This window comes from Meriones unguiculatus, chromosome 5, assembly GCF_030254825.1.
Source record: "Meriones unguiculatus strain TT.TT164.6M chromosome 5, Bangor_MerUng_6.1, whole genome shotgun sequence".
Classification (NCBI taxonomy): Eukaryota; Metazoa; Chordata; class Mammalia; order Rodentia; family Muridae; genus Meriones; species Meriones unguiculatus.
The window spans coordinates 44,813,784-44,957,962 of NC_083353.1; the positions used below are offsets into that span (position 1 = coordinate 44,813,784).

The window sequence follows — 144,179 nt, forward strand, 5'->3', positions numbered from 1 at the left end:
TTTTCTGGATCTACATGTGTATGTCTGCAAAAGACTTCATTAATCCTTTCCAAGAAGGAGGCTGGAATTTCCTCCATTCCCTTTCTGACATCATATACTTTGGCCAAATTAGCGGGCTGCCTTGTGGCAGCCTTGAGACCTGCCAACAGGGCCTGACAATAGACTAGGAGATGTTCCTTATCTGCAGCAGTGTTGTAATCCCAATTGGGACTTTTGTAGGGAACTAATCATCAATATGGCTTTCATCTGTGGTTTCAACTCCTGTAGTGTCTGGAACATTTTTGTGCATTTCTGAAATAATATGTCCACACTCCTCTATGGCAGACAAAACTTTTTTTTTTTCAATGCAGTCTATTCAAGAACCTTGAACAATCATCTGACCCTGAGGAAAGCCAGCCCACAGCTTAAATAGCCTCTGGGTAGCCAACCTCAGCATGCCACGTGGGCAATGCACATAGGTCCACATACATGGAAGCAAGCCAGATCCTCAGCCTTAGCCAAATGTGGAGTTGTTCGTGACAGAGAGCACTCACCATCGGGAAGGTGGAAGGCATAAACCTTTTAAAAAGCTGCTGAAATCATCCCAGGTGGGCTGGTGGGTGAAAAGAACAGTTTCAAAGAGATCAGTCAAATCCCTAGAATTGTCAGAGAACTTGGATTCTGAGTTCTCCAGTCATCTGGTTCCCCAAGGGAGAGGCTGCCAAGGGGCTCTGGGGTTTTGGTGCTGGGCCAGATGGTGGTTCCAACTTGGATAAAGGGCTGGAGCAGTCTGAGGAGTGGGAGGAGGAGGGGTTGGAGAAATTATTTCCATGGAAGTCTCATCCTGAAAAATAGAGTAAAGGGGATATGAGGGAGCCAGGGCAGTGGCCTCTGGTTTTGGAGAGGCTGTGGAAGGAGGATTGTTAGTGGGTGTCAGAAAGGGCTTAATCCATGGAGGTGGATGAATCATTAGGTCTTTCCAGACAACAATATATGGCAATTGGTCTGGGTGCCCACATGTTTTCTGAAAAACCCCATTTTCCACTGCAAGGAGAGTGGGAAGGTGGAAAGTTCCTTCTGGTGGCCAGCTCACATTGAAGGTGGGCCATTCTGAGTTGCAAAAAGTCATCATTTTTCCTCTCCTCACATTAACTGAAAGACCGCAAGCTCTATTCTTAACTTCTCCAAAATGTGTCAAAACCAAGTCAAGGGGTTTGGAAGTATTCTGTCCCATATCATCAGCCAGTCTTTTCATCAAGAAAATTCAGAATAACACAAAAGAAGTAAGGAGAGCAATTTCAACAAATAGTAAATCACATATACACAAAACAAACCAGCCATCCCAGACAAAAACCAAACTAAAGGCAACAACTCACAACCTATACCTGGGCTAATATCTAAAATCACTAAAGCAAGAAGAACTATGGCTTCAAAGGCAAATGCAAGACCACAAGCAATTAATCACAAAAATACAAAAGTAACTCCTGGCACAACACCAAGAAAAAGAAAATTAATCCTACACAGAAACAAAGTAAAACCAAAAACCTGGCATTTCCTAGACTTTTCTGCCACAGAAGTGCTAGAAAGGCTGTGAAAACCAATCCTCACTCTGGTTTCCTTATCCCAAGATTTCCAGGGAGGCAGAAACTTACAAGGCCCAAAATGTCTTTTTGACCCCTGTGGCCCTGGACCTCAACAGTTCTCTCTTGTCCACTTTTGGCCACCTCTACAACACCTCGAGGCTTTTCAGATCAATGAACAGAAACAAACACTTTAAGCAGACAGACAACACAAAAGACATTTACCCATGGGATTAAGTTCTCTGGGTCAGGAGTCCTAGAGGTCCTGAGGCACCCTGGACCAGATCCCAAATGTAATGCCAGGTTCAGGGGATCCTCAGAGCCCCCAGGAGACAACTCGATACAATAGCAAGAGAGCTTTATTATGAGAGCAATCAAACTTGGGACCGTGTCTCACTGATTCAGCAGTAGAGAAGTTGGACCTCAAGCCCTGAGTGAGCAAGGTTTTTTAGGGAAAGTCTGTGATCAGGGAGTTTTCATGGCAGCAAACAGGGAAGCACATGTTTCTATGACAGCAAACAGGGAGCATATGCCTTGATGTTACAGGATTAGGTAAAAGATAGATGGGTGAGGTGACCTTCTCTGAATCATAATTACCTAAGGTATATGCCACTCTGAGGCACAATTGCCTAAGACATATGATCACACTGGCTATTCTTTTAATCTATATCTGAAACATTGGGGAGAATTTTCCAACCGATTATCAACCAATTCTCATTGATTATTGCCAGGGAGGTTGTCTCTAATTTCTATGAAGTATTTATTCGGTGATATTTCCTAGAGATGGTGCTGGGAGAGTTAACTTTGCTTTCTGCCAGATGCACATTTTGTGATGTTTCCTGGTACCTGAATTCAGCTCCTAGTGAAGATGGCTTTTTATTTTAAAATGGAGTTATTCTCAGGCTAACTTTACCCAGGCTAACTTAAACTCTTCACTATGACTTTCTAGGTGGTGTATATTATGAAGTTAAACTGTGAAACTCAGTATAAATCACACATAAAAGTCACCCAGCTGAAGGGGAATTTTATCTAGCAACAGCAACATGGCTACTCTGGCAAGAGATCACATGTGAAGACCTAGGTCTGTGCGTTCTGGCTGAAATACAGACACACTCTTAGTGTGTACACACTCATTTTTTTTAAAACTTTTATTAATTACACTTTATTCACTTTGTATCCCCCCATAAATCCCACCCTCCTCCCCTCCTAATCCCACCTTCACTCCCCCTTCTTCCTGGATGCACCTCCTCAAATCCACTAATAAGGGAGGTCACCCTCTCCTTCCTTCTGATCAGATTATCAGATCTCATCAGGAGTGGCTGCATTGTCATCTTCTCTGGCCTGGTAAGGCTGCTCCCCCCTCAGGAGTAGGTGATAAAAGAGCAGGCCAATCAGTTCACGTCAGAGACAGTCCCTCTTCCGATTAGTATGGAACCCACTTGGACACTGAACTGCCATGGGCTACATCTGTGCAGTTGTTTTAGGTTATCTCCTTGCATGGTACTTGGTTGGAGTATGAGTATCTGGAAAGACACCTCTGTTCAAATTATCTGGTTCTGTTGCTCTTCTTTGTGGAGCTCCAGTCCGGTCCAGATCTTACTATTTCCCACTTCTTTCATAAGATTCCATGCTCTCTGCCCAACAGTTAGCCATAAGTCTTAGCATCTGCTTTGATAGTCTACAGGGCAGAGCCTTTCATAGGCCCTCTGTGGCAGACTCCTAACTTGTTTCCTGTTTTCTTTTTCTTCTGATGTCAATCCTTTTTGCCTTTTAGGATGGGGATTGAGCATTTAGTCCGAGTCCTCCCTCTTGATTAGCTTGTTTATATGTACAGATTTTAGTAGGTTTACCCTATATTATATGTCTACATAAGTGAGTATATACCCTGTGTGTCTTTCTGACTCTGGGACAGATCATTCAGGATGATCCTTTCCAGTTCCCACCATTTACCTGCAAATTTCAGGATTTCCTTATTTTTCATTGCTGAGCAATATTCCATTGTGTAGATGTACCACAATTTCTGTATCCATTCTTCAGTTGAGGGACATCTGGATTGTTTCCAGCTTCTGGCTATTACAAATAATGCTGCTACAAACATGGTTGAGCAAATGTCCTTATTGTGTAATTGAGCCTCTTTTGCAAATACTCCTAGGAGTGCTATGACTGGATCTGAGGAAGCACTATTCCTATTTGTCTGAGAAAGCACCAGACGGATTTCCAGAGTCATTGTAAAAATTTACATTCCCCTGAGCAGTGGAAGAAGGTTCCCCTTTCTCCACAACCTCTCCAGAATGTGATGTCACTTGAGTTTTTGATCTTGGCCATTCAGATGGGTGTAAGGTAAAATTTCATGGTCATTTTGATTTGCATTTCCCTGATGGGTAATGAGGTTGAGCATTTCTTTGTTTTCCTGCCAATCAATATTCCTCTACAGAGAATTCTGTTTAGCTCTGTTCCCCATTTTTTAATTGGATTACTTAGTTTGTTGCTTTTCAACTTTTTTATTTCTTTATATATACTGGGTATTAGCCCTCTGTCAGAAAAAAGGTTGGTGAAGATTCTTTCCCAATCTGTAGGCAGTCGTTTTGTTTTGATGATGGTGTCCTTTGCTTTACAGAAGCTTTCAGTTTCATGAGGTACTATTTATTGATTGTTGCTCTTAGAGCCTGTGCTGTTGGTGTTCTATTCAGGAAGTTTTCTCCTGTACCAATGAGTTCTAGGGTCTTCCCCACCTTTTCTTCTAACCTAGTTAATGTGTCTGGTTTTATGTTGAAATCTTTCATCCACTTGGAATTTAATTTTGTCCTGGGTGATGAGTATAGATATATTTGTATTTTTTTTACATGTAAACATCCAGTTAGACCATCACCATTTGTTGAAGATGCTATCTTTTTTCCATTGTATGGTTTTGGCATCTTTGTCAAAGATAAGTTGTCCATAAGTGTCTGGGTTTTTTTCTGGGTCTTCAGTTTGGTTCATTGATCCACCATTGTGTTTCTATGCCAGTACCACGCAGTTTTTATTACTGTTACTGTATAATACAGCTTAATATCAGGGATGGAGATACCTCCAGAAGATCTTTTATTGTAGAGGATTATTTTAGCAATTCTTGGTTTCTTGTTATTCCATATGAAGTTGAGAATTTTTCTTTCGAGGTCTGTAAAGAATTGTGTTGGTAATTTGATGGGAATTGCATTGAATCTGTAGATTGCTTTTGGTAAAATGGCCATTTTTACTATGTTAATCCTGCCAAGCCATGAGCATGGAGATCTTTCCATCTTCTGATATCTTCTTCTAATTCTTTCATCAGAGATTTAATTTTTTTTTTTCTTTTCAGACAAGATATGACTTGCTTATTTAGGGTTACACCAAGGTACTTTATGTCATTTGTGGCTATTGTGAAGGGTGTTGTTTCCCTAATTTTTTTCTTAGCCCCTTTGTCTTTTGTATACAGGAGGGCTACTGATTTTTTTTTTAGTTAATTTTGTATCTGGCCACTTTCCTGAAGGAGTTTATCAGCTGTAGGAGTTCCCTGGTAGAATTTTTGGGGTCACTCAAGTATACTATTATATCATCTGCAAATAGTGATACTTTGACTTCTTCTTTTCCAATTTGTATCCACTTGATCTCCTTCAACTGTATTATTGCTCTATCAAGGACTTCTAAAACTATGTTAAAGAGATATGGAGAGAGTGGGCAGCCTTGCCTCGTCCCTGATTTCAGTGTGATTGCTTTAAGTATTCTCTCTGTTTAGCTTGATGTTGGCTCTAGGCTTGCTGTATATTGCCTTTAGTATGTTTAGGTATGTGCCTTTTATCTCTGATCTTTCCAATACTTTAAACATGAATGGATGCTGGATTTTGTCAAATGACTTTTAAACTTGTAAGGAGGTTATATGTGGTTTTTTTCTTTTAGTTTGTTATTTTGGTGGATCACATTGAAGTATTTCCATATATTGGACCACCCCTGCATACCTGGGATGAAGTCATAGTGGATGATATCTTTGATGTGTTCTTATACTCAGTTTGCAAGTATCTTGTTGAGTATTTTTCATCAATGTTCATAAGGGAAATTGGCCTGAAATTCTCTTTTTTTTTTTGTGGGGGTGTCTTTGTGAGGTTTAGGTACCACGGTGACTGTGGCTTCACAGAATGAGTTTTGTAGTGTTCCTTTTGTTTCTATTTAGTGGAATAGTTTGAAGAGAATTGGAGTTAACTCTTCTTTGAAGGTCTGGTAAAATTCTGCCCTGAAACCATCTGGTCCTGGGCTTTTTTTGGATGAGAAACTCTCGATGACAGCTTCTATTTCCTTGGGAGATATAGGATTATTTAATGCATCTTGATTCATTCATCAAGACCTGGTCTTGATTCAGCTTTGGTAAGTGGAATCGATCAAGAAAATTGTCCATTTCATTTAGATTTTCAAATTTTGTGCATATACACTTTTGAAGTCTATTAAGTCCTAATGACTGTTTGGATTTCCACAGTCTCTCTAGTTATGTCCTCCTTTTCATTTCTGATTTTGTTGGTTTGGATGGTGTCTCTCTGCTTTTTAGTTAGCTTGGCTAAGAGTTTGTCTATCTTCTTGATTTTCACAAAGAAACAGCTCTTGGTTTCATGGAATCTTTGAATTGTTTTATGTGTTTCTAATTGATTTATTTCTTCCCTGAGTTTTGATTATTTCCAGCCATCTACTCCTTTTTGGTGTTTCTGCTTCTTTTTCTAGGATGTAGGTGAGACATTAAGTTGTTCTGTATACTTACTGTTTTGATTATTATGTGGCAGGAAGATTTTCTTTTCTGGTCTAATTTATTGGGTGTTCTAAAGGCCTCTTGTATTCTTATTGGTCTCCTTTAAGTTGTGAAACTTTTCTTTAATGATTTGGTTGAAAATATTTTCTGGTCCTTGAAGCAGGGAATCTTCTTTTTCCTCTACACCTGTTATTCTTAGGTTTTGTCTTTGTATGCTGTCTTGAATTTCTTGGACGGTCTGTTTCAGGAATTTTTTGATTTAACATTCATTGATTTATTCCATTGTATTTTCCACACCTGAGATTCTTTCTTCCATCTCTTGAATTTTTTGGTTATGTTAACCTCTGTGGTTCCTGTTTTCTTCCCTAAGTTCTTTCTTTCCGAAATTTCCTCCATTTGTGTTTTCTTTAATTTTTCCAATTCTATCTTTATATCTTGAGCCGTTTTGTTGATTTCCTTCACCTGACTGTGTATTTTCCTGTTTATCCTTCAATTCCTTCAGTTGTTTGTTTGAACATTCCTCTGTTTCTTTTATTTCTTTCAGTGATTTAAGTATTTCCTCTCTAAAGTCCACAAACTGTTTGGCTGCAAATTCCTGTATTTCTTTACGCCTGGCCATAATCTGTTTGAGTTTATCTTCCTCCAGGTCTTTACACATTTTTTTTTCTTCTGTTATCCTCTTCATGAGCATAGGTGTTAGGTCATCTTTTTGAATTTCAATTAAACTTGGGTGTCCAGGGCTACTTGCCCCTGGATAACTGGGTTCTCAAGATGCCATATTGTTCTGTCTTTTTTTGGTTGAGCTTTTATGCTGACCTCTAGCCATTGGCCTATCTTAGCTGTTGGGTGTTAGATTCTGGTGGTTACTGTAATCCTGTGGTAGAGAGAATCCCCTTGGCAGAAAGATGGATTTTCCTGAAGGAAGCCTCCTCAGCGTTTTGGGTATGGTCACTGTATGGCTAGTGTTTTTCGGGAGTTGCCACACTCACCACAGGCATAGAGACCTGAGTGTTAACTGTGGTTCTTGTTAGTGGAGGGGGCTCTCCTCTCACGCGGAGAGGAGACAGCTGCCCTGCTTCTGGGTTTCTTGCTGTAAATTTAGTGAGCTGCTGCTGTAACCTGAGTGTCCTGTGGTTTGGTCAGTTTTGTGAGGGATAACTGGTTGCCCCTTGGAGCAGTATCTGGGGGTTGATCTTGGGGAACCCAGGCTTCTATAGGTCTGAGATAGAGGCTCTTTGTCCCAGTGTGCAAGTGGTAATCTGTGGCAGGTGAGTACAGCTATCCTGGTAGCAGCAGGCTAGCTGGTGCACAGCAGGTCTGTGGATTGGGATGGTCTGTGGGACCTTTTCCAGGGATATACTGCGTGGACTATTTCTGACCCCGTTTGCTTCGTTCCCTGTGAGGATTTCTCCCGACAGGAACTCCCAGTCTCTGTTGCCCTGAGTCGCACAGCTCTGTCTGTGACACAGAGCTGGGCACGCAGCCAGTCTCTGTGCTAGTGGCTGGAGCTCAGTTTAGTGCTGGGGCACACACCCGCCATTCTGCAAGAACTTTTCCATGGAAAGACTGGGTGACCAGTGGCCATCCCTGTTTCCGTCCTTCCCCATGGGTTTTTCTTGCGACTGGGGCTCCCAGTCTCTGCTGTTATTGTGCCGCCCGTTCAGCCTGGGAAGGTGATCAGGAATGTGGCTCTGGTCTGGAGACCTAGTGCCTGCATGACCTGGGATCTCTTTCGGGTTCTGGCTGGGTGACCTGAGAGTGGACCCGACTGATTCACATGCTGTGGAGTTTTCCTCTTACCTGGGAAACACAATCACTGTTGTTTTAGGGCCCAGAGTTCAATCTCTTGGTCGCTGTACGGAAAATGTTGTCCTGCTCCTCAGATGCAGTGTTCTCCTGGCACCGCCATCTTGCTCTTCCTAGTACACACTCTTAATCCATCTGGCTGGAATACAGACACACTCTTAGTATACACCTTTAATCCTAAACAATGAAGCCTGTCCGGTCCTCGTGCCGATTCTTGCTCATGCCACACGGTGGCACCAGAGAGCAGCATACACTTGGGAGACCACAAGGAGAAACTTGAGCTCCTGAAAGGGAACTGCAGAGTGCAGCTTCCAGAAGAGACATGAATCTTCCGGACGTTTTACAACCTCTAGTCTCTGCTCCTGTCTCCATCAAAGAGGCCTGTAATCACTCTTCCTCACCTCCTGTGATTTCCCTGACACTGAGCCGTGGGGTAGTGTATCTCTTCTTCATCCATTCATTTACCCAACTCAGGGCTCCCAGCAGTTCTAGGTATTTCAGGAATATCCCCCCACCCCAAATGTGTGTTTTCCTACAATCACACCCACCACCAATTACAAGTGGGAAACGACAACCTATCCAGGGGACCTGACAACAGGAAGAGCCTTGAACAGGATTTTGTAGATAAGGATTGCCCCACAAGGCAGCAGTGGATCTCACAACCTCACATTGCAGAGGCACAGGTGGCCCTAATGTGGCAGCACAAGACAGCACCTCAGCCTTCACAGCCACCTAAAGAAGTTAGAGCCATGTCCTTCCGTATTGAGCAGGAGAATAGAAGCGAATAACTTTGCCAAGACCACAGAGATAATCGATGTTGGAGCCCAGATTGAGACCCAGGGGGCCGGATCCAGTGAGTCCACAGGAGTTTGGGGGCGTGGCTATTGCTGCCCTGGGCTGTTAATGCTGCCCTGGGACTGAGGTGGCCTTTTCTTCTGCTCCTGCAGGTGGCGACAAAGCACAAAGCCAAGCATAGTCCTGACCTGTTGATAGCTTGGTTTGCTTGAAGATGTCACACTCAATTGGTCATAGTGGGGGAGCAGGGAGGGAGGTGGGAAATGCCTCCTTCCTGGACCCATACAGAACTTGCAAATGGGAGACTAGCCTGGCCTAGCACCAATCTGCCTACCTTAATTCTGCAGTCAGTCTGATCTCAGGAGGTTCTGGATCTTAGGGTGGATCAGATTCAGTTTCCCCCTCAGAACTCTCAGCCTGGAAGTTAGTAGCTGCAGAGGACACCCAGTAAGTTCACACACGCACGGCCACAATGCACACAGACATGTTATAGCTGGTGTCCGCACAAGTTGTTTGACTGAGTTACCTTCTGCTCAGAACATCCAGGCAGAGTCCAGTAAGTACTATGAAGGAATGCTCTCCCCCTTTTCCCAGCCTCCTTCAAGAATTCACAAGAACCCAGAGCAGGAAAACTTGTCACATGCATTGATTTTTAACAGCTCAAAGCCCAGTGCCACAGGGAAAGAAAGCCAGGCCCTTTCACTCTCCCCAGTTCACTTGCTCACCCCAACCTGATGCATTTTCTCCCTATTCCAGCATCTCCCTGCAGGAGCCTGGGAGCCTAAGCTGAGGTGTGTGTTGGTGGGGGCATAAGGGAGAAAGGGGGAGCTGTGGCTGCAGTGGCCTTGCACACTCATGTGGGCTCCTGCTGTACTAAGTCCAGCGCACGGACCACCTGTGGGATGCCCAGAGGAAGTCTTTCCACCCCACCCCAAGGGGACCAAGGAGGGATTATGTGAGGGCCACATGCCATCTTTGTGGTCAACTCTCGGTCAAGGTTGTCTTTGCCTGGTTCATCCTCCATGGTTGCACCTTCTCCCTCTTCCTGCTTTATTCTTTAGAAGCCAGTCACCATTCCTGCCCACCATCATAAATGGAGGACCCAAGCTTTCGAGCTTCGCACCCCTGAGAGTCATCACCTATGCACAACCATTAAATTCTTCCTCAGGAAGATTTCCTCTTCTCCCTCACTTACTGTGTGCAGTCATTCTGTCTGTCCCTGTGGAGTGACATGTTCATTCTGTACTGCCAGTTCAGCCTGCTGTTGATGCTCACTCTCCAGCGCTGGCTCTTCTGTGGTCTCTCATCCTCACTCTCCAGTCCTTGGTTGCCCCTGTGTTATCTGGGGGCACTTCCTTCCGGGTAAAGACAGCCAGGCTCCTTTGTGTCTATCTTTTCAGTTCTCTGAGTCAGAGAATTCTGCAAAGAGTTAGGCTCCTTATACTGTCATTTAAATGTTCTTTGAGTGTGATGATTGTGGCATATTTACTCATTTGTGTGGGTTAGTACATATGTATGTATGTACATGTTCAAGTGTGTATATGTGGAGGCCAGAAATGAATGTTAACTGTCTTCCTCTGTCATCACCCACCTGATTATACATTTCATCCTCTGTGTGTGTGGGTGTGTGTGTGTGTGTCTGTGTAAGGACTTGTATGTGGAGGTAAGAGGTTATGCTCAGGTGTCAGATCTTACATTTCATTCTCTGTGGGACAGGATCTTTGCAGGGAACCATTTAGTTGGCCTGGCCTGGCTGCATTGAGCGGCATAGGGGTTCTTAACTTAGGGTTCATGGCTCCTGGGACACTAAGCACCTTCCATTCCTGAGAGACTGACACACTCCCCCAGGCAGCTGAAGTGTTGGGCAGTTTTGTGTTTCTCTGATGCAGGACATTTGATCCTATTGTGAGAGTGCAAAATGTTTCTTGTTTGGTGTGGCTCAGCCCTCACACACACCTTTAATCCAAGAGCTTTCTGTACACAGGATTAAGTAAAGTTAACCCCAGGTCAAGAGGTGGAGTAGAAACCAGCTGACAGGAAGTTAACAGGAAAGAGGGGCATTGAGTTGAAGGGAATTCAAGACAGTGTGGAGAGGAAGGGGCTTCCTTCTGGGACGTGAGCTGAGTAGGAAGATCAGCTGAGAAGAAAGGACTTTCTTTGCCTCTCTGAACTAGCAAGCTTTCACCCCAGCATCTGGATCCTAAGTCTTTATAGGTAATAATTGAACGCTTGGGATTTTGTGTTTAATAACAACAACATTTCTCTGCATGTTTCTTTAGTAGTGAAGGAAACATGGAAACTCGACAGGACAATTACTCTTAGACATAACTTGTGTACCCTCCAGTGGTTGCAAACATCAATGTATCCTGGCAAAGACCACTGTGTTGATCCTGGCAATGGCCGTTTTATCTGTTTCTGACAAAGGTATAAAAGGTCTGATTGCTCTTCATAGAATTGTCACAGCCTCAACCTTGCTGTAAATTAAACCTACCAGCCTGGTTTAATTCCTTGAAGCCATATTAAGCAATCGTGATCTCATAAGCAATGAAGTTGCTTTTGTTGTTCTCTGCTGTGTACTTCAGGTTAGTTGGCCTGCAGGCTTCTAGGAATTCTCGTATCTCTGCTTCCATCTCAACATAGGAGCACTGAGTACAGACAGGTACTACCCTGTCTGGCTTTATGTGGCTTCTCTGCACACAAGCTAAGGTCTTCATGCTTGCAAGGTAAATGAACCTAATCAATCTGAACCTTATCAGTCTGGCTGGGATATCTGGTCATTGAGCTCTAGGGTCTTACTTGTCTCTGCCCCCTCAGTGCTGGGGGCTACAAGAACTCACACCCTGCATAGCTTTTACATAGGTGTTAAAGATTCAAATTCAGGCTTCATGCTTGTTCAGAAAGCACCGTTACCTCACCTCTACCCAGCCCAGATCCCCTCCACCCCTCCAGCTTTTCATTTGTTTTCAGAAGATTACTGTTTTTTCTTCTTATTCTGAATGATCATTCTACACCAATTAAGAATTCTCCACTGTGCCATTCCTTAACCCCTGGCAAACACCATTGCATTTTCCTTTCTTGAAAAATTACAGTACAGTACTCTCAGTTCCACCCCTAGATGTACAGAAGCTTGTCATTCTGTGACTGACAAGTCACGGGAAGTATGTATTCCTCTGTGGTGGACCTACACCTACAGGTGGCTTTCCTTCCTGTTTAAGCTGAGTAATAGTCCATGATATATAAAGGCCACATGTGGTTGGTACATTCATCTGCTAACGGACAGAGAGTTATTTCCATCGTGGCAGCGGTTAAGTGTTGTTAATATAAACAAGCAAGCATCTGAGACTTTGAATCAATTATTTTTCCATAACTATGAAAGAACTGTTGATGAATGATATGCAATTTTGTGATAATGCATCCATGTTTAATTAGGTAAAATACAAAGTGTTAAGGTGATTGGCTTATTAAAAAGTGCTATACAGTCAGATTATTGATAAGTGCACAAAGCACCCTAATCTGTGATGAGTAACAGGTGATCCCTGCTGACACCAAGTAGAAATGCACATGAAGACCTTTGGCTCAAATATCTACAGGTGTACTAACCCACATTTCAATGGAAGCAGTTTAACAAAGCAGGAGCATGAACACTGTAAGAGCATGAACACTAGGCTGGGATTCACCATCTGTCAGTGAGCATCTGTCAGTTGGCTCCTTAAGTGAACTCGTCCTTCAATTACTAGTTAAGCATTTGCTGTCCTCCCCAACAAGGATTGTAAGAAGACAACAATTCGTTTCTCAGTGCCAATGAACAGCAAGGGGCTAACAGTGGCGTAGCCATTGACACCATCATGTGGATACTGTGGTGGATTGGGTCACTGTCCTGCATCAGTCTGGAGGCAGATATGATGCAGTTCAAACAGTACATCAAGACGAAGAAGTTCATGAGCAGCAGGATGGTCCTGGTGGCCCTTTGCACTGGGGACACTTTTGCAGAAAGGCTGGTTCTGTGAAGGTGCTGAGCCTGTTTCTTGTGTCTGCACAAAAGAGCCACCATGTACCCGCTGGAAAGGGCCATGAGACCTAGAAAGGACACATCTCGAAATATCCTCAGTATGGAAAATAAGGATCTGCTGCTATACCCCATAGGTAAAATAATGCAAGATTCTGTGACAAATATGAGACCATGTGAGGTGACATTGTACTTAGCAACATAGGAGAAGGAGAAGTGAGCACCACAGGACATGTAGAAGGCCCAAAGCACAGGAAGGGGGCACAGGCTCTGTTGTGGGGATTTAGGTTTGAACTTTGCCAGACAGGAGCTTCTGGGGCTGAGGATGATGGCCTGAAGGATGCTCAGCAGGCAGGTGACACAAAGAGAGAGGCCCCTCAAAAGACTGTACAAGTGGAGCAGGGAGTTACACTTGATGTCATTCCACATATTCTGAGATGCAAGAATGTCAGCAGCTGCGAATCCAATGACTGTTAGCATCCCAAGGTGGATGAGGGCCAAGAGACTGATGAGTGGGTCAATGATCCGGAGCCTGCGTTCAAGAAGGAACTCAAAAAGGTGGAAAGGGAAGAGAATAATGTTGAAGGAGATCCCAATGCCTACCTCAGGGAAAAATGTATAATGTGTCAACAGCTCCATAAAGGGTCTTGATTCTTCTCATTGTAAGAGACAAGGAACTAGAGTAAACATCTGAGAAGAAAGGCAAGAGAAATTATTCACCACAAACAGTAACAGCAACATTGGTACCAAACACTATTGCCTTTAGGAATATTGGTGGGCCCAGCCCAATACACCCCTCAGTACTCAAGTTTTCCTGAGGTCCAAACCTTCTCATTGTCAGTCATGCCTGGATTGTGTACCTATAGGTGGGCTCCCTTGCTGCTTCAAGTTTCCTGTGCTAAAAATGATCATGTCATATAGAAATGATTTCTTACCACTGCCTCATTTTGAGGTTTTCAGGGGCATTGCCTAGTTTTTGTTTTGTCATCTTGTCAGGTATAGGAAAAGCTTCAAAAGTTTTGATAATTTCCCCATTCTGTTTCCGTTGTTGCACTAAAACACCATAACCAAAACTGGCATAGAGGAGGACAGGGTTTATTTGAATTAACTCTCAGGTCATAGACCATCGTTAATGAGAGGTGAAGTCAGGAGCACAAAGCAGATAGTCAAGTCACAGCCACAGTCAAGAGCAGAGAGAGGAGGCTGAAGCCAGGGCTTGGAGGTTAAGAGCTCTGGCTGGTCTTGCAGGGACTTTGAGTTCAGTTCCAGCATCTAAGTCAACTGGCTTACAACCACCTGTCACTCCAGCAACAGGGCATGGATGACCTCATCTGGCCTCTATGGCACCTGCGCTCATCTGCATATAATGCTCACATATAATTAAAAATAAAAGAAGTAAATAAATCTCGAGTTAATTATATTAGAAATGTTGATGAAGAGGTTAGATAGAGTATTTCCTGTAAAATACGTGTTTGGCCTGGAGAGACGGCTCAGTGGCTAAGCGCACATTTAGAACACATGTTTACATGCCGAATTCTCCCTCTGTGAGCACTGCACATGCAAACAGCACACTGATATACACACAGACATAACACAGACACACTTCAAATAAGTAAATACAACACAATTTAAGGTGCCTGTTTATGTTTTCATTCACATTTCCTAAACAGGAATAAAATGTTGCTGTAAATTTTTCCCATCATGTATGGGAAAGGAATTTCATCAGAAAGTTAAGGTTTGTAAGGTGCTTGCTTTCTGTAGCTTATTCTGTGTCCGTGTGCTTAAGGATCCATAAGTTCCCCAGAGAAGAGGGATGTGTTTAGCATCCATGAACAAGTTATGCTATTTAAAGTTTCAGAATTGAGGTAGACAATTGTAAAAATCTCAACAAGTGGACTTCTCTTCCATTTTACTTGGCATAGATTTTTACTTAGATGAGGGGTACAGTATCGTACTTCAGCACATCTCTGTGTCCTGCTCTGACCAAGTCAGGATAATTTCCACCTTTTCACCTACTGTCATTTTTCTGTGTTTGACACCTTCAGGTCTTTGTGTTCCTTTGGAACATGCAAGCACTTGGTGTGGACAACAGCTATGCTGCAGTGCTCTAAGGCATGAGCACCATGACCTCACACAGCCTCTGCTCTGTACCTACCTTTCAGTCCTGTTCCACTGTCTCTTTCTGGAATTGACTGACCATTCTTCTTGCTATTTTGTGTAATCAGCTTTCATCTTGACTGAGAACAGACAGTTTGCTCCCATCAAAAGCTCAACAAAGATGTCAATCATAGACATTTATCTGTTTCAGTCTTTAATGGGTCACAGTTGATTGCTAGGAGCCAGCACAACTTTGTGACATGCATGTATTTTAGTACATTTGTTTAATAAAAGGTAAAATAAATATTAATAATATATTGATTGCATATATTATACACTGGAAATGTCATAAGAGTAACTTCAGATATGGCTCCCTGCTTCTTTACCTCATTTTAAACACACGTGATTTACAGACATAGCAATATAATTCTCATACCATCCCAAACTTTAATTACTTGTGAATCAAAGGTGGTGGATGCTGTCATTTTCAGTGTGGTTTGGCTAACTGCCCTTACAGATATTAAGGGACATGGTTTGCCTGGGTGCTGTGGGCTTACAATAACGAATATGATTTGTGAGTTTACTTTATAATTACTTTAAAGCCACTGCAAAGTTTTTTCTACAGGTTAAATTCACAGATACAACAAAGGGAAAACTAGCCCTTTTCTCCAGAGTACAGTCCAGTTATACTCTGTTAGCATCCTAGGCACCAATTCACCTTCCTCAATGCAGCCCCAGGAAATGCTGTAGAAAAATATTCCATTAGTCATCTATTACAGACAACTAAACCAGCAATCACATTCCTCAGGCAAACATGGCTCACGTATGTAAACATCATGGCTCATTAAAAGACAGACATGTAATGACTTCTGAGCCAATGCACCACTGTTTTCTTTAAAAAAAAAAAGACTTTAAAATGTTTCATTTTTACTTTATGTGTAAGTGTATTTTGCCTCCTGAATTGCTGAAGTGTCCCTTGCTTAGCCTCTGTACCCGGCACCAACAGTGCACTTTGCACATGGAGACATCACACTCTTTCTGCCTCTGCTGCTCTGAAGAAAGGGAAGGAGATCACGGTCATAGAAAATGAATTTCTGAAATGTCACATCTGACTAACCTGCATCTGGGAATTTTGTGCACTGGGATGGAGGCGTGGGGCTATGCAGGCAGATTAGAAAGCATGCCCAATATAGAGAAAGAAGCAGCAAGGAGAGATCTGTACTTTCATTGGTGGGAGCCAGCAGCGAAGGCTGGACCTCAGAGCAAAGTGGTGCTAAACGTCCCATCACACGGGGATCAAAGAGCAGTCTCTTCAGTTCCACAGAGTGGCATCCTATGATGAGCCAAGTCCTTGGCAATCTTGTGAGACATAGAACCTCACATGGCCCCAAACTAGGGACATATTTCATAGACAGTGGACTTGATGCAGTGGTCAGGACAGAAGCAGAGAGCAGAAAGCCCTAACAGACCCTGCCCAAGTTTGGTCACTTATGACCTTTCTGGTGGGCAGAATCCAGGGTGAAGTTTGAGGGCAGGATGTCTGTCTTCTCCTCTGCAGCACGGGTTTCAAACATATCTGTTTCTGAATGACAAGATGGTGCATAGTGTGGTTGCTCCACAATTACACCTCATGTCCAGACTCATGCCCACAAATACTTTGGTTTGCCTTGATCGTGTTGCCTGACAGCAGCATGTCACACCATCACCACCTAAGGTGAAGCAAAACTGGGCAAAAGGCCTGAGGGGTGTGTCTGTACTGTATGCGGTTGGGGTTGGACTGCAGTTAAATGGAGAACCTGTCCTTCCTATGGCGCTGTTCTGCTTGGAATATTAGGGACACTAGGGAGACATGGCTGGCACCACAGTGAAGGCAAGACAGCCACCAGCCAGGTGTAGATGCTGCGTGCAGAGATACTGTGGAGGGGCTGCAGTCCAGGATGCTATGAGCCAACATCTTGCAGGGTTCAATTAAGGACCGGCAGCTAGCTCCGAAGACAGCTAAGAAATGTCCACTGCATTTGTTCATTGATAGGATTGTGAGGTTCAGCTTAGGGCCACACATGCAGTTACAATAGTCATAATAACCACTATTAAAAATCTCTCCATAGAAGTCAGTAGAAAGAAAATACTCTTTAAACATAGAGAAATAAGTAGACCTACAGGAGTGCCCCACAGACTCCAGCTGTAGACACTGGTTCCTGCCACAGCCCAACCTGCCTCCCCCACCACCCAGTGACTCCTCCTGAGCAGCTGTGACCTCCCTCCCAGTGTTCTCATTATCTCAAGGACACGGGGAGTAGGTCAGTTCCTGTCCATCTCTTCACATAGGTTCTTCAAAAGATGAGGTTTGGGAAAAACCAAGTAGAGGCAACAGGACAGGGTGGGGCTCAGTTGTTCAAAAGTTTCCTGGAACTAAGAGATAGTTGGGCATTTCTATTATGAAAAAGGAATGTGTATACAATGGCTGGAACACAGAAAAGATTAACGGACACACGTATCATCTCCATTAGGACCATCTTCACTGTGCAGTTGACAGTCATTGTCCTGGCTACCTCATCATCACAGCCACTCAGGTGACCATTCCAACAAGCAGAGCAAGGTGAAGGGATGACATAAAATTAAACAGGGAATGCAAATGCTCCTAAGAAAATTCTAGTAGGTAAAAGTCAGTGAGGAGCTGTCTGTTAGAAGAGCTTTGAAAATACAGCCCATTTCCTTTCTTAAGGCTTTTAGTGCCTCTAAGTAGTCACACTACAGAAGCCAGGGTACCAACAATGATCCTTTTTATAGGACATAAAAAACAGAAGTGAAATTAAGTGTATATGTTTACATCGAAATTAAAGCCTCACTTCCTCAGAAGATGCACACAAATGAGCAATTCTGAAAACCTCTAGAAATTATGCCAAACAACTTATGGACGATAAAGTGAAATTGGTAATTTACTTTAGAAAACTAAATAGGAGTTAAAATTAACTGATATCCTTTAAAAGTTATAATTTTAGGATCTTAAGCAATTGAACATCCTGGGAAGAAAACGTGATAGAGCTCAGGTCTCCTCCACAGTAGCTGAAAACCTCCCTGCCTCCCAGTGCTCCTCCTCCCACAGCCTGCCTGGGTCCAGGCCATCTCCTGACTGTGCACTTGGGTGCAGAGCAATTACCCAGATGGACTCTGTGCAGAGGAGATATTGCACAGCTTTGGTGAAGGGGTTTTTAATGCACCTCTGTAGCCTGTAGTTGTAGCCACTGTCACTGACAAGTTCCTGCTGGAGAGCATGGAGATCTAGCCTCCCAGGGGAGCATCTTCCCCATGGAGCTGACTCTACTGTCTTGAACAGCAGCTGTCTGGGGAGAGGAGAGCACAGACTTTTCTCCAAGTTTCCTTGCCATATCTGCGTAATGGATCAGGTCACAATGTCGTCAATCCACTCTTGCTAATTTCCCCTCAGACCAAATGAGTCCAAACTAACCTTCTACTCGCAATTCCTGTGCTATATCCAGAGAGTACTGGAAACTTAAGGAACTAAGCAGATATTAAAAAAACAAAACAAAACAAAAAACCCAAAGACTGCCTGAGGTTGTAGCACAGTGGTAGAGTACTTGTGTTCCAAGTGCTAGGCTCTGGGTTATGCCCCATTACCACATCATAATTAAGTAAGTAAATTAATAAAGAAATGAGCCATATAGGCTTTAAAAAATCCCAAAGACTATAACATCTACTGTTTAAGATTCCACACAAGGCACCCAGTGGGAGTGGAACCCTCAGAGGAAAGGAACGGCACCCATTAACAGATACCCAACTCATGCCAAGGGGGAAGTCCAAATGCTGTCACAGTGGCTCCATGAACATGTTAATGTGCAAACATCAGGCAGAGCTCAGCTGGGTGGGAAAAGCCCACACCTGTTCCCCGAGGGTGCTGGCTTCTGTCCTACTCTCTGGAACAGGCCATTTGCCTTCCAGTTGCCATCCAGGTTCCTGAAAGACTTCTGGGGCTGGTGTGGCAGAGGAGGTGGCCTTTGTCTCCCTGCTTTATGAAGCCATTGTTCTCTGGAGGAGAGGGAGAGAGATACCAGCACACATTCCAGGCCAACCTCGAACCTGCTGTGTGACCCTGGGGAGCTGAGTCCACCTTCCTGAATGTTCATTTCTCTGAGATCTTAAAAATAGATGCTTATTTTTGAGTGTTTTGCAGGTGTGTATGTAAGTGCACTGCGTGCTTGATCCTTTTGAACTGGAGATACAGACTTTTTGAGAGCCTCAGGTGGGTGCTGGGAACCAAACTGGGGTCTCCCCCAAAGAGCAACCAATGCTCTTAACTGCTGAGATTCACCTCCAACCCTTGTTATAAAAAATCTTTTATTGTTAAATATTCAATGTGCATTGTCTTTTGTGTTTCACAGAAATCCTAGAATATATTTCCTATTTCTGTGAACAGTGACTTTGTGATTTGATGAAGATTGCATCCAACTATGGACTGCTTTTGATAGTACAGACATTTATACCATATTAACCCTATCTGTTCAGGAGGGTACTTTCTTTATTCTAGCGTTTTTCTTATTCAGTGTTTAAACATTTTTTCATGGAGTAAGTTTCACTTTCTTGTTTGGGTTTACTCTGAGGTTAGTTTCTTATTTAATTTTCTCATTTACTTGAGGTTCCTTTGAATGGGACTGTTTCTTTCTCAACAGCTTTGTTATCACTACACAGAAAATGCACAGACACACACACACACACACACACACACACACACACTTGTGTACCCTGCTATTTTGTGGAGCTTTGTGTCATCAAAAAGGTCCTTTAGGGTCTTATGGACATTGAGGATCATGTTATCTGCAAATAGCTTGACTTCCCCATTTGTATTTCCTTTATCTCCTTTTTATGTCTTATGCCAATGGTGGAGACTTGAAAGACTGTAGTAGGTAAGAGTGGAGAAAGTGATACCCTTTTCTCACTCTTGATTTTTAGTGGAAATGCTTGAGTTTTCTCAATTTTTTCTTTTTCTTTTATTTTATTTTTAATTACACTTTTTTTTTACTTTGTATCCCCCCTCTAGTTACCTCCTTCCTCCCCTCTCAATCCTTCCCTTCCTCCCCCTTTTCCACACATGCCCCTCCCTTTGCCCACTGGTAGGGGAAGGTTTCTTTTTCCTCCTTTTGATCCTAGTCTGTTAGGTCTCATCAGGAGTGGCTGCATTGTCTTCCTCTGTGGCCTGGTAAGGCTGCTCCCCTCTCAGGGGGCGGTGATCAAAGAGCAGGCCAAACAGTTCATGTTAGAAGCAGTCCCTGTTCCTATTACTATGGAAACCACTTGGACACTGAACTTCCATGGGCTACCTCTGTGCAGGGGTTCTAGGTTATCTCCATGCATGGTACTTGGTTGGAGTATGAGTCTCAGGAAAGACCCCTGTGCTCAATATTTTTGGTTCTGTTGCTCTCCTTGTGGACCTCCAGATGCCCCTCAACTGAAGAATGGATACAGAAATTGTGGTACATCTATACAATGGAATATTACTCAGCAATGAAAAACAAGGTAATCATGAAATTTGCAGGTAAATGGTGGGAACTGGAAAGGATCATCCTGAGGGAGTTGTCCCAGAAGCAGAAGGGCACCTAATGTATATACTCACTCATATAGACATATAATATAGGATAAACCTACTAAAACCTGTACACCTAAAGAAAGTAATCTAGAGGGAAAATTCTGACTAAAATGCTCAATACCCATCTGGAAAGGCAAAGAGGATGGACATCAGAAGAAAAAAAACACAGGAAACAAGTTAGGAACCTGCCACAGAGGGCCTCTGAAAGGCGCTGCCCTGCAGACTATCAAAGCAGATGTTGAGACTTATGGCCCAACTTTGTGCAGAATGCATGGAATCTTATGAAAGAAGTGGGAAATAGTAAGATCTGGAGTTTCCCCAATTTAAGATAACATTGACTATAAAGATGCCAAATAGAGATATTATTAGTTGGAAGTATGTTCATCTATCTCTGTCTCCAACAAAAAGTTGTTAGAATTTCACAAAGGCCTTTTCTGCACCTATTGATATGATCCCATGGTTTTTCTTTTTTAGCTCTCTTTCTTTTTGAGGTCCTCTATCTCTGTCCATTAAATAAAATATCCTGGGAAGCAGGTCTCACACATTGTCATCTCATAGAAACTAGGATATATCTACTAGTCCAGGGCACTTGTTAATGTCCAGAGATCCAGAGTAAGTCAGGATGGATGTTAAGCCTCACCCTGTTACCCACTGATGGAACTGAGAAGATTGTTGTCCTCAGAGAGCCTTTGTTACTGGTTTGTCAAACTGGAAGGGAAGTGCTTACTTCCCAGGGTGTTGGGGATTTGAGCAAGTAGTAGACAGTAGGTGTTTAATACTTCCTAAGTGCTTCCTAAGAAAGCCAGGAGTAGACTTCTTGTATTCTCACCAGAAGACAGCCTGGAGGAAAGCTCTTTTGCCTGGCCCATGGTGGACACCTCAGACAGATGTCTGTCAGTGAGTGTGGATGTTGTCACTGTAGACAAAGGTGGAAGGAGCCAACACCAGTTACTCCTGCTCTCTGGCTTTTGACTCAGGATAAAACTTACATTTCCAAAAGATAGCTGTTGTCCGTGAGAGCTCTGTGGAAGCCAACATTTGGTTTACATAACTCCTCTTCCCTTGCAGAGCTGAATCAATAAGATTTTGAAAGGGAAACAACGGATTCTGGTCCATGGTAGCCTCGTGAGTACCATAGCAGACCACACTGCCCACGTGAGGGATTATTCCTCCAGGGCCAAGAAAATCTCTCAGTTTCAGTTCCTCCCCCTAACCTCCTCCAGACCCCAACAAAAGATCACCAGGCATTGACTTTCCTCACTGCCCTCTTTTCTTGTTTTTGTGCTTAGGCTGTGGAAAAGAATCTAAACCCAGAAGACCAGCAACCTGTCTCACTAATTCCCTCCTTAGGGCTTTGAGGCTTATTGGATAGAAGCACCAGAGCCCACTGAGCACTCCTTGAGCCCCGTCCAGGCTCTGGCCTCCTCAGAAGGCTCCCAGGCAGAAAGTCCTTTCTATAGGTATCAATGTTGAAGTTCAAGATCCCTGGACTTCCCTGTGTCTCCTGTGCCTTGTCTCTAGATACAAAAATGCTGTTCAGAATGACAACAGTAAGAGAAGGAACATGACAGAGCTTGGCATTGTTGACACAACCCAAGAGCCCTGAATTGGCCATGGGAATGATGGTGAATACTGTCAGCTTCATGGGACCCAGAATCCACAGGACCCTCACTCAGCATGTTCTGGGCATGTCTGTGACAAAGTCTCTTGACTAGTGTACTTTGGGTAGGAAGACTCTCTGACTGTGGATAACCCTGGGCTGGGTTTCTAGGCCAGGTGAAAAGAAAGCAGCTGAGCACCGTGGTTCATCTCTTTGTTCCTTGAATCTGGAAATTTTACCAGCACTTTATGTTCTTGCTATAATGTCATCCTCCTCACGATGGGCTGCACCCTCAAACTACCAAAACAAACACTTTCATTCTAAAACAACTAACTAACTAACTAAACAACTAACTAACTAACTAACTAACTAACTAACTAATTAAACCAACTAATACCTCTCCAAAGAGGTACCCTGTTCAGTGTGAGCTTTTTCCTCTGCTCCCGGGATAGCCCTGTAGGTTGTAGGCAGTCTCTCCTCATCTGGCCTTCTCTCTAGAACCAGAATCACTTTCCTGTCATTAGTGATTCTGGACACAAGTGAGGCTGTGACAGCTTCCCCCACCTACTCCAGGCTGCAGAGGAATTTATCCTGATTGGGGTGCCTGCCTCCCACAATGCCTTGTGGCTCTCCTGGGTTGGTCACAATCAGGATCCCTGCTGCTGCCATGGGCCAGAAAACCTGAGGGGAACTATAAAGCCATGACATCTTTAGGTTGCCCCAGAGAAGCCAAACCCTAGCCTGAGCTGTCATATTACCTCTCCTGGGAAGAAGGTGGCAGAGTTTTCTTACCTGCTTTCTGTAGTTTGTACTCAGTCTCCTCCTGAGTTCTGGCCCTGGACCCTTGGTTTGCTTACTCCTTCATTTCCCATCCTTGTGCATCTAACTCTTGGTTCCTCCTTACTCCTGGGATGTCACGACCTTACAAGGCAGAAGAGGAAGAGAAATTACTGAGATAGATTTCAGATGCGGAGAGAGTAGTGGGTTAAGCAGAACACTGCAGGGAACAGAGGCGCAAGTGAGTGCCCAGCTGACCCTTGGGGTATGAAGTGCTCTCCAGGATAGACTTAGTTAAGGATATTCCTCCTGCCTCCAGGTTCCTGCACTTTATATTTTTTCACCTGTGGGAAATGCTTCCCTGCTCCTTCCTGGAATGCTCTAGAGTCTAGAATGTAGGAGTCCCCTCCTATAGCATGCTGACCCCAGCCATGTGCAAACCTGATAGTGGATCCACTGGGAGAAAAACCCCCTACAGTCCCTGTCCTGCAATTTGTCTTGTCTTCCTCTTTGCCAACAAGGCTCTCTCTGGCACCAACTGTACATTCCCAGGACCAAGCTAGGAAAGGTCCCATCTTAACTCCTGTGGTACCAGGCACCAATGCAAACTATGAAGGTGACAGGTCAAAGGAGCCAGACATTCTGGAAGAGCACTTAGACACCCCAAACGCTCTCTGAATTAACCTGGTATCCTGGTGCCTGACAAGTGTGAGTGATGGAGTAGCCTCCCCCCCCAACATGAGCCCCAGCACAGTCAAGTACATGAAGTCAGCTCACAGCCTAAGTGGTGTTTAGCCACATAGCACAGCTTAGGAAACCATGGCTTCTCCCTGCAGGATAGGGCAGTGGGTGTAGTTCCAGAGATGGAAAGTGGTTGTATTCCCCCAGGTGAGGCACGCAAATCTCCTTCAAGCCCTCCATTGCTGTGGCATTGGTGCTGGGTGGGTCTGGGTGACCTCATCAAATCTTTTTTCTAATTTATTTTTTATTGATTACAGTTTGTTCACATTGTATCCCAGGTGAAACCTCTTCCCTCATCCCATCCCAATCCCACCCTCCCTCCCTCATCTCCTCCCATTCCCCTCCCCAAGCCCACTGATAGGGGAGTTCTTTCTCCCCTTCCCTCTAACCCTAGCACATCAGGTCTCATCAGGACTGGCTGCACAGTCTTCTTCGGTGGCCTGGTAAGGGTGATCCCCTCTCAGTCGGGAGGGGTGTTCAATGAACCAGCCACTGAGTTCATGCCAGAGACAGTCCCTGTTCCCATTACCAGAAAACCCACATGGAGACTGAGCTGCCCTGGACTTCATATGTGCAGGGGTTCTAGGTTATCTCCATGCATATTCCTTGGTTTGAGTATCAGTCTCAGAAAAGACTCCTGGGCCCAGATAGTTTGGTTCTGTTGCTCTCCTTGTGGAGCTCCTGACCCTCCCAGTCTTTCTATCTCCTTCTTCTTTCATAGATTCCATGCACTCTGCCAAAAGTTTGGCTATGAGTCTCAGCACCTGTTTTGATATCCTGCAGGGTAGAGTCTTTCAGAGGCCCCCTGTGGTAGTCTCCTGTACTGTTCCTGGTTTTCTCCCTTTTCTGATTTCTATCCTGTTTCCTTACTGAGTGAGGATTGAGCATCTCACTCATGGTCTCTTTCTTGCTTAGCTTCTTTAGGTGTACAGATTTTACTGTGTTTATCCTATGTTATATTTCTAATACCTCATCAAATCTTGCTCATATCTCCAGAACAGAAATGGACAGAGGACAGGGACAATAAGAATGACAGAATCCTACTACAACCTGTATCTTCACAGCTGTGGCAGTCACAGGTGTCCTCCTTTGCTTTCTATTGTGATAAAACCATGACCAGAAACATCGTGGGGAGAAAACGGTTTATTTCAGCATATACTTCCCACATTACAGGCCATCACCAAGGAAATTTTTTATAGTTATTTTATATAACTTTGTTTTTAGTTTCTCTCTTAACTCAGCTATCACAATACAATCGAGACTCATGTTTGTTTAATAACAAGCTTCACAACAAAATACTGAGCAGTTATTACTCTATTCTTCACCCTCTAAGCTAATCTGGTTTCCTCCCAGCACGTATCCCAGAGATACCTGCACTTTGTAGCTTTCCTGCCTAGCTGCTTCTCCTGGTGTCTCTTAGACTTCTCCCTTGGCTGAATCCCTATTTCTTCCTCTAATTCCTCCTCTCCTGGTTTGCAGGCAGTTGAGCCCTATTCTCTCCCCTCCTCATCAGTTGGCTGTCAGCAGACTCATTGGCATACCTGGGACTATTGAGGAGCAGAGTTTATATAACCTCAAGACAGGTGATTCTCAGAACAAGGATTTCATCCAGATGTGAGGGGAAAGAAGGCAGCATTTGAATAACACAGTAACCTTGTACCTACAGAAAATCAGGGAAGAAACCCAGGGCAGGAACCTTTAGGCAGGAACTGAGGCAGAGGCTATAGAAGAACACTGCCTGCTTACTGCCCTTGCTCCTGCTTGCTTGCTCTCTCATACCACCTGCCCAAGGATCCACCATCCACACTGAGTGGAACCTACCACATCCATCTTGAGTTAGGAAAATATCCTGCAGATTTGCCCACAAGAGAGTCTGATGGAGGATGGAAATTCTTTCTTCCAAGATGACCCTATCTTGTGTCACCTTGATAAAAATTCAGTAGCAGAACAGTGCAGCCCACTTCCATATACTATGTGAGAGGACCTTGCAGCATGCATTGAAGAGACAAAAGAAAATCTCCTTGTTATCTTCAGTAGTCAACTTGATATTGTGACCTGAGTGAATCTCAATAAGAGAAGTTGTCATTTTAAAAACAAAACAAAATCCAAATCATTTGAATTTACCAATAAAGAGTCAGGTGCCAGATGCTGGGGTGAAAACCTGCTAGCTCAGAGAAGTAGCTCACCTTAATTCAACAATGTCCCAGAAGGATAAAGTCCTTTGTTCTCAGTTCAAGTCCCAGAGGAAAAAGCTCTTCCTATTCATCTCATGTCTCAGAATGAAAAAGTGTTCTCCTTCTCCATGTTGTCTTACATACCTTCCTTCTCAATGTCCCTCCTGTCAGTTGAATCCCTGTCAGCTGGTTGGTTGCTTTGACTATTGACCTAGGGTTAACTTGATTTATTCGAGTTTACAGAAAGCTCTTGGATTAAAGCTGTGCTGTAGTGTTTGGCTGCACCACAAGAACTTGTTTAAAATACACAGAAAGCTCTAGGGTCAAAGACTGAGCCAAACCACAATTAGAAACAGGTATTTACAGATCACAGCCTCAGGACTCACAATGAAATAAAATACCCTGCAACAAAAGGTAGCTAAGAAAGCCAAGGGTAGAAAGCTGGTGGGCAGCCTTCCTCTTTCGTTTCTGCTTGGGTTCCTGTTTCAGCTCCTGCCCTGGATTCCCTCACTAATGGCCTATAGCTTGTAAATTGAAGCAAATTCTTATCTCTCCATGTTGGATTTGCTCACTGTATTTCATCACAACAGGAAAGCAAACCAGGACATGGAGCAACTTGAATGATGATTGTGGGTCTTAGCTTGATCCCCCAAAACAATAATGTAGTCAGAAAAGACGTTTGAAATATTGGCCATTTAAAGAAGTATTTCCATAAAAAATCCTTTGTACTGAAAGCCATTGTAAATATAAAGATGCAGCTCCTTTCAGTGCACAGTGTCAAAACTGAAAGCCAGGTGGAACTCTGAATGTGGTGGTGGGAGAACATCATTGTTTAGTTTTGCTTCCTTTTCTCTGGGTTCAGTGTTAGGATATTTTGGAGGGAGGGTCTCACAGTGGTTTTCATAGGGCTCCACGAACTTGATGATTTTATTTGAATGACTTTCCACAAAGCATAGTGAAGATGACAGCAAAAATTTATTACAGAATAGCATGAGGCATTCTCGGTGGCAAAAATGAGCAATGGCTGGAGTCCATCATGGAGGAAATCACTGTCCAGGGATGAGCACTAAAAAGCCCATTGTTTGAGTGTATATGTGGAGGTAGGCTTCATACTTTCCCAAAGCCCCTGGAACAGATGGCTCCTTTTGCTTCATGGTGCTAACATGCCCATCTACATTTATCCTTAAGGAAGGGGATCATAGTACGTCTCTGTTCCTTAGTGGATAACTCCCTTCTAGGTAGTTTGTAATCTATCAAGGTGACAGGTCACTAGAGGTTCAGAAATGCAAGTCCCTTGGTAGAGTCAGATGCACCTCTCATAGCACCACTATTTTGATTCAAAAGCATGTTATGGGAACTTTATAAGAGTCACAGAAAAAAAATAATAATACCCATATAAGAACAGACATTTTGACTCTTGATGAGACCTGATAGACTGGGATGGCAGTGCCGGGAGGACTCTCATTCTGACCAGCAGCACAGCAGGATTGGCACAGTGACCAGCAATCAGAACTCGAGGCCATAAAACACAAGTGATTGTGTTTCCCAGGTGAGAGGATACCCCACGGTGGGGGATTTAATCAGCTTTTAACTTACCTGTCTAAACCTTGGAAGAGATTCCTGTTCTGCCAGATGCTTGGTCGCCAACACAGAGCCATACACCAGTGTGCTCTGGTCATGGTCCCAAACTGAACTGTGCTCACCACAACATCAGAGACTGGAATCTCCAGTTGAGAGATACCCCACGGTGCAGGAAACAATTGGAACCGACCTTAGGTCACCCAGACATCCCCTTGAAAAGACTCGGGTTCCGTGGGCGCCCGAGGAGCCAGCCCAGAGCCAGAGCCGGAGACCCAGGCTCCAGCACAGAGCCCTGCCTGCACACCTGATTCGCTGCATCAGATAGAACTGCGGGTCCCAGGGCACCAGACACTGAGTTTCACTGTCGGGTGCAAACCCTCAGGGAGGGAATCAGCTGTTCTGATCTCAGAGCATTCAGCCAACACCCCCATCCCGAAAAGGTCTAGGGAAAATTTCCCAGGTTAGGCAGATGCCCAGACTCCCAAAGGCCAGAAAGGCAGAGCCAAATGCATCTGTGCCTGCGGGTTCTACTCGCCATCCCAGACAGAAAAGCAGTCCCCAATCTGACCCAGAAGGGGACACACACTGCCAGCCCAGATCAGAGCTTAGAGCCTCTGGTCCAAAGCAGCGCCCTCAGCCACCATCCCAGACCCAGGTGCAGAGCATCCGGACTAGGGCAGCACCTGCAGCTGCCATCCCAGACAGGGACACACAGCTTCTGGCCCAGAGTGAGGTGCCCAGCCTCCAGACCAGAGAGGAACCCTCAACTGCCAGCCCAGAGAAGTGTGCACAACATCCAGACCAGAGCAGCACCCCCAGGTGCCAACTCAACCTAGGCACACATTCTCCAGGCCCAGAGCAGAGCACTCAGCCCCTGGCCCAGAAACTTGCTGGGTGCTCCTCTCACCTTCCCGAACAGAACTGTGTGCCCCAGGATAACAAGCTGAGTTTCCCTGTTGGGAGAAAACTCCACAGCTAGGGAATCAGCTGGATCTTCAAGAGGGCTGTACCTGGAAAACAGTGTAACAACAACAACAGCTCACTAAATTCAGAACGAGAAACCCAGCAGTGGGGCAACTGTCTTGAAAACTTCTATGGGTGAAAGGAGAGCCCCCCTAACTAACAAGGACCACAGCTACTACTCAGGTCTTTACACCTGAGATGAGCAGTGGCAATTCCTGAGAAACACTGGCCATACAGTGACCATACCCAAAAAGCAGAGGAGGCCTCCTTCAGGAAAATCATCTTCTGGCCAAGGGGATTATCCCTACCTCAGGACTCCAGGAAGCACAGAAACTAACAGCCAACACCTAATACAGCCCAATGGGTAGAGGTCAGCCTAAAAGCCCAACCAACAAAAGACAGAGCAATATGGCATCTCCAGAACCCAGCCATCCAGGGGCGAGCAGCCCTGGACAACCCAGCAAAATAGAAAATCAAGAAGATGACCTTACATCTATGCTGATGAAGAGGATAATAGAGGAAACAAATAAAATACATAAAGAATTAGAGGAAGATAAAACCAAACAGATTGTGCACCCCTGGGGGGGGGGGGGAGCCAAGATGGCGGCACCGGGAAAACAGCGCATCTGAGGAGCAGGACAGCACTTTCCGTGCAGAGACCAGGAGACTGAACTCGGGCCCTGAAACTACATCGATCATGTTTCCCAGGTGAAGGGAGGCTCCCATGGCGTGGGAATCGGTTGGGTCCACTCACAGCTACCCAGCCAGAACCCGGAAGAAATCCCGGGTAACGCAGGCTTTGGGTCTCCGGGCTGGAGCCACAAGAAGGCATGTCCTGATCACTTTCCCAGGCTGATCCGTGGACACAAGGGTACCTGAGACTGGGAGTCCCAGTCGCGGGGGGACCCCACGGGGAAGCAGGGTTGCAGGTCTGATCGCAGGTCACCCAGTCTCTCCCCGGAAGGTCTCTGCCGCCATCACAGCCGAGCTCCTGCCACGCGCAGAGAGCTTTGTGCTCAGCTCAGCGGTACAGACAAGCTGTGCACCTCAGTACGACAGGGACTGGGAACCCCTGTCCGGAGAGGACCCCACAGAGAAGGAAGAAACCTTGCTGCTGGGGTCACCTAGGGAAAGTCTAGCAGACTGCAGATTGCAAACAGACAGAACTGAGTGCCCCAAGACACCAGAGCAGTACTCACCCGCCACAGATTACCGCAACTGATCACTAAATTTACAGCAAGAAACACAGAAGGAGGGGAGCTGCCCCCAGGACTTCTCCCGGTGAGAGGAGAGCCCTCTTGACTAATCAGGACCACAGTTACCACCCAGGTCTCTAGGCCTGAGGTGAGCTGTAGGAACTCCTGAAAAACACCAGACATCCAGGGACTATACCCAAAAAGCTGGGAAGGCTTCCTTGAGAAAAAACCATCTTCCTGCCAAAGGGATTCTCTCCACTACAAGAGTCCAGGAACAACCAGAAAATAAATCCAAACAACTAAGATAGCCCAATGGGTAGAGGACAGCGTAAAAGTTCAACCAACAAAAGCCAGAGCATTATGGCATCTCCAGAACCCAGTTATCCAGGGGCAAATAGCCCTAGACACCCCAGCATAAATGAAATTCAAGGAGACGACCTAACATCTATGCTCAAGAAGATGATAACAGAGGAAACAAATAAAATACGAAAAGAAATAGAAGAAGCTGAAGCCAAAAAGTATGTGGCCTTTAGAGAGGAAATGCTTAAATCACTGAATGAAATAAAAGAAACAGTGGATTGTTCAAACAAACAGCTGAAGGAATTGACAGAAAAACATGAAAATACAGTCAGACAGGGGAAGGAAACAAACAAAATAGCTCAAGAACTGAAGATAGAATTGGAAAAATTAAAAAAAAAAACACACACAAATGGAAGAAATTGTGGAGAGAAAGAACTTAGGGAAGAAAGCAGGAACTACAGAGGTTAGCATAACCAATAGGCTACAAGAAATGGAAGAAAGAATCTCAGGTGTGGAAGATACAATGGAAGAAATAGATGTATCTGTCAAAGAAAATGTTAAATCTAAAAAATTCCTGACACAGACTGTCCAAGAAATTCAAGACAACATAAAAAGACAAAACCTAAGAATAATAGGAATAGAGGAAAAAGAAGATTCCCTGCACCAAGGCCCAGAAAATATTTTCAACAAAATCATTGAAGAAAATTTCCCCAACTTAAAGGAGAGACCAATAAGAATACAAGAGGCCTATAGAACACCCAATAAATTAGACCAGAAAAGAAAATCCTCCCGCCACATAATAATCAAAACAGTAAGTATGCAGAACAAAGAAAACACACTAAAAGCTGCAAGAGAAAAAGGCCAAGTAACATATAATGGCAAACCCATTAGAATCACACCTGACTTTTCAACACAGACTATGAAAGCCAGAAGGGCCTGGACAGATATCATGCAGACCCTAAGAGAACACAGATGTCAGCCCAGGCTACTATACCCTGCAAAACTCTCAGTCCTCATAGACAGAGAAAACAAGATATTCAATGACAAAAACAAATTTCAACAATACCTACACACGAATCCAGCATTACAGAAGACACTGGAAGGGAAAATACAACCCAAGAAAGCTAGCTACATTCAAGAAAACACAGGAAATAAATAACCCCAATACAGTAAAACAAAAAGCAACCAAGCACACAACCTTATGACCACAGCCAACATCAAATTCAAAGGATCTAACAGCCACTGGTCATTACACTCTCTCAATATCAATGGACTCAATTCTCCAATAAAAAGACACAGACTAACAGAATGGATGCGTAAACAAAACCCAGCAATCTTTTGTATACAAGAAACACACCTAAGTCACAAAGATAGATATTACCTGAGGGAAAAGGGATGGAAGATGGCTTTTCAAGCAAATGGACGCAAGAAGCAAGCAGGAGTAGCCATTCTAATATCTGATAAAATAGTCTTGCAACCAAAATTAATCAATAGAGATGGGGAAGGACACTTGATACTCATCAAGGGAAAATTTCACAAAGAAGACATCACAATCCTGAACATCTATGCCCCAAATACAAGGGTACCCACATTTGTGAAAGAAACATTGATAAAACTTAAACCACATATAGATCCCCACACACTAATAATGGGAGACTTCAACACCCCACTCTCAAAAAAGGACAGGTCAACAAAACAGAAATTAAACAAAGAAACAATGTCTCTAACAGAGGTCATGAATCAAATGGACCTAACAAACACTTACAGAACCTTAAACCCAAACACAAAATAGTTACCTTTTTCTCAGCACCTCATGAAACCTTCTCCAAAATAGACCTTACAGTTGGTCACAAAGCAAGCTTCAACAGATACAAGAAGATTGAAATAATCCCTTGTATCCTGTCTGATCACCATGGAATAAAGCTGGACCTCAACAACAACAGAAATAACAAAAAGCCTACATACACACAGAAACTGAACAACTTGCTACTAAATGACAGCTGGGTCAGGGAAGAAATAAAGAAAGAAATTAAAGTCTTCCTAGAACTCAATGAAAATGAAGACACAACATACCCAAACTTGTAGGACATAATGAAAGCAGTGCTAAGAGGAAAGTTCATAGCACTAAGTGCCTTCAAAAAGAAATTTGAGACAGTGCATTCAAACAACTTAATGGCTCACTTAAAAACCCTAGAAAAAGAAGAAGGAGACACACCAAGAAGGAGCAGATGGCTGGAAATAATCAAACTCAGGGCAGAAATCAATCAATTAGAAACAAATAAAACAATTCAACGAATCAATGAAACCAAGAGCTGGTTCTTTGAGAAAATCAACAAGATAGACAAATCCTTAGCCAAGCTAACTAAAAGGCAGCAAGACACCATCCAAATCAACAAAATCAGAAATGAAAAGGGGGACATAACTACAGACACTGAGGAAATCCAAGCAATAATTAGGACTTACTTCAAAAGTCTATACGGAACAAAATTTGAAAATTTAAATGAAATGGACAATTTTCTTGATCAATTCCACTTACCAAAGCTAAATCAGGACTAAGTAAATCAAATAATAGTCCTATATCCCCCAAGGAAATAGAAGCAGTCATCGAAAGTCTCCCATCCAAAAAAGCCCAGGACCTGATGGTTTCAGTGCAGAATTCTACCAGACATTCAAAGAAGAGCTAACACCAATTCTCTTCAAACTGTTCCACAAAATAGAAACAGAAGGAACAATACCAAACTAATTCTATGAAGCCACAGTCACCTTGGTACCTAAACCTCACAAAGACTCAACAAAGAAAGAGAATTTCAGGCCAATCTCCCTATTGAACATTGATGCAAAAATACTCAACAAAATACTCGCAAACTAAATACAAGAACACATCAAAGATATCATCCACCATGACCAAGTAGGCTTCATCCTAGATATGCAGGGGTGGTTCAATATACGAAAATCCATCAATGTGATCCACCATATTAACAAATTGAAAGAAAAAAAAACCACATGATAATCTCCCTAGATGCTGAAAAAGCCTTTGACAAAATCCAACATCCATTCATGTTTAAAGTATTGGAGAGATCAGGGATACAAGGCACATATCTAAACATAGTAAAGGCGATATACAGCAAACCTATAGCCAACATCAAACTGAATGGAGAGACACTTAAAGTAATCCCACTGAAATCAGGGACAAGACAAGGCTGCCCACTCTCTCCATATCTCTTCAACATAGTTCTGGAAGTCCTTGCTAGAGCAATAAGACAGTTGAAGGAGATCAAGGGGATACAAATTGGAAAGGAAGAAGTCAAATTATCACTATTTGCAGATGATATGATAGTATACGTGAGTGCCCCCAAAAACTCTACCAGGGAACTCCTACAGCTGATAAACACCTTCAGCAAAGTGGCCGGATACAAAATTAACTCCAAAAAATCAGTAGCCCTCCTGTATACAAAAGACAAAAGGGCTGAGAAAGAAATTAGGGAAACAACACCCTTCACAATAACCACAAATGAGATAAGGTACCTTGGAGTAACCCTAACCAAGGCAGTCAAAGACTTGTATGAAAAAAATTTCAAATCTCTGAAGAAAGAACTAGAAGAAGATATGAGAAGATGGAAAGATCTCCCATGATCATGGCTTGGTAGGATTAACATAGTAAAAATGGCCATCTTACCAAAAGCAATCTACAGATTCAATGCAATGCCCATCAAATTACCAACACAATTCTTTACAGACCTGGAAAGAAAAATTCTCAACTTCATATGGAATAATAAGAAACCCAGAATTGCTAAAACAATCCTCTACAATAAAAGATCTTCCGGAGGTATCTCCATCCCTGATCTTAAGTTGTACTATAGAGCAACAGTTTTAAAAACTACATGGTACTGGCATAGAAACAGAATGGTGGATCAATGGAACTTAACAGAGGACCCAGAAATAAACCCACACACTTATGGACACCTGATATTTGACAAAGACGCCAAAACCATACAATGGGAAAAAGATAGCATCTTCAACAAATGGTGCTGGTCCAACTGGATGTCTACATATAGAAAAATAAATAGATCCATACTTATCACCCTGCACAAAACAGAAGTCCAAGTGGATCAAAGACCTCAACATAAAACCAGACCCATTAAATCGGCTTGAAATAAAAGTGGGGAATACCCTAGAACTCATTGGTACAGGAGAAAACTTCCTGAACAGAACTCCAACAGCACAGGCTCTAAGAGCAACAATCAATAAATGGGACCTCATGAAACTGAAAAGCTTCTGCAAAGCAAAGGACACCGTCATCAAAACAAAGCGAATTCCTACAGATTGGGAAGGAATCTTCACCAACCCTTTATCTGACAGAGGACTCATATCCAGTATATATAAAGAACTAAAGAAGCTGAAAAGCAACAAACCAAGTAACCCACTTAAAAAATGGGGAACAGAGCTAAACAGAGAATTCTCTGGAGAGGAATACCGAATGGCAAAGAAGCACTTAAAGAAATGCTCAACCCACTAGCCATTAGGGAAATGCAAATCAAAACAACCCTGAGATTTCACCTTACACCCATGAGAATGGCCAAGATCAAAATTCAAGTGACAACACATGCTGGAGAGGTTGTGGAGAAAGAGGAACCCTTCTCCACTGCTGGTGGTAATGTAAACTTGTACAACCACTCTGGAAATCAATCTGGCGTTTTCTCAGACAACTAGGAATAGTGCTTCCCCAAGATCCAGCCATACCACTCCTAGGCATATATCCAAAAGAGGCTCAAGCACACAAAAAGGAAATTTGCTCAACCATGTTTGTAGCAGCTTTATTTGTAATAGCCAGAAGCTGGAAACAACCCAGATACCCCTCAACTGAACAATGGATGCAGAAATTGTGGTACATCTACACAATGGAATATTACTCAGCAATGAAAAATAAGGAAATCATGAAATTTGCAGGTAAATGGTGGGATCTGGAAAGGATCATCCTGAGTGAGTTGTCCCAGAAGCAAAAAGACACACATGGTATATACTGACTCATATAGACATACAACATAGGACAAACCCACTAAAACCTGAGCATTTAAAGAAACTAAGCAAGAGAGAGGACCCTAACTAAAATGTCAAATCCCCATCCGGAAAGGCAAAGAGGATCAGAAGAAGAAGAAAACAGGAAACAACCTAGGAACCTACCACAGAGGGCCTCTGAAAGCCTCTGCCCTACAGACTATCAAAGCAGATGCTAAGCCTGATGGGCAACTGTTGGGCAGAGTGAATGGAATTTTATGTAAGAACTGGGAAATAGTAAGTGCTGGAGAGGACAGGGTCTCCACAAGGAGAGCAACAGAACAAGAAAATTTGAACACGGGGAACTTCCCAGAGACTCATACTCCAACCAAGGAGTATTCATAGAGATAACCCAGAACCCCTGCACAGATATAGCCCAGGGCAGTTCAGAGTCCAATTGGGTTACATAGTAATGTGAAGAGGGACTGCCTCTGAAATGAACTGACTGGCCTGCTCTTTAGTCACCTCCTCCTGAGGGGGAGCAGCCTTACCAGGTCATAGTAGAGGACAATGCAGCCACTTTTGATGTGAACTGATGGACTAAGTTCAGAAAGGAGAGGAGAACCTCCCCTATCAGTGGACTTGGGGAGTGGCATGCATGCAGAGGGAGGAGGGAGGGTGGGATTGGGAGGGGAGGGAGGGGCTTATGGGGATGCAGAATGAATAAAGTGTAATTGATGAAAAATTTTTAAAAAAGGGAAAAAATAATTTAAGAACCTTAAATGACTTTCAAAAGTGGAGCAAAACATGGAGTTAGTCAATTTACATGGAGCACGTCTCGCCCCTGGGGGCAATAGTCTCCTGAACCTACTCAGACCTCAGACACCACCACTGCTAGTTCTAGAACTGATGCAAGATGTTCCAACGAGGGGGTTAAGGCTTCTCATATTTCGTATAAGCCCACACCTGTTTGTTTATGTCCCCCATTTTTATTCATTATTAGCCAGATAGAGCCAAGTAATTGTGGTAATAATACTTGCTTTTTTGCCCAATGCTGCAATGCTAGTAAATTTACTAGCTGGTTACTCACATGCCTCCCTGGGGGCCTGTGCCCATTGATGCCCCTCACGCTATGACTCTCTTCAGACAGAAAAGGGATCTTGGAATTACAGCTGCCATTGTTACTGCCATCTCATTGGCGGCTGTTGGAGCTACCACCAGGGCATTAGCCATGAGTCATACTGGGCAGACTGCTCAGACCCTGAATAACCTTTTAGCCAATGTAGCTCATGCCTTAGATGTACAAAAAGGAATTAATGCTCAACTAAAAGGAGGTTTGATGGTGTTCAATCAGAGGATTGACCTCGTGCAGAAGCAAATTGATACCCTATGGAAAATCGCTCAACTTGGCTGTCAATGAAAGTATGCTGGACTTTGAGTCACTAGCATACAACATGAGAATTTTCCCTGTGCTGCAAATCTGTCTAAACAATTCTCTAGCTATATTTTAGGTAATTGGACTGGAGAATTCGATACTATGATGGAGCAGCTGAGAGTGGCCATTGTCATGGTAAATTCTACCAGAGTGGACGCAGGACTAGCCACAGGATTATCATCATGGATTGCTGCAGCCATGAATCATCTGAAGGAATGGGCGGGCATGGGAGCGTTAGCAGGCCTTCTGGTGTTGGTCACCTTGGTTTGCCTGTGGTATATATGCAAGATTAGAGTCTCACAACAGTGTAATGCAGCCATGACCATTCAGGCCTTTACAGCCATTGAAGCAGGACAGTCTCCCCAAGCATGGTTGGCTACCATAAAAATCTAAAATGTTATGCTCAGGAAATAGAAAAAGGGTAGATTATTGAATCTACTCAACTTAAGGTTTTGTTTTGTTTTTTTTTTTTTTTTTTTTTGTTATTCCAAAATAAGGTTAATTTTAACTCTGGTATAGGATATAGTTTGTGACAAAGGAAGCCTCAACAGATACAAGAAGATTGAAATAATCCCTTGTATCCTGTCTGATCACCATGGAATAAAGCTGGACCTCAACAACAACAGAAATAACAAAAAGCCTACATACACACGGAAACTGAACAACTTGCTACTAAATGACAGCTGGGTCAGGGAAGAAATAAAGAAAGAAATTAAAGTCTTCCTAGAACTCAATGAAAATGAAGACACAACATACCCAAACTTGTAGGACATAATGAAAGCAGTGCTAAGAGGAAAGTTCATAGCACTAAGTGCCTTCAAGAAGAAATTTGAGACAGCTCATTCAAGCAACTTAATGGCCCACTTAAAAACCCTAGAAAAAGAAGAAGCAGACACACCAAAAAGAAGTAGACAGCTGGAAATAATCAAACTCAGGGCTGAAATCAATCAATTAGAAGGAAATAAAACAATTCAAGGAATCAATGAAACGAAGAGCTGGTTCTTTGAGAAAATCAACAAGATAAACAAACCCTTAGCCAAGCTAACTAAAAGGCAGCGAGACACCATCCAAATAAACAAAATCAGAAATGAAAAGGGGGACATAACTACAGACGATGAGGAAATCCAAACAATCATTAAGACTTACTTCAAAAGTCTATATGCCACAAAATTTGAAAATCTAAATGAAATGGACAATTTTCTTGATCAATTTGACTTACCAAAGCTGAATCAGGACCAGGTAAATCAATTAAATAGTCCTATATCCCCCAAGGAAATAGAAGTGGTCATCAAAACTCTCCCATCCAAAAAAAGGCCAGGACCAGATGGCTTCATCGCAGAATTCTACCAGATCTTCAAAGAAGAGCTAACTCCAATTCTCTTCAAACTATTCCACAAAATAGAAACAGAAGGAACGTTACCAAACTCATTCTATGAAGCCACAGTCACCTTGGTACCTAAACCTCACAAAGACTCAACAAATAAAGAGAATTTCAGGCCAATCTCCCTATTGAACATTGATGCAAAAGTACTCAACAAAATACTTGCAAACTGAATACAAGAACACATCAAAGATATTATCCACCATGACCAAATAGGCTTCATCCCAGGTATGCAGGGGTGGTTCAATATACGGAAATCCATCAATGTGATCCACCATATTAACAAACTGAAAGAAAAAAACCACATGATAATCTCCCTAGATGCTGAAAAAGCATTTGACAAAATCCAACATCCATTCATGTTTAAAGTATTAGAGAGATCAGGGATACAGGGCACATATCTAAACATAGTAAAATTAATATACAGGAAGCCTATAGCCAACATCAAACTGAATGGAGAGAAACTTAAACAATCCCACAGGAACCAGGGACAAGACACGGCTGCCCACTCTCTCCATATCTCTCCAACATAGTGCTGGAAGTCCTTGCTAGAGCAATAAGACAGTTGAAGGAGATCAAGGGGATACAAATTGGAAAGGAAATCAGAGAGTGGACAGGAAAAAATAGTAGGATTTTAAGTTAACCCAAACCTCAGCCACTTTCATCTACCCGTTGCTGCCTCACCAAAGGCCAAGCTGTGTGTCTGTCCCTCGACATTTCCATATTATTTCTCTTTACATTTGCTTGTAAATGCCAGACAGTTCAAATCCTGAAGCTGAGCATCTGAAAATTGAGGCACACAAAACCAATATTACATGGAAACCATATTCTCTGTGTGAGTACTGACCCAGGGAAAGGCTGCCTGTTAACACTTTAGGGAGAACCTCAGAGCCATGGGAAGTCATGGGAGGACCAGCAGTTTCTCACCTCAGAGCAGACACAGCGAAAATTATGAAATGGTTTGGGACTGATTAGATCAGAGGTTCAAAGTGAGCGAAGCTAGAGTTGCCTGTGTGGTGCAAACTTTCTGATCCCTCCCGCAGGTATTGCAAGATAACTCAGATAAAGTCCGTGTTCAGCCCTCTCCAGATGGCTCTTATCTGGGCACCGGGAGTAAGATCAACAGGCAGACAGGACACCCCACTGGGACGCCAGGACTTCATGCTCCCCAGCGGGAACTTGTCACCTTCTACAGACACAGAAATAACAAACTTCTGATATGTATTAAAGACACCTTCACCTTAGCTGTGCAGGAACTCCTCAGGAGCAGAGTCCTCCCCTGCCACATCCATCTGGGTAAGTGCTCTGCACCCAAGTGCAGAATCAGAAGGTGGTTAGGTCTCAGGCACACAATGGGAGGAGGAGAACTGGGCTACAGAAGGTTTTCAGCATCTGTGGAGATGCTGAACTCTGACAGCCTCTCAGCACAGGAGACTGTGTTCTGCACTGGTAATCAGCATGGTTTTTCCTTAGGATATTAATTTTCTGTAAATCCTAAAAATCATCAATTTTTCATGTTTCCAAAATACCAATACATTTTGGTTTGCACTCATGTTGTTCAAAAGTAAATGACTTTCTTTGTTAGTAATTCAGTCATACAATCAATTTCCTGATTTATTCTTTCTTGCAGCTCTCCTCATGTTATCCAGGAAAGCTTAAACCCACAGCTTAATGTAATGTCCACACAGAGATCACTTCCTGCCTTTCTCCTCCCTGGCTGCAGTGCACCCACAGGGCCACAAGCACCCAGCATGCAATGGCCTCTGCAGAGAAGGTTTCTTTCCCCTTTCCACTCTCTATTTCCCTCCAGGTCACAAGCTCAGGCTATTGCTGTGCTGAACACTGGTAACTTGTTTGAGGCCTCTTTGTGATGTCATGGATCTCAGGCTGTCCATGATTCTGGTAACTGAGGGATGATACAGTGTCTACTCCATGCAGAACAGTGGGCTCTAACTTTGTAGCCCTGAGCAGCTGAAGCCTTCATAGTTGCTTTAACAGGGAATGTTCAGGATTCTTGTGGATATTTCTCGTTCCAGGTGTATTTTGTTCTCCTGTTCTACCCTCTAAGGCTTTCCTTCCTTGTCCTCAATATGGCCTCTTCACAGGGAACCTATTTCACAAATCCTGGTCTTTTTTTCTGTGTAGAGAACACCAATTCTCTCTGCAGGAAACCTGATAGACCAGGCTATAAAAGGTAATTTATGGCACAGTGCAATTGAATCCCAAGGTGGCTGTGGCAGCCTGAACTGTTGTGCAAAAGGCTTTCTCTTACATAATTTTTCTGATGGCAGGAAGTGGCTGTCATGTTCTCTGATCTCCTGTGATGGAATAGTAGGCATTCATGTGAGCACTACCATCTGGGAAGACAGGAGTATTTCTACGAAGGGTTTTTAGTCACCGCAATGCTTTATATACGAATGATGCATTAGCCCAGAATTTCCTACAGACCTTCACATAGGCACAGTTGAGGGGGCTACAAAGACAGGAGCTGGCAGGTGGCTCAAGGCTGTTGTTTGTCTCACTCCAGACAAGCTGGTGCTCACAGTTCATGACATGGTTTCACTCTCCTCAGGTTTTCTGCAGAGAGGAAGCAACTGTGAACTTTCTCCTCCACACTAACATGGTTCTGCAGTGACTTCAAAGCATTGATCTCCTGAAGCCATGATGCCATGAATATGGCTGAAGATTCCTGGCTCCTGAGATGTCCTGGCTTCCCTAAGTGGTTTACATTTTGTAGGGCTGTAGTTACTGAAGTAATCCTAAATATAGCACAGCCTCCATCCATCCTCCATTCATCTACAGAGGTTGACAACCCTCTCCCTGCGTTGTCAATATCATGTCTTTGTAAAAATCAATTCCTCACCCTCTCTTCTCCCTCTACTTTTCGCTCTTCCTCTTTCTCTTCTCCCCTCTCTCTCATGTATGTGTGTATGTATTTAGGTGTTTTTGTATTCACTTGAACAAAAAGATCTGCGTTATAAAAATGATAGGAGAGAAACATGTATTAGGATTATTTCGTTAGTATCTGCTAGTGAATGCATATATTTCAAGTTTCTTAAACTCTTAAAACTTTACCAATGTATACTTTACCAATGTATACTCCATGAAATGTGTTTACCAAACCCACGGCTACCATTATGGGTGCACACAGGTCACAAGCTGACATTCAGGTTGAGCGCCAGTGTGCACAGCTGCTCTTTGTCCTGAAGGCTTCATTACTGTTTATTTTTCTGGGGTCATCACAGCACAGACTCAAACATATTGGCTGTGTGCCTTAAACTGTTATTCTATGTCACCTGAAGATGGAACTGAATTTCCCCCCTCCTCTTCCTTTACTTTCCTGGTCCTTCCTTCTCCATCACCTGTGTCTTCTCTTCATTGAGACTGAGGTCAAGGAGGAGCACTTGCATTATGAGGAACTCCACAGGTTCACAGAAATTAAAATCTGAAGAGCTTAATCATGACTCTCTGGGCCTGGTGGCCACTAATCTTTTGAAGAACTAGCTTTTTGTGTTGCTATTATAGAATTTTTATGTGAGGAAACTCAAATTATTAATTGTTTTTATCAAGTATTTATTTTCAGCTCTGAATTATTCATTCTTTTCAAGTGTTTATGAATTTTAAAATTTTCCCTATTCCCTCATTTTATAAATACTTCTTTGAATTTTTAAGCTTATAATATAATGACGTAATATGGCCTTTCCCATTCCGCCCTCAAAACCCATCCAAATATCCTTCCCATGCTGTCCTCCAGCCTCATGGCTGTTTTTCCTCTAATTTTCATTACACACATATATAGTCTCAGATGCATAACTGCGACCTGCTCAGTCTGTATAATGTGACGTGTTTGCCTGTTTTCAGGCCTGATAATTTGGTTTTGGACTACCAGTTTGTGTGCTCTTCCCTGGAGAGGACTGTTGCTCCTGCTCTTAGCATTCCTCAGTCTCCTGTAGTTCTTTGAGAAGGGCTGAGCAGTGGTTTTCCTGTACCTTGGCATGTCTAAGTGTTGTTGTCTTTGTTTAGCTCCTGTTCAGGCAGTCATGTGCGTAAGGTTATTGCTGTAGCTCCTTAACTCTACCGGGAGACACAATCTCACAGTGAATTCCCTAATCCCCTGCTTTCAATCTCTCCATGCCATCTTCAGAAGCAATGTTCTCTGAGCCTTGCTTGCAGGAGGTCTTTGGTAGATGGGTCCACCGAGACTGGGATCCACAACTCTACATCTTGATCAGCTGTGGTTTTCTGTACTGATCTCAGTCTGCTGCAAAGAGAAGTTTTCTTGTTGAGAGGTGAGGGTTACACTCATCTGTGGATATAAGAACAAATACTTAGATCATTGAAAACATTTTTGCTTCTTGTCAGTATACTGTATTATAGTGCAATATGATCTGAAAAGCTATAAAGTTATTTCATCTCACACCCTTGATTGTCAGTTGATAATTTGTTAATGTTTATCTGGGAAACTTTTTACAATATTATATACTTTGAGTGTATTTAATCGTCATTAAAGGAAATGATGAGCTCTACATAAAATGCCCACTGAATTTCCTACATCCCAGAGGTCTGACAAAGTCCCCTACACCTTGAAGGCAATGGAGACTTAAGACTCCTGTGGAGCCTATCCCTCAAGACTGGGTGGACACTTTTCATTTACTTATGACCTTAGAATGAGATGGCCCTAAGTCTATTGTAATTGTAGTTTTGTTTACTACCCTGATTTTACCTGTCAAAAGAGGGGGAAAAAAAGGAGTATGCTCACCCTGAACTCAGACCATACTGGATCTCATGGCTGGAGATTAAATTCATAGGTTGGAGGCAGAGTCACTTAGAAGAGTTCAGAGAAACACCAGGATTTCAAACTCTCTTGAAAGGGAACTTGGCTCCATCATTCTAGCCTTTTGGTCATTTTTGTCTTTTCTGTTTCATGCAGGGAAGGAGATGATCAGTCATTCACAGAGCTGCATTCTGTCTCCCAGGCCACTGCATGAGAAAACCAGCAGCTGACATGTATAGAGATCACTCTGTGTCGGACAGTTCCATGCTTGGTGTGTAGGTAGAATCCTCACACCTAGGGGCTTCTTGACTGTACATATGCTCCAGAGTTGCTGACTGGAGCTCATCTTCTGAGTGCTTATGGTCACACTTCGAAGAAATGGCAGAGAGTCATTAGGATTCAACTCAGAGTCCAAACTGGTAATTATTTGTTCTGGAGATTTATTAAGAACATTTGGCTGGGAAGCGGTGGTGCATGCTTTGAATCCCAGCACTCAGGAGGCAAAGGCAGGTGGATCTCCGAGTACTAGGACATCTTTGTTTACAGAGTGAGTTCCAGGACAGCCAGGACTATATAGAGAAACCCTGACTTGAAAAACTGAGAGAGAGAGAGAGAGAGAGAGAGAGAGAGAGAGAGAGAGAGAATAAGAGGAAGAGAAGGAGGCAGAGGTAAGGGGGACAAAGGGGAGAGAAAAGAAGAGAAAGAGACAAAGAAAATGAATGAATAATGAATGAATGAAAAAGAAGGTGAATGAATACTTGGCCAGCAGGGAAGAGGGCACTGAGATAAACGATCCTGTGCACGTGTGTCTGACAATCAAGTGAGATGCAGCTATTACCCCTTAATAAACCAAACATGTGGACCAGGAGAGGAAATTTTTTTATAACTTCTGGAAATGTTTAATGTACCAGAAAGTTTGTATTCTGAGACAGCCCCACTATGGTTCGAAGAGTTCAGTTTTGCTTGAGAAGCATCAGGACAGTGGGGACAGTGGGGACTATGGGGATGGTCTCAAGGGGGTGTGAGCTGGAGCTGAGTTCCAATTAGACAAGTTATAATTGGGATGAATTGACATCTTGTTGCCAGCTCAGGGTTGGTGGTTAATGCTTCATTACCAGTATTTATAATGAAGAGTTTTCTCTTTTCTCCTCAGACTTTTGATATTTGCAAATACACACACAATGAATAAGGCCAGCATACTCCACACTAACACAAATATTAAAATCACCTTGTTCTCTGAAATGAGTGTTGGGATCTCAGCCAACAGCATCCTTTTTCTCTTCCATTTCTGCATGCTCATTGGTGCACACAGGCCTAAGCCTATTTATTTCGTCATTGCTTTCTTGTCCCTGACCCAACTACTGATGCTGTTAACTATGGGACTCATAGCTGCAGACATGTTTATGTCTCAGGGGAGGTGGGACCCCACCACATGCAAATCCCTTTTCTATCTACACAGGTTCTTGAGGGGCCTCTCCCTTTGTGCTGCCTGTCTGCTGAATGTCCTCTGGACCATCATCCTCAGCCCTAGAAGCTGCTGTTTAAACAAGTTTAAACATAAATCTCCCCATCACATCTCGTGTGCCCTTTTTCTTTGCGTTCTCTACATGTCTTTTAGCAGTTACCTCTTGGTATCAAATAGCGCCGTCTCCAATTCGACCTCAGATAATTTTATGTATGTTACTCAGTCTTGCTCACTTCTACCCCTGAGTTACTCGAGACAAAGCACATTTTCCACACTGTTTGTCTTCAGGGAAGCCTTTCTTATCAGTCTCATGGCCCTCTCCAGTGGGTACATGGTGGCTCTCTTGTGCAGGCACATGAAGCAGGCCTGGCATCTTCACAGCACCAGCCTTTCTCCAAAAGCATCTCCAGAGCAAAGGGCCACCTGGACCATCCTGCTGCTCATGAGCTTCTTTGTGTTTCTCTGCATTTTGGAGACTGTTATCTTGCAAACAAGAATGAAGTTCAAAGATGGCTTACTATTCTACTTTATTCATATTCTTGTGTCCCATAGCTATGCCACAGTCAGTCCTCTTGTGTTTATTTGCACTGAAAAGCATATAATTAAAATTTTTAGGTCAGTGTGGGACAGGAAAGTAAATATGTGATTATTCAGGAATGGGTATGATCCCTTAATGCAATCCAATATGTTGTCATCAGAGCTATGATCATGACATAATAGGAACATTCCAAGGTTTAAACTGATATGTGAAAACATCCTTTTCCCATTACATCTGTTTACTGTGTTTGTGGATGGCAAGTATGTAAAAGAAGATTAAAAAGCATTTCTACTCAGATATCACATGAGGTTTATCTTTCTCAATTTGTTTTCCACAGAGATCTGTGAGATGTCTTTCATCTGACCTGCATTAGCACATTACTTTTTATTATTTATTTATTTATTGAGGATTTTGAGGCAGGGTTTCTCTGTGTGGCCCTGGCTCTTCTGGGCTTTCTTTGTAGATCAGGCTGACCTCAAACTCACAGAGATCCACCTGCCTCTGCCTCCCTGAGTGCAGGGAACAAAGGTGTGTGTCACCATGCATAGTTTATTTCTAATTTTTTGAACAATGATTTAAGTTTTAACTGTGTGTGTGTGTGTGTGTGTGTGTGTGTGTGTGTGTGTGTGCACTTGAGTGCAGATGCTCTTGGAGCCCAGATGTGTCAATTACTGTTAGAGCTAGACTTATAGGCAGTTGTGGGCCAGCCAAGTGTGAGTGTTGGTAATTGAACTTGAGTCTTCTAGAAAACAGTTCACTTATGTGCTGAGCCAACTCTCTGGCACAACCATTACTTTAAATATGTGGCAACTATGACATTTTCAATAAATGAATGCCTTGATTGTTTATATTTGAAAAAATACACAAGGAAACATCGTTTTGAGAATAAATTATCACAGAATGCACAACACACACACAAATACACAGAGCTAAAATGATATGCAGAGAACCATAATGTCATTTGCATAATCGTGCTCCTATGGCCAAATTTAAAATAGTCAAAGGTAGGAGCAGCCACTGTCTAGTCTAGGGGTATCAGGATGTGGGATCAGGTCATGGCCTCCCTGTGCCATGGAGTGCTAGTGAGAATATGAAGAACACCTCGAATGTCTGCCATGCCAGTCAGACACACTCCACAAACTTGATGAGTTACTTATGAAAGATGAAGCTTAGGGGTGTCAAAGGAATAGAGACCATAAACAAAGTGCTTTATCTGTGCTCAAAATATCATAGCCAAATGTAAATAGTAAACTATTCACAGATAGTTACTCAGCTGTGCTATTGATATACTCCAGGGAACTGAGGGCTTGCAGCATGCCTGCTTATTGGAAAAGAAGAAAAAGAAAAAGAAAAAGAAGAAGCAGACACACGAAAAATGAGTAGACAGCTGAAAATAAACTCAGGGCTGAAATCAATCAATTAAAAACAAATAAAACAATTCAAAGAATCAATGAAACCAAGAGCTAGTTCTTTGAGAAAATCAACAAGATAGACCAACTCTTACCCAAGCTACCTAAAAGGCAGAGAGACACCATCCAAATCAATAAAATCAGAAATGAAAAGGAGGATATAACTACAGACACCGAGGAAATCCAAACAATTATTAGGTCTAATTTTAAAAGTCCGCATGGCACAAAATTTGAAAATCAAAATGCAATGGTCAATTTTCTTGATTGATTCCACTTAGAAAGCTGAATCAAGACCAGGTAAATCAATTAAATAGTCCTATATCTCCTAAGGAAATAGAAGCAGTCATTGAAAGTGTCCCATCCACAAAAAGACCAGGACCAGATGGTTTCAGCATAGAATTCTACCAGACCTTCAAAGAAGAGTTACTTCCAGTTCTCTTAAAACTATTCCACAAAATGGAAACAGAAGGAACATTACAAAACTCATTCTATGAAGCCACAGTCACCTTGTTACCTAAACCTCACAAAGACCCAACAAAAAAAAAAGTGAACTTCAGGCCAATCTCCCTTATGAACATTGATGCAAAAATACACAACAAAATACTTGCAAACCTAATACAAGAACACATCAAAGATATCATCCACTATTACCAAGTAGGCTACATCCCAGGTATGCAAGGGTGGTTCAATATATGGAAATCCATCAATGTGATCCATCATATTAACAAACTGAAAGAAAAAGATCACATGCTAATCTCCTTAGATGCTGAAAAAGCATTTGACAAAATCCAACATCCATTCATGTTTAAAATATTGGAGAGATCAGGGATGCAAGGCACATACCTAAACATAGTAAAGGCAATATACAGCCAGCCTATAGCCAACATCAAACTAAACAGAGAGAAACTTATAGCAATCCCACTGAAATCAGGTACAAGGCAAGGCTGCCCACTCTCTCCATATCTCTTCAACATAGTTCTGGAAGTCCTTGCTAGAGCAATAAGACAGTTGAAGGAGATCAAGGGGATACAAATTGGAAAGGAAGAAGTCAAATTATCACTATTTGCAGATGATATGATAGTATACCTGATTGACCTCAAAAACTCTACCATGGAACTCCTACAGTTGATAAACACCTTCAGCAAAGTGGCCGGATACAAAATTAACTAAAAAAAAAAAAAAAAAAAAAAAAAAAAAAAAAAAAAAAAAAAAAAAAAAAAATCAGTAGCCCTCCTGTATACAAAACACAAAGGGCTGAAAAATATATTAGGGAAACAGCACCTTCACAATAGCCACAAATGACATAAGGGAATTTGTACCTAACCAAACCAGTCAAGGACAGGTATGAAAAAGAAAATTTCCAGTCTCTGAAGAAAAAATTAGAAGATATCAGAAGATGGAAAGATCTCCCATACTCATGGCTTGGCATGATTAACATAGTAAAAATGGCCATCTTACCAAAAACAATCTACAGATTCAATGCAATTCCCGTCAAATTACCAACACAATTCTTTACACACTATCAAAGCAGATGCTGAGAATTTTGGCTGTTAGGCAAAGATCATGGAATCTTATGAAAGAAGTGGGAAATAGTAAGATCAGGAGAGGACAGGAACTCCACAAGGAGAGCAACAGAACCAGAATATTTGTATACAGGGGAATTTCTAGAGACTCATACTCCAACCAAGTACCATGCACGGAGATAACCTAGAAACCCTGCACAGATGTAGCCCATGGCAGTTCAGTATCCAACTGGGTTCCATAGTAATGGGAAGAGGGACTGTCTCTGACATAAACTGATTGGCATGCTCTTTAATCACCTTCCTCTGAGGGGGGAGCAGTGTTACCAGGCCACAGAAGATGACAATGCAGCCACTCCTAATGAGATCTGATAAACTAGGATCAGAAGGAAGGAAAGGGGGACCTCCCCTATCAGTGGACTTGGGGTGGTGCATGCGTGAAGAAGGGGGAGAGAAGTTGGGATTAGGAGGGGAAGAGGGAGGGATTTATGAGAGGATACAAAGTGAATAAAGTGTAATTAATAAAAGTTAAAAAAATGACATTAAAAAAAAAAACAGTCATGTACTCGACAATGCTCCTGACAATTTTTCAGCATTCCAACAACCTAAGATCTAGAACACTCTGAACACAGGAACACAACTGTAGCCTGTGCATGAGTGAACTGTTATTTAGCATTCAGAAAGGAGGAGACACCTGCACATGAATCAATGCCCATGAGCCCCAAAGCTACTTAGCAAAGTGAAATTTCAGTCACAGAGGAGCAGACATTGTATGAATCCATTTATAGATGACAGGACTCAGAGTAACCAACAGGAACAAAATCAGAATGTTATTCTAGAGTTTCAATAGCATACGCATTGTGGAAGTTTTGCTGGTGGGGTCTTTAGAGGCATTCGCTCTGGCTGGCCAGTAATGTGACTGTTCTCACCAATGTATGTCCACAATATTCAGAGGGAACTGTGTATCTTCAGTCCATTTTCTCATTATGGAAATGTATACAGTTAGTTTAAACATGCTGCAAAAGCATTGCCGCTGCAATTAAAAACAAAAGTATTCTAAAAGTATCAAGCTGTCATTTCTCAACAGTTTACAGTCCTTAAGGTAAATTTGCCTCAAGCAATGTATTGTCTGTTATTTCCTAATGCTCTGACTCTTAGTCTCAGGTTTCCCATGAAAGCAGAGAAGTCCTTCAGTTAAGCAGTGCTCTTAGGAAGCTACTCCTCCACCCTGGAAGGGTTTCCTACCTTGTGCTGGCATCCAGTTATTACCTTCTGGATGAGATATTTTAAATTCAGTCAGAGCCATAAAAAAATGTAGATTAAACGTGGAAAATTACCTAGCTTGAAAACAAGTGATGGTGTGTAAATTGTGGGCTTTTTCTTTTGTTATGTGGAAAAATCAACCAAACATAAAACATACCCAGCCCTGTATTTTTACATCAGTGATTGAAAAATCATATGTCCCTTAATGTTTCAAAAGAGCAACTCTGTAAGAGATTATGAACTAATAAGACTTATGTCCTATTACGTAGACATGCTCTTTATATGTCAATATGGTCATTTAGCTTTCAGGATTGTCACTTCTTTCTTAAACGAAAACTTTAATTATTTCTGATGTTTCCATCATGGGCCCCATTCCAACTCATGTCTCTGTTCCTTGGTTTCCACCCTGTACCCTTGCAACCTCTCCTCCAAATGAAATGAAATGAAATGAAAAGTTTTGCTGTGGAATCATAGTGTGGCATCTTTTCTTTACGTGCTTATGTTCACTGCAATGAGTCATGGGTCTGGATTGAAGCCTCTGGCTTCTGCTACACCATCAAGACTGCATCCACATGGGGACTTCTCTCAGATGCCCTCTTGTTGCCCTGTGTCTTCGGAGCTCCGGCAGCTTTGGATCTACAGGACCGGCCCTTTCATCCTCTCCAGCAGGTCACAGAAGGACAGGTGTTGGGGTGGACCAACTCAAAGCTCTGGATCTGCCTGGGTGGTAGCTGAGTTGGTGAGCCACCAGCTCTCCTGCACCCACACCCCAGGGTGAGCCCACCAGCTCTCCTGGACCCACACCCCAGGGTGAGCTCAGCACGGCCCTGGATATCTCACACAGTGCTGCAGCCGGCAAGGAGCAAGGTCATCTTTCCTGCTCTCCTGCTCTTGGGGCCAAATCACCCATGCCTTCACTACCAGGGCCAGCTGTGCTGTGCTGCCCAGGGGAGGTGCTCTTCTGAGTTCTGCAAATGGGGAGAGGCAGAGACAACTCTCCTGCTCTCATGACCTTGGAGCCATGTCTCCAACCTGCTACAGCTGGTGAGAGACAAAATGTGAGGAGCGGGGAGGGGATCTCTTCCTTGCCCAAGCCATCCCACAGCAGAGCAGGGGAAGGCCCAGCTCTCCCAAGTTCGTGGCCATTGAGGGGTGGAGCCAGCTCAGAACAGTGCTTCAGTTAGCATTCCTAACCAGGGACACCTGCATGGCCTCTGGTGGAAACATGGGCCTGGGTCATCGAACAGACCCTGGCTGCCATAGGACCAGGGGACCCAGACTTGGCTCCTGGCAGCAGCATGGTTCCACATGTCCCCATGGCCTAGGTGGCAGTGGAGGCCATTCTGATCATTATATCTTCCTCAGCAGCACATCCTTCAGACAATCACACGGTCTTCAGTGGCATCCCTAACCCTGACATTCACTTGGCCTTTGTTGGTAACTTAGGCTACAGACATAGCCAAAGACCCAAGCTGCAGCAGGACCTCACCTTGGCCTCCTCATGGATGTCTGTTCCTCACTGCCATTAAGTCTCCAATTCCGCCATTTTCTACAGTGAATAAACCCCTCCACTTCACTTTCTCTTTCATCTTTCTGCCATGTACTCCATCTTCCAAATTTTTCCTTCACACATTTTTTTCCATTGAAGGGTCACCTGTTGCAGCGCTGGGAGGCCACATATGGATACAAGGCCTGGGTTGTCGTTTCTTAAAGTAACTTTACAATTGGGTGCTGGCCTCTTTATTTTGGATATCATGAATACACACACACACACACACACACACACACACACACACACACAGAGACACACAGACACACACACAGACACACACACACACACACCAGAGAGAGACAGACACAGAGTAGACGGACAGCAAACAGAGATACAGACAGAGACACAGAGACAGAGATAGAGAAAACCTCCTAAGTTTAAATGCAGAATAAGACATGGAACATAACACAGCTTTGACCTCAACTAATGCCATGAAAAGTGGGAGCTTGCTCTATCCTGATTACTTATAAAGAGAAATCAATTGCAAGCCTCTAACTCAGGTGGGCTTTTCTATACTAATTACAGTTTCATTTGTTATTCAGTAACTGAAAAGAGCAATTTGGGGAGATATTACAAATCAAAGCACACTCATATCCATGAGCAGTGATGTCACTGTCCATGTGTAGATCTCATAAGTTAGCCTTAAGGATCATTTAAAGAAATGACTTAAGTACTAGGTAATGTAGGCAGGGCAGCTGGAGAAGAAGATCACATGTCCTTTATACATACTGGGTTGGTGAGAAATGCTGATGACAGGCTATATGCTCGCAAAATTGAATGTTGTGAATGACTTAAAGGGAGGGAATATTTACAGATACATAAAGATGGAGAAAATGGGGAGAAATTAATAAACTGTTAAAACAAACATGTGAACACATGAACAGGTCCAAATGTGTGTGCACATGCCTTTAGTGCCAGCACTTAGTTTGCCGGCAGGGGCAGAAGTTGGCAGAGATCTGTGAGTTCAAGGCAAGCCTGGTGTATATAGTGAGTTCCAAGCCAGCCAGGGCTACATGGGGAGACCCTGACTAAAAATAAAAGAACATTCAGTATCTCTGAATTTCCAGTTCTCTCTAGAATCATGTTTCCATCTATCCTGTATATTTAATTGTTGACATAAGACAGGAGGTTTATATTTTTAAAGGCTTCTCTTCTAATTCTAGTGTCCTTAATGTAAATCATCCACCTGAAAACATTATGTTTGTTTAACTTTTGTAAGTGAGAATGTCATTGTAGCCAGGATAGCCTTGAATCCTCCTGGCTCCACCTCTGGAGTCATCCCTTTATTCAGACTTTAGAGCTCGGCTTGTCCTCAGCCTCAGCTGGGTCCCATCTGCCTCTGGTCACCCTGGCTCTCCAGCTCTGCCTTGAGCTCTCAGCATTCCATCTGCTTTCTTTCACAATTCACCTTCAGATTTCACTCACAGCTAACATCCTGCAACTAGGAGTTTGGATAGACTGGAAAATACATCAATAAAGCAGGTGCTCCATGGGAAGACTGACCTGGGGAGAGGCTGTCTCTCACACACTGTAGAAGGAGGACCCTCAAGTGGGCATGTAAATCATTGGAGGACTAAAAGTTCTGCATCTCAGAAGAGAGGCAGTACAGTGGAGAAATTGCTCAAAATTAAGCCTAAGGTGTAAAGTGAGAAAAGATACTGTTGTCTATTTGGTGTAAACTTTCTGATCACTCCAGCAGGTGTGGCAAGGGAGCTCAGATAAAGTTTGTTCTCAGCCCTCCCCAGATGGCTGTTATCAGGACACAGGGAGTAAGATCAACAGGCAGAGAAGATGCTCCACTGGGAGGCCAGGTCTCCATGACCCCAGCAGGAACGTGTCATCTTCTACAGACACAGAAATAAATGTCACAGAGGGGCCTTAAATTCTCCATTCACCTAAGCTGTGCAGAATCTCCTCAGGCGCACTGTCCTCCCCTGCCACGTCCATCTGGGTAAGTGCTCTGCACCCAAGAGCAAATTCAGAAGGTGGTAGGAACCCAGGCAGGCTGTGGGAGGAGGAGGCTAAAGAGGGGTTTTCAGCAGCTACAGAGGAGTTGCAGAGCTCTGACAGATCATCAGCACAAGGGACTGAGTTCTGCATTGGCAACAAGAACATTTTCTTCTCAACATACTCATTTCCTTAATTTTTAGACTTTCAAATTGCTTTAGAATTCATGTTCATTCCTGTGAACTAAGTAACTCACACTGTATACCTGGATAAGCTGTTAAGTTACATTTCTTTTACTAATTTACCTATTCCTAGGACAAATTATCAGGGAAGTGAAAGGTCTGGAGAGCTCACTTTCCTCGGTTGTGCATCTGTAACTTTGGTGTGCATAGAACTGTTTTGATGTAACATCTTCTGTGCTGTGAAGTATAAAAACTTCCAAAGTCTGTGTAAGTAATAGAGGCTGTAGATTCAAAATCTCATTCCACAGAGGGAGGCCCCACAGGACTGCAAATGTTCCTTCTAGTGTTTGCTCATGGCCTCTATTCTTCTCAGCTCAATTTCAGAGATCACAAATTAGTGGTGTCAGCCCTTAGCCACTACTGGCTTGGTAGGAGGTGTCAGTAAATGGCTATGATGGTGAGGTTTCCAGGACACTAACTATTAATGCACAGTGACAGTGGCAGATTCCCTTCCCTGACTCACTGAGATCAGGAATTCTGGGAAGAGCTGGTTGCATGTTTTGTCTTTTCTCTATGTTCTCCACATGCATCTGTGCAATTTTTTATGATAGAAAAACTTGAATCTCATTTTATTTGAGGAAATTTGGAGAAGTGAACCCCCTCACCCTGTCCTGCTGTCTTTATTTCATTTCCAGACTTATCCCAAAGCTCAAATTTTCATGAACCTATGTGAAGAGATGGACAGGAACTGACCCCCCTCTCCTTTCTCTTAGGCAATGAATGCACTGGGAGGGAGGTCAGAGCTCTTAGCAGCAAAGCCAAGCCTCTCCTGAGGCTCCCCTGGGTGCTGGGGGAGCAGGTTGTGCTGCAGCACCATGCATGGTCCAGTGTTTGTGTCTGGAGTCTGTGCCATCCTGCTCCTCAGGGTCATCGAATCTTTCTGTTTCTGGAGGCTGATTTGGAAACCTTGGGGTACAGCCTCACTGACACTCTGAGCTCAGAGATGCTGTACAAACACTTCAAAGTTCAAAAACACAATTCTCAGTCAGGCTTTCAGACAGAGCTGTGATTCCTTAACCAAAAGGCTCTTCATGATTTGCCTATAACGTTACCACAGTTCATTTATTTCTTGCATCTCTGAAACAGCACTGGCCTATGCTTGGTGAAGGTTTTGCCTTCCCTGGAGTACTGGCCATTTATCCCTAGAGTCTTCCTATTTTTAAAGTTAGGATTGTGCCAAAGGTAGACATCCTGACTGAGTAACTTTCAGCCATTTTCATTGAGCATGGACAGTGTCTCCACCAACCCCCTCTATGTGCTGATGCTATGGACTGTGAGTTGTCCATGATTTGGGTAACTGTGGGCTAACACAGGCTAAAGTCGCGGCTTCTTGAATTCCTGCAGTACAGGGAGTTCAATTCCTCCCCCCACCTCCTGAGCAGCTGTAGTCTTCACAACTGGTTTTAACTGAGGAGATCTCAGGTTCCCCGTTGGTCATTTCTTGCTCTGTGCAAGTTTTATTTTCCTAATCTTTCCAAATGCTTTCCCTTTCTCTTCTCCAATACAGCCTTTCCTAATGGGACCTATTTCACAGATTGGTGAGTTTTCCTGGTGCCATGTACAGAGTTTCTTGCCTCTAGGAAGCAGCCTATTTTGTTGTGTTGTGTAAAGTGCAATCATAGTACATGTTACAACAGGTCATCCCAGGCTGGGCACAGCTTTCTTCACTCCAGTCCTCTAGGTTGGATGAGGTGGCCCTTGACCCATTCTGCAGATCTGAAAGTGTGTGTCCTATCTCCTGGTTTCTTACAGCATACACAGGCTGGCAGGTGGGCTGATGAGGCTCAGCTGGGAGGAGCCAGGCTAGAGGATTCTCTGTGGCTTGTTCCTGAGGAGAGGAACACTCACCAGAAGGTTTTCTCTAGAAATTATAATCTGCCTGCCTTACTGGTCCTGATTGTATAAGACTTAGATGTAGCTGTCAGTGCATGCTATGTGTAGATATTTGGATGACTAGAGACATGTCTATCCCTCCTGGCAAGCCTGTATGTTTTCTCTTTTGCTACTATTGAATTCCACTTCCAGAACAAAAGTGGTTTCAAAGAAGGAATCCCTGAAGCCATGATGTTAATATTAAGACTCATAACCTAACCTTTGGCAGAGTGCAGGGAATCATATGAAAGAAGGGGGAGTTAGTAAGACCTGGAGAAGACAGGAGTTCCACAAGGCCCAAATATATCAGGGCACAGGGGTCTTTCATGAGACTGTTTCTCCAACCAAGGACCATGTATGTAAATAACTTAGAATCTCTGCTCCTATATAGTCCATGGTAGCTCAGTTTCCAAGTGGGTTCTCTAGTAAGGGGAACAGGGAGTGTCTCTGACATGAACTCAATGGCTAGCTCTTTGACTCCTCTCACCCCCCGCTGAAGGAGGAGCAGCCTTGCTAGGCCACAGAGGAGGACATTGCAGCCAGTCCTGAAGAGACCTGATAAGTTAGGGTCAGATGGAATGGGAGGAGGTTCTCCCCTATCAGTGGACTTTGAAAGGTTCAGGGAGAAGATGAGGAAGGGATTGTGGGACTGGGAATGAATGAAGGAGGTTGCTACAGCTGAGATACAAAGTAAACAACCTGTGATTGATATAAAAATAAAAATTATAAGAAAAAATGAAATTAAAAAAGAAAAGAAAAGAGTATCAGGGAGGATTCACAGTCTCTGTGGCTGCCTTTCTCTCCTAAGAGCTTTTGGTTTGTAGGGCTGTGGTTTCTGAAGAGATGCTGAAAACAGCACAGCCTGTGCCCTGCTCTGCAGAGCTGACAGCTCACTGCCTGGGCAGTCTGATAGTGTGATGTGCTCATAAAGACCAAGTTCCTTTTTCTTATTTCTTTTCTTGTTAACTCAGTGGAATTAAAGAAAAAATATATGCATTTCCAGAAACGACACGAGAAAAAGCATGTTAGAATTCTTTTGCTTCTTAGTTAGCCAGTGCTAATACACATGCAATGCAAACTATTAGTTAAAATCTACAAGTGTGTTTTCCTTCCATGAAATAAGTATAGAACATGCACCTGACACTCAGTGCAGAAACCATAAAATGACATTCAGAGCGTGTGCTTCCGATGACATTTGTAAATGTAGTTTGTAATTTTAAAAAGTTGTAAATAAAGCTTGGAAACAATGGAGCCCCATCAGTCTCTCCATTGTTTTCCTGGTCTATCACATCACAACTCTAATGTCTGAGTTGCTCAAAGTAGAGACAACTGCCATTTTACCTGATCATTGGAAAACAGAGCTGCCCCCAACCTACTGTGTTCTGCTTCTTGTGACTGGGATTTGGAAAACAAACACATGAGCTTTATAAAGAATAATTGAGCACCACTCATTTAATCAACACTCTACTGCTATCTGGAGTACATGGTCCATAATCTAATAAAGGATTAACCATTTCTATGATGCTACAGAACATTTATTTCAGAAAATCTGCTTTATTCAATGTTTTCACCAACCATCTGCTTCAGGTATAACTCCTGTCATGGTACCCCATACTTGTGAAATTTTAAACCCTTTGCCTATCCTTAGTATCTTCCATGACAATGTCCCATGGTTGTCACACGTGGTAGGATTTGCCAGTTGTGGTGACAATGTGACATAGTTTAAATAAGTGTAAAACAATTTCACTGTACACACTTGACTTTCAGTGATAAGTTTTTACTATGTCACTGGAATTTATTTACAAAATTACATCTCCTGCATGCATGGTGTCTATGCTGGAAAGTTTTATGTTAGCTTGAAACAAGCTAGAATTATTTCAGACAAGAGAACCTCAGTTGGGGAAACATCCCTACCAGACCGGCCTGTGGGCAAGCACCTGTACATAGTAGGGCTGTGGTTTCTGAAGAGATGCTGAAAACAGCACAGCCTGTGCCCTGCTCTGCAGAGCTGACAGCTCACTGCCTGGGCAGTCTGATAGTGTGATGTGCTCATAAAGACCAAGTTCCTTTTTCTTATTTCTTTTCTCGTTAGCTCATTATCTTGATTGATGATTGATTTCATATGGCTGGGCCATGCTCACTGTGAACAGTGCCGTCCCTGTCTGTTGGTCCCAGGTGCTACAAAAAGTAGGTTGAGCAAGTTCTAAGAAGCAAGCTGCTGAGCAACACTACTCCATGGCCTCTCCATCAGTTCCTGCCTCCAGGTCCCTGTCTTGAGTTCTCTCCTAGCTTCCCTGGCTGGAGAACTACAGGCTGTGTGGTGAAATAATCCCTCATCTCCCCACAGTAACAGAAACTCGAGAAGACAGAAAGTGGTACTAGGTCGTGAGATATGACTATGATAGACCTGACCTTGGGAGAAGTGTGGAAAGGTTTTGAAACTTTGGAGTGTAAAGTACATAGAGTGCTGATACTCCAGTGGATTATTTGGTGTGATATTAGAATGTAATGCTGAGAGCAGAGCAGATGATGGAGGCTTCTCTTATGCAGTTCCATGGGGAAGCTTGAGAGTCCCTTAAAGATTCTATGAGGGTCACTCATATTTTGAGTTAAAAACCATTAAAATGATTTGTCCTGTGCAGCTCCTGTCCTCTCCAAGTCATACTAACTCCCCCTTCTTTCATATGATTCCCTGCACTCTGCCCAAGTTTTGGTTATGAGTCTCAGCATCTGCTTTGATACACTGCTAGGCAGAGTCTTTCAAAGACACTCTGTCCTGGGCATAGAGGGCTATTCTGAGACTGTTTCTCCAACCAAGGACCATGCATGGATATAACCTAAAACCCGTGCTTGGATGGAGCCCATGGCAACTCATTATCTGAGTGAGTCTCCTAGTAAGGGGAACAGGGACTGTCTCTAACATGAAGTCAATGGCTGGCTCTTTGACCTTCCCACCACCCCTGAGGGAGGAGCAGCCTTGCTAGGCCACAGCGGAGGACATTTCAGACAATCCTGAAGAAATCTGATAAGCTAGGGTCAGATGGAAGTGGAGGAGGACCTCCCCTGTGAGTGTATTTAGAGAGGAGATGAGGGAGGGAAGGTGAGATTGGGAGGAAATGAGGGAGGGGCTATAGCTGGGATACAAAGTAAATAAACTCTAACTAATATAAAAATAAAAATTTAATTAAAAAAAGGAACCACTAAAATGAAACCTTTGCCTTGCAGGAACAATTAAAATCCTCTGAAGTATTTTCTCAGCTTCAGCCTACAGACATTGTGGCCTAAATACTGCTGAGGCTGCATCTCATGCTGGTAGCCAAACTTGGTAGCTCAGGAGTCTCTCAGGTGTTCAAGACCAGCCTGTTCTAGGGAGGGAGTTCAGCACAGCCAAGGCTACATAGAAAAACCTTGTGTCAAAAAAAAAAAAAAAACAAAAAAAAACAAAACAAAATAAAAACAAAACAAAACAAAAAAACAACAAATAAACAGAGTTTCTCAGGTGGTACTGTTCTGAAACATGGAGGGATCATGGAGTGAAGCTGTGACTTGGCACCATATGACTGTATAGAGTCCCTGAAGAGAGCCAAGAAGCCACTGAAGAAGGCTCGACCCCTTTGCAGTGCAGAGCCAAGCCATTTGGAGATGTCAGTATCACATGCCAGCAGCAGCTGCTGTGGGACGAGGCCAGTTTAAACCTAGGAGACAAGCTGTGTGGAAGGCTTTGCCAGCAGTGTGGAGGAGCCCAGAAGATCACTGGTGAGTCCCGGAAGCCTGGCACTGAGAGTTACACTGTTGGACTTTGTTGAACTTGATTGTGACTGTGCCCTGGTTCTTCCCTTTTACATAAGAAAATATTTATTTTTATTTTACAGGAGCCCACAAAGTCTCTTGACTCTGAACACTTAAAGGGATTTTGGAGATTTACAGAGAGTTTGGAGTTCTAGAGAGACTGTGGGTATTTTAGAGAGACTTTGAAAATGTTAGTGAAACTAAATGTTTTAGAGGCTTGAATATTTTGTAGAGGCTTTGAATGTTGAAAGAGACTTGAGAGATAGAACTTTTAAAAAAATGGAACTTTTCTATTGCAATGTTGACATTAGTTTAATATCTTGGGAACAACAAAATTGAGAGACAAAGTTATAGTGTAACAGAGATGTGTTTAGTGTCAGGTAGATAGGGGGTCAACTGTGGCAGCTGTTTTTGTCTTTTGTTTGTTGAGTCAACACACTAGACTCATTTGGGAAGGGAACCTTAGTTGAGAAAATGCCCCCACTAGATTGGCCTATGGGCAAGTGTGTGATGCATTTTCTGGATAGATGATCAGTGTGAGAGGGCCCACATCACTGTGGGTGCAGGCTCTGGGCTCAGGGTTCAGGATACTTAAGAACACAGACTGAGAAAACCATGAGACACAAGCTTGTAAGCAGCGTCCTTCAGTTCTTGCCTCAAGACACGTGCCTCAGTTCTTGCCCCAGGTTCCTGCCTCAAGTCCCTCCTCAGCTTCCCTGCACAATGGATTATCAGCTGTAAGATGAAATAAAGGTTTCCCAAGCCAATTTGGTTTTGGTCATGGTGGTTTATTTAGTCTGTGTCTAAATAAAAAAACTACAATAATTCAACAGCATGTACACCACACTTATTAATATAAACCTGGAGCCAGCATATCAGGTACCTGGTGAGTATAAACTGTAATAATTCAACAGCATCTACACCACACTTACTAATATAAACTTGGACCAGCAAGTTTATATCAGGTATGTGGAGAAGTATCGCAGCTCCATTATGGAGAGAGGGAATGTTGACTCCTATGGAGTCTGCCTTTCAAGACTGAGTTGGACCATTTTTCTTTAATTAATTCTGTAATATGGACAGCTCCAAGTCTGTTAGAACTGTAGTTCTATTTACTCCCTGACTTCACACGCTGAAGGAGAAAGACACGGTATATGCTCCTGCTGACATTTGCCCACCTTGCCCTTCTCTTGTAGCAGCTCTGGACTGAGATCAGAACCAAGCAAGATGGAGGTACAGAGCAGTGATCAAAGACTGAATCATCCACCAGAGTTTTCTGAAAGGACTCCGTGCCAATGTGCTATTGTTTTCTGATTTGTCTTTTATCTTCTGTTTCAGGCAGTGACAGAGCTGAACAGTCTTTATGAGCTGCCTGAACTCTCCCAGACCACAAACATAAGCCACCAACACATCCACAGAGACCATCATGTGCTGGAATTCTCCCATGTTTGGTGTGTAAACAGTGTGTTCTTGCTCACCCAGTGTCTCTCTGACACAAGCACTCTGTTCTTCACATGTTCAAGAGGAGGTGGCTGGGACCCGGCCTCAGAGTATTGAAGGACACAATTGGAGGAAACAGCAGATCATGAATAAAATCAGAAACATCTGGATTCATAGATTACAACCCCCAACATTTGCTATAGAAATTTTCTAAGAAATTAGGATTTTCAATAGAGTACAGATAGCCCTGAATAGAATAAGTGCATACCCAATCCATGGGACCGCTTTAGTTGGCAAGGTCTGCTTTTTTTTCTTTTATACAATCCTTCTCATTCAGACTCTACCCAAAATAGGAAAACTGTCTATAATGTGTCTGGCCATCAAGATGTTGTGGGTAAAAACCAAGTAAGATGCTGCTCCTGCTCCAGGAAAACCCAAACCTGCAAACATGAGAACACATAATTGCTGCTGTTTTTAATGTTGAGGGAGCTCACACACTGGTGCAGCCACCATGGGACACAGGGTCCAGCCATGGCTCAGCTTAGGACAAGTGAGAGCAGGAGGATGGTCTGTGGGGTAGGAGTTAAAATGGAGGTCTTCAGCGGAATAAGCATTCAGGAGCATCTGCATGTTTTCCTGAGGCCAGAAGACTGGTCTGGAGTGGTATGTGAGGTCTTGATCATGGTGAATCATTGTTTTACTTTTCTCCTCAGCCACTCTTTGTTTCCACATAAGATGACTTCACACTCTTCTGACATAAGGAACACCTTCTTCTCTGAAATTGGCATTGGGATCTCAGCCAACAGCTTCCTTCTTCTCTTTTACATCCTCAAGTTCATTCCTGGGCACAGGCCTAGACCCACTGACGTGCTCATTGGTCTGCTGGCACTAATCCACCTACTGATGCTAATGTTCATAGCATTTATAGCCACGGACATTTTTATTTCTTTGAGGGGATGGGATGACACCATATGTAAACTCATTGTCTACCTGTACAGAATTTTTAGGGGCCTCTCGCTTTGTACCACCAGCCTGCTGAGTGTCCTCCAGGCCATCATCCTCAGTCCCAGAAGCTCCTGTTTAGCCAAGTTCAAGCACAAATCTGCCCATTACATCTCATGTGCCTTTCTTTTTCTGAGTGTCCTTTATGTGCTCATTAGCAGTCACCTCTTAGTATCAATTATTGCCACTCCCAATTTGACTTCGAATAACTTCATGTACGTTACTAGGTCCTGTTCTCTCCTACCCATGAGTTACCTCATGAAAAGCACATTTTGTACACTGATGGCCGTCAGGGAAGTCTTTCTTATTAGTGTTATGGTCATCTCTACTTGGTACATGGTGGCTCTCTTGTGCAGGCACAGGAAGCAGGCCCAGCATCTTCACAGCACCAGGCTTTCTCCAAAAGCATGCCCAGAGCAAAGAGCTAACAGGGCCTTCCTTCTGCTCATGAGCTTCTTTGTGTTGATGTCCATCTTGGATGGCTTTATCTCCTGCTCAAGAACTATGTTCCTGAATGATCCAACATCTTACTATATCCGACTCTTTGTTGTCCACAGCTATGCCACAGTCAGCCCTTTTGTGTTTATGAACACTGAAAAACATGTCGTTAACTTTTTCAGGTCTATGTGTGGAAGGACATAAATGTTTGAATATTCATTGATCATTGATGGGCCTATTTCTTTATAAGAGGACCCAATACACTGCCATCAGAACTGTCAGTCATGGCATGGTGTTCATGTGCTTTGGTGTACATGAAAATCTAAAGCAGTGTTTTTGTTTTTGTTTTTGTTTTTCTGTTAAAATTATTTACTTTAACCTGTGTGGTAACAAACATGTAGCAGAAAATTAAACCTCATCCCTTTTCTGATATGACCAGGGCATTTTTGTCTCATTTTATTTTATTTTATTTTATTTTATTTTATTTTATTTTATTTTATTTTATTTTATTTTATTTTATTTTATTTTATCTTTTTCCTCAATGCGTCATTATGGGAATCCTATGAGGTGGCTCTCATGCATCATGGCCGTGGACAGCTCACACTGTTTTGAAGGATGTAACCATGTCTAACACATTTCAATATTTTAATTTCCTGTGGTATAGCTATTTTGACAAATTAAATGAGGAGGCATTTCTTGCCATAAATAGTTCTATACTCCAGAAAGAAAGGAATCATACACAGAACTTTCAGAAGAGAATTCTTTGCAAGAAGCACATGTGATGTATACAGCAATGCGAACAACAGCTGGATTTAAAATTCTCAGAGTTATCAAAACTTTTGACCCAAACACAGCCTCTGCACAGCATAGGACCACGTTCAGTTTTACGGTGCAAGGCAGTTAGTTCCAGCACTGGTCACCAAGGTATGGTGCCCTGGAAAACAGGAAAGACCCACACCACTGGCCAGCTCCCTTGAGGTTCAACACTCTACACAACATTTCTTCTAAAACCAAATTCCTCCTCCTTTCACCTCTGCTATAAATAGATTGGGATAAAGTCTGTTGCTTGGGGAAACATTTATATCCATGAGGCAGTTTATCAGACTATAATAAGGAAGTTTAATAAGCCAATCAAACATATGTCATCTAGATTACTATGCAAGGGGACATGGCAACACAGGGGGCATGAAAAGCCTTGTTTAAGTTAATTTGGGATTCAACTTTTGGACTGATGTCCCCTGGGCCTATTGTTCCCATACACTGAACTTCTTCCTGGCTTCAGCCTGGTTGTCCCATCTCTTGGTTGTTTTCTGTGTCAGTTGAGCATAGACAAACCACCCATTGTTACCCATTGTTAAAGGGTAGGAAAACTTTTTTTCCAAGCAAATGGACCCAAGAAGCAAGCTGAGGTTGCCATTCTAATATCTTCAAAACAAAAAGACTTCTAATTAAAATTAATCAAAAGAGATGGGAAAGGACTCTTCATACTCATCAAAAGGAAAATCCAACCGCAAAAAAAATGTTAATTCTGAACATCTATGCCTCAAAATGAAGGGCACCCCCATTTGTAAAAGGAACATTAGTAAAGTTTTAACCACACATTGAACCTTATACATTAAAAGCAGGGGACTTCAATACACTACTCTTATCAATAGACAGGTCATCCAGACAAAAACTAAGCAGAGAAATAATGGAGCTAACAGCCATTGTGAGTCAAGTGGACCAAACAGAAGTCTAGAGAATATTTCACCCAAACAGAAAAGAATATACACTCTTCTCAGGATCTCACAGATCTTTCTCCAAAATTGGCTACATACTCAGTCACGAAGTGAGTCTCAACAGGTACAAGAAAATTGAAATAACCACCTGTAGCCTATCATACTCTCACAGATTAAAGCTATATTTTAACAATAAAAGAAATAACAAAAAGCCCACAAAATCATGGAAACTGAATAACTATCCTCTAAGTGACCACTGGGTCAAGGCAGGAATAAAGAGGTTAAAGACTTCCTAGAATTCAAGGAAAATGAATGCACAGCATATCTGAACTTATGAAACACAATAAAAATGGTAGTCAGAGGAAAGTTCAGACTCCATACTAGCAACTTAGTAGCACCCCTGTAAGCTCTAGAACAAAAAGGAAGCAAATTCATCCAAGAGGAGTAGAGGAAAGTAAATAATCCAACTAAGGACTGAAATCAATAAAATAGAAACAAAAAGACCAATACAAAAAAAAAAATCAGTGAAACAAAGAATTTGTTATTAGAAAATATAAACAAGATAGACAATCCCCTGTCCAAACTAACTAAAAGGCAGAGACAAACTATCCAAATTAACCAAACAAAAAATAAAAAGGATGACATAACAGATACCAAGGAAATCCAAAGAATCATTAGGTCATACTTCAAAAACATCTACTCTACAAATATGGAAAATCTAAAAGAAATGGACAGATATCTTGATAGATACCACTTACCAAAGATGAATCAGATAAACAACTTAAATAGAAGTCTAGCTTCTAGGGAAATAGAAGATGTCATTAAACGTCTCCCAACTAAAGGAAGTAAAAAAAGCCCAAGGTTGTTCTGTTGCTCTCCCTGTGGAGACCCTGTCCTCTCCAGCTCTTACTATTTCCCAGTTCTTACCTAAAATTCCATTCACTCTGCCCAACAGTTGCCCATTAGGCTCAGCATCTGCTCCGATAGTCTGAACGGCAGAGGCTTTCAGAGGCCCTCTGTGGTAGGTTCCTAGGTTTTTTCCTGTTTTCTTCTTCTTCTGATGTCCATCCTCTTTGCCTTTTTGGATGGGGATTGGACATTTTTGTTAGGGTCCTCTCTCTTGCTTAGTTTCTTTAGATACACAGGTTTTAGTGGGTTTGTCCTATGTTGTATGTCTATATGAGTGAGTATATACCATGTGTGTCTTTTTGCTTCTGGGACACCTCACTCAGGATGATCCTTTCCAGATCCCACAATTTACCTGCAAATTTGAACACAGGGAACTTCCCAGAGACTCATACTCCAACCAAAGACTATTCATGGAGATAACCCAGAACCCCTGCACAGATGTAGGCCAGGGCAGTTCAGAGTCCAATTGGGTTACATAGTAATGTGAAGAGGGACTGCCTCTGACATAATCTGATTGACCTGCTCTTTGATCACCTCCCCCTGGGGGGGAGCAGCCTTACCAGGCCATAGTAGAGGACAATGCAGCCACTTTTGATGTGAACTGATGGACTAAGATCAGAAAGGAGAGGAGAACCTCCCCTATCAGTGGACTTGGGGAATGGCATGCAAGCAGGGGGAGGAGGGAGGGTGGGGTTGGGAGGGGAGGAGGGAGGGGCTTATGGGGGGATGCAGAATGAATAAAGTGTAATTGATGAAAAATTTAAAAAAAAAGGGAAAAATAATTTAAGAACCTTAAATGACTTTCAAAAGTGGAGGAAAACATGGAGTTAGTCAATTGGCATGGAGCGTGTCTCGCCCCTGGGGGCAATGGTCTCCTGAACCTACTCAGACCTTGGACACCACCACTGCTAGTTCTAGAACTGATGCAGGATGTTCCAATGAGGGGGTTAAGGCTTCTTGTAATATTTCCTATAAGTACACACCTGTTTGTTTATATCCCCCATTTTTATTTATTGTTACCCAGATAGAGCCAAGTAATTGTGGTAATGATACTTGCTTTTTTGCCCAATGCTGGAATGCTAGTTAATTTAGGTGTGCCCTGGTTACTCGCATGCCTCACTGCGTGCCTGTGCCCATTGATGCCCCTCACGCTATGACTCTCTTCAGACAGAAAAGGGATCTTGGAACTACAGCCACCATTGTTACTACCATCTCATTGGCGGCTGTTGGAGCTACCACCGGGGCATTAGCCATGAGTCATCCTGGGCAGACTGCTCAGACCCTGAATAATCATGTAGCCAATGTAGCTCATGCCTTAGTTGTACAAAAAGGAATTAATGCTCAACTAAAAGGAAGCTTGATGGTGTTCAATCAGAGGATTGACCTCTTGCAGGAGCAAATTGATACCCTATGGCAAATCGCTCAACTTGGCTGTCAATGAAAATATGCTGGACTTTGTGTCACTAGCATATAACATGAGAATTTTTCCTGTGCTGCAAATCTGTCTAAACAATTGTCGAACTATATTTTAGGTAATTGGACTGGAGAATTCGATACTACGATGGAGCAGCTGAGAGTGGCCATTGTCACGGTAAATTCTACCAGAGTGGACGCAGGACTAGCCACAGGATTATCATCATGGATTGCTGCAGCCATGAATCATCTGAAGGAATGGGCGGGCATGGGAGTGTTAGCAGGCCTTCTGGTGTTTGTCTCCTTGGTTTGCCTGTGGTGTATATGCAAGATTAGAGTCTCACAACAGTGTGATGCAGCCATGATCATTCAGGCCTTTACAGCCATTGAAGCAGGAGAGTCTCCCCGGCATGTTTGGCTACCATCAAAAGCTAAAATGTTATGCTCAGGATGCGAGGCTAAGCACTGCACTCAGGGTCAGCCGCTTTGGAACCAGAGAAGAGCATGTCTGATTGAATGCGGGTTGATGCCCCAGGTCCCGCCTCTGAGAAAAAGGTATCGGTCCGGTCTGATGCTCTTTGGGTGGATGACACCTAAATGAACATCAGTACAAAGTCCCAATTTATTTCTAATATCAGAGATCAGACCTCTACTCTTGCCTGATGCGTCTAAAACAAAAAGGGGGAACTGTAGAGAGCTGCGGAATGCTATTCCGTGAAGATGGAGCTGGTTTCCACCTTCCACCTTCCTGATGGTGAGTGCTCTCTGTCATGAACAATTCCACATTTGGCTAAGGCTGAGGATCTGGCTTGCTTCCATGTATGTGGACCTATCTGCATTGCCCACGTGGCATGCTGGGGTTGGCTACCCAGAGGCTATTTAAGCTGTGGGCTGGCTTTCCCCAGGGTCAGATGATTGTTCAAGGTTCCTGAATAAACTGCATTGAAAAAAAAAAGCCCACGGTTCTATGATTTTAGCACAGAATTTTCTGGATTTTCAAAGAAGAGATAATAACAATACTCCTCAAATTATTCCACAAATTAGAAACGGGAGAAACATTGTCAGATTTATTTTGTGAGGCCATAATCACCCTGACATCCAAACCAGGCCAACTCAACAACAGAAAAAGAAAATTACAGACCAATTTTTCTTATGATCATTGATTCAAAAATACTCAATAAAATATTTGAAAACCAAATCCAATAACACGTTAAAAATATCATCTATCATGACTATTGTCCCGGGATCATCCCAGGGATGCATAAATGGTTTAAAATACAAAAATCAGTCAATGTAACCCAACACATAAATGAACGGAAAGAAGAAAAAACATATGATCATTTTATTGGATGCTGAAAAAGCCTTTGAGGAAACTCAACACCCCCTCATGATAAAAATCTTGACGAGATCAGGAATACAGTTACATACTTCAACATAAAAACAGCAATATATAGCAAGGTGTTAGCCAACATCAAATTAAATAAAAATTCACAGCAGTTCCACGAAAATCTGGAACAACAGAAGGCTGTCCACTTTCTTCATATCCATTCAATATAGTACTTGAAGTTCTAGCTAGAGCAATAAGACAACTAAAAGAGAACAAGGGGATACAACCAGGAATGGAAGAAGTCAAAATATCATTATTTGCAGATGATATGATACTATACATAAGCTACCCCAAAAATTCTACAGGGGAACTCCTACAGCTGATAAACACCTTCAGTAAAGTGGCTGGATACAAAAGTAACTCAAGAAAAAAAAAATCAGTAGCCCTTCTTTATACAAATGACATGTAAGCTGAGAAAGAAATCAGGGAAACATCATCCTTCACAATAGCCACAAATAATATGCAATATCTTGGGGTAACTCTAACTAAGCAAGTGAAGAGCTGAATGACAATAACTTAATGTCTTTAAAAAAATTGAAGAAGATATCAGAAGTTGGAAAGATCTTCCATGTTAATTGGTCAGTAGGATCAACATAGTAAAACTGGCCATCTTACCAAAGCAATCTACAGATTCAATTCAATTCCTCACCAAAATTCCAACACAATATTTTACAGACCTGGAAAGAAAAAATACTCAACTTAAAATTGAAAAAGAAAAAGCCAGGATACCTAAAACAATCCTGTACAAAACAAAAACAAAAAACAAAGAACAACAACAAAAAAAACTACTGGCAGTATCACCATTCCTGATTTCAAACTCTACTACAGAGCTATAGTAATAAAACAAACAAACAAACAAACAAAAAACAACAAAAAAACATAGTATTGGCATTAAAAAACAAAACAAAACAGGTGGGTCAAAGGAATTAAATCAAAGACCCAGATGTAAAGCCACAAACCTATGGACACCGGATTTGTTACAAAGAAGTCGAAGATGTACAATGAGGGAAAAGGCATGTTCAATCAATTGTGCTGGCCTTACTGGCAAATATACCCATTCAATCAACCTGCATAAAATTCACATCCAAGTGGATCAAGACCTCAACATAAAACCAGATACTCTGAACCTGACAGAGAGAAAGTGGTCAGTAGTTTTGAGTACACTGGTATTGTTTTCTAGTACCTGGCTATATGAGAGTCTCCATAAAATGACTGCCCTTCTTGACAAGGGCTCTGTGAGTTGCCCAGGCTGCTCTTGGACTAAGTATGTTCCTTCCTCCTCTCCTCAGTCCTGGGTGCAGGTGTGTGCACCATGTCTGTTGGGGAGACTGAGACACAGAGCATAAAGTTCCACTAAAGCAAAGCACAGCCTCTTCCTGAAGTCTTCAATGAAAATGAGGTCTCCATTCCTGCTCCTCAGAGACTGGGGTCCATTCAGACATGGCCTCAGCCTCAGCTATATTCCACCTGCCTGTGACCACCTCAGCTCTGAGCTTTGCCTCTACTTCTCTGTTTTTCAATCTGTTTTGTTTCTGACATCTGCTGAAATTGACATTGGGTAACCAAACGGATCTATTATATAAAGAGCATGGTAATGCAATGGGAATCACTCAGTAAAATGTATTTACAGCTCTGCTGGTACATAGAACTCAGCATATTAATCTTGTAGAAGTTTTACCTTTCCTAATGATGCTTTACCATTCTATTTTAGAAAATCTCAATTTAAATTTTTTAGGTTATTTTGTTATGTGTGTTATACTTTTTGGGTGTTTTATTTTGTTTGCTTTTGCTGTGTCTATATATTTGTATTGCATGCATGCCTGTTGCCCGAGGACCTCAGCAGTTTTGGGAACCCCTGGACCTAGAGTTACAGATGGTTTTGAGCTGCCATGTGAGAGGTGAGAACTGTACCCGGGGCCTCTGTCAAAGCAGCAGGTTCTCACCACACCAAGCACCCCATGTTTACAGTCTTTAACTGGCCATCAACTCTGATTTTTTAAAGTTACTTTTCATCTTATGTATTTTGTGGGATGGGGTAGGGTGTGTATGTCACAGCACACATCTCGGGGTCAGAGGACCACTCTTTGAAATTGGTTCTTCCCTTCTAGAATGTAACTCATCATGACTGGAGGCCAGCACTTCTGAACACTGAGGCTCCCTCATTTCTTCTGCTCTGAGCACTTACTTAGCTGGTGCATCAGGTTTGGTAACTCAGGCCCTTTTGCTTTCCCTCATATCTCACATTAAAGATAAAATAAAACCATCTTACACCCATGATATTAAAATGATAATTATTTCATTACTATATGACTTCATTTTTTATTATTGCATAATTTAGGATTATGATACTTGAATTAAAGTAAATACTTGCATTGCATGAGAAATAATTTTCGAGAAGACCCGTCATCAAATCTTCTGCTGTACCTCTGAGGCTTTGGCCACCTGAGTCTGAGTAGCATCACTGCTTCCTCAAGGAGGTATGAAATCCTACACACCTGTGCAGCCCCTCATTCAGGATGAGTTAGATAATTCTTCTTTCATTAAAACCTTACAATGGGAATGGCCCTCAATCTATTGAAACTATAATTCTTATTAATTGTTTCCTTTCAAATGCGGAAAGAGACAAAATGTAGACCACATTCCTGGCAGCCTCTGATAACTGAAAACTTCTCATGGAGGCTTTTGTTTGTTGTGACATCAGCACATACCTCAGATGAAGTTACAATGTGAGATTCACAGAGAAGGACTAAAATGCTACCAGGATGCTCTGGAAAGGATTGCTTGGGAAGTCTATTGTGTTCATGCTTACTCTTCTCTGTTTTGGGCTGGGAGAAACCAAACGGTTTTTTTTTTTTAAATCTGTATTAACTATTCCAAGTCACAAACATAAGGAACCTTCATGAGAATAAAGCCAGCAGCCTACACTTCCAAGAGTTCGCCCTGTACAGGGAACACCGACATTCTTGGTATGTAGACTTCATCTTCTTACACATCTCCCTGACGCAGGCACACAGATGTCATATGTTCTAATGCTGTAGCTCAGCCCCAGACTGCTCAGGGTCACACACAGGATATGGCAGGAGTGAGTATGATGTGAAGGAGTCTGGATTCAGAATTTCCACTCCTAATGCTCCCTGCACATCCACATGAAAAGCACAAGGTCTGAAGTAAATGAGCAGAACAAAGAGATTGGAATAAAATGACTCTGGGCCTGTTTAAGACAAGGGCACAGCTTCATCTGAGGATCTTATTTCTATTTTCTTGCAATCCTCATTGAACTTCACCAAAACCTGCAGAGCTGCTCTGTGTCTGGCAATCAACATGATGCAGATGAAAGACAAGTAAGACATTGCTTTTGCCTAAGGAAACCTCAAAAAGGAAACAGTAGGAAAAGAAATATTTTCTTGACACATGACAATTGTAATGTGGGAGAAAGCTTCTATCTGGATGGGGCAATAAGTGTCAGAACAATGGAGAGAGTGGGCATCCCTTCTGGGCACTTTGAGATGAAGGCACTCTTAAGCGGAATAAGGCAGAGCTGTGAAATAAACATCTTTCCAAGGAGAGTGGAGCTGCCATTGTCTGCAGCTGATGATCAAGGCTAGATTGGTGATAGAAATCTTCTTGCTGTTCTCCCCTCACAGTTGCTACCTGCTTCTTTCAGCCTTAAAATGAACAAAATCAACAAACTGTCAGGTAACACCAAGGTAAGAAACACCATTTATGCTGGAGCTGGGATTGGGCTCTCAGGCAACAGCTTCCTTCTTCTCTTCCACATCCTCATGTTTATTCGTGGGCAGAGGCCCAGACTCACTGATCTGCCCATCAGTCTCTTGGCCCTAATCCACATACTGATGCTGCTAGTCGTGAGTTTAGTAGCTTCAGACATTTTTATGCCAGGGAAGAGATGGAGTGATTCCACATGCAAATTTGTCATGTTCTTGTACAGGTCTTTTAGGAGCCTCTCTCTTTGTGCCACTAGCCTGCTCAGCATTCTCCAGGCCATCACCCTCAGTCCCAGAAGTTCCCATCTAGCAAAATTCAAATGTAAATCTCCACACCACATGCTAGGTTGCCTTCTTTTCCTGAGTATCTTTTATTCATCCATTAGCAGTCCCCTTATAACATACATAACTGCAACGCTAATCTGACCTCACCTGGCTTTATATAAGTCAGTCAATCTTGGTGTGTTGTGCCCATGAGCTACTCTGTCCATCACACATTTTTTATATTGTTGACCTCCAGGGATGTCATCTTTGTAGGTCTTATGACCCTCTCCAGTGGGTACATGGTGACTTTCCTATAAGACATAAGAACCAGTCCCAGCTTCTCCACAGTGCCAGCCTTTTCCTCAGACTATCTGCAGAACAAAGAGCCACACGGACCATCCTTTGCATCATGAGTTCCTTTATGGTGATGTACACCCTGGACAGCGTCATCTCCTACCTAAGAAGTATAGATGATGACCTGATTTTGTTTTGTTTCCATATTCTCACAGTCCATGGCTATGACACAGTCAGCCCTGTTTTGGTTCTCAGTACTGAAAAGCACATAATTAACATTTTTAGATCCATGTATGGAAGGATGGTAAACATCATATTACTTGGGTATAGGTAAGATTCCTTAAGATAAGCCGGTATTCTGGCATTAGAGCTATGAATTGTAATGTAGTTTACATGAGCTTCGGGTTAAACGAAATTACAGAGTTGTCTTTTTGCTGTTGTTAAACCTATTTCTTATGAGATGTGTGGATGCTACACATAAAAGACAAACCACATGCCAGATACATGAGTCTTTTGTACTTCCCAGTGTGTCTTTTGGGGAGACATAAAGTGACTGTCTTGTTAGAGTCTGGATTATCCACAGCCATTTATAATACGTGACAGCTTATGATAGTCTTCGTTTATTCAAATCCCTCAGCTATCTCTGTTTTGCCAAATGAGGTTTGTAAATAGTTATTATTATAATTATCAAGTATCCAGAAATGTTCAAATCATTTAGCATACACACACACACACACACACACACACTCAGAGTGAGAGACAGAGACACAGAGAGACAGAGCCAAAAACAGACAGAGAATCTACGTATAAAATGCAGTCCTGATGATGGATAAACAGAGTTCAGCTTCTCTGCACTGGACTGTTACTCCAGCTTTAAAAGAGAAGGAGATTGTGCACATGGTCCCACACAGATTGGCATGAAGCCACTGTACTGACTGCAATGAGAGTCTAGGCAGAACAAATTCTGTCTGGACTACTGGGAGCAGGAAGAGCTTGGAAACTTTCAGGAGTGGAAACAAAAACAGACTCTCATCCTCAGCTCAGGAGGGAAGGCCATGGGCGACTTGCTGGGTGGAGGCAGACTGTAAAAATGTAATCAACGCCAAGCAGTATGCTGAAGATGGGAAATTCTTGTTTTGTTTGTGCTTTACCAAAATAACAATGTGTTCAGTTACCTTAACCAAGCAGTGAAGTATATTTTCCCTGAAATAATAAAGTGAACAATGGGGATGGGGAGATGGTTCAGGAGTTAAGAACACTGGCTGTCCTTGCAGAGGACCAAAGTTCAATTCCCAGCCTCCATATGAAGGCTCACAACTCTTAGTAACTCCAGTTCAAGAGGATCTCATGGTTTCTGGTCCTGCAGGCACCAGGCATGCATTCATGCATACAAAATAAAAAATAAATAAAACTACTAAAGTAAAATACAATTTTAAAAATGAGAATAAAATTGTCAAAATATGATTTCTCAAGTTTTAACACATGACAGATTTTCTTGAACAATGAGGGTTTTCTCATAGTCCTCATCTTTTAAAAAATTCTTTCTTCATTATACTTTATTTAATTTGTATCCCCCCATGTGGGTCCCTCCCTCCTCCTTTCTCAATCCCCATAGTCCTCATCTTAATCTCAGGTCCTCAGAGCAAGCAGAGAAGTCCACTTGTAAGACCTGGAGTCTCACTGCTCAGGAGTTCAGGATCACACACTTCCCAGGAATTCTCACAGAGCACAGCTTGACGCCAAAGCAAGAGGTTTTATTGCTATTGAGGTAGGGTCACCCCTCCAAAGACAGGAGATGACTCTGAACATGCAAAGCACAGGGTTTTTATACCTGAAAATCAGATCAGTCTGCTCTATAGTTTACAGCTGGTTGTAGATAGTTTACAGCTGGTTGTTTCTCAGGACAGTTCACCCCGCCCTTCAAGAGCTCTCTGCGCATGGCTTCAATTCAAGTAATCACAGTTGTTTCTCATTCCCTTGTGGTCCCTCACACCTTTGAGATCCAGGTTGCATCACAGCCTGTGCTCAGCCTTTGAGCAATCTTCAGGCCTGCCAGCTTTGGCTACAGTGAAGTAAGGCCAGCCTGGGCTATATTAGAACCTTCCTCAAAAGCAACAGAATTTAATTTTAAAAAGCTCTCAGCCTCCTCTCAGCTCCAGTGCTATTGTTATGCCAAGTTTATGAGAACCTCAGAGATCCCCAATAACAAGACAGAGAGCTTTATTAAGAGAACATTCAAACTCTGGACTCAAGTCTCACTGATGCAGCAGCAGAGAAATGGGACCGTGAGCCCTGAGTGAGCAGCATTTTTAAAGGGAAAGTCTGTGATCAGGGGGTTTCAATGACAACAAACAGGGGTCACATGTTTCTATGACAGCAATGGGGGGGCATATGCCTTGACATTACAGGATTAGGTAAAAGAGGGTTGAGGTGATCTTCTTTGAATCACAATTGCCTAAGGTATATGCTTCTCTTAGGCACAATTGCCTAACACATATGATCACAATGGCTATTCTTTTAATCTACTAATTCTTTTATTCTGAAACATTGGGGAGAATTTTCCCACCAGATTCTCAACTGATTCACAGTGATTATTACCAGGAAGTTTGACTCTATTTTCTATGAAATATTTATTCTGTGATTTTCCTGGAGGCTATTGCTAGGAGAGTTAACTTTGTTTTCTTCCAGGTGGACATATTGTGATGTTTCCTGGTTCCTGAATTCAGCTCCCAGTCAAGATGGCTCTTTATTGCAAAAAATGGAGTTAACCTCAGGCTAACTATACCCAGGCTAACTTAAACAATTTATTTTTCCCTTTCCATGAACCTGAATAGGCCACTCTTGGGCACTTATAGTTCAAGGGCATGTCCAAGCTGACATTACTGGGTTTTCATTATCATCAACTGTATAGTCCTAGTCTTTGCCTAATATATCCTAACAACTTATTAAGTAAGCATAATCCAAAAATGACCAAAAGCAAAAGATTCTGCTTTTGAGATGCTATAATTCTGGCTTTGTACATCTAGTATGGCAACACTAATTTCTGATCCAGCTAAACTGGTCTCCAAGATAATAGGTAATGTCAAGGAGCTCCCTTTGACCTAGCATTTCAGCCTTTTGTTGGGATTTTGGGCTGATGGTCTCTTCTTCTGAAAATGCTTTAATTATGATAATAGCACCGTTGGCATCAGGGGCTAGGAAGACTGAAATGCCAGCGAAAGGCTGCACAGTGGGGCAGTCCTCAGAAACGTCTGGTTAGGTGATCCATCCAAGGAGGCTGTGAGCAATCATGTCAGCTTCCAGCAAGTTCAGATCTCAGCTTGCAGTCTCAACCAGGTGAAAATCTGCTGAGACAAATTCAAACTAGAAACAGAAGTTAAAATTGTGTAATAAATGGGAAAAATGAGGAATCCCAAGACCAGGGAAAAACTCAACTGAGGTCTGTTTGAGCTATGTCAGATTCAGGTCTCATGAACTTTTGATTTCCTGAAACATTTTGTGAGTAACAGGTAAAACTACATCCAATGGAATGAGTATCAATTTTTCTTAGCTGTTTGTTTTGTGACCTTTATAAACAAGTTAAGTTGTCCATGGCCTGAAACTCTTAACATTTTAATTAATGTGGGCCCTGTTGTTGGTAATCAGCCATCAAAGAGCTTGGCTATTTTTTGTCATATTTTCTTAGCATTTACTTTTAGTCCCCATCTCCATGTTACATTGGAAAGTTAGGCAGAAATACATTAATGGCTTTAGTATTAAACTCTGAATGGTTGGACTTTCCTTAACAAAGCAACTAGAAGAAACATATTTAAAATATTCTTAAATCCTATATCAAAGTCTACCTCAGAAATGGCAGATATTAAAAATATCATTGTAAAAGCTCAGATATACACATTGTATAGACGTGTTTAGCATGATGAAATACACTTCTAAATCTACCTCCAAAAGACAACCAAAAGGTAATTAAAATCTCAAGCTTAAGACTGGGTAATAAGCAATCAGTGTTTCATCAACATATCAGAACTCTATTGGTCAATGTCAAAACTCTAGACTTCTGAAACCTTATAACATCATAGGCACAACAATAGCAGAGAGAGGAGAGAAATCTGACATATCTCCCGTTTTTAATATGCCTCAAATCATTACACTCCACATTCATATACCTTAAAACACCTCCTTACACCCTCCAATGTTTCTTGTATTTATCAACCCTGAAACATTTTTCCACACCAAACAACATTCTCTAGATTCTCAAAACCTAAACTCCTATATCCTCAAACCCTACATAAACTCTATTATCTTTCTATCCAGCCATTCATCATAAGACATAAATAATGAAGATGGAGCCTGTAGACATGGCAACCCTTTTTTAAATAGAAAACCTAGTACCTGGTAATTTTAACTAAGTAATAAATTAACCAATAAACTAACACTGGATCTAACTATCTGGTCTTTAGCTGCAAAGACTACCATTAGCTTAGCTTAGCCATCAATGTAATCAGAGACCTGAGAAGGATAAATATGTACCAATCCAAATGACAGTGAAAGCTAGTCAGTGAATCACTCCAGTCAGCTGTCCCTGGGTACTGTGGTCTTATGGCATCATGAGCAGGGAAGTCCAGCAACCAGGCCCAGATAATGAGAGGGAAGAGAATGGCCTCACCTCGCCCTTAGCAATGTGAAACATTGACTCTTCAGGTGTCCACAGTTTTGTCCATAGTTTAGGCTGGGCCCTAGCATTGGGCCAGTTGGGGCAGTCTGGCCCAGTGGTTAGCATACCATAATACAGAGTTGCAGTGTGTCCAAATCTTCTTGGAGACCTTGGGGGAGCTACTGTCAGGATTTTAGAAATCTGTGTCAAAATAATCTTACAAATGTTAAAATGCCATATTCATCAGATCTCTGACAAGCTTGTGGGCCAGGATATCTGAATTATTCTTCATCTCTCTCAATTATCAATTTTAAATTGCATCCTATGAAATAGAATGTCATAATCTCTAATTCTGGCATATTCTTTAAATAAATGTTTTAGAGCCATATTCATCTCAAGTAAATCTCTATAGGCAAACTTTATAATTACCCATCCTAAGCTTAACTTCAAAAACATAAACAGAAGACTAGATAAAACTGATTCTTATAGCATAACTTCAAATACCTTTCTGAACTAGAATCAAAGCAAAACTTTTGATCAGATACAATATATAGAAGGGGCAGCAAATCTTGCTCATCCCAACATACTGCATTAAGACTGAGCAGCAAAAAAGCACAAAGGACACAAGTTTCATTTAGCCCTAAATCGAGAACTAAACATAACTGGCAACCTTAGCAGAGATGGACAGTTCTGGCCATATCAAACCTATCAGCCAGGAAGAAACAGCATTAAATCATTTATACAGGAACTGGTAACCAGGCATACATTTTTATACTAATTAACAATGACTTGAACATTACATTGTATAAACCTGGGTGAAAGAGCATAAGAAAACAATTTCATTGAAGAATCACCAGCCTTTGAAATGAAGAGCAACATATCTTACAGTTCTTTCTCAAATCATGCTTGCAGGTGTAAAAACAAAAACAAAACAACAACAAAAAAATACACAAAGCAAATACAGTTTATATCTTCTCTAACATTCTGTGTATCTTCAAGTTAGACTTTTCTCAGCTTTGTTTTTTGATTCAACCGACATATTTCTTGATTTTCAGACCATATAAAATTTTCATCAGAACTTTTTTATTATTTTATCATTTTGACATAATACATTATTAAAACTGCAATTTTCTTAATTGGCTCAAATCATATGGCTTGGTTTCATTTGGTAAAACTAACAAAATAAATACCAAAGTCTTTTGTCTTCCCCCAAAGGACTGAGTAATTGTTTCAAGTTCTCTGTTAGAATGCCCACAGCCATTGTCTAAAATACCTGATAAACTTTAAAATATTTCATAACCTTGAACATATTTTTTAACATCAGTTTTTGCAATATCAAAATAAGGTATCCTTTTTAGAAATGAAGTCACAAAATATAACCATAATTTTAAAATTAAAAACCAGATTTTATCAATGCAAACTATTCAGTACTTTTAAAATCAATACCAACTACATTATTTTGATGTTGGCTGCCAGTAAGAAAAGTTCTTGTAATCAAACACACGGAGATGCAGTTTTAATATTTTATATAAATGTACTTTTAAACATTATTATTTTTATAAACCTGGTTTTTAATACAGGACCAAAATTATGTAAAGTCTTAGTACATTTAATAATCAATAATCAAACATCAAAATATACATAGAATATAGTAAACTTACATATTTAAAACAAACACACAAAGTTATAAAACTAATTTTTTACCCCCTTTAGCTGTAATTTCAACGGAGGAACGTCTTGCTCCCGGTTGAATACTATTTTATGACCATAGAGGCTTGCAGCTTTCTTCCCTGAGAAGCTGCTGTTGACACTTTAAGAGCTGTCTGCTTGCACAGAAGCCTTAAATATTTCTCAAAACCTGTTTTTTATCATTTTTAAAATTTTATTTTATTAATTACACTTTATTCACTTTGTATCCCCCCATAAGTCCCGCCCACCTCACCTCCCAGTCCAACCCTCCCTCCCCTTTCTTCACGAATGCTCCTCTCCAAGTCCACTGATAGGGGAGGTCCTCCTCTCCTTCCTTCTGATCTTAGTCTATCAGATCTCAACAGGAGTGGCTGCATTATCATCTTTTGTGGTCTGGAAAGACTACTCCCCCCTCAGGGAGATGTGTTCAAAGAGGAGGCCAATCAGATTATGTCAGAGTCAATGCCTCTTCCCATTACTATGGAACCCTCTGGACACTAAATTGTCATGGGGTACATCTGTGCAGGGGTTCTAGGTTATCTCCTAGAAGAAGAAAACAGTAAACAACCTAGGAACCTGCCACAGAGGGCCTCTGAAAGGCTCTGCCCTGCAGACTATCAAAGGAGACACTGACACTTATGGCCAACTGTTGGGCAGAGTGCATGGAATCTTGTGTAAGAAGTGAGAATTAGTAAGATCTGGAGAGGACAGGAACCCCACAAGGAGAGCAACAGAACCAGAAAATTTGAACACAGGGGTCTTTCCAGAGACTCATATTCCAACCACGTACCAGGCATGGCGATAATCAATATCTGTTTTAATCTACTTCAGAAGTAGCATCATTCTTAAGACTGGGCACTATAGGGGCTGGCATCTTATATATAATCTCAAAGGGAGTTAAACTTAGCTGGTAAGGGGAATTCCCAACCCTATAAAGGGCAAAGGGGAGGAACATCACCCAGTCAGTGCCAGTCTCCAAGGTCATTTTCATCAAGGTCTCTTTAGATGTTTTGTTCATCCTCTCTACCTGTCCTGAACTTTGGTGGCTATATGCACAATGCAATGTCCAATCTGCCCCAATAAACTTAGCTACATTCTGACTTACCTTCAACACAAATGCTGATCCTCCAGAGCCAGGAACTTATTCTGATTCCTGGGTCCCTTTTTGTGGCAATATCTGACCCAATGACCTTCCTCCTTGCATTATGTGCACTGGTTTTTACAGTGGTGGTTTGCATTGTCCTTCAGGTCCTTTGCCTTGGGCTAGCCAGTGAAGTTGGTGCTTTCTTTCTCTGTGGTATGAAACATTGTTGTCCAATAGGACACTTGCCAGATCCCAGTTCAAAGTCTTTCCTGACTTCAACTGCTTTTTCTCAGAACTGTCCCTGTTATTGTACACTCTCTCAGCTACCTGGACTAAATCTTGCAATGTCGTCTGTCCTATTCTTTCCTGTTTCTGCAATTTCTTTTTATGTCTGGAGCAGACTGGTTAATGAAAGCCAAAGCAACCGTGCCTGTATGTTCAGATTTTTCTGGATCTCCATGTGTATATCTGCGAAAGATGTCATTACTTCTTTCCAGGAAGGAAGCTGGATTTTCATCCATTCCCTGTCTGACATCATATACCTTGGCCAAATTATCGGGCTGCCTTGTGGCAGCCTTGAGACCTGCCAACAGGGCCTGACAATAGACTAGGAGATGTTCCTTATCTGCAGCAGCGTTGTAATCCCAATTGAGCCTCTTGTAGGAAACTAATCATCAATATGGCCTTCATGTGTGGTTTCAACTCCTGTAGTATCTGGGACATTTTTTGGATTTCTAAAATAATAAGTCCGCACTACTCTATGGCAGACAAAACTTTTAAAAGCTGCTGAAATCATCCCAGGTTGGCTGGTGGGTGAAAAGAACAGTTTCAAAGAGATCAATCAAATCCTTAGAATTGTCAGAGAACTTGGCATTCTGAGTTCTCCAGTTATCTGGTTCCCCAGAGAAAGAGGCTGCCAAGAGACTCTGGGTTTTTGGTGCTGGGACAGATGGTGGTTCCAACCTGGATAAAGGGCTGGAGCTGTCTGAGGAATGTGAGGAGGAGGGGTTGGAAAATTATTTCCATGGGAGTCTCATCCTGAAAAATAGAGTAAAGGAGATATGAGGGAGCCAGGGCAGTGGCCTCTGGTTTTGGAGAGGCTGTGGAAGGAGGATTGTTAGTGGGGGTCAGAAAGGGCTTAATTCATGGAGGTGGATGAATCATTAGGTCTTTCCAGACTACAATATATGGCAATTGGTCTGGGTACCCACATGTTTTCTGAAAAACCCCATTTTCCACTGCAAGGATGGTGGAAAGGGTGGAAAGTTCATTCTGCTGGCCAGCCCACATTAAAGGTGGGCCATATTGAGCTACAAAAAGTCATCATTTTTCCTCTCCTCACATCAACTGTAAGACCATGAGCTCTAGTCTTAACTTCTCTAAAAATGTGTCAGAACCAAGTCAAGGGGTTTGGAAATATTCTGTCCCATATCATCAGCCAGTCTTTACATAAAAAGAATTCAGGATAACACAAAAGAAGTAAGGAGAGCAATTTCAACAAATAGTAAATGACACATACACAAAAAAGAACCAGCCATCCCAGATAAAAACCAAACTAAAGGCAACAACTCACAACCTATACCTGGGCTAATATCTAAAATCACTAAAGCAAGAAGAGCTATGGCTTCAAAGGCAAATGCAAGACCACAAGCAATCAATCACAAAAATACAAAAGTAACTCCTGGCACAACAACAAGAAAAAGAAAATTAATCCTACACAGAAACAAATAAAACCAAAAACCTGTCATTTCCTGTACTTCTCTGCCACAGAAGTGCCAGAAAGTCTATGAAAACCAATCCTCACTCTCATTTCCCTATCCCAAGACTTCCAGGGAGGCAGAAACTTACAAGGCCCAAAATGTCTTTTTGACCCCTGAGGCCCTGGACCTCAACAGGTCTCTCTTCTCCACTTTTGGCTGCCTCTACAACACATCGAGGCTTTTCAGATCAATGAACAGAAACAAACACTTTAAGCAGACAGACAACACAAAAGACATTTACCCATGGGATTAAGTTCTCTGGGTCAGGAGTCCTAGAGGTCCTGAGGCACCCTGGACCAGACTCCAAATGTAATGCCAGGTTCAGGGGATCCCCAGAGCCCCCAGGAGACAACTCGGTACAATAGCAAGAGAGCTTTATTATGAGAGCAATCAAACTTGGAACTGAGTCTCACTGATGCAGCAGCAGAGAAGTGTGACCTGGAACCCTGAGTGAGCAAGGGTTTTTAGGGAAAGTCTTTGATCAGGGAGTTTTCATGACAGTAAACAGGGAAGCACATGTTTCTATGACAGCAAACAGGGCATATGCCTTGATGTTACAGGATTAGGTAAAAGTTAGATGGGTGAGGTGACCTTTTCTGAATCACAATTACCTAAGGTATATGCCTCTCTGAGGAACAATTGCCTAAGACATATGATTACAATGGCAATTCATTTAATCTATATCTGAAACATTGGGGAGAATTTTCCCACCAGATTCTCAACCGATTCCCATTGATTATTGCAAGGGAGATTGTCTCTATTTTCTATGAAGTGTTTATTCTGTGATATTTCCTAGAGATGGTGCTGGGAGAGTTAACTTTGTTTTCTGACAGGCGCACATTTTGTGATATTTCCTGGTACCTGAATTCAGCTCCCAGTCAAGATGGCTCTTTATTTTATAATGGAGTTATACTTAGGCTAACAATACCCAGGCTAATTTAAACTCTTCACCAAGACTTTCTAGATGGTGTTTCTTATGAAGTTAAACTGTGAAACTAAGTATAAATCACACATAAAAGTCACCCAGTTGAAGGTTAATTTTAATCTAGCAAAATGGCTACTCTGGCAAGAGATCACATCCGAAGACCTAGGTCTGTGTGATCTGGCTGAAATTCAGACACACTCTTAGTACACACCCTTTTTTTTAAGTTTTATTAATTACACTTTATTCACTTTGTATCCCCCCATGAACTCCACCCTCCTCCCCTCCTAATCCCACCTTCCCTCCCCTTTCTTCATGGATGCACCTCCTCAAATCCACTGATAGGCGAGGTCCCCCTCTCCTTCCTTCTGATCTTAGTCTATCAGATCTCATCAGGAGTGGCTGCATTGTCATCTTCTGTGGCCTGGTAAGGCTGCTCCCTCCTCAGGAGAAGGTGATCAAAGAGCAGGTCAATCAGTTCATGTCAGAGACAGTCCTTCTTCTGATTACTATGGAACCCACTTGGACACTGAACTGCCATGGGCTATATCTGTGCAGTTGTTCTAGGTTATCTCCATGCATGGTACTTGGTTGGAGTAGGAGTATCTGGAAAGACACCTCTGTTCAAAGTTTCTGGTTCTGTTGCTCTCCTTGTGGAGCTCCTGTCCTCTCCAGATCTTACTATTTCCCACTTCTTTCATAAGATTCCATGCTCTCTGCCCAACAGTTAGCCATAAGTCTTAGCACCTGCTTTGCTAGTCTGCAGGGCAGAGCCTTTCATAGGCCCTCTGTGGCAGGCTCCTAACTTGTTTCCTGTTTTCTTTTTCTTCTGATGTCCATCCTCTTTGCCTTTTAGGATGGGGATTGAGCATTTTAGTCAGAGTCCTTGCTTTTGTACGGACTTCTTTATATGTACAGATTTTAGTAGGATTGTCCTATATTATATGTCTATACGAGTGAGTATATACCCTGTGTGTCTTTCCGCTTCTGGGACAGATCACTCAGGATGATCCTTTCCAGTTGCCACCATTTACCTGCAAATTTCAGGATTTCCTTATTTTTCATTGCTGAGTAATATTCCATTGTATAGACGTACCACAATTTCTGTATCCATTCTTCAGTTGAGAGACATCTGGATTGTTTCCAGGTTCTGGCTATTACAAATAAAGCTGCTACAAACATGGTTGAGCAAATGTCCTTATTGTGTACTTGAGCCTCTTTTGCAAATATGTCTAGGAGTGCTATGGCTAGATCTGAGGAATGCTATTCCTATTTGTCTGAGAAAGCGCCAGATTGATTTCCAGAGTTGTTGTACAAATTTACATTCCCATGAGCAGTGGAGGAGGGTTCCCCTTGCTCCTCAACCTCTCCAGAATGTGATGTCACTTGAGTTTTTGATCTTGGCCATTCTGATGTGTGTAAGGTGAAATCTCAGCATCGTTTTGATTTGCATTTCCTTTATGGGTAATGAGGTTGAGCATTTCTTTGTTTTTCTGCCATTCAATATTCCTCTACAGAGAATTCTGTTTAGCTCTGTTCCCCAGTTTTTAATTGGATTACTTAGTTTGTTGCTTTTCAGCTTTTTTAGTTCTTTATATACTAATATTGGATATTAGTCCTCTGTCAGAAAAAAAAAAAAAAAGGTTAGTGAAGATTCTCTCCCAATCTGTAGGAATTAATTTTGTTTTGGTGATGGTGTCCTTTGCTTTACAGAAGCTTTTCAGTTTCATGAGGTCCCATTTATTGATTGTTGCTCTTAGAGCCCGTGTTGTTGTTGTTCTGTTCAGGAAATTGTGTCCTCTATTAATGACTTCTAGGGTCTTCCCCACTTTTTCTTCTAACCGATTTAATGTGTCTGGTTTTATGTTGAGGTCTTTGATCCACTTGGAATTTAATTTTGTGCTTGGTGATGAGTATAGATCTATGTGCATTTTTCTACATGTAAACATCCAGTTAGACCAGCACCATTTTTTGAAGATGCTACCTTTTTTCCATTGTATGGTTTTGGCATCTTTTTCAAAGATGAGTTGTTCATAAGTGTCTGGGTTTTTTTCTGGGTCTTCAGTTTGTATCCATTGATCCACCATTCTGTTTCTATGCCAGTACCATGCAGTTTTTATTACTGTTGCTCTATAGTAGAGCTTAATATCAGGGATGGAGATACCTCCAGAAGATCTTTTATTGTAGAGGATTGCTTTAGCAATTCTGGGTTTCTTGTTATTCCATATGAAGTTGAGAATTTTTCTTTCCAGGTCTGTAAAGAATTGTGTTGGTAATTTGATGGGAATTGCATTGAATCTGTAGATTGCTTTTGGTAAGATGGCCATTTTTACTATGTTATTCCTGCCAAGCCATGAGCATGGGAGATATTTCCATCTTCTGATATCTTCTTCTAATTCTTTCATCAGAGACTTATTTTTTTTTCATACAAGATATGACTTGCTTGTTTAGGGTTACACCAAGGTACTTTATGTAATTTGTGGCTATTGTGAAGGGTGTTGTTTCCCTAATTTTTTTTTCTCAGCCCTTTTATCTTTTGTATACAGAAGGGCTACTCTTTTTTTTTTTTTTTTTTGAGTTAATTTTGTATCTGGCCACGTTGATGAAGGTGTTTATCAGCTGTAAGAGTTCCCTGGTAGAATTTTAGGGGTCACTCAAGTATACTATCATATCATCTGCAAATAGTGATAATTCTCCTTCTTCCTTTCCAAATTGTTTCCCCTTTATCTCCTTCAACTGTCTTATTGCTCTAGCAAGGACATCCAGAACTATGTTGAAGAGATATGGAGAGAGTGGGAAGCCTTGCCTTGTCCCTGATTTCAGTGGAATGACTTTAAGTTTCTCTCCATTTAGCTTGTTGTTGGCTCTAAGCTTGCTGTATATTGCCTTTACCATGTTTAGGTATGTGCCTTTTATCTCTGATCTCTCCAATACTTTAAACATGAATGGATGCTGGATTTTGTCAAATGACTTTTAAACATGTAAGGAGGTTATATGTGGTTTTTTTCTTTCAGTTTGTTATTTTGGTGGATCACATTGAAGGATTTCCATGTATTGGACCACCCCTGCATACCTGTGATGAAGCCCACTTTGTCATAGTAGATGATATCTTTGATATGTTCTTGTATTCAGTTTGCAAGTATCTTGTTGAGTATTTTTGCATCAGTGTTCATAAGGGAGATTGGCCTGAAAATTCTCTTTTTTTTGGGGGGGGTCTTTGTAAGGTTTAGATACCAAGGTGACTGTGGCTTCATAGAATGAGTTTGGTAGTGTTTTTCTGTTTCTATTTTGTGGAATAGTTTGAAGAGAATTGGAGTTAACTCTTCTTTGAAGGTCTGGTAGAATTCTGCCCTGAAACCATCTGGTCCTGGGCTTTTTTTGGATGAGATACTCTTGATGACAACTTCTATTTCCTTGGGAGATATAGGACTATTTAGTTGATTTACCTACTCTTGATTCAGCTTTGTTAAGTGGAATTGATCAAGAAAATTTTCCATTTCATTTTGATTTTCAAATTTTGTGGCATATCCACTTTTGAAGTCTATTAAGTCCTAATGGCTGTTTGGATTTCCACAGTGTCTATAGCTTTTCATTTCTGATTTTGTTGATTTGGATGGTGTCTCTCTGCCTTTTAGTTAGCTTGGCTAAGGGTTTGTCTATCTTGTTGATTTTCTCAAAGTACCAGCTCTTGGTTCCATCGATTTTTTGAATAGTTTTATTTGTTTCTAATTGATTTATTTCTGTCCTGACTTTGATTATTTCCAGCCATCTAGTCCTTTTTGATGTGTCTGCTTTTTTTTTCTAGGATTTGTAGGTGAGACATTAAGTTGCTTGAATGAGTTGTCTCAAATTTCTTCTTGAAGGCTCTTAGTTCTATGAACTTTCCTCTTAGCACTGCTTTCATTGTGTCCCATAAGTTTGGATATGTTGTGGCTTCATTTTCATTGAAGTCTAGGAAGACATTAATTTCTTTCTTTATTTCTTCCCTTACCCAGCTCTCATTGAGTAGCAAGTTGCTCAGTTTCCATGTGTGTGTAGGATTTTTGCTATTTCTGTTGTTGTTGAGGTCCAGGTTTATTCCATGGTGATCAGATAAGATACAAAGAATTATTTCCATCTTCTTGTATCTGTTGAGGCTTGCTTTGTGACCAACCATATGGTCTATTTTTGAGAAGGTTCCATGAGGTGCTGAGAAGGAGGTAAATTCTTTTGTGTTTGGGTGTAAGGTTCTGTAAGTGTCTGTTAGGTCCATTTGATTCATGTCCTCTGTTAGAAACATTGTTTCTTTGTTTAATTTCTGTTTTGTTGATCTGTCCTTTGTTGAGAGTGTGGTGTTGAAGTCTCCCAATAATAATGTGTGGGGATCTTTATGTCGTTTGAGTTTTATCAATGTATCTTTTGCAAATGTGGGTGCCCTTGTATTTGGGGCATAGAAGTTCAGGATTGTGATGTCTTTCTGGTGGAATTTTCCCTTGATGAGTATGAAGTGTCCTTCCCCATCTCTTTTTATTGATGTTGGTTGAAAGCCTATTTTTATCAGACATTTGAATGGCTACTCCAGCTTGCTTCTTGTGTCCATTTGCTTGGAAAGCAGTCTTCCAGCACTTTACCCTCAGGTCTATCATTGTGACTTAGGTGTGTTTCTTGTATGCAACAGCTTCCTCGGTTTTGTTTACGTATCCATTCTATTAGTCTGTGTCTTTTTATTGGAGAATTGAGTCCACTGATGTTGAGAGAGATTAATGATCAGTGGCTGTTAGATCTTTTTATTTTGATGGTGGCTGTGGTCATAGGTTTGTGTACTTGGTTGCTTTCTGTTTTACTGTAGTGAGGTTAATTATTTCCTGTGTTTTCTTGAAAATAGGTAGGTTTCTTGAGTTGTATTTTTTCTTGTAGTGTCTTCTTTAATGCTGCATTTGTGTGTAGGTATTGTTGAAATTTGTTTTTGTCATTGAATATCTTGTTTTCTTCATCTATGAGGACTGAGAGTTTTGCTGGGTATAGTAGCCTGGGCTGACATCTATGTTCTCTTAGGGTGTGCATGATATCAGTCCAGGCCCTTCTGCCTTCCATAGTTTCTGTTGAGAAGTCAGGTGTGATTCTAATGGGTTTGCCATTATATGTTACTTGGCCTTTTTCCCTTGCAGCTTTTAGTATTTTTATTAAGTTCTGTATCCTTATTGTTTTGATTATTATGTGGTGGGAATATTTTCTTTTCTGGTCTAATTTATTGGGTGTTCTGTAGGGCTCTTGTATTCTTATTGGCCTCTCCTTTAAGTTGGGAAAACTTTCTTCAATGATTTTGTTGAAAATATTTTCTGGGCCTTGGAGCAGGAAATCTTCTTTTTCCTCTACAGCTATTATTCTTAGGCTTTGTCTTTTTATGCTGTCTTGAATTTCTTGGACTGTGTGTGTAAGGAATTTTTTAGATTTAACATTTTCTTTGACAGATATATTGATTTCTTCCATTGTATCTTCCCCACCTGAGATTCTTTCTTCCATCTCTTGTATTCTATTGTTTATGCTAACCTCTGTGGTTCCTGTTTTCTTCCCTAAGTTCTTTCTTTCCACAATTTCCTCCATTTGTGTTTTCTTTAATTTTTCCAATTCTATCTTCAAATCTTGAGCCATTTTGTTGATTTCTTTCACCTATCTGACTGTGTATTTTCCTGTTTTTCCTTCAATTCCTTCAGTTGTTTGAACATTCCTCTGTTTCTTTTATTTCTTTCAGTGATTTAAGTCTTTCCTCTCTAAAGTCCATAAACTGTTTGGCTGCAAATTCCTGTATTTCTTACTCCTGGCCATAATCTGTTTCAGTTTATCTTCCTCCAGGTCTTTACACATTTTATTTTTTTTTTCTTCTATTATCCTCTTCATGAGCATAGATGTTAGGTCATCTTCTTGAATTTCAATAAAACTGGGGTGTCCAGGGCTACTTGCTCCTGGATAACTGGGTTCTGGAGATGCCATATTGCTCTGTCTTAAGTTGGTTGAGCTTTTATGCTGGCCTCTACCCATTGGGCTATCTTAGCTGTTGGGTGTGAGAATCTGGTGGTTCCTGTAATCCTGTGGTTTACAGAATCCCCTTGGCAGGAAGATGGATTTTCCTGAAGGAAGCCTCCTCAGCACTTTGGGTATGGTCACTGTATGGCTAGTGTTTTTCGGGAGTTGCCATAGCTCACCTCAGATGTAGAGACCTGAGTATTAACTGTGGTTTTTGTTAGTCGAGGGGGCTCTCCTCTCACCCAGAGAGGAGACAGCTGCCCTGCTTCTGCGTTTTCTGCTGTAAATTTAGTGAGCTGCTGCTGTAACCTGGGTGTCCTGTGGTTTGGTCAGTTATGTGAGGGATAACTGGTTGCCCCTTGGAGCAGTATCTGGGGGTTGATCTCGGAGATCCCAGGCTTCTATAGATCTGAGGTTGAGGCTGTTTGTCCCAGTATGCAAGTGGTAATCTGTGGCAGGTGAGTACAGCTCTCCTGGTAGCAGCAGGCTAGCTGGTGCACAGCAGGTCTGTGGTTTGGGCTGGTCTGTGGGACCTTTTCCATGGATATACTAAGTCTGACCCCATTTGCTTCGTTCCCTGTGAGGATTTTTCCCGACAGGGACTGCCAGTCCCTGTTGCCCTGTGTCACACAGCTCTGTCTGTCTGTGACACAGAGCTGGGTGGGCAGCCAGTCTCTGTGCTGGTGGCTGGAGCCCAGTTCAGTGCTGGGGGCACACCCGCCATTCTGCAAGAACTTTTCCAGGGAGAGAGTGGGTGGCCCATGGCCATCCCTGTTTCCTCCTTCCCCATGGGTTTTTCTCTAGACTGGGACTCTCAGTCTCTGATGTTATTGTACACCCATTCAGCCTGGGAAGGTGATCAGGACACGCTGGCTCTGGTCCGGCGACCTAGTGCTTGTGTGACCTGGGATCTCTGTAGGGTTCTGGCTGGGTGACCTGAGAGTGGACCCGAATGATTCACATATTATGGGGGTTTCCTCTTACCTGGGAAACACAATCACTGTTGTTTTAGGGCCCAAAGTTCAGTCTCTTGGTTACTGTACAGAAAATATTGTCCTACTTCTCAGATGTAGTGTTCTCCTGGCACCGCCATCTTGTTCTTCCCAGTACACACTTAATCCATCTGGCTGGAATACAGACACACTCTTAGTATACACCTTTAATCCTAAGCAATGAAGCCTGTCAGGTCCTTGTGCTGATTCCTCCTCATACCACACAGTGACACCAGAGAGCAGCATACAAGTGAGATCACCTGAGCACCTGAAAGGGAAGTGCAGAAGGCAACTTCCAGAAAAGACTTAATCACCTCCTGTGATTTCCCTGACACTGCACCGTGGGGTAGTGTATCTCTTCTTCACCCATTCATTTACCCAACTCAGGGCTCCCAGCAGCTCTAGGTATTTCAGGAAAATCCCCCCCAATATGTGTTTTCCTACAATCACACCCACCACCAAATACAAGTGGGAAACGACAGCCTATCAAGGGGACCTGACAACAAGAAGAGCCTTGAACAGGATTTTGTACATAAGGATTGCCCCATGAGGCAGCAGTGGATCTCACAACCTCACTTTGCAGAGGCACAGGCGGCCTTAATGTGGCAGCAGGAGACAGCACCTCAGCCTTCACAGCCACCTAAGGAAGTTAGAGCCATGTCCTTCAGGTTTGAGCAGGAGAATAGAGCGAATAACTTTGCTAAGACCACAGAGATAATTGATGTTGGAGCCCTGATTGAGACCCAGGGGGCGGGGTCCAGTGAGCCCAGGGGAGTTTGGGGGCGTGGCTATTGCTGTCCTGGGATTGTTAATGCTGCCCTGGGACTGAGGTGGCCTTCTCTTCTGCTTCCTGCAGGTGGCGACAAAGCACCAAGCCAAGCATAGTCCTGAGGTGTTGATAGCTTGGTTTGCTTGAAGATGTAACACTCACTTGGTCATAGTGGGGGAGCAGGGAGGGAGGTGGGAAATGCCTCCCCCTGGACCCATACAGAAGTTGCAAATGGGAGACTAGCCTGGCCTAGCACCAATCTGCCAGCCTTAAGTCTGCAGTCAGTCTGATCTCAGGAGGGTCTGGATCTTAGGGTGGATCAGATTCTGTTTCCCTCTCAGAACTCTCAGCCTGGAAGTTAGTAGCTGTACAGGACACCCAGTAAGTTCATACACGCACGTGCACAATGTACACAGACATGTTATAGTTGGTGTCTGCACAGGTTGTTTGACTGAGTTACCTTCTGCTCAGAACATCCAGGCAGAGTCCAGTAAGTACTATGAAGGAATGCTCTTCGCCCTTTCCCAGCCTCCTTCAAGAATTCACAAGAGCTGAGAACTGTAAAACTTGTCAAAAGCAGTGATTTTTAATAGCTCAAAGCCCAGTGCCACAGTGAAAGGGGGCCAGGCCTTCACTCTCCCCAGTTCTCTTGATCAGCCCAAGCTGATGAATTTTCTCCTTATTCCAGCATCCCACTGCAGGGAACCTGAGAGCCTGAGCTGAGGTGTGTTTTGGTGTGGGCAGAAGGGAGGAAGGGGGAACTGTGGCTACAGTGACCTTGCACACTCATTTGGGCTCCTGCTATGCTGACTCCAGTGCACAGACCACCTGTGGGATGCACAGAGGAAGTCTTTCCACCCCACCCCAAGTGGTCTAAGGAGAGAATATGTGAGGGCCACATGCCATCTTTGTGGTCATCCCTTGGTCAAGGTTGCCTTGCCTGGTTCATCCTCCATGGTTGCACATTCTACCTCTTCCTCCTTTGTTCTTTGGAAGCCAGTCACCATGCCTGCCCAACACCATAAACAGAAGGCCCAAGCTTTCAAGCTTCATGCCCCTGAGAGGAATCACCTATGCACAATAATTAAATTCTTTGTAGGAAGATTTCCTCTTCTCCCTCACTTACTGTGTGCGGTCATTCTGTCTGTCCCTGTGGAGTGACATGTTCATTCTTTACTGCCAGTTCAGCCTGCTGTTGATGCTCACTCTCCAGCACTGGCTCTTTAGGGGTCCCTCATCCTCACTCTCCAGTCCTTGGTTGCCCCTGTGTTATCTGGGGTACTTCCTACCTGGTAAAAGACAGCCAGGTTCCTATATATCTATCTTTTCAGTTCCCTGAATCAGAGAGTTCTGCAAAGAGTTAGGCTCCTTATACTGGCATTTAAATTTTCTTTGAGTGTGATGAGTGTGGCATACTTACACATTTGTGTGGGTTAGTACATATGTATGTATGTACATGTGCAAGTGTGTATATGTGGAGGCCAGAAATGATTGTTAACTGTCTTCCTCTGTCATCACCCACCTTATTTATACATTTCATCATCTCTGTGTGTGTGTGTGAGTGTGTGTAAGGACATATATGTGGAGGTAAGAGGTTAAGCTCAGATCGTACATTTCACTCTCTGTGGGACAGGATCTTTGCAGGGAACCATTTAGTTGGCCTGGCCTGGCTGCCTTGAGCGGCATAGGGGTTCTTAAGTTAGGGTTCATGGCTCCTGGGACACTAAGCACCTTCAGTTCCTGAGAGACTGACACACTCCTGCAGGCAGTTGAAGTGTTAGGCAGTTTTGTGTTTCTCTGATGCAGGATATTTGATCCTATTGTGAGAGTGCAAAAAGTTTCTTGTTTGGTGTGGCTCAGCCCTCAAACACACCTTTAATCTAAGAGCTTTCTGTACACAGGATTAAGTAAAGTTAACCCCAGGTCAAGAGGTGGAGTAAAAAACCAGCTGACAGGAAGTTAACAGGAAAGAGGGGCTTGAGGTGAAGGGAATTTAAGACAGTGTGGAGAAGAAGGTGCTTCCTTCTGGGACGTGAGCTGAGTAGGAAGATCAGCTGAGCAGGAAGGTCTTTCTCTGCCTCTCTGAGCTAGCAAGCTTTCACCCCAGCATCTGGATCCTAATAGGTAATAATTGAACGCTTGGGATTTTGTTTTTAATAACAACAACATTTCTCTGTATGTTTCTTTAGTAGTCAAGGAAACATGGAAACTCGACAGGACAATTACTCTTAGACATAACCTTGTGTACCCTCCAGTGCTTGCAAACATCAATGTATCCTGGCAACGACCACTGTGTTGATCCTGGCAATGGTCATTATATCTGTTTTTGACAAAGGTATAAAAGGTCTGATTGTTCTCCATAAAATTGTCACAGCCTCAACCTTGCTGCGATCCCTCCTACGAGCCTGGTTTAATTCCTTGAAGCCATAGTAAGCAATCTTGATCTAATAAGCAATGAAAGTTTCTTTTGTTGTTCTCTGCTGTGTACTTCAGGTTAGTTGACCTGCAAGCTTCTAGGAATTCTCCTATCTCTGCTTCCATCTCAACATAGGAGCACTGAGTACAGACAGGTACTAACCCTGTCTGGCTTTATGTGGCTTCTCTGCACTCTAGCTAAGGTCCTCATGATTGCATGGCAAATGAACCTAATCAATCTGAATCTTATCAGTTTGGCTTGGGTATCTGGTCAATGAGCTCTAGGGTCTTACTTGTCTCTGCCCCCTCAGTGCTGGGGGCTACAGGAACTCACACACAGCATGGCTTTTATATAGCTGTTGAAGATTCAAATTCAGTCTTTATGCTTGTGCAGAAAGCACTGTTACCTCACCCCTACCCAGCCCAGTCCCCCTCCACCCCTCCAGCCTTTCATTTGGTTTCAGAAGATTACTGTTTTTTCTTCTTGTTCTGAATGGTCATTCTATACCAATTAAGAATTCTCCACTGTGCCATTCCTCAATCCCTGGCAAACACCATTGCATTTTCCTTTCTTTAAAAATTACAGTACAGTACTCTCAGTTCCACCCCTAGATATACAGAAGCTTGTCATTCTGTGACTGACAGGTCACTGGAAGTATGTATTCATCTGTGGTGGACCTATACCTATATGTGGCTTTCCTTCCTGTTTAAGCTGAGTAATAGTCCATGATATATAAAGGCCAGATGTGGTTGGTACATTCATCTGCTTATGGACAGAGAGTTATTTCCATCGTGGCTGTGGTTAAGTGCTGTTACTATAAACAAGCAAGCATCTGAGACTTTGAATCAATTATTTTTCCATAACTATGAAAGAACTGTTGATGAATGATATGCGATTTTGTGATAATGCATCTATGGAGAGCTGAGACTCAGACGCCATCTACTGGCGCTGACATCTGCCCTCGAAACTGTAAGGAACCTCCAGAACGCATGTGCATGTTGCGTAAGCACGCCAAGCCACTGCCCAGGGGTAAAGAGTGAGCAGCCAATCAGGGTATGACACGCCACTTAGGTGCGACCAGGGCTTATATAAACAGCACCACTTTGGGGCCCTGGCACTCTCCTCCCTCTCTCCCCGCCGGGGGGTTGCCCGCTCCCGCCGCGGCCCGCTGGACGCAGCTGCGCTGTAGGCCAATGCGAGCGCTGCCCACGGCCGCAGTAGCCGGGCCTGTGCCGTGGCGCGCTGCCGCCCCGAGCTTCGTGGGGCTGGTCCCGCGGCTCTCCTCCTCCTTTCAAGGCTTGACTGTAATAAAAAGCCTGTTGCAGAAGGATTCTTGTGTCCGCGTGCATTCTTGCTGGCGAGACCATCACGCGGCTTTCAACATCTGGTGCTGAAACCGGGGACCAAACCACCCGGGAAGCAGGGAGGCTCCCACTGCCGGTGCTGCCAAGGAGAGCCCTCGTTTGCGGGGAGGATTCAGAACTGCAACATCGAGGTTTGTCCTGAGAGGCATGTTCAATCTTGATTCATCTCATTTTTCATTTCAGCTAGCAGAAGCCCTTATCGCCTTCCCCGTTGTGATCGCTGCCATAGCCCTCTTTCTTTTGGTTTTGTGCAAACTTGAGGGCGGCCTCAGAAGGAAAGAGATTAACCAAAGGGTAAGAGTAGACACTAAGGGAGTGTTAAGGGAGATGCGAGACCGCATGTCAGAAACAGGATGTGACAAAAGATTGGGGCCCCAATGGATAGAAATAGAGACGTCTCTAAGAAGAAAGGCCCTTCTGTGGATGTTAAAGCCACAGAAGTGAGAGATAAGGGAAAAAACGCCCTGGGAGAGAAAGGTAAAAGGAGAAGAAAAAAACCAATAAAAAAGGCTCTTTATCCAATAAGATTAAAATTCCCGCTAAATGCCTGGGCGCAGCCATCTTGGCTTTCATCAGAGGCTTCCACGTGGCTGGTGACTGGGCACAGCCATCTTGGCTTTGGGAAAAATGGGCGGGACCTTGGGTATATCAGCGGTTTCCATGTGGCCAGTGCCATCTTTAGTTCGGGCAAGGACGCCCTGCCCCACGTGGCCGGTGCCATCTTTAATTCGGGCAAAGAGGCCCTGCCTCCCGTGTGCCTCCCTCTCCCCCACAATAACCCAGCCCCTTTCCCAAGCCGCTTCTATTTAAATGCCCTCATAATTTTTTCACTGGGTTTATGCTCTTGGGTATCTTATCAATTTACTAAATAAAACCCTGCCGTATTGTTTGTGCTAACTAAAAAATTACAGTTTTTAAAATGTATCTTGTGGAGAGCTGTTTGTTTGATAAGCTGTTTTGTTTATAAAAAACATGTTTACGCCCTGCTCTTTACCTTGAGACAAAAAAAAAGGGGGGGGGGGAAGTTTCACCAAGTTCCTTAGAGTATGTTTGTTACCTGCTACAGGGAGGTTATTTTAAAAAGTTAGGCAGTTTCAAAACTCCTCTTTATAGTAATGTAACTTGCTTTTACAGTTAATATAATTCTAAAAAAAAAAACAACTGTATTTTAAATATGTTATAATTCATTTAAAGGGCTGGTGATTGTTCATTACAAAATGTTTTTTATGCTCTTTTAAGGAAAAAATTCTAGCTGATAGGTTTGGTATGGCTAAAATAATTCTTACAGTTTAAAATTGTTCCGTTAAGCAGTTAATTATAAAGCTTGTTTAATCACTAAAAACTTTTGGTTGTGGGGGATTATAGATGCTCCACAGTGTTTACTGTATCAGCAACACCTAGTGGCTGTACTTGGTGTTGTCAGTCACCGCCTGCTAATGCTAGCACATGGCCTGCCGCCATGATGGTTCAACAATAAAAAGCATGTAAGCTGTAGTTTGGCTGCCATGTTTGTTTAGGGTTTCCAGCTGAGTTCAGTTGCACGTGGCCAGCCGCCATACTGGGCCGGAGATAAAGAGGGTGGAGCTATGAGTTTGCCACCATTTTGTTCAGGTACTGTTCAATTTTAATGCCGTATCCTTTGTTGCAAAAAACCCTGCAGCAATGGGGATTGCATATTGCCACTAAAAAGGTCCAAATTTCAGAAGTAGGTTCCTTTCTCATCCCAGGAACCACTTTGGGATGGACTGGTGGTTTATACAGATGGGTCAAAAACAGGAGTGGAAACTTATGTGGTTAATAATAAAGTTGTTTCTAAGCAATATCATGAGACCTCGCCTCAAACTGTGGAATGTTTAGTAGTGCTAAAAGTTTTGAAAAAATTTCCAGGTCCTTTAAATATTTTTTCTGATTCTAGTTATGTGGTAAATGCAACCAAAATCTTAGAGGCTGCTGGATTGATTAAAGCATCTAGCAAGCTTGCAAAATTCTTTCAAAGGATTCAGTTTGCCTTAATTACCAAAAAATTCCCTGTTTTTATTACACATATTAGGGCTCATTCCGGTCTACCGGGGCCCACGTCCCATGAAAATGACCTGGCAGATCGAGCCACAAAGATGATTGCATTTGCCCTCCTTTCAAATTTAGAATTGGCTAAGGAGTTTCATAAAAAGTTTCATGTTACAGCTGAGACATTGCATCATCGATTTTACATAACTAGAAAAGAAGCTAGAGATATTGTTACCCAATGTCAAAATTGTTGTCAGTTCTTACCTATGCCTCATGTTGGGATTAATCCCAGAGGAATCCATCCACTACAAGTGTGGCAGATGGATGTTACCCACATTTCATTTTTTGGTAAAATTCAATATTTGCATGTTTCCGTTGATACTTGCTCTGGAGTTATGTTTGCTTCTCCCCTGACTGGAGAAAAGGCAGCCCATGTTATTCAACATTGCCTGGAGGCATGGAGTGCCTGGGGAAAGCCCAAAATTCTAAAAACTGACAATGGGCCAGCCTATACTTCTCAAAAATTTGGACAGTTTTGTCATCAAATGGAAGTGACTCACCTAACGGGTCTGCCATATAACCCTCAAGGGCAGGGTATTATTGAACGTGCTCATAGCACTCTAAAATCCTACTTAATAAAACAAAAAGGGGGAGTCGAGGAGGCTCTGCCCTCAGTGCCACAAGTGACTGTTTCCTTGGCACTCTTTCCTCTCAATTTTTAAAATTTGGACAGTCAGGGCCATTCGGCGGCTGATCGTCACTGCTTAGGGCCTGATAGGCCTAAGGAAATGAATAAATGGAAGGATGTCTTGACTGGTCAATGGAAAGGCCTGGATCCTATCTTAATAAGATCCAGGGGAGCTGTCTGTGTTTTCCCACAGGAAGAAAACAATCCATTCTGGGTACTGGAGCAACTCACGCGAAAGCTCCTGACAGCTGAAGATGATCTTTCAACAAATACACCTGCTACTACTTGAAGAATTAAGGGCGGCCATGGTGACCACTAATTCTACTCGAGTGGAATCATTGCTCACGGATGGCTTATTATCCTGGGTTTCTTCCGCCTTTTCTTACTCTAAGATTGGGTGGGGGTTGGAATGTTTGGTGCAGCACTATGTTGTGGCTTAGTGTTTTTACTCTGGTTGTTCTGCAAACTCAATACGCAACACAAACGTGACAAGGTTGTGATCGCGCAAGCACTTGTGGCCTTGGAACAAAGATCATCTCCCAAAATTTGGTTATCCATGTTAAAAAATTAAAACAGACTGTGACACTCAGTCGATGCACCTCAGGGGTTTTACCCATTGCACTGAGTCGATGAGTGATCCAAGTCATAATCTTGCCTTTGCCTAAGTGGCTATGGTACCTAGATAGGAGGATGACAGCCCTTGCACTCCCTGGAATTTTATTCCATTGCACAGGAATGGGTGTCACCTCCATTTTCAATCTTCTCCCTTAGCCCCTGCACCCAGAGGACTTGTCTCCATTGCACCTGGTCCGGAAAGGGAGTAATCTAAAGCTCTTGATTGCTTACTCCCCAAAGAAGGAGTTCGCTTGATCGAGCTTAGGGCTCTCTTGTGCCGCGCTTATAAGGCTTTAAGGCAGTTTTCATTTATTAAAACAAAAGGGGGAGATGTGGAGAGCTGAGACTCAGATGCCATCTACTGGCACTGACATCTGCCCTCAAAACTGTAAAGAACCTCCAGAACGCATGTGCGGGTTGCGTAAGCACGCCAAGCCACTGCCCAGGGGTAAAGAGTGAGCAGCCAATCAGGGTATGACACGTCACTTAGGTGCGACCAGGGCTTATATAAACAGCACCACTTCGGGGCCCTGGCGCTCTCCTCCCTCTCTCCCGGCCCAGGGGTTGCCCGCCCCGGCTGCGGCCCGTAGTCCAATGTGAGCATTGCTCGCGGCCGTGAGGTAGTAGGGCCTGTGAGGTGGCGCGCTGCCGCCCCGAGCGTCATGGGGTTGGTCCTGAGGCTTTCCTCCTCCTTTCATCGCTTGACTGTAATAAAAAGCCTGTTGCAGAAGGACTCTTGTGTCTGCGTGCATTCTTGCTGGCGTGACGATCACGTGTGACGATCACGAGCATCAAAGTTGCTGGGCAAGAAGGATGTTATCCCTTGTTCCATCACAGAGTCCATCAGATCACAGGTTCTGTCAGGAAAAGTTTCTCCTGTAGGACAATTGGATCCCTTTAGTAACAGCAGGCATCTGTGACAAAACTTTTAGGTCGGTGAGGAGGCTTCTCTGGGACTTCATTCCTTCGTTTTGCTGTACTGCACCAGTCTAGCTGGAAGGGTGAGCTCTGAGGACAATAAAAAGGGTTTCAGCCATTCCTTAGCCCAACTGTTTTTCATGTTTTCCCCATCACACCCCCACAGCTCCTTTGTTTCATGGCCTCTCTGGACACAGCTCTGATACCTGCTTAGTGACAGTTTTCCTTTTCTAGGTCCCTGGTGGCTTTTCCCCACTGTTTTCTGAGCTTTCCAAGTAGAATTGTTGGAGGATACTGCCCAGTGTAACTCCGTTCTAAACACAGCCCACTTTGATGAAGCAGAGCTAGTCCCACCTTCCAAACCCCTCTGTTCACTGCATGGGGAGGCAGAGCAGGGGAGGAGAGTGATGTGACACTGTACAGGTGAGCCATGTGATGGCGACAAACACGAACACACAGCTTCAAAAACATGAGGGTGGACAGGTTCTGCTCAGCCCAGACATAGACATGCTCTTTACCCAGCCTCTCAGCTTCCGGGAATGGGCAGGCCGTACCCAAGTTGTAGAGGAGGACACAGACATCATTCCCTTCCTTTCTCCTCCCTGTCTACAGTGCACCCACAGGGCCACAAGCACTCAGCATGCAGTGACCTCTGCAAAAGGGCTTCCTTTCTCCTTTCCACTTTCTATTTCACTCCAGGTCACAAGCTCAGGCCACTGCTGTGCTGAACACTGGTCACCTGTCTGAGGCCTGTTTGATGATGTCATGGATCTCAGGCTGTCCATGATTCAGGTAACTGAGGGATGACACAGTGTTTACAGTTGTGGCTTCCTGACTCCATGCAGAACAGGGTCTCTAACCTTGTTGCCCTGAGAAGCTGAAGCCCTCACAGCTGCTTTAACAGGGAATGTTCAGGATTCTTGTGGATATTTCTTGCTCCAGGTGTATTATGTTCTCCTGTTCTACCCTCTAAGCCTTTCCTTTCTTGTCCCCAATGTGGCCTCTTCACAGGGAACTTATTTCACCAATCCGGGTCCTTTCTCTGTGTACAGAACACCAATTCTTTCTGCAGGAAATGTGATAGACCATGCTAAAAAAGGTAATTTTAGGGCACAGTGCAATTGAATCTCAAGGACACAGGCGGCTGTTGAAGCCTGAGCTGTTGAGCAAAAGGCTTTCTCTTACATAACTTTTCTGATGGCAGGAAGTGGCTGTCATGTTCTCTGATCTCCTGTGATGGGCTAGTAGGCATTCATGTGAGGACTACCATCTGGGAAGACAGCAGTTTTTCTACGAAAGGCTTTTAGTCACCATAATGTTTTGTATACAAATGATGCATTAGCCCAGAATTTCCTACAGACCTTCACATAGGCACAGTTGAGGGGGCTGCAAAGACAGGAGCTGGCAGGTGGCTTAAGGCTGTTGTTTGTCTCACTCCAGACAAGCTGGTGCTCACAGTTCCATGACATTGTGTCATTCTACTCAGCTTTTTCTGCAGAGAGGAAGCAACTGTGAACTTTCTCCTCCACACTAACATGGTTCTGCAGTGCCTTCAAAGCAATGATCTCCTGAAGCCATGATGCCATGAATATGCCTGAAGATTCCTGGCTCCTGAGAAGGCCTGGCTTCCCTAAGTGATTTATGTTTTTCAGGGCTGTAGTTACTGAAGTCACCCTAAAAATAGCACAGCCTGCACCGAACTCTACAGAGGTTGACAACCCTCTCCCTGGGTTGACAATGTGATATCTTTGTAAGACTCAATTCCTCACCCTTTCCTTCTCCCTCTCCTCCTCCGTCTTCCCCTCTCTCTTCTCCTCTCATTCTCTCATGTTTGTGTGTGTATGTATTTATGTGTTTTTGTATTCATTGGAACATAAAAACCTTTCCTTTCATAAAAATGGTAAGAGATAAACATATATTAGCATTATTTTGTTAGTAGCTGTTAGTGAATGCATACATTTCAAGTTTTTTAAACTTTTGAAATCTTACCAATGTGTACTTTCTCCTCCACGAAATGTGTGTATTAAACCCATGGCTACCATTATGGGTGCACACAGGTCACAAGCTGACATTCAGGTTGAGCACCAGTGTGCACAGCTACTCTTTGTCCTGAAGGCTTGATTACTGTTTATTTTTCTGGGGTTATCATGGAACAGACACAACCATATTGGCTGTGTGCCTTAAACTGTTATTTTATGTCACCTCTTGATGGAACTGAATTTCCTCCTCCTCTTCCTTTTCTTTCCTGTTCCTTCCTTGTCATCACCGCTGACTTCTCTTCATTGAGACTGAGGTCAGGGAGGAGCAAGGGCATTATGAGGAACTCCACAGATTCACAGAAAGAAAAATCTGAAGAGCTTAATCATGACTCTCTGGGCCTAGTTGCCACCAATCTTTTGAAGAACTAGCTTTTTGTGTTGCTGTTATAGAATTTTTATGTGAGGAAACTCAAATTATTGTTTTTATCAAGTATCCATTTCAGCTCTGAATTATTCATTCTTATCAAGCAATTATGAATTTTAACATTTTCCTTATTCCCTCATTTTATAAGTATTTCATTGATTTTTAAGCTTATTATGTAAATATATAATATGTCCTTTCCCATTCCTCTCTCAAAACACATCCAAAAATCTTCCCTGTGCTGTCCTTCATGTTCACGGCCTCTTTTCTTTAATTGTTATTATATACATATGTAGTCTCAGATGCATAACTGTGACCTGCTCAGTCTGTATAATGTGACGTGTTTGCATGTTTTCAGGGCTGATAATTTCATTTTGGACTACCAGTTGGTGTGCTCTTCCCTGGAGAAGACTGTTGCTCCTGCTCTTGGCATTCCTTAGTTTCCTGTAGTTCTTTGAGAAGGGCTGAGCAGTGGTTTTCCTGTAACTTGGCATGTCTAAGTGTTGTTGTCCATGTTTAGCTCGTGTTTAGGCACTCATGTGGGTAAGGTTATTGCTGTAGCTCCTTAACTCTACTGAGAGACACAATCTCACAGTGAATTCCCTAACCCCTGCTTTCAATCTCTCCATGCCATCTTCAGAAGCAATGTTCTCTGAGCCTTGCTTACAGGAGTTCTTTGGTAGATGGGTCCACCAAGACTAGGATCCACAACTCTACATCTTGATCAGCTGTAGTTTTCTGTACTGATCTCATTCTGCTGCAAAGAGAAGTTTTGTTTTTGAGAAGTGGGGGTTACACTCATCGGTGGATATAAGAACAAATACTTAGATCATTGAAAACATTTTTGCTTCTTGTCAGTATACTGTATTACAGTGCAATATGTTCTGAAAAGCTATAAAGTTATTTCATCTCACCCCCTTGATTTTCAGTTGATAATTCATTAATGTTTACTTGGGAAACTTTTTACAATATTATATACTTTGTGTGTATTTAATCGTCATTAAAGGAAATGATGAGCTCTACATAAAATGCCCACTGAATTTCCTACATCCCTGAAGTCTGGCCAAGTCCCCTACACCTTGAAGGCAATGGAGACTTAAGACTCTTGTGGAGCCCATCCCTCAAGACTGGGTGAACACTTTTCATTTACTTATGACCTTAGAATGAGATGGCCCTAAGTCTATTGTAATTGTAGTTTTGTTTACTACCCTGATTTTACCTGTCAAAAGAGGGGAAAAAAAGGAGTATGCTCACCCTGAACTCAGACCATACTGGATCTCATGGCTGGAGATTAAATTCATAGGTTGGAGGCAGAGTCACTTACCAGAGTTCAGAGAAAGACCAAGATTTCAAACTCTCTGGAAAGTGAACTTGTCTCCATCATTCTAGATTTTCGGGTAATTTTTTTCTTTTCTGTTTCATGCAGGGAAGGAGCTGATCAGTCATTCACAGAGCTGCATTCTGTCTCCCAGGCCACTGCATGAGAAAACCAGCAGGTGACCTGTACAGAGATCACTCTGTGCTAGAAACAGTTCCATTCTTGGTGTGTATGTAGCATCTTCACACCTAGGGTCTCCATGACTGTGCATATGCTCCAGAGTTGCTGACTGGAGCTCATCTTCTGAGTGCTTATGGTCACACGTCGATGAATGGCAGATAGTCAGTAGGATTCAATTCAGGGTCCAAACTGGTAATTATTTGTTCTGGAGATTTATTAAGAACATTTGGCTGGGCAGTGGTGGTGCATGCTTTGAATCCCAGCACTCAGGAGGCAAAGGCAGGAGGATCTCCGAGTACTAGGCCAGCTTTGTTTACAAAGTGAGTTCCAGGACAACCAGGACTACATAGAGAAACCCTGAGAAAAACTGAAAAGAGAGAGAGAGACAGAGAGACAAAGAGACAGAGAGAGAAAGAGAGAGAGAATAGGAGGAGGAGGACGCAGAGGTAAGGGGGACAAAGGGGAGAGAGAAGAAGAGAAAGAGACAAAGAAAATGAATGAATAATGAATGAATGAAAAAGAAGGTGAATGAATACTTGACCAGCAGGGAAGAGGGCACTGAGATAAACGATCCTGTGCATGTGTGTCTGACAATCAAGTGAGATGCAGCTATTACCCCTTAATAAACCAAACATGTGGACCAGGAGAGGAAATTTTTTTATAACTTCTGAAAATGTTTAATGTACCAGAAAGTTTGTATTCTGAGACAGCCCCACTATGGTCTGCAGAGTTCAGTTTTGTTTGAGAAGCATCAGGACAGTGGGGACAGTGGGGATTGTGGGGATGGCCTCAAGGGGGTGTGAGCTGGGGCTGAGTTCCAATTAGACAAGTTATAATTGGGATGAATTGACATCTTGTTGCCAGCTCAGTGTTGGTGGGTAATGCTTCATTCCCTGTATTTGTAATGAAGAGTTTTCTCTTTTCTCCTCAGACTTTTGATACTTGCAAATGCACACACAATGAATAAAGCCAGCATACTCCACACTAACACAAACATTAAAATTACCTTGTTCTCTGAAATGAGTATTGAGATCTCAGCCAACAGCATCCTTTTTCTCTTCCACCTCTGCAGGCTCATTGGTGCACACAGGCCTAAGCCCATTGATCTCGCCATTGGTTTCTTGGCCCTGACCCAACTACTGATGCTGCTAACTATGGGACTCATAGCTGCAGACATGTTTCTGTCTCGGGGGAGGTGGGACCACACCACATGCAAATCCCTTTTCTATCTACACAGGTTCTTGAGGGGCCTCTCCCTTTGTGCTGCCTGTCTGCTGAATGTCCTCTGGACCATCATCCTCAGCCCTAGAAGCTGCTGTTTAAACAAGTTTAAACATAAATCTCCCCATCCCATCTCCTGCGCCCTTTTTCTTTGTGTTCTCTACATGTCTTTTAGCAGTTACCTCCTGGTATCAAATAGTGCCATCCCCAATTCGACCTCAGATAATTTTATGTTTGTTACTCAGTCTTGCTCACTTCTACTCCCGAGTCACTCTAGACAAAGCACATTTTCCACATTGTTTTTCTTCAGGGAAGCCTTTTTTATTAGTCTCATGGTCCTCTCCAGTGGGTACATGGTGGCTCTCTTGTACAGACACATGAAGCAGGCCTGGCATCGTCACAACACCAGCCTTTCTCCAAAGGCATCTCCAGAGCAAAGGGCCACCCGGACCATCCTGCTGCTCATGAGCTTCTTTGTGTTTCTCTGCATTTTGGAGACTGTTATCTTGCAAACAAGAATGAAGTTCAAAGATGGCTTACTATTCTACTTTATTCATATTCTTGTGTCCCATAGCTATGCCACAGTCAGTCCCCTTGTGTTTATTTGCACTGAAAAGCATATAATTAAATTTTTGAGGTCAGTGTGGGACAGGAAAGTAAATATGTGATTATTCAGGAATGGGTATGATCCCTTAATACAGTCCAATATGTTGTCATCAGAGCTATGATCATGACATAGTAGGAACATTCCAAGGTTTAAACTGATATGTGAAAACATCCTTTTCCCATTACATCTGTTTACTCTGTTTGTGGATGGCAAGTATGTAAAAGAAGATTAAACTGCATTTCCACTCAGATATCACATGAGGTTTATCTTTCTCAATTGGTTTTCCACAAAGATCTGTGAGATGTCTTTCATCTGACCTTCATTAGCACATTACTTTTTATTATTTATTTATTTATTTATTTATTTAGGAATTTGAAGCACAGTTTCTCTGTGTGGCCCTGGCTCTTCTGGGCTTTCTTTGTAGATCAGGCTGACCTCAAACTCACAGAGATCCACCTGCCTCTGCCTCCCTGAGTGCTGGGAACAAAGGTGTGTGTCACCATGCATAGTTTATTTTTAATTTTTTGAACAATGATTTAAGTTTTAACTGTGTGTGTGTGTGTGTGTGTGTGTGTGTGCCCTTGAGTGCAGATGCTCTTGGAGCCCAGATGTGTCAATTACTGTTAGAGCTAGACTTATAGGCAGTTGTGGGCCAGCCAAGTGTGAGTGTTGGTAATTGAACTTGAGTCTTCTAGAAAACAGTTTACTTATGTGCTGAGCCAACTCTCTGGCACAACCATTACTTTAAATATGTGGCAACTATGGCATTTTCAATAAATGAATGCCTCAATTGTTTATATTTGGAAAAATACACAAGGAAACATTGTTTTGAGAATAAATTATCACAGGATGCAGAACACACACACAAATACACAGAGCTAAAATGATATGCAGAGAACCATAATGTCATTTGCATAATTGTGCTCCTATGGCCAAATTTAAAAAAGTCAAAGGTAGGAGCAGCCACTGTCTAATCTAGGGGTGTCAGGATGTGGAATCAGGTCATGGCCTCCCTGTGCCAAGAAGTGCTAGTGAGAACATGAAGACCATCACGAATGTCTGCCATGCCAGTCAGACACACTGCACAAACTTGATGAGTTACTTATGAAAGATGAAGCTTAGGGGTGTCAAAGGAATAGAGACCATAAACAAAGTGCTTTATCTGTGCTCAAAATATCATAGCCAAATGTAAATAGTAAACTAGTCACAGATAGTTACTCAGCTGTACTATTGATATACTCCAGGGAACTGAGGGCTTGCAGCGTGCCTGCTTATTGGAGACTAATCAGATACCTCCTCAGAGCACCCTTCATGTGATGGAACACAGACTCAGTCACACATGTCACACAGCTGAGCACACTCACAGGAAGACTTCACACAACCAAACACAATCAGCGGCATAATTCACACTGCTGAACACTCTCAGAGGCACAATGAACACTGCTGAACACAATCAGAAAGAAACACTTCACACAACAGTACATACAACGAAAAATTTACACAGCTGAACACACCCAGGGGCATACATTACAGAGCAGAACACACACTTAGAGGCGTACTTCACACAGGAAAACTGTTATCTGTCACTCAAAGCAAGGGAATGTCACAAACATGAACCCCACCTGACCTGGAATTCAGTAATTTCAATGTTGACACTTACATAAAATCTAAAAAAAAATAACTGGAACCTGGTTGTTGGAAAGAGAAATATCAAAGAAGATCTATTCCATGTTCTGTCTACACTTTGAGTAAGGCCTAGAACCTCAAACAGGCTGTATTGTAATGCAAGGATCACAGGATCCTCAGATACCTCCAAGAGACAACTTGATGCAAGAGCATGAGAGCTTTATGACGAGAGCAATCCAACTCAAGTCTGGACGGGACCCAAGTCTCACTGACACAGCAGTAGAGAAGTGGGATCCTAAGCCCTGAGTGAGTTTTTAATGGAAAAGACTGTAAGAAGGGGGTTTCCATGACAGCAAACAGGGGGTTCATGTTTCCATGATAGAAAGCAGGAGGATTCATGCCTTGACTTTACAGAATTGGGTAAAAGCCACAGAGGAGAGGTGATCGTTTACATAATCACAAATGCCAGGGAATTTGTCTTTTTTTTTACTAAACATTTATTCTGTGATATTTCCTGGTTGCCATTGCTTAGAGAGATAACCTTGTTTCTGCCGGGTGCATATTATGTGACATTTCTTGGTACCTAAGATCAGCTCCCAGTCATGATGGATCCTTATTTCAAAATGGAGTCACCCAGGCTAACTTAAACTCTTCAGAATATTAACAAAAAGGAAGGGAATTTAACAAGTGAAATGAGAGAATATTTCACACATCAATGACTTGGAGGAGGAGAAAGAAACCACACAACTGTAAGTTGTATAAACCCACGAGCAGAGGTTTGCCTGGTGGCTCAAGTCTGTAACCCTGAAGTCGAAACAGGATAGTGAGTTCAAGGTCCACCTGAGCTACAGGAGTGAGTCCAGACTAGCACACAACAGTCACAAAGCAAAAAATAAGTATAAGAATAACATATTTTTTTTAAAATCCAAAATAAGATGAGTGGTGGAGGTGTATGCATTTAATCCTAGCACTCAGATGGCAGAGGCAGGGGAATCTCTGAGTTCAAGGCCAGCCTAGTCTACAGATCAGGTTCCAGGCCAGCCAGGGCTATGCAGAGAAACCCTGACTCAGAAAAAAAATCCCAAAATAAACAGAAGGAAAATATACACGGGAAAGGATTAATCTTACTTCTTGATTCTGGGTTAAGAGCATAAATGCTCCAATGAAATGTGTAACTGCACATCAGAACACCACCCTCACTGACTGTCTGAGGGAGTGGCAAACATTTTGAGCTTGGGGGAAAGATATGGACATTTCTCACCCACAGCACTGGACAGAGTACCCTCAGCCACAGGCACCTTGTGGGAACACACCCACAGCCCCTCATCTTCATGCCGAGAGATTTGAAAAATGATGAAACAGGTAGAGACCAATTAAAGCTGACATTAAGAATAAGCAAAGTTGGGTTGCTTGTGTGATGTGACCCTTTCATTCTTCTGGCAGATGAGTGATGGGAATTTATGAGAAAAGTTTGAGCCCAGCTCTCCTCGCCCCCCCCCCTCTGGTGTGCAGTTACCTAGAATGCAACACAATAAAACCAAGAGGGAGGCAAAGATTTTCACCAGGGATGCCATGTGTGTGGTTGCCCAGGGGCCTCTTGTTGTAGACAGGCATTAAAATTACAGACTGCAGAGATGCATTAAAGGCACCAAGAGTGTGCAGGTCTCTACCGGTATAGAGTCTTGCCCTGTCACGTCCATCTGGGTAAGAGCTCTGCACCCAAGTTCAGAGTCAGAAGGTGGTCGGGTCCCAGGCAGACTGTGGGAGGAGGAGCATGAATGATACAGGGGGTTTCAGCATCTGCAGAGGAGACCTGAGCCCTGGCAGCCCCTCAGCACAGGGGACTGTGTTCTGAAAAATGAGGGGATTTCATCTTAGAAAACTTGTTTCTTTGACTTAGAACCTCCAGGTTACATAGCATCAACTTTACACCTTAATTTCTTTTTTTGAATTTGATGACTTCTGTTGACCAGCTGTGTTGGCATTCATGTTACCGAGGTGCTTTTACAAATGTACCATGAGAGAACTGATGTTTTCATTTCAATTTTTAATCATAAATAGTGTTTGCATCTGTGGTTGACATATGGCAAATGCAAGTGTTATAAGGGACTTCTGTAGTTTGAGAAATCAAAATAATTTCAGGATCTTCAGAAGAGAGACCCACCCCCAATTTCATCTCCTAGAGGATACCTTCACATGGCTACAAAGTATCTACCAGAATTTTCTCACTGCATCTTTGTCTCCTAATTTGGCTTCAGAAATTACAAACTGTGCTGTTTGTCCTGCCCCACACTTTATAAGTTAAGTCATGTCAGCAGAGGGTCCATGGAGATGAGGCTGCAGGCCACCAACCATTGAACAGTGAATGTGATGTCCTCCCTGGACCTTGAGGCACCAGGACCTGATAAGTTCCAGAGCTCTTTGTGTTCTGTTAATTGAAATAAATATCCCCATCAATTTCTCTGCTAATGGGAGTTCATGGTCTCTCTTCCTTCAGAGGAGCCTTTGTTCCTGTCCTTTGCTCTGTGCTTGGTTTTCATATATTTTTCCACAAAAAGCCCTGGCATCTTTTTACAGTCAAATCAGCTCGAACCTTCCTCTTTTGCTCTTGTAGCTTATAGGGTATGGTATCACGAGGATAAAGCCAGTTAGGAAGAAAGTCAGTCTCAGCTGTGACTGCATCATGGAAAGGGGCAGAAAGGCAGGTACTTCTGCAGCCCTCCTGAGTTTCCCAGCAAGGACAGCTGCTATGTCTATGACCAAGCTCTCCCAGCTTTTTCTCTTCATTTTAAAAGAATGCTGATCTATTTCTGTTTCTGAAGGTGTATATAAACATCGAGGCTGCAGATTTGAGCCCTGGCAAGGCTAAAATAATTTCAATTACAGAACAAACAAACAAACAAACAAACCCAAGAGGGATAATTCCAGCTCATTTTCTAGAAATATCTGCCATTCCTTAGTTCAAACATTGGACATGATTTTGCCCATAATATTTTTGCAGTTCATTTACTTCATGGCATTTCTGGATTCAAAGCTAGCATCTGCTTGGATATAGTATCCTTTCCTGAGACACCAGCCATCTCTCTAGTATACCTCTGGCTTTCCAGGAAGAGCTGTGCGACACACAGGCCACACTGTTAAATTCCACCTCATTCTACACCAATTGCAAGAGACAGGAGCAGTTCCCCTCCTGAGCCACCCTGTGCATTTTGCAGTGCCTCACAGCATGGGGCAAGACTGATGATCCCATGGTAAAGCTGTGCTGTGTGATGGTGGCGAAATCAAGCCCATGGATTCATAAGCACAGGGTGGACAGGTGCTGCTCAGCCCTGACATAAACCATGCTCTGCACACATTTTCTCAGCATTAGGAAATGGGAAGGCTGAGTCCATGTTGTAGAGGAGGAAACTTTTTCTCCTCCCTGGATGTAGTGCACCCTCAGTGCCACAGTCACCCAGCATGCACTAGGTCTGCAAAAGGTTTGCTTCTTTCCATTGCACTCTTTATTTCCCTCCAGGTCACAAGTTCACATCCCTGTTGTGCTGATCACTGGTCATGAGTTTGAGTCCTATGGATCTCAGGCTATCCACAATTCAGGCAACTGAAGGATGACACGGTGTCTACAGTCATGGCTTCCTGGCTTTGTGCAGAACAGGGGCCTCTAACCCTGTTGCCCTGATAAGCTGAAGTCTTTGGAAGGACAGAGAAAGTGGGCTGCAAAGAAGAAACTCAGTTATGTTATGTAAGCAGAGTTTTGTTTTAATCCCAGCTGTGGAATGTTGGGCTGATCTACATTGTCCAAGCAACAGACTATTTGCCTCATGCAGGCTCTGAGAGGAGCATGATCTTTGCCAGTTACAAATATTTTAATGTTGAAGACTCTGAAGAGAGAGTAAATGCCAGGCACAGGAGAGAAATAGTTGTGTGTGTGTATGAGGCTCCAAGGAAGAAGAAATCTGTTGCTGCTTTCTCCTGCTTCTCCTGTTTGCTGTTGATGCAGTTTGACAACAAGTTGGAGATATCCTGAAATGAAGATTGGACTTGCCCTAAGGCACCCAGTTACCCTAACCAGTAGGAAGTAGGTAAAGGGAACTATGTCTCCTCTCTCCTCTAGCCTTCTTTCTCTCCTACCTGAGGTCAGGGTGTTAGAAGGGATTGGGGTGGAGAGGGAAGAAAGAGATGTAAGAAACCCCAATAAATAAAATAGACTAAAAAAGTATGCCAACAACACCTCCCTTTACAGGTGATGAAATACAGTGCATGGGAGCTTGACAAGGAAATACATGTAAGGATCAAGGTTCTCTCTCTGTGTGTGTGTGTGTGTGTCTTCTGTTACTTTCCTTTTTCTTTTGATGAACTAAAATGTTTAAAAAAATAAGTATTCCACAAGAATAACATGCTATATACCAGGGTTAAAATATGTGTTTCAGATTAGTTTGTGTATAGATTTTTATTTTATTTTTAATTACATGTGTGTGTTCAGTCCTGTGTTCAGCTGTCTACAGAGGTGAAAATAGGAGCTGGAGGCAGCAGTTGTAAACTGCTGCATGTAGATACCAGGGAATCATCCTGGTATCTCAGCAAGAGCAGTAAGTGTTCTTAATTGCTGAGCCTTCTCCCCAGCTCCCAGAACAGTATTTTTCAAAATGTGGTGTTGAAGATCCAAATTCTTACCTTGTGCTTACTCAAACGGTGCTCTTATCCACAGATCCATGAGCATGGGAGATCTTTTCCATCTTCTGATATATTCTTCAATTTCTTTATTCAGAGACTTGAAGTTCTTGTCACACAGGTCTTTCACTAGTTTGGTTAGAGTTACACCAAGATAGTTTGTACTGTTTATGGCTATTGTGAAGTGTTGTTTTCCTACCTTCCTTGTCAGCCCGTTTATTGTTTGTGTAAAGCAGGGGCTACTATTGTTTTGAGTTCATCGAGTATACAGCCACTTTGCTGAACATGTTTATCATGTGGAGGAGTTCTCTGGTAAAAATTTGGGTGCTGGGAGCCAATGCCAGCTAGTAGAAAGTCACAGACCGCTGCAACAAGGTTGTGGGTGAGAGATTTATGTTTCTGGAACTTATGAGACATCTGTTTGTCAGGCTAGACAATTTGAGATATCTTAGCTGACATTCTTGTAGTACCTCTTTTAGTAAACATTCTTGTGGTATTCTGCATCATCATTAATCACCCAGTTATGTTTTGTAAACTATTTTGCTGAGACATTTTCCCTTCCTGCCTTCTCCCTATAAAGTTGTGTGAAATTTTTCAAATATAAGAGAGTTGGATCAGATTATAGACTTGCTCTCCCTCTTTTATCTCTTTCCCAACCCATTCTTTTCGCCACTCCTTAGGAACACATTGAACTCCTGCTGGACAGAACACACTTGGCACCCAACATGGGGTTGAGGCATGGGAATCAAATTGAATGTCTTTCTTTGTGTGCCCACACCCCTACATAAGATCTCGTGCTTCCACATGGGAAGTGATTGAAGGTAATGCATTGAGATCTCCACAGGACTGCCCATCTGTGAGTCTGATCCATTGAGGTAAGTCAGAATGACGAATTATAGGACAAAAATTGAGTCAGCATGACTTATTCTTACAGGATCTCAAGGAGTCCTTCAAGACAGGAGGAGTAAGGGTAAACAAAAAGGAATCTCACAAGCTAAAGAGTTACTTAAAACATTATAGCAGCCAAACAGGCAGAAAAAAGTACTTCTAAGGTTATTTCAAATGTTCATAAAGGAGCTCAAACAGATTTGTGTAATTTGAGAGCAGAAAATAATTTAGGAGACAAGCTCTAGATAATGAGTATAAAACAGAGTCAGAAGGGAAAAAATAAAGCTGCCAATTCTCATACTTCAGACTGGCCTCCTGTGCCCACCTCCCCCTAGCCCTAACAAAGAAAAAAGGCCTCCAGTCTGTCAGGAACAGAATACAGGGCTGTTGCTCAGTGAGCAGGAAAAACAGGGACACTACAAATCTCCTTCCCTCTCCCCTACCAGTTGCTAGGCTTGGATGGCTTGCAGAGAACTAGGTGGATGGGAAGGCTCACACTCTCAGAATCAGCCGAAGACCAGCCTCCACCAGCTGCAGAGATGAGCTGCACTTCACCCTGACACCTTCCTCCTCTCATCTCTTCTCCCATGGGCTTCAGTCAGTGTTGGCTCTCAGACAGTGGCCGGAGGGATGGAGCCACTTCTAGTTTTAAAGATTAAGTTGTGTGCACTGATAAATTCTGAGTTTTAAATCTAGTTCTGACTTTTGAAATCATGGTTATGTCATGCTCTATAAATTCACTCTTAAAGAGGATGTTTTGTTTTAATATTACAAAAACAAGTTTTAAAGAAAATATTTAAATGTTTAAAAAGTAGGTACCGCAGTTGTTATTGTCTTTGTCTCTGTGTTTTTTGTTTGTTTGTTTGTTTGTTTGTTTGCCAGCTGTCTGTTTTGGTTTCTGGTTTCAGTTTGCTTGCAAGTTGTGGGAGAGTTTCCAATCTGGTCAAGGGAATCTGGGGGACGTCCCAGTTCCCTGGGAAAGGCCCTGTAATGGCTCTACTCCTTTTAGGACCAGGAGAGAGGGTCGCTGGGACGTTATTCTGTGTGAAGTGAAGGTCATGTGGACCCTACTCCTTCTGGAATGTATATGTGTATATGTTTATCTGCGGACTTAAACTGACGATATTTTAAAAACTGACTGACGATATTAATATTTTTTGACATGAGACAGTTTAAACACCTCTGAGTTTCGTCCTGGACCATCAAACTTAAATTCTATAAAACATTTTAAAATTTATCAGGTATTTTAAAATAATAATCCTTGGACAGTCTAACAAAAAAACTTAAAAAAATTTCTCATCCCTTTGGGGGAGGTCAAAAGACCTTGGTGTTTATTTTATTAATTTTGCAAAGTAAAACCAAGCCATGCTGTTTAAGCCAATTAAACAAAAACTGCAATTACAATATATCATGTCAAAAAACCCTATAAAATAAGTTGTTCTTCATTTAAAAAGGCTGGAGATTCTTCAATGCAAAATGTTTGCTTATGCTCTTTTACAGGACAAAAAGGACAACAGTTCCATGTTAGCCCAGGGTTAAGCAGGGTTATATTCAGATCATTGTTAACCATTATATAAAATTTATGCCTGACTGCCAGTAACTAAATAAATGATTTAATGCTGTTTCTTTTTAGCCTATAGCTTTGGTATGGCCAGAATAGGCCTTTTTTGCTGAGGCCTGCAGGCTAAGTTTAGTTCTCTGTTTAATGCTAAATAAAACTTTTGTCCTTTAATTTTTTGCTGTTAAGTTTTAATACAATGTGATAGGATTAATAAGATTTGCTAGCTCCTTTAAAAATATGTTTAATAAAAAGTTTTGCTTTGATTTTAGTTTAAAAAGTGCAGATTTAAAGTTATGCTAAAGATTATAGTTGAGTTCAAGATTGAGTTTTATCTAGTCACTTTGTTTAGGTTGTTTATTCTTAAGGTTAAATTTAAAATGGGTAACTATCACAAAAACACCAGAGTCTGGGAGTCCCAGTCGGGAGAAAAATCCACAGGGAAGGAAGGAAACGGGATTGGCCTTGGGTCACCCAATCTTTTCCTGGAAAAGGTCTTGCAGAATGGTGTATCCGAGCCACCATCATTGAGCTGGGCTGTAGCAGAGACCACAGAGACTGCTGCGCACCCAGCTCTCCAAAACAGACAGAGTTGAGCGCCTCAGGGCACCAGAGACTGGGAGTCTCTTTCAGGAGAAAACCCCACAGGGAAGAAAGCAAACAGGGATAGACTTAGGCCACCCAGTATATCCCTGGAAAAGGTCCCACAGACCAGCCGACCTGTGTGCCGCCAGCCCAAAATCCTGCTGTGTACCAGCTATTAATCACAGACAGAAATGTGCACTCCAGGGCACCAGAGACTTGGAGTCCCTGTGGGGAGAAATCTCCCACAGGGAAGCAAGCAAAGGGGGCAGACCTAGGCCACCAAATATATCCCTGGAAAAGGTCCTGCAGACTGGCCCAACCCAGGGACCTGCTGTGTACCAGCTAGCCTGCTGCTCTCAGGAGAGCAGTACTTATCTGCCACAGATTACAGTTTGGGTACTGGGGCACAAAGCTCCAACCTTAGACCTACAGAATCCTGGGATCTTCGAGATCAACCCCCAGATGCTCCAAGGGGCAACCATCTATCCAGAACAAAATTGACCAAACCACAGGACACCCAGTTACAGCAGCAGCTCACTAAATTTACAGCAAGAAACCCAGAAGCAGGGAAGCTGTCTCCAGGACTTCACTGGGTGAGAGGAGAGCCCTCTGGACTAACAAGGACTACACTAACCACTCAGTTCTGTGTGTCTGAGGTGAGCTGTGGCAACTCCTGAAAAGCATCGGCCATACAGTGACCATACCCAAAAAGCTGAGGAGGCTTCCTTCAGGAAAAACCATCTTTCTGCCAAGGGAATTTTCTGCACTACAGGATTCCAGGAACCATCAGAAACTAACACCCAATACCTAACATAATGGGTAGAGGCCAGTATAAAAGCTTAACCAACAAAAGCCAGAGCAATATGACATCTCCAGAAACCAGTTATCAAGGGGCAAGTAACCCTGGACTCCCAAGCATAATTGAAATTCAAGAAAATGACCTAACATCTATTCTCAAAAAGAGGATAACAGAGGAAACAAATAAAATGCGTAAAGACCTAGAGAAAGATAAATTCAAAAAGCTTACGGCCATCTGTAAAAAAATAGAGGAAGATAAAGAAAAAAACCAAACAGATTATGGCCATCCGTAAAGAAATACAGGAAGTTGCAGGGAAACAGTTTGTGGCCTTTAGAGAGGAAATACTTAAATCACTGAAACTAATAAAAGAGGATTATTCAAACAAAGAGCTGAAGGAATTGAAGGAAAAACAGGAAATACAAAGTCAGACAGGTGAAGGAAATCCACAAAATGGCTCAAGATCTGAAGATAGAATAGGAAAAATTAAAGAAAACACAAATGGAGGAAATTGTGGAGAGAAAGAACTTAGGGAAGTAAACAGGAACTACAGAGGTAAGCATAACCAATAGACTACAAGAGATGGAAGAAAGAATCTCAGGTGTGGACGATACAATGGAAGAAATCGATGTATCTGTCAAAGAAAATGTTAAATTTAAAAATTCCTGACACACACCGTCCAAGAAATTCAAGACAACATAAAAACACTAAACCTAAGAATAATAAGAATAGAGGAAAAAAAAAAAAAAAGATTTCCTCTTCCAAGGCCCAGAGAATATTTTAAACAAAATCACTGAAGAAAATTTCCCCAACTTAAAGGAGAGGCCAATAAGAATACAAGAGGCCTACAGAACACCCAATAAATTAGACCAGAAAAGAAAATCCTCCCTCCACATAATAGTCAAAACAGTAAGTATACAGAACAAAGAAAAAAATACTAAAAGCTGCAAGTGAAAAAGGCCAAGTAACATATAATGGCAAGCCCATCAGAATTACACCTGACTTCTCAAGAGACTATGGAAGCCAGAAGGGCCTGGATGAATATCATGCAGGCCCTAAGAGAACACAGATGTCAGCCCAGTCTACTATACCTAGCAAAACGCTCAGTCCTAATAGAGGGAGAAAACAAGATATTCAATGGCAAAAACAAATTTCAACAATGCCTACACACAAATCCAGCATTACAGAAGACACTAGAAGAAAAAATTCAACCCAAGAAAACTAGCTACTTTCAAGAAAAATTTTTCAAAAAGAATTATTTCAAGGAAATAATTAACCTCATTACAGTAAAACAAAAAGCCACCAAGCACATAAACTTCTGACCACAGTCAACATCAAAATCAAAGGATCTAACAGCGATTGGTCATTAATCTCTCTCAACATCAACGGACTCAATTCTCCAATAAAAAACACACACTAAAAGAATGGATGTGTAAACAAGACCCAGCAATCTGTTGCTAACAAGAAACACACCTAAGTCAGAAAGATAGACATTACCTGAGGGTAATGGGGTGGAAGACGGCTTTCCAAGCAAATGGACCCAAGAAGCAAGCAGGAGTAGCCATTCAAATGTCTGATAAAATAAGCTTTCAACCAAAATTAATAAAAAGAGATGAAGAAGGACACTTCCTGCTCATCAGTGGAAAATTCCACCAAGAAGACATCACAATCCTGAACTTCTATGCCGCAAATACAACAGCACCCACATTTGTAAAAGAAAGAACGATAACACTTAAACCACAAAAAGATCCCCACACATTAATCATGGAAGACTTTAACACCCCACTCTCAACAAAGGACAGGTCAACAAAACAGAAATTAAACAAAGAAACAATAACTCTTACAGATGTCATGAATCAAATGGACCTAACAGACTGTTACAGAGCCTTACACCCAAACACAAAAGAATTTACCTTCTTCTCAGCACCCCATGGAACCTTCTCCAATATAGACCATACGGTTGGCCACAAAGCAAGACTCAACATATACAAGAAGATTGAAATAATTCCTTGTATCCTCTCTGATCACTATGGAATACAGCTGGACCTCAACAACAACAGAAATAGCAAAAAGCCTACACACACACGGAAACTGGACAAGTTGCTACTAAATGACAGCTGGGTCAGGGAAGAAATAAAGAAATTAAAGTCTTCCTAGAATTAAAAGAATATGAAGCCACAACATACCCAAACTTGTAGGACACAATGAAAGCAGTGCTAAGAGGAAAGTTCATAGCACTAAGTGCTTTCAAGAAGAAAATCGAGACAGCTCATTCAAGCCACTTAATGGCTCACCTAAAAGCCCTAGAAAAAGAAGAAGCAGACACACCAAAAGGGAGTAGATGGCTGGAAATAATCAAACTCGGGGCTGAAATCAATCAATTATAAACACATAATACAATTCAAAGAATCAATAAAACCAAAAGCTGGTTCTTTGAGAAAATCAACAAGATAGACAAACCATTAGTCAAGCTAACTAAAAGGCAGAGAGACACCATCCAAATCAACAAAATCAGAAATGAAAAGGAGGACATAACTAGAGACACTGAGGAAATCCAAACAATTATTAGGACTTGCCTCAAAAGTGTATATGCCACAAAATTTGAAAATTTAAATGAAATGGACAATTTTCTTGATCGTTCCACTTACCAAAGCTGAATCAAGACCAGATAAATCAGATAAATAGTCCTACATCCCCTAAGGAAATAGAAGCAGTCATCAAGAATCTCCCATTCAAAAAAAGCCCAGGACCAGGTAGTTTCAGCGCAGAATTCTACCAGACATTCAAAGAAGAGTTAACACCAAATCCTCTCAAACTATTCCACAAAATAGAAACAGAAGGAACACTACCCAACTCATTCTATGAAGCCGCAGTCACCTTGGTACCTAAACCCTGCAAAGACCCAACAAAGACAGAATTTCAGGGCAATCTTGGTTATAGACATTGATGCAAAATATTAAAAAAAATACTTGCAAATTGAATACAAGAACACATCAAAGATATTATCCACTATGACCAAGTAGGCTTCATCTCAGGTATGCAGGGGTGATTCAGTATATAGAAATCCCTCAATGTGATCCACCATATTAACAAACTGAAAGAAAAAGACCACATGATAATCTCCTTAGATGCTGCAAAAGCATTTGACAAAATCCAATATCCATTCATGTTTAAAGTATTGGAGAGATCAGGGATACAAGGCACATACCTAAACATAGTAAAGTCAATATACAGGAAGCCTATAGCCAACATCAAACTGAACGGAGAGAAACTTAAAGCAATCTCACTGAAATCAGGGACAGGGCAAGACTGCTCACTCTCTCCATATCAATTCAACATAGTGCTGCATGTCCTTGCGAGAGCAATAAAACAGTTGAAGGAGATCAAGGGGATTCAAATTGGAAGGGAATATGTCAAATTATCACTTTTTGCAGATGATATGATAATATACCTGAGTAACCCCAAAAATTCTACCAGAGAACTTCTACAGCTGATAAACACCTTCAGCAATGTGGCCAGATACAAAATCAACTCAAAAAAATCAGAAGCCTTACTGTATACAAAAGACAAAAGGGCTGAGAAAGAAATTAGGGAAACAACACCCTTTACAACAGCCACAAATGACAAAAGGGAACTTGTACTTAACCAAGCAAGTCAAAGACTTGTTTGAAAAAAAATCCAGCCTCTGAAGAAAGAATTAGAAGAAGATATCAGAAGATAGAAAGATCTCCCATGCTCATGGCTTGGCAGGAATAACATAGTAAAAATGGCCATCTTACCAGAAGCAATCTACAGATTTAATGCAATTCCCATCAAATTACCAACACAATTCTTTATAGACCTTGAAATAAAAATTCTCAAATTCATATGGAATGTCAAGAAACCCAGAATAGCTAAAACAATCCTCTACAATAAAAGATCATCTGGAGGTATCTGCATCCCTGATCTTAAGCTGTACATTAGAGCAACAGTAATAATACAACTGTGTGTTATTGGCATAGAAACAGAATGGTGGATCAATGGAACTGAACAGAGGACCCAGAAATAATCCCACACACTTATAGACACCTGATCTTTGACAAAGATGCCAAAACCATACAATGGAAAAAAGATAGCATCTTCAACAAATGTTGCTGGTCTAACTGGATGTCTACATGTATAAAAATGCAAATACATCCATACTTATCACCCTGCACAAAATTAAAGTCCAAGTGGAATAAAGAGCCCAACATAAAACCATTAAATCAGTTAGAAGAAAAAGTTGGGAAGAGCCTAGACTTCATTGGTACAGGAGAAAACTTCCTTAACAGAACACTAACAGCACAGGCTCTAAGAGCAACAATCAATACATGGGACCTCATGAAACTGAAAAGCTTCTGTAAAGCAAAGGACACTGTCATCAAAACAAAATGAATACCTACAGATAGGAAAAGAATCTTCCCCAACCCTTTATCTGACAGAGGGCTAATATCCAGTATATATAAAGAACTAAAGAAGCTGAAAAGCAACAAACCAAGTAATCCAATTGAAAAATGGGGAACAGAGCTAAACAGAGAATTCTTTATGGAGGAATATTGAATGGCAGAGAAACACTTACAGAAATGCAAAACCTCCTTAGCCATCAGGGAGATGCAAGTGAAAATGACCCTGAAATTTCACCTTTCACTCATTAAAATGGCCAAGATCAAAAACTCAAGTGACAACACATGCTGGAAAAGTTGTGGAGAAAGGGAAACCCTCCTTCACTGCTGGTGGGAATGTAACCTTGTACAACCACTCTAGAAATCCATGTGGTGCTTTCTCAGACAACTAGGAATAGCACTTCCTCAAGATCCAGCCATACCACTCCTAGGCATATATCCAAAAGAAGCTCAAGTACACAATAAGGACATTTGCTCAACCATGTTTGTAGCAGCTTTATTTGTAATAGCCAGAAGCTGGAAACAACCCAGATGTCCCTCAACGGAAGAATGGATACAGAAATTGTGGTACATCTACACAATGGAATAATATTCAGCAATGAAAAATAAGGAAATCATGAAATTTGCAGGTAAATTTGGGACCTGGAAAGGATCATCCTGAATGAGCTGTCCCAGAAGCAGAAAGACACACAGGGCATATACACACTCAGGGTATATATAGACATATAATATAGGATATACCCACTAAAATTTGTACATCATTATCTCTTCCTCAGCAGCACATCCTTCAGACAATCTCATGGTCTTCAGTGGCAGCCCTAACCATGTCATCCACTTGGCCTTTGTTGGTAACTTAAGCTACAGACATAGAAAAAGACCCCAGTTTCAGCAGGACCTCACCTTGGCCTCCTCATGGATGTCTGTTCCTCACTGCCATTAAGTCTCCATTTCCACCCTTTTCTACAGTGTGTATACCAATCCACTTCACTTTCTCTTTCATCTTTCTACCGTGTACTCCATCTTTCCAATTTTTCCTTCACAATTTTTTCCATTGAAGGGGAACCTGTGGCAGTGCTAGGAGGCCATGTGTGAATGCTTGGCCTGGGTTATTATATTTAAAAGTAAATTTACAATTGGGTGCTGGCCTCTTTGTTTTGGATATCATGAATACACACACACACACACCAGAGAGAGACAGACAGACAGCAGACTGACAGTAAACAGAGAGACAGGCAGAGACACCGAGACAGAGGTAGACAAAACCTCCTAAATTTAAATGCAGAATAAGACATGCAACATAACACAGCTTGGACCTCAATTAATGCCATCAAAAGTGGGAGCTTGCAGTATCCTGATTACTTATAAAGTGAAATCAAATGCAAGCCTCTAACTCAGGTGGGCTTTTCTATACTAATTACAGTTTCATTTGTTATTCAGTAACTGAAAAGAGCAATTTGGGGAGATGTTACATATCAAAGCACACTCATACCCATGAGCAGTGATGTCACTGTCCATGTGTAGATCTCATAAGTTAGCCTTTAGGATCATTTAAAGAAATGACTTAAGAACTAGGTAATGTAGGCAGGGCAGATGGAGGAAAAGATCACATGTCCTTTATACATACTGGGTTGGTCAGAAATGCGGATGACAGGCTATATGCTAGCAAAATTGAATGTTGTGAATGACTCTAAGGGAGGGAATATTTACAGATACATAAAGATGGAGAAAATGGGGAGAAATTAATAGTTAAAACAAACTTGTGAACCCATGAACAGGTCCAAATGTGTGGGCACATGCCTTTAGTGCCAGCACTTAGTTTGTGGGCAGGGGAAGAAGTCAGCAGAGCTCTGTGAGTTCAAGGCAAGCCTGGTGTATATAATGAGTTTCAGGCCAGCCACGGCTACATTGGGAGACCCTGACTAAAATAAAAGGACATTCAATATCTCTGAATTTCCAGTTTTCGCTAGAATCTTGTTTCCATCTATATTTATATTCAATTGTTGACATAAGACAGGAGGTTTGTATTTTTAAAGGCTGCTCTTCTAATTCTAATGTCCTAAATCTAAATCACCTACCTGAGAACCTTATACTTGTTTCCTTTTTGTAAATGAGAACATCATTGTAGCCAGGGTAGCCATGAATCCTCCTGGCTCCACCTCTGGAGTCATCCCTTTATTCAGACTTTAGAGCTCAGCTTGTTCTGGCCTCAGCTGGGTCCCATCTGCCTGTGGTCACTCTGGCTCTCCAGCTCTGCCTTGAGCTCTCTACATTGCATATGATTTCTTTCATAATTCACCTTCAGATTTCACTCACAGCTAAAATCCTGCAACTAGGAGTTTGGATAGACTAGAAAATACATCAACAAAACAGGTGCTCCATGGGAAGACTGACCTGGGAAGAGGCTGTAGTCACACACTGTAGAAGGAGGACCCTCAAGTGGGCATGCAAATCATTAGAGGACCAAGAATTCTGAATCTCAAAAGAGAGGCAGTACAATGGAGAAACTGCTCAAAATTAAGCCTAAAGCGTAAAGTGAGAAAAGATACTGTTGTCAATTTGGTGCAAACTTTCTGATCACTCCCCCAGGTGTGGGAAGGGAGCACAGATAAAGTTTGTTCTCAGCCCTCCCCAGATGGCTGTTATCAGGACACAGGAAGTAAGATCAACAGGCAGAGAAGATGCTTCACTGGGATGCCAGGTTTCCATTACCCCAGCAGGAACGTGATAACTTCTACAGACACAGAAATAACATTTCACAAAGAGGCCTTAAATTCTCCCTTCACCTAAGCTGTGCAGGATCTCCTCAGGCGAACAGTCCTCCCCTGCCATGTCAATCTGGGTAAGTGCTCTGCATCCAAGAGCAAATTCAGAAGGTGGTAGGAACCCAGGCAGGCTGTGGGAGGAGGAGGCTAAAGAGGGGTTTTCAGCAGCTACAGAGGAGATGCTGAGCTCTGACAGACCAACACCAAAAGGGACTGTGTTCTGCATGGGCAACAAGAACATTTTCTTCCCAACATACTCATTTCCTTAATTTATAGACTTTCAAATTACTATAGAATTCATGTTCATTCTTGTGAACTAAGTAACTCACACTGTATACCTGGATAAGCTGTTTAGTTACATTTCTTTTACTGATTTACCTATTCCTAGGATAAATTATCAGGTAAGTGAAAGGTCCGGAGAGCTCACTTTCCTCACTTGTGTATCTGTAACTTTGGTGTGCACAGAACTATTTTGATGTAACATCTTCTGTGCTGTGAAGTATAAAAACTTCCAATGTCTGTGTAAGTAATAGAGGCTGCAGATTCAAAATCTCATTCCACAGAGGAAGGCACCACAGGACTGCAATGTGCCTTCTAGTGTTTGCTCATGGCCTCTATTCTTCTCAGCTCAATTTCAGAGATCACAAATTAGTGGTGTCGGCCCTTAGCCTCTGCTGGCCTGGTAGGAGGTGTCAGTAAATGGCTATGATGATGAGGTTTCCAGGACACTAACTATTAATGCACAGTGACAGTGGCAGATTCCCTTCCCAGTCTCACCGAGATCAGGAATCCTGAGAAGAGCTGGTTGCATGTTTTGTCTTTTCTCTATGTTCTCCCCCATATACTCTGTGCAATTTTTTTTATGAGAGAAAAACCTGAATCTTTTTCTTTGAGGAAACTTTAGAGAACTGAACCCCAGCACCCTGTCTTGCTGTCTTTATTTCATTTCCAGGCTTATCCCAAAGCTCAATTTTTCATGAATTTATCTGAAGAGATGGACAGGAACTGACCTCCCTCTCCTGTCACTGAGGCAATGAATGCACTGGGAGGGAGGTCACAGCTCTTAGCAGCAAAGCCAAGTCTCTGCTAAGGCTCCTTGGGTGCTGGGGGAGCAGGTTGTGCTGCAGCACTGTGCAGGGTCCAGTGTTTCTGGCTGGAGTCTGTGCCATGCTGCCCCTCAGGTACATCCACTCTTGCTCTTTCTGGAGGCTGATTTGGAAACCTTGTAAGACATCCTCACTGACACTCTGAGCTCAGAGATGCTGTACAAAAGCTTCAAAGTTTAAAAACACAATTCTCACCCAGGCTTTCAGAAACAGTCATGATTCTTTAGCCAAAAGGCTCTTCATCATTTGTCTATAATGATACCACAGTTCATTTATTTCTGGTATCTCTGGAAACAGTGCTGGCATATGCTCAGTGATGGTTTTGCCTTGCGTGGAGTACCAGCCATTTCTCGCCAGAGTCTTCCTAGTTTTAAAGTTAGGATTGTGCCAAAGGTAGACATCCTGATTAAGTATCCTCCAGCAATTTTCATTGAGCAGAGACAGTGTCTCCACCAATACACTCTACGTGCTGATGCTATGGATTGTGGTTGTTCATGATTTGGGTAACTATGGCCTGACACAGGCTAAAGTTGTCGCTTGAATTCAGGCAGGATACGGAGTTCAATTCCTCCCTCCACTCCCAGAGCAGCTGTAGCCTTCACAACAGACTCTATCTGAGGAGCTCTCATGTTCCCCTTTGTCATTTCTTGCTCTGTGCATGATTTATTTTCCTAATCTGCCCAAATGTCTTCCCTTCCTATTCTCCAATATAGCCTTTTCTGAAGGTACATATATCACAGATCAGTGAGGTTTCCTGGTGCCATGTACAGAGTTTCATGCCTCTAGGAAGCAGCCTATTTTGTTACATTGTATAAAGTGCAATCAGAAACAACATAAGAAAAAGCATTTTAGAACTCTTTTACTTCTTAGTTAGCCAGTGCTGATACACATGCAATGCAAACTATTAGTTAAAATCTACAGGTGTGTTTTCCTTCCATGAAATAAGTATAGAACATGCACCTGCCACTCAGTGCAGAGACCATAAAATGGCATTCAGAGTGTGTGCTTCCGATGACATTTGTAAATGTACTTTGTAATTTTAAAAAGCTGTAAATAGAGCTTGGAAACAATGGAGCCCCATCAGTCTCTCCATTGTTTTCCTGGGCTGTCACAGCACAACTCTAATGTCTAAGTTGTTCAAAGTAGAGACAACTGCCATTTTACCGGCTCATTGGAAAACAGAGCTGCCCCCAACCTACTGTGTTCTGCTTCTTGTGACTGGGATTTGGAAAACAAACCCATAAGCTTTATAAAGAATAATTAAGCACCACTCTTTTAATCAACACTCTTCTGCTACCTGAAGTGCATGGTCCATAATCCATAAAGGATTAACATTTTCTAATGATGCTACAGAACATTTATTTTAGAAAATCTGCTTTATTCAATGTTTCACCAACTATCTGCTTTGGGTCTAACTCCTGACATGGTACCCTGTACTTGTGAAATTTTATCCCAGTTGCCTGTCCTTAGTATGTTCCATGACAATGTCTCATGGTTGTCACACATGGTAGGATTTGCCAGTTGTGGTGACAATGTCACATGGTTTAAATAAGTACAAAACAATTTCACCCTACACACTTGACTTTCAGTGATAAGATTTTCCTATGAACAGGAAGTTGTTTACCGAATTACATCTCCTGCATGCATGGTGTCTGTGCTGGAAAGTTTTATGGCAGCTTGAAACAAGCTGGAATTATTTCAGAAGAGGGCACCGCAGTTGAGGAAACATCCTCAGCAGACCGGCCTGTGGGCAAGCACCTGGTACAAGTCTTGATGGATGTTGGTTTCATATGGATGGCCATGCTCACTGTGAACAGTGCCGTCCCTGCCTGCTGGTCCCAGGTGCTACAAAAAGTAGGTTGAGCAAGCTCTAAGGAACAAGCTGGTGAGCAGCAATACTCCATGGCCTCTCCATCAGTTCCTGCATCCAGGTCCCTGTCTTGAGTTCTCTCCTAGCTTCCCTGGCTGGGGAACTACAGGCTGTGTGGTGAAATAATCCCTCCTCTCCCCATAGCAACAGAAACCCTGAGAAGACAGAAAGTGGTACTAGGCCATGAGGTATGACTATGACAGACCTGACCTTGGGTTTTTGGAGAACTGTGGAAAGGTTTTGAAACTTTGGACTGTAAAATACATAGAGTGCTGATACTTTAGTGGATTATTTGGTGTGATATTAGAATGTAATGCTGAGAGCAGAGCAGATGATGGAGGCTTGTTTTATGTAGTTCCGTAGGGAAGCATGAGAGTCCCTTAAAGATTCTATGAGGGTCACTCATATTGTGAATTAAGAAAAACTAAAATGTTTGGTCCTTGTCAAGCTCCTGTCCTCTCCAGTCATACTAACTTCCCCTTCTTTCCTATGATTCCCTGCACTCTGCCCAAGGTTTGGTTATGAGTCTCAGCATCTGCTTTGATACACTGCTAGGCAGAGTCTTTCAGAGACACTGTGTGGTAGGCTCCTGTCCTGGGCACAGAGGTCTATTCTGAGACTGTTTCTCCAACTAAAGACCATGCATGGATATAACCTAGAGCCCCTGCTTGGATGTAGCCCATGGCAGCTCATTATCCAAGTGAGTACCCTAGTAAGGGGAACGTGGATTGTCTCTGGCACGACTTCAATGGCTGGCTCTTTGACCTTCCTTCCTCCCCTGAGAGAAGAGCAGCATTGCTAGGCCACAGAGAAGGACATTTCAGCCAATCCTAAAGAAATCTGATAAGCTAGGGTCCGATGGAAAGGAGGGAAGACTTCCCTGTCAGTGGACTTAGAGAGGGGCAGGGAGGAGGTAAGGGAGGGAGGGTGGGATTGGAAGGAAATGAGGGAGGGGGCTACAGCTGGGATACAAACTAAATAAACTGTAAGTAATATAAAAATATAAAAGTTTAATTAAAATAAAGAACCACTAAAATGAAACCTTTGACTTGGTGAAACAATTAAAACCCTCTGAAGTATTTTCTCAGCTTCAGCACACAGACACTGTGGTCTAAATACTGTTGAGGCTGCATCACATGCTAGTAGCCTAACTTGGTAGCTCAGGAGTCTCTGAGGTGTTGAAGGCCAACTTGGTCTATGGAGGGAGTTCGGGACAGCCAAGAATACACTGACAAACCTTGTGTCACACAAACAAACAAATAAACAAAGAGTTTCTCAGGTGGTATTGGTTCTGAAACATGGAGGGATCATGGAGTGAAGCTGTAACTTGGCTCCATACAACTGTGTTAGAGTCCCTGAAGACAGCCAAGAGGACACTGATGAAGCCTCGGCCCCTTTGCTGTGCAGAGCCAAGCCATTTGGAGATGTCAGTATCACATTCCAGCAGCAGCTGCTGTGGGGTGAGCCAGTTTGAACCTAGGAGACAGCTGTGTGGAAGGTTTTTCCAGCACTTTGGAGGAGCTCAGAAGATCATTGGTGAGTCCCAGAAGCCTAGTACTGAGAGTTATGCTTTTAGACTTTGTTCAACTTGATTGTGACTGTGACCTGGTTCTTTCCTTTTAAATAAGAAAATAATTATTTATTGTTATTTCACAGGAGCCCACAAAGTCTCTTGACTTTGAACTTTTAAAGGGATTTTTGAGACTTCAGGGAGTTTGGAGTTCTAGACAGACCGTGGGTTTTTAAGAGAGACTTTGAAAATGTTAGAGAAACTAGAGGTTTTAGAGAGTTGCATTTTGTAGAATCTTTGAATGTTGAAAGTGACTTAAGAGAATGAAGTTTAAAAATAAAAAAAAAAAACATTGAAGTTTTATATTGCAATGTTGACATTAGTTTAATATCTTGGGAAAAACAAAATTGAGAGACAACGTTATAGTGTAACAGAGATGTGTTTAGTGTCAGGTAGATAGGGGGTCAACTGTGGCAGCTGTTTTTGTCTTTTGTTTGTTAAATCAACACAAGCTAGACTCATTTGGGAAGGGAACCTCAGTTGAGAAAATGACCCCACTAGGTTGGCCTATGGGCAAGTGTGTGATGCATTTTCTTGATTGATGATCAATGTGAGAGGGCCCACATCATTGTGCCTGTGGACTCTGAGCTCAGGGTTCTGGATACTAGAGAACACATACTGAGAAAACCATGAGACCCAAGCTAGTAAGCAGCATCCTTCTGTGACACATACCTCAGTTCTTGCCCCAGGTTCCTGCCTCAAGTCCCTCCCCAGCTTCCCTGCACAAGGGATTATCAGCTATAAGATGAAATAAAGGCTTCCCAAGCCAATTTGGTTTTGGTCATGGTGGTTTATTTAGTCTGTGTCTAAATCAAAGAAACTACAATAATTCAACACCATGTACACCACATTTATTAATTTAAACCTGGAGCCAGCATATCAGGTACCTGGTAAGTACCGCTCCATTATGGAGAGAGGGAATGTTGACTCCTATGGAGTCTGCCTTTCAAGACTGCGTTGGACCATTTTCTTTAATTAATTCTGTAATATGGGACAGCTCCAAGTCTGTTATAACTGTAGTTCTATTTACTCCCTGAATTCACATGCTGAAGGAGAAAGACATGGCATATGTCCCTGCTGACATTTGCCCACTCTGCCATTCGCTTGGAGCAGCTCTGGACTGAGATCAGAACCAAGCAAGATGCAGATACAGAGCAGCGATCAAAGACAGAATAGTCCACCAGAGTTCTCTAAAAGGACTATGTGCCAACGTGCTACTGTTTTCTGATTTATTTGTCTTTTATCTACTCTGTTTCGGGAAGGGACAGTGCTGAACACTCATTATGAGCTGCCTGAACTCTCCCAGAGAACAAACATAAGGCACTGTATGAGAAAACCAGCTGCCAACACATCTACACAGTCGATCATGTGCTGGAACTCTCCCATGTTTGGTGTGTAAACATCATGTTCTTGCTCACCCAGCGTCTCTATGACAAAAGTACACTGATGTCCTCGTGTTCAAGAGGAGGTGACTGGAACCCCACCTCAGAGTATTGAAGGACACACTTGGAGGAAACAGCAGATCATGAATAGAATCAGAAACATCTGGATCATAGATTACAACCCCTAATATTTTCTGTAGAAATTTTCTAAGAAATTAGGATTTTCAATAGAGTAAAGATAGCCCTGAATAGAATAAGTGCATACCCAATCCATGGGACCGCTTTTATTGGGAGGTCTTTTTTTTTTTTCTTTCACACATCCTCCTCATTCAGACTCCACCCAAAATAGTAAAACTCTGTCTATATATTACCTGGCCATCAGGATGTTGTTTGGGAGAACCAAGTAAGATGGTGCTCCTGCTCCAGTAAAACCCAAACCTGCAAAACATGAAAGCACGTAATTCCTGCTGTTTTTAATGTTGAGGGAGCTCACACATTGGTGAAGCCACCATGGGACACAGGGTCCAGCCATGGCTCAGTTTATGACAAGTGGGAGCAGGAGGATGGTCTTTGGGGTAGGAGTTAGAATTGAGGTCTTCAGTGGAATAAGCATTCAGGAGCATCTGCATGTTTTCCTGAGGCCAGAAGCCTGGTCTGTAGTGGTGTCTGAGGTCTTCCTCATGGTGAGTCATTGTTTTACTTTTCTCCTGAGCCACTCTTTGTTTCCACATAAGGTGACTTCACACTCTTCTGACATAAGGAACACCTTTTTGTCTGAAATTGGCATTGGAATCTCAGCCAACAGCTTCCTTTTTCTCTTCTACATCTTCAAGTTCATTCGTGGGCACAGGCCCAGACCCACTGATGTGCTAATTGGTATGCTGGCCATAATCTGCCTACTGATGCTAATGTTCATAGCATTCATAGCCATGGACATTTTTATTTCTTTGAGGGGATGGGATGACATCATATGTAAACTCATTGTCTACCTGTACAGAATTTTTAGAGGTCTCTCACTTTGTACCACCAGCCTGCTGAGTGTCCTCCAGGCAATCATCCTCAGTCCCAGAAGCTCCTGTTTAGCCAGGATCAAGCACAAATCTTACTATTACATCTCATGTGCCCTTCTTTTTCTGAGTGTCCTCTATATGCTCATTAGTAGTCACCTCTTAGTATCGATTATTGCCACTCCTAATTTGACTAGGAATAACTTCATGTATGTTACTAGGTCATGTTCCATCCTACCCATGAGTAACCTCATGAAAAGCACCATTTTCTAAACTGCTGGCCCTCAGGGAAGCCTTTCTTATTAGTGTTATGGTCATCTTGACTTGGTACATGGTGGCTCTCTTATGCAGGCACAGCAAGCAGGCCTGGCATCTTCACAGCACCAGGCTTTCTCCAAAAGCATCCTCAGAGCAAAGAGCTAACAGGACCTTCCTTCTGCTTATGAGCTTCTTCGTGTTGATGTCTGTCTTGGATGGCTTTATCTCCTACTCAAGAACCATGTTCCTAAATGATTCAACATCTTACTATATTCAACCCTTTGTGGGCCACATCTATGCCACAGTCAGTCCTTTTGTGTTCTTGAGCACTGAAAAACATGTTGTTAACTTTTTCAGGTCTATGTATGGGAGGACATAAATGTTTGAATATTCATTGATCATTGATGGGCACATTTCTTTATAAGAGGACCCAATACACTGGCATCAGAACTGTCAGTCAGTGTTCACATGCTTGGCGTACATGAAAATATAATTTTTTTTTCTGTTAAAATTATTTACTAACTTGTGTGGTCACAAAATGTAGCAGAAAATTAAACCACATCCCTTTTGTGATAAAACCAGGGCATTTTTATTTCATTCTATTTTATCTTATCTTATTTTATCTTATTCCTCAATGAGTCTTTAAGGGAGTCCTATGAGGTGGCTCTCATGCATCATGGCCGTGGACAGCTCAAAGTATTTTGAAGGATGTAACCATGTCTAACACATTTCAATAATTCAATTTCCTGTGTTATAGCTATTGTGACAAATTAAATAAGGAGGCATTTCTTGCCATAAATAGTTATACACTCCAGAAAGAAAGGAATTATTCAAAGAACATTCAGAACAGAATTCTTTGCAAGAAGCACATGTGATGTATACAGCAAAGCGAACAACAGCTAGATTTAAAATTCTCAGAGTTATCAGCACTTTTGACCCAAACACAGCCTCTGCACGGCATAGGACCTCCTTCAGTTTTATGGTTGAAGGCAATTAATTCCAGCACTGGGCACCAAGGTGCCCTGGAAACAGGAAAGACCCACACCACTGGCCAGCTCCCTAGAGGTTCAACACTCTACACTACATTTCTTTCAAAACCAAATTCTTCATCCTTTCATCTCTGCTATAAATTGATTGGGATAAAATCTGTTGCTTGGGGAAACATTTCTACTCATGAGGCAGTTTATCAAACTCTAATAAGGTGGTTCAATAAGCCAAACAAACATATGTCATCTAGATTATTATGCAGGGGACATGGCAACACAGGGGGCATGAAAAGCCTTGTTTAAGTTAATTTGGGACTCAACTTTTGGACTGATGTCCCATGGGCCTATTGTTCCCATCCAATGAACTGCTTCCTGGCTTCAGCCTGATTGTCACATCTCTTGGTTGTTTTCTGTGTCAGTTGAACATAGACAAAACACGAAATGTTAAAGGGTAGGAATTTTTTTTTCCAAGCAAAAGGACCCAAGACACTGGAGTTGCCATTCTAATATCTTAAAAACAAAAAGACTTCTTACCAAAATTAATCAAAAGAGATGGGAAAGGACTCTTCATACTCATCAAAAGGAAAATTCACCCCACCAAAAAAATGTTAATTCTGAACTACTATGCCCCAAATTCAAGGGCACCCACATTTGTAAAAGAAACATTCCTAAAGTTTTAACCTCATACATTAAAAGTGGGGGACTTCAATACACTACTCTCATCAATAGACAGGTCATCCAGACAAAAACTAAGCAGAGAAATAATGGAGCTAAAAGCCATTGTGAGTCCAGTGGACCAAACAGAAGTCTAGAGAATATTTCACCCAAACAGAAAAGAACATACCCTCTTCTCAGGATCTCACAGAACTTTCTCCAAAATTGGCTACATACTCAGTCACAAAGTGAGTCTCAACAGGTATAAGAAAATTGAAATAACCACCTGAAGCCTATCATACTATCACTGATTAAAGCTATAATTCAACAACAAAAGAAATAACATAAAGCTCACAAACTCTTGGAAACTGAATAACTCTCCTCTCAGTGACCACTGGGTCAAGGCAGAAATAAAGAGGTTAAAGACTTCCTAGAATTCAAGGAAAATGAATGCACAGCATAACTGAACTTATGAAACACAATAAAAATGGTAGTCAGAGGAACGTTCAGACTTCATACTAGCAACCTAGTAGCACCCCTGAAAACTCTAGAATGAAAAGGAAGCAAATGCATCCAAGAGGAGTAGAGGAAAGGAAATAATCCAACTCAGGACTGAAATCAATAAAATAGAAACAAAAAGACCAATACAAAAAAAAATCAGTGAAACAAAGAATTTGTTATTAGAGAATATAAACAAGATAGACAAACCCTTGTCCAAACTAACCAAAAGGCATAGACAAAGTATCCAAATTAACAAAAGAAAAAATAAAAAAGGATGACATAACAACAGATACCAAGGAAATAAAAAAAATCATTGGGTCATATTTCAAAAACATCTGCTCTACAAATATGGATAATCTAAAAGAAATGGACGAATTTCTTGACAGATACCACTTACCAAAGATGAATCAGATAAACAACTTAAATAGAATTCTAGCTTCTAGGTAAATAGAAGATGTCATTAATTGTCTCCCAACCAAAGGAAAAAAAAGCCCAGGGTCCTATGGTTTTAGTACCGAATTTTCTGTATTTTGAAAGAAGAGCTAATAGCAATACTCCTCAAATTATTCCACAAATTAGAAACCAGAGGAACATTGTCAGATTTATTTTGTGAGGCCATAATCACCCTGACACCCAAACCAGGCCAACTCAACAACAACCAAAAAGAAAATTATAGACCAATTTCCCTTATGATCATTGATTCAAAAATACTCAATAAAATATTTGAAAACCAAATCCAATAACACATTAAAAAGATCATCTATCATGACAATCATACCAGGGATCATCCAAGGGATGCATAAATGGTTTAAAATACAAAAATCAGTCAATGTAACCCAACACATAAACGAACTGAAAGAAGAAAAACCATATGATCATTTTATTGGATGCTGAAAAAGCCTTTGAGGAAATTCAACACCCCCTCATGATAAAAATCTTGATGGGATCAGGAATACAGTTACATAATTCAACATAAAAACAGCAATATATAGCAAGCTGATAGCCAACATCAAATTAAATAAAAACTCACAGCAGTTCCACGAAAATCTGGAACAATACAAGGCTGTCCACTTTCTTCATATCCATTCAATATAGTACTTGAAGTTCTAGCTAGAGCAATAAGACAACTAAAAGAGATCATGGGGATACAAATAGGAAAGAAAGAAGTCAAAATATCATTATTTACAGATGATATGATACAATACATAAGCTACTCAAAAAATTCTACAAGGGAACTCCTACAGCTGATAAACACCTCAGTAAAGTGGCTGGATACAAAATTAACTAAAAAAAATAATCAGTAGCCCTTCTTTATACAAATGACATGTGAGCTGAGAAAGAAATCAGGGAAACATCATCCTTCAGAATAGCCACAAATAATATGCAATATCTTGGGGTAACTCTAACTAAGCAAGTGATGAGCTGAATGACAATAATTTAACGTCTTTGAAAAAAAATAAGGAAGATATCAGAAGATGGAAAGATCTTCCATGTTAATTGGTCAGTAGCATCAACATAGTAAAACTAGCCATCTTACCAAAAGCAATCTACAGATTCAATGCAAGTCCTCACCAAAATTCTAACACAATATTTTACAGACATGGAAAGAAAAAATACTCAAATTAAAATTGAAAAACAAAAAATACAGGATACCTAAAACAATCCTGTACAAAACAAAAACAAAAACAAAACAAAACAAAAAAACAAAAAAACTTCTGGCAGTATCACCATCCCTGATTGCCTGATTTCAAGCTCTACTACAGAGCTATAGTAATAAAAACCACATAGTATTGACATTAAAAAAATAAAAACAGGTTGATCAAAGGAATTAAATCAAAGATCCAGATGTAAATCCACACACCTATGGACACCTGATTTTTCACAAAGAACCCGCTGATGTACATACAATGAGGAAAAAGGCATCTTCAACCAATTGTGCTGGTCTTACTGGCAAATAGACCCATTCAATAAGCCTACATAAAATTCATATCCAAGTGGATCAAGACCTCAAAATAAAACCAGATACACAGAACCTGACAGAGAGAAAGTGGGGAGTTGTCTTGGGTGCATTGGTATTTTTTTCTAGTACCTGGCTATATGAGAGTCTCCATAAAATGACTGCCCTTCTTGACAAGGGCTCTGTGAGTTGCCCAGGCTGCTCTTGAACTAAGTATGCTCCTTCCTCCTCTCCTCAGTCCTGGGTGCAGGTGTGTGCACCATGCCTGCTGGGGAGACTGAAACACAGAGCATATAGTTCCACTCAGGCAAAGCACAGCCTCTTCCTGAAGTCTTCAAAGAGAATGCGGTGTCCATTCCGTCCATTCAGATACTGGGATACAGTCAGACATGGCCCCAGCCTCAGCTATGTTCCACCTGCCTGTGACCACCTCAGCTCTGAGCTTTGCCTCTACTTCTCTGGTTTTCATTTCATTTCTTTTTTATTCACTTTTAAAATTTACTAACATCTTGAATTCAGATTTTGGAAACCAGGAAATACAGAATCAACACTAAATGGAAATGACATGCTCCATGGGAGTGGGGTGTCTCAGGAAAAGGGTTGGTTGCATTTCACAGAGTGTAGGAAAAGTGCACTCAGAACCATGGGAAGTCAGGGGAGGCCCAGGAGTCCTCAACCCAGAATAGAAGTATCACAGTGAATAAAACCTTTTTGAAATAAGTCTAATGAGCGAAGTGAGAAAAGTTAGTGTTGGGGGGTTGGTCTGGTGCTGTATACTCTGATGCTAATTGTTGACTCCCAAGATCTGGTTACTGCACAGATGAGAGCACATTCTCATCTACAACAGTCCTTGTGTAAAATTGCCTAAGGAATTATTCTTGTTTAAACAATAAAAAGCCGACACACATGGCAGGGTGCATGGCTAAGGTTCTAGGTTCTAGAGGACAGGAAGACCATGGGAAGGAGAGGAGAGAGAGGAAGAATAAGAGAAGTAAGGAAGCAGAGAGCCACCATGGGTGAGTGTGGAAAGAAGCACATGGCGGGCATGGATGGAGGAAGCTGCCTGATGAAGAATGAGCAAGTCGAGAGGGGCGGAGCCAAGATGGCGACTAGCACACACATTATCTGAGCTGTGGAAGAGCTCAATGTCTGAGTTGGTGAGTGGAAGGACCTCTAACCCAGGAAAACAATGGTGAGGATTTCTAAACAACAGGGAACATCATAGGAGGTGAAAACTTTTGTCTCGGGTCACCCAGGGACTTGTTTCAGAAAGGTGAGAAACAATCCTTTGATCTCCCATCACTCCCTTCCTCCAAACAACCCTCCTCCTCGGCACAGAGGCACAGTGGACTCATCTTTCTCAGTGCAGACCTAACAACCTGGGGTCTGCAGAAGCTGAGGCAGAGCTCCAAGCAATTTAGCAGCAAATGACAGCAGTACCTGTCTCGGAGTCCCAGATGTGCTGGGCGGCTGCACCATCCTCCCAGGGCCCAAGTCTGCTAGAAGCCATATTAGCTCTGCAGGATCACTATCACTGATGGTACGGCCCGCCCATACCACACTGTCAGAGAATATGCTATATACTCACCAAAACCAGACAGAAACCCCATACAAGCTAGGGACACCAGGCGCTGGGCCTCCCAAGCTTGGAGAGCACAGTGAAGAGACCCCAGGACTTCCCAGAAAGCATCTGGACTTGCAACCCAGTCTCCAGTTACAGTGGAGCTTCCTGGCAGCAGAGCAGCACTGTGCTGGCAGGGCACAGCAGCCCTCCAGTTTAAGACTAACCAGGGCCAAACCAGAGAACAGAGGTCCTGGTTACCCCAATCCCTACTGACGTGACCACCTTGAAATCTCCAGCTGTAGCAAGACCTCATAGACTGGCAGTGACAGCAGCATGGAGCTGGAGGTGCATATCAAAGAAGCAGGGCCAAACCAGAGAGCAGAGAACCCAGATACCCTGATCTCTGCCAAGTGACCTGCCTGTAAGTGAGTGCACCCTTGAGAATCTGCAGATGCCCAGATCCTGGGTCCTTCTAAAACAGAAGCCAGGCATCGAACCCCCTCTCACCCATATACCCTCTTTGGGAAAAAGAGGGGCACTTGGGACATTGAAGTTCCTGCTCTGTGGGTCTAATTGAGGAGTTAAGGCAGTTAATGCCAGAAATTATGCTGAGATCATCACTAGCGCCTGCGACATATACAGTGGAGAGCCCCTCCCACACACTCAAGGGTTCAACATCAGCCATCACTCTGTCTCTCGAGACACATGTCCACGCACACTTACACACACACACACACACACACACACGAGCACGCACGCATGCACACGCCTGCATTTGCCCCATTTGCACTGCGTACTTTTCTCCCACAGGTACAGCTAGTCCTCAGCACACGCTGAGGACACAGGACCTCTCTCAGCTTCCTGAAGAACTCTCCAGATGACAGAGAAAGACAGTATCAGTCTGATCTGCAAAATCCAAAAACAAACAGGGAAGGTTTCAGATAAGCCAATGGCCAGGGGTAGGCGAAAGAACACTTCCAACATAAATCAGGACATCATGACTTCACCAGCAAACCCCAAAATTGATGGATACTCCAATTCATCAGAAGCACAGGATAATGACTTTAAAGCCATGCTTACCCAATTATTTGAGGCTCAAAAGGAGGAAACTTTCAAAGAGTTGGCCAGTCAATTGGAAGTAAAGAAAGAAAAAATAGACAACATCCTTAAAGAAACACAGGCAAACATAGCCAAACAAATAGAGGCACAAGTAGAGATAAAATTAGTGGCATATATAAAGGAAATGAACAAAGAAATAGAGACCATCGTAGAGAGACTGGAATCCAAATTCGAACAAATGAAAAAATGGTACAAGGCATGAAAACAGAATTAGAATCAATAAAAAAAAACACAAACTGAGAAAACCCTTGAGCTGGAGAACTTGGGGAAAAGATCAGGAACCACAAAAGTAAGCATCACCAACAGAATACAAGAGATGGAAGAAAGAATCTCTGGAGATGAAGACACACTTGCAGAAATTGATACTTCTCTCAAAGAAAAAGTAAAATCTTTATTTCAAAATGGAGTTATATTCTGGCTAAATTAAACTCTTCAGGACCAGGATTTCCTACAGTTTTGTCAGTCTACCTAGGGGTAACTGGTTGATCCTTGGCACAGTATCTGAGGGCTGCTGTAATGGCTCTCTGGCTTTTGTAGGTCTGAGGATGCATCTGTGTGCCCCAGTGCCCTAGGGGTACTCAATAATGGCGGCTGAGCACAGCACTCCTGCCTGCAGTAGAAAGCTAGAGCCTAGAGCCTGCGTGAATCCAGAAAGTCTTTTGGTGCTGGGTGTCCTGAGCATTAGACCTGATGATCCCCCCTGCTGGGTGTTTCCTCCTGCCAGGGAAACCCAGGCTTTGCTTTGGGGACTGCCGTTCTGTCTGAGGTGGCTGAAAGTAGAACCCACCAGCACAGATGCCCACCCGTGGCTCTGCTTTTCTGGCCTTTGGGAGCCTGGGCGTCTGCCTAAAGTGGGTAATTTTCCCAAGACCTTTTCGGGGTGGTGGTATCAGCTGAGTGCTCTGAGATCAGTCCAGCCGTTTCCCTCCCCGTGGGTTTGCACCCAATGGTGAAACTGAGTCTCTGGTGCCCTGGGGCCCACAGTTCTATCTGAGGCGGCGAATCAGGCGAGCAGGCTGGGCTCTATGCAGGCGCCTGGGTCCCTGGCTCTGGCTCCGGCTGGCTCCAGGGGAGCCCGTGGAACCTGAGTCTTTTCCAGGGGATGTCTGGGTGACCTAAGGTCGGTCCCAATCCTTTCCTGCTCCGTGGGGTTATCTCTCGACTGGAAAATCCAGTCTGTGATGTTGTGGGCCCACAGTTCAGTCTGGGACAGTGACCAGATCACGCTAGAGTGTAGCTCTGGGCTGGCGACCAAGTACCTGGCGGAACCAGGGTCTCTTCTGTGGTTTACCCGGGTGAGTTAAAGCTGATTGAACTCCTCCACCGTGGGGTATCCTCTCATCTGAGGAACACAGTCACGTGTATTTTATGGCCGCGAGTTCTGCTTGCTGGTCACTGTGCCGATCCTGCTGTGCTGCTGTTCAGAATGAGTGTCCTCCCAGCGCCGCCATCTTGGCTGCCCCTACAATTTTCTTAATTGGTTCAAATCATATGGCTTGGTTTCACTTGGTAAAACGAACAAAATAAATGCCAAAGTCTTTTGTCTTCCCCCAAAGGACTGAGAAATTGTTTCAAGTTCTCTGTTAGAATGCCCACTGTCATTGTCTAAAATACCTGATAAACTTTAAAATATTTCATAACCTGAAACATAACTTTATAAAACTCGTTTTTGCAATATCAAAATAAGGTACCCTTTTAGAAATGAAGTCACAAAATATAACCATAATTTTAAAAGTCAAAACCAGATTTTATCAATGCAAACAATTCAGTACTTTTAAAATCAATACCAAGTATATTATTTTGATGTTGGCTGCCAGTAAGAAAAGTTCTTGTAATCAAACACATGGAGGTGCAGTTTTAATATTTTATAGAAATGTAGTTTTAAACATTATTATTTTTATAAACCTGGTTTTTAATACAGGACCGAAATTATGTAAAATCTTAATACATTTAATAATCAATAATCAGACATCAAAATATATATAGAACATAGTAAACTTATATATTTAAAACAAACAGACAAAACTATAAAACTAATTTTTACTCCCTTTAGCATTAATTTCAAGGGAGGAACATCTTGCTCCCTGTTGAATACTATTTTATGACCATAGAGGCTTGCAACTTTCTTACCTGAGAAGCTGCTGTTGACACTTTAAGAGCCTCTTGTAGGGAAAGTAATCATCAGTATGGCCTTCATCTGTGGTTTCGACTCCTGTAGTGTCTGGGACATTTTTGTGCATTTCTGATATAATATGTCCGCACTCCTCTATGGCAGACAAAACTTTAAAAAGCTGCTGAAATCATCCCAGGTGGGCTGGTGGGTGAAAAGAACAGTTTCAATGAGATCAATCAAATCCCTAGAATTGTCAGAGAACTTGGATTCTGAGTTCTCCAGTCATCTGGTTCCCCGAGGGAGAGGCTGCCAAGGGGCTCTGAATTTTTGGTGCTGGGCCATATAGTGGTTCTAACCTGGATAAAGGGCTGGAGCTCGCTGAGGAGTGGCAGGAGGAGGGGTTGGAAAAATTATTTCCATGGGAGTCTCATCCTGAAAAATAGTGTAAAAGGGGTGTGAGGGTGACAGGGAAGTGGCCTCTGGTTTTGTAGAATCTGTGGAAGGAGGATTGTTAGTGGGGGTCAGAAAGGGCTTAATCCATGGAGGTGGATGAATCATTAGGTCTTTCCAGACTACAATATATGGAAATTGGTCTGGGTGCCCACATTTATGCTGAAAAACACCATTTTCCACTGCAAGGATGGTGGGAAGATGGAAAGTTCCTTCTGGTGGCCAGCCCACATTAAAGGTGGGCCATTCTGAGCTGCAAAAAGTCATCATTTTTCCTCTCCTCACATCAACTGAAAGACCGTGAATTCTAGTCTTAACTTCTCCAAAATGTGTCAGAACCAATTCAAGGGGTTTGGAAGTATTCTCTCCCATATCATCAGCCAGTCTTTTCATCAAGAGAATTCAGGATAACGCAAAAGAAGTAAGGAGAGCAATTTCAACAAATAGTAAATCACACATACACAAAAAAGAACCACCCATCCCAGACAAAAACCAAACTAAAGGCAACAACTCACAACCTATACCTGGGCTCATATCTAAAATCACTAAAGCAAGAAGAGCTATGGCTTCAAAGGCAACTGCAAGACCACAAGCAAGCAATCACAAAAATACAAAAGTAACTCCTGGCACAACACCAAGAAAAAGAAAATTAATCCTACACAGAAACAAAGTAAAACGAAAAACCTGGCATCTCCTGTACTTCTCTGCCACAGAAGTGCCAGAAAGGGTATGAAAACCAATCCTCACTCTGGTTTCCCTATCCCAAGATTTCCAGGGAGGCAAAAACTTACAAGGCCAAAAATGTCTTTTTGACCCCTGAGGCCCTGGACCTCAACAGGTCTCTTTTGTCCACTTTTGGGCGCCTCTAGAACACATTGAGGCTTTTCAAATCAATGAATAGAAGAAACAAACACTTAAAGCAGGCAGACAACACAAAAGACATTTACCCATGGGGTTAAGTTATCAGGGTTCGGATTCCTAGAGGTCCTGAGGCACCTTGGACCAGACCCCAAATGTAATGCCAGGTTCAGGAGATCCTCAGAGCCCTTAGGAGACCACTCGATACAATAGCAAGAGAGATTTATTATGAGAGCAATCAAACTCGAGACCGAGTCTCACTGATTCAGCAGTAGAGAAGTGGGACATGGAGCCCTGAGTGAGCAAGGTTTTTTAGGGAAAGTCTGTGATCAGGGAGTTTTCATGACAGCAAACAGGGAAGCACATGTTTCTATGACAGCAAACAGGGCATATGCCTTGATGTTACAGGATTAGGTAAAAGTTAGATGGGTGAAGTGACCTTTTCTGAATCACAATTACCTAAGGTATATGTCTCTCTGAGTCACAGTTGCCTAAGACATATGATCACAATGGCTGTTCTTTTAATCTATATCTGAAACATTGGGGAGAATTTTCCCACCAGATTATCAACCAATTTCCCTTGATTATTGCCAGGGAGATTGTCTCTAATTTCTATGAAGTATTTATCCTATGATATTTCCTAGAGATGGTGCTGGGGAGTTAACTTTGTTTTCTGCCAGGTGCACATTTTGTGATATTTCCTGGTACCTGAATTCAGCTCCCAGTCAAGATGGCTCTTTATTTTATAATGGAGTTATTCTCAGGCTAACTATACCCAGGCTAACTTAAACTCTTCACTATGACTTTCTAGGTGGTGTTTCTTATGAAGTTAAACTGCGAAACTCAGTATAAATCACACATAAAAGTCACCCAGCTGAAGGGGAATTTTAATCTAGCAACCTGGCTACTCAGGCAGGAGATCACATGCGAAGACCTAGTTCTGTGCGATCTGGCTGAAATACAGACACACTCTTAGCACACACTCCTTTTTTTAAACTTTTATTAATTACACTTTATTCACTTTGTATCCCCCCCATGAACCCCACCCCCTCCTCCCCTCCTAATTCCACATTCCCTCCCCCTTCTTCATGCATGCACCTCCTCAAATCCACTGATAGGGGAGGTCCCTCTCTCCTTCCTTCTGAACTTAGTTTATCAGATCTCATCAGGAGTGGCTGCATTGTCATCTTCTCTGGCCTGGTAAGGCTACTCCCCCCTCAGGAGAAGGTGATCAAAGAGCAGGCCAATCAGTTCATGTCAGAGACAGTCCCTCTAATGATTACTATGGAACCCACTTGGACACTGAACTGCCATGGGCTACATCTGTGCAGTTGTTCTAGTTTATCTCCTTGCATGGTACTTGGTTGGAGTATGAGTATCTGGAAAGACACCTCTGTTCAAATTATCTGGTTTTGTTGCTCTCCTTGTGGAGCTCCTGTCCTCTCCAGATCTTACTATTTTCCACTTCTTTCATAAGATTCCATGCTCTCTGCCCAACAGTTAGCCATAAGTCTTAGCATCTGCTTTGATAGTGTGCAGGGCAGAGCCTTTCATAGGCCCTCTGTGGCAGACTCCTAACTTGTTTCCTGTTTTCTTCTTCTTCTGATGTCCATCCTCTTTGCCTTTTAGGATGGGGATTGAGCATTTTAGTCAGAATCCTCCCTCCTGATTAGCTTCTTTATATGTACAGATTTTAGTAGGTTTATCCTATATTATATGTCAATATAAATGAGTATATACCCTGTGTGTCTTTCTGCTTCTGGGACAGATAATTCAGGATGATCCTTTCCAGTTCCCACCATTTAACTGCAAATTTCATAATTTCCGTATTTTTCATTGCTGAGTAATATTCCATTGTGTAGATGTACCACAATTTTGGTATCCATTCTTCAGTTGAGGGACATCTGGGTTGTTTCCAGCTTCTGGCTGTTACAAATAAAGGTGCTAAAAACATGATTGAGCATATGTTCTTATTGTGTACTTGATCCTCTTTTGGATATATGCCTAGGAGTGCTATGGCTGGATATGAGGAAGCGCTATTTCTGTTTGTCTGATAAAGCACCAGATGGATTTCCAGAGTGGTTGTACAAGTCTACATTCCCACCAACAGTGGAGGAGGTTTGCCTTTCTTCTGAACCCATCCAGAATGTGTTTTCACTTGAGTTTTTAATCATGGCCATTCTGATAGATGTAATTTGAAATCTCAGGGTCATTTTGATTTGCATTCTGCTGATGGGTAATGAGGTTGAGCATTTCTATAAGAGTTTCTCTGCCATTCAATATTCCTCTACAGAGAATTCTGTTTAGCTCTGTTCCCCATTCTTTAATTGGATTACTTGGTTTGTTGCTTTTCAGCTTTTTTTAGTTCTTTATATATACTGGATATTAGCCATCTGTCAGGTAAAGAGTTGGTGAAGATTCTTTCCCAATCTGTAGGCAGTTATTTTGTTTTGATGACAGTGTCCTTTGCTTTACAGAAGCTTTTCAGTTTCATGAGGTCCCATTTATTGATTGTTGCTCTTAGAGCCCATGTTGTTGGTGTTCTGTTCAGGAAATTGTCTCCTATATTCATGATTTCTAGGGTCTTCCCCACTTTTTCTTCTAACCGATTTAATGTGTCTCATTTCATGTTGAGGTCTTTGATCCACTTGGACTTTAATTTTGTGCTGGGTGACAAGTATAAATCTATTGCATTTTTCTACATGAAAACATCCACTTAAACCAGCACCATTTGTTGAAGATGCTATCTTTTTTCCATTGTATGCTTTTGTCATCTTTGTCAAAGATCGTTTTCCATAAGTACCTGGGATTATTTCTGAGTCTTCAGTTTTGTTCCCTTGATCCACCATTGTGTTTCTATGCCAGTACCATGCAGTTTTTCTGACTGTTGCTCTATAGTACAGCTTGAGATCAGGGATGGAGATACCTCCAGAAGATCTTTTATTGTTGAGGTTTGTTTTAGCAATTCTGCGTTCCTTGTTATTCCATATGAAGTTGAGAATTTTTCTTTCAAGATCTGTAAAGAATTGTGTTGGTAATTTGATGGGAATTGCATTGAATCTGTAGATGGCTTTTGGTAAGATGGCCATTTTTACTATGTTATTCCTGTCAAGCCATGAGCATGGGAGATCTTTCCATTTTCTGATGTCTTCTTCTAATTCTTTCTTCAGAGACATGAAATTTTTTTTCATACAGATCTTTGACTTGCTTGGTTAGGGTAACACCAAGGTACTTTATGTCATTTGTGGCTAATGTGAAGGGTGTTGTTTCCATAATTTCTTTCTCAGCCCTTTTGTCTTTTGTATACAAGAGGGCTACTGATTTTTTTGAGTTAATTTTGTATATGGCCACTTTGCTGAAGGTGTTTATCAGCTATAGGAGTTCCCTGGTAGAATTTCGGGGGTCACTCAGGTATACTATCATATCATCTGCAAATAGTGATACTTTGAGTTCTTCTTTTCCAATTTGTATTCCTTTGATCTCCTTCAACTGTCTTATTGCTCTATCAAGGACTTCCAAAACTATGTTAAAGAGATATGGAGAGAGTGGGCAGCCTTGCCTTGTCCCTGATTTCAGTGGGATTGCTTTAAGTTTCTCTCTGTTTAGCTTGATGTTGGCTCTAGGCTTGCTGTATATTGCCTTTATTATGTTTAGATATGTGCCTTGTATCTCTGATTCTCTCCAATACTTTAAATATGAATGGATGTTGAATTTTGTCAAATGACTTTTAAGCATCTAAGGAGGTTATACGTGTTTTTTTCTTTCAGTTTGTTATTTTGGTCTATCACATTGATGGATTTCCGTATATTGGACCACCCCTGCATACCTGGGATGAAGCCTACTTGGTCATAGTGGATGATATCTTTGATGTGTTCTTGTATTCAGTTTGCAAGTATCTTGTTGAGTATTTTTGCATCAATGTTCATAATGGAGATTGGCCTGAAATTCTCTCTTTTTTGGGGGGTCTTTTTGAGGTTTAGGTACCAAGGAGACTGTGGCTTCATAGAATGAGTTGGGTAGTGTTCTTTCTGTTTTTATTTTGTGGAACAGTTTGAGGAGAACTGGAGTTAACTCTTCTTTGAAGGTCTGGTAGAATTCTGTGCTGAAACCATCTGGTCCTGGGCTTTTTTTTGGATGAGAAACTCTCAATGACAGCTTCTATATCCTTGGTATATATGGGACTAATTAATTGATTTTCCTGGTCTTGATTCAGCTTTGGTAATTGGAATTGATCAAGAAAATTATCCATTACATTTAGATTTTCAAATTTTTTGGCATATACACTTTTGAAGTATATAAGTCCTAATGACTGTTTGGATTTCCACAGTGTCTATAGTTATATTCTCCTTTTCATTTCTGATTTTATTGATTTGGATGGTGTCTCTCTGCCTTTTAGTTAGCTTGGCTAAGGGTTTGTCGATCTTGTTGATTTTCACAAAGAACCAGCTCTTGGTTCCATTGATTCTTTGAATTGTTTTATTTGTTTCTAATTGATTGATTTCTGCCCTGAGTTTGATTATTTCCAGCTGTCTACTCCTTTTTGGTGTGTCTACTTCTTCCTTTTCTATGATTTGTAGGTGAGACATTAAGTTCTTTGAATGAGTTGTCTTGAATTTCTTCTTGAAGGCACTTAGTCCTACGAATTTCCTCTCAGCACTCCTTTCATTGTGTCGCATAAGTGTGGATATGTTGTGCCTTCATTTTCATTGAATTCTAGGAAGACTTTAATTTCTTTCTTTGTTTCTTCCCTGACCCAGCTGTCATTGAGTATCAAGTTGTTCAGTTTCCATGTGTATATAGGCTTTTTGCTATTTCTGTTGTTGTTGATGTCCAGCTTTATTCCATGGTGATCAGACAGGATACAAGGGATTATTTCACTCTTCTTGTATCTGTTGAGCCTTGCTTTGTGACCCACTATATGGTCTATTTTGGAGAAGGTTCCATGAGGTGCTGAGAAGAAGGTAAATATTTTGTGTTTTGGTTTAAGGTTCTGTAAGTGTCTGTTAGGTCCATTTGATTCATGACCTCTGTTAGAGACATTGTTTCTTTGTTACATTTCTGTTTTCTTGACCTATCCTTTGTTGAGAGTGGGGTGTTGAAGTCTCCCATTATTAATGTGTGGAGATCTATGTGTAGTTTAAGTTTTATCAATGTATCTTTTACAAATATGGGTACCCTTGTATTAGGGGCATAGATATTCAGGATTGTGATGTCTTCCTGGTGGAATTTCCCCTTGATGAGTATGAAGTGTCCTTCCCCATCTCTTTTGATTAATTTTGGAAGAAAGTATATTTTATCAGATATTAGAATGGCTACTCCTGCTTACGTCTTGGGTCCATTTACTTGGAAAGCAGTCTTCCAGCCCTTTACCCTTAGGTAATGTCTATCTTTGTGACTTAAGTGTCTTTCTTGAATGCAACAGGTTGCTGAATCTTGTTATCGCATCCATTCTGTTAGTGTCTCATTATTAAAGAATTGAGTCTATTGATGTTGAGAGAAATTAATGACCAGTTGCTGTTAGATCCTGTGATGTTGATGTTGGCTGTGGTCATATGTTTGTGTGCTTGGTTGATTTTTGTTTTACTGTAGTGAGGTTAATTATTTCCTGTCTTTTCTTGAAAATAGGTAGGTGTCTTGAATTGTATTTTTCCTTCTAGTGTCTTCTGTAATGCTGGATTTGTGTGTAGGTATTGTTGAAAGTTGTATTTTTCATTGAATATCTTGTTTTCTCTGTCTATGAGGATTGAGAGTATTGCTGGTTATAGTAGCCTGGGCTGACATCTGTGCTCTTTTAGATCCTGCATGATATCTGTCCAGGCCCTTCTGGCTTTCATAGTCTCATTTGAGAAGTCAGGTGTGATTCTGATGGGTTTGCCATTATATGTTACTTGGTATTTTTCCCTTGCAGCTTTTAATATTTTTTCTTTCTTGGGTATACATACTGTTTTGATTGTTATGTGGCGGGAGGACATTTTTTTCTGGTCTAATTTATTAATTTTTCTGTATGCCTCTTGTATTCTTATTGGCCTCTCTTTTAAGTTGGGGAAATTGCTTCAGTGATTTTGTTGAAAATATTTTCTGGGCCTTTGAGAAGGGAATCTTCTTTTTCCTAGATTCCTATTATTCTTAGCTTTTGTATTTTTATGTTGTCTTGAATTTCTTGGATAGTGTGTGTCAGAAAGCTCAGATGAGGAGGTCGTTGCGAACAGAAGACAAATTAAGCAGACACCATAGCAAAGCACCCTGGCTATGAGGAAGACCAACTGAGGCTCTCCACCACCAGAACTCAAGGGGAGTGTGAGAAATGCGCATTTCCAGGTCCTCATCAGACTTACAGAGCCAGAGCAACTGCCAACACTTTTGGGAAAGCCAAAGTCAGAACCACTGGTGCAGAGTATGGATGGCTGTCTAATCAGCCATCACCTCTTGGAGGTGGCTGGAAAGGGACATCTGGTCGCTGAGGAGGCTTGACTCACACTGTTCTGGGCCCAGTATTTCCCCAGTACTGCCTGTTGATGGCCACATGGATGGCTTTTCCCTCAGGGAGCTCTGTCTACCTACACACACAGTCCTGCCAACAGGGAGAGGGGTCAACCAACCAAGAGGTGAAGGAGATAACCTGAGTAGGCTTGGAGGCATGAACAGGCCTGACTTGTTGGAGGACCAGTGAGAGTGTAGGCTTGGTCTAGAGTGGGCCTACTGCACAGTTTCCCTACTGCACAGTTAAGAACTGAATTTGATTCTTTCAAACAACCTTTCCATCTCAGAGCCATCATCAAACTCCTAAACCTCCAGCCCTTTGTGGAGAAATACTTGTGAGTCTGGAATAGAAATTGTTTTATGGCTGGGGACAGCCAGATGAGTAAAGAGCTTTCTGTGTAAGCCTGGTAATCTGAGTTCCATCCCTGAAATCCACCTAGAGGCAGGAGGATAAGGCGGATTCCACAAGTTTGTCTTCCAGCCTCCATAAGTGCACCATAGCTCGTTTGTATGCCTTCCCTCCCACACACACTAACAATCAACACATGATTGATTTGAAAAAAGACAACAAAGAAAATGTCTGGCTGGATTTTGTTACTAAGAGTTCTGGGTAGGCTTGACGGAGCCATGCCTAGTGGTCAGCTGGTGATGGAGGCGATGGTGGAGGAGATGGA

The 144,179-nt window shown here is 42.2% G+C and overlaps 2 protein-coding genes and 1 pseudogene across 3 annotated transcripts; 2 read left to right on the forward strand and 1 right to left on the reverse strand.

Annotated features, from left to right (window-relative positions):
* Positions 1-12,371: 12,371 nt before the first annotated feature.
* On the reverse strand, positions 12,372-13,577 carry LOC110544729 (vomeronasal type-1 receptor 90-like; annotated as a pseudogene).
* Positions 13,578-38,862: 25,285 nt separating this feature from the next.
* On the forward strand, positions 38,863-44,643 carry LOC132654226 (vomeronasal type-1 receptor 44-like). 2 transcript variants are annotated; one of them, XM_060383733.1, is made up of 2 exons: positions 38,863-39,054; positions 42,689-44,643. In XM_060383733.1, the coding sequence occupies exon 2, from the start codon at positions 43,714-43,716 to the stop codon at positions 44,641-44,643; it is 930 nt and encodes a 309-aa protein (XP_060239716.1). In that variant the 5' UTR covers positions 38,863-39,054; positions 42,689-43,713. The 2 variants fall into 2 exon arrangements, with proteins under 2 accessions (XP_060239716.1, XP_060239717.1); XM_060383734.1 differs by lacking the exon at positions 38,863-39,054 and adding an exon at positions 41,529-42,047.
* A 15,676-nt stretch (positions 44,644-60,319) lies between these two features.
* On the forward strand, positions 60,320-71,053 carry LOC132654125 (vomeronasal type-1 receptor 94-like; the record flags this gene model as incomplete). The annotated part of the gene is made up of 2 exons (XM_060383392.1): positions 60,320-61,191; positions 71,005-71,053. Coding segments are annotated over 2 exons (921 nt in total), but the record flags the coding sequence as incomplete, so codon positions are not given.
* Positions 71,054-144,179: the final 73,126 nt, after the last annotated feature.

Excerpts from the sequence above, each read along its gene's own strand:
- LOC132654226 (XM_060383733.1), top strand. The coding sequence starts at position 43,714 with ATGAATAAGGCCAGCATACTCCACACTAACACAAATATTAAAATCACC.